The 121,896-nt window shown below is 51.8% G+C and overlaps 11 protein-coding genes, 2 long non-coding RNA genes and 2 other non-coding genes across 33 annotated transcripts; 9 read left to right on the top strand and 6 right to left on the bottom strand.

The window, feature by feature from the left end:
- Positions 1–3,715: 3,715 nt before the first annotated feature.
- NPR1 (natriuretic peptide receptor 1) lies at positions 3,716–17,192 on the bottom strand. Of its 4 annotated transcripts, XR_015246360.1 has the most exons (24): positions 15,556–17,192; positions 14,773–14,972; positions 14,232–14,345; positions 13,670–13,805; positions 13,212–13,303; positions 12,811–12,927; positions 12,371–12,506; positions 12,070–12,154; positions 11,292–11,412; positions 10,624–10,698; positions 10,404–10,481; positions 9,925–10,029; positions 9,604–9,675; positions 9,333–9,489; positions 8,874–9,029; positions 8,466–8,634; positions 7,802–7,948; positions 7,592–7,715; positions 7,370–7,438; positions 6,945–7,119; positions 6,718–6,816; positions 4,773–4,864; positions 4,191–4,610; positions 3,716–4,005 (listed from the first exon to the last, which is right to left on the bottom strand). XR_015246360.1 is itself a non-coding variant. In XM_086694536.1 (23 exons), the coding sequence occupies exons 1-23, from the start codon at positions 16,280–16,282 to the stop codon at positions 4,548–4,550; spliced, it is 3,309 nt and encodes a 1,102-aa protein (XP_086550662.1). In that variant the 5' UTR covers positions 16,283–17,192; the 3' UTR covers positions 3,716–4,547. The 4 variants fall into 4 exon arrangements, 3 of the variants coding, with proteins under 3 accessions (XP_086550662.1, XP_086550663.1, XP_086550664.1); XM_086694536.1 differs by having other exon boundaries at positions 3,716–4,610; XM_086694537.1 differs by having other exon boundaries at positions 3,716–4,610; positions 12,811–12,924.
- A 4,856-nt stretch (positions 17,193–22,048) lies between these two features.
- On the bottom strand, positions 22,049–22,120 carry TRNAM-CAU (transfer RNA methionine (anticodon CAU)). Its single transcript has one exon. It is a non-coding gene; the product is annotated as a tRNA-Met (tRNA).
- Positions 22,121–22,297: 177 nt separating this feature from the next.
- ILF2 (interleukin enhancer binding factor 2) lies at positions 22,298–28,614 on the top strand. 2 transcript variants are annotated; one of them, XM_025915218.2, is made up of 14 exons: positions 22,298–22,447; positions 22,933–22,992; positions 23,169–23,211; positions 23,485–23,589; positions 23,974–24,051; positions 24,384–24,486; positions 25,081–25,146; positions 25,791–25,907; positions 26,339–26,417; positions 26,902–26,989; positions 27,379–27,440; positions 27,523–27,637; positions 27,857–27,947; positions 28,092–28,614. In XM_025915218.2, exons 1-14 carry the CDS (start codon positions 22,443–22,445, stop codon positions 28,250–28,252), a joined length of 1,173 nt encoding a protein of 390 aa, XP_025771003.1. In that variant the 5' UTR covers positions 22,298–22,442; the 3' UTR covers positions 28,253–28,614. The 2 variants fall into 2 exon arrangements, with proteins under 2 accessions (XP_025771003.1, XP_086549918.1); XM_086693792.1 differs by lacking the exon at positions 23,974–24,051.
- Positions 28,615–28,791: 177 nt separating this feature from the next.
- Positions 28,792–32,686, bottom strand: SNAPIN (SNAP associated protein). Of its 2 annotated transcripts, XM_086693793.1 has the most exons (5): positions 32,522–32,686; positions 30,307–30,711; positions 30,051–30,097; positions 29,684–29,918; positions 28,792–29,382 (listed from the first exon to the last, which is right to left on the bottom strand). In XM_086693793.1, exons 1-5 carry the CDS (start codon positions 32,539–32,541, stop codon positions 29,373–29,375), a joined length of 717 nt encoding a protein of 238 aa, XP_086549919.1. In that variant the 5' UTR covers positions 32,542–32,686; the 3' UTR covers positions 28,792–29,372. The 2 variants fall into 2 exon arrangements, with proteins under 2 accessions (XP_086549919.1, XP_025770985.2); XM_025915200.2 differs by lacking the exon at positions 32,522–32,686 and having other exon boundaries at positions 29,684–29,802; positions 30,307–30,515.
- A 5,583-nt stretch (positions 32,687–38,269) lies between these two features.
- CHTOP (chromatin target of PRMT1) lies at positions 38,270–47,938 on the bottom strand. 8 transcript variants are annotated; one of them, XM_086693796.1, is made up of 7 exons: positions 47,656–47,938; positions 46,927–47,008; positions 45,221–45,374; positions 44,455–44,538; positions 42,186–42,372; positions 41,231–41,368; positions 38,270–39,574 (listed from the first exon to the last, which is right to left on the bottom strand). In XM_086693796.1, the coding sequence occupies exons 2-7, from the start codon at positions 46,989–46,991 to the stop codon at positions 39,369–39,371; spliced, it is 834 nt and encodes a 277-aa protein (XP_086549922.1). In that variant the 5' UTR covers positions 46,992–47,008; positions 47,656–47,938; the 3' UTR covers positions 38,270–39,368. The 8 variants fall into 8 exon arrangements, with proteins under 8 accessions (XP_086549922.1, XP_086549923.1, XP_086549924.1 ...); XM_086693797.1 differs by lacking the exon at positions 47,656–47,938 and adding an exon at positions 47,177–47,610; XM_086693798.1 differs by lacking the exon at positions 47,656–47,938 and adding an exon at positions 47,321–47,610.
- A 1,232-nt stretch (positions 47,939–49,170) lies between these two features.
- On the bottom strand, positions 49,171–52,863 carry S100A1 (S100 calcium binding protein A1). Its single transcript, XM_025915249.2, has 3 exons — positions 52,714–52,863; positions 50,563–50,715; positions 49,171–49,476 (listed from the first exon to the last, which is right to left on the bottom strand). Exons 2-3 carry the CDS (start codon positions 50,701–50,703, stop codon positions 49,333–49,335), a joined length of 285 nt encoding a protein of 94 aa, XP_025771034.1. The 5' UTR covers positions 50,704–50,715; positions 52,714–52,863; the 3' UTR covers positions 49,171–49,332.
- Positions 52,864–53,377: 514 nt separating this feature from the next.
- Positions 53,378–60,768, top strand: S100A13 (S100 calcium binding protein A13). Its single transcript, XM_025915268.2, has 3 exons — positions 53,378–53,543; positions 54,154–54,313; positions 60,346–60,768. The coding sequence occupies exons 2-3, from the start codon at positions 54,161–54,163 to the stop codon at positions 60,487–60,489; spliced, it is 297 nt and encodes a 98-aa protein (XP_025771053.1). The 5' UTR covers positions 53,378–53,543; positions 54,154–54,160; the 3' UTR covers positions 60,490–60,768.
- LOC147572159 (uncharacterized) lies at positions 54,327–58,024 on the top strand. Its single transcript, XR_015246011.1, has 2 exons — positions 54,327–57,148; positions 57,753–58,024. It is a non-coding gene; the product is annotated as an uncharacterized LOC147572159 (long non-coding RNA).
- LOC112851834 (U6 spliceosomal RNA) lies at positions 58,812–58,918 on the top strand. Its single transcript, XR_003222828.2, has one exon. It is a non-coding gene; the product is annotated as a U6 spliceosomal RNA (small nuclear RNA).
- A 2,086-nt stretch (positions 60,769–62,854) lies between the features above and the next one.
- S100A14 (S100 calcium binding protein A14) lies at positions 62,855–65,063 on the top strand. Of its 2 annotated transcripts, none has more exons than XM_025915291.2 (4): positions 62,855–62,969; positions 63,357–63,465; positions 63,890–64,036; positions 64,251–65,063. In XM_025915291.2, exons 2-4 carry the CDS (start codon positions 63,436–63,438, stop codon positions 64,386–64,388), a joined length of 315 nt encoding a protein of 104 aa, XP_025771076.1. In that variant the 5' UTR covers positions 62,855–62,969; positions 63,357–63,435; the 3' UTR covers positions 64,389–65,063. The 2 variants fall into 2 exon arrangements, with proteins under 2 accessions (XP_025771076.1, XP_086549928.1); XM_086693802.1 differs by having other exon boundaries at positions 62,858–62,969; positions 63,342–63,465.
- A 1,060-nt stretch (positions 65,064–66,123) lies between these two features.
- S100A16 (S100 calcium binding protein A16) lies at positions 66,124–71,319 on the top strand. Of its 3 annotated transcripts, none has more exons than XM_086693255.1 (3): positions 66,124–66,301; positions 70,231–70,408; positions 70,654–71,319. In XM_086693255.1, exons 2-3 carry the CDS (start codon positions 70,256–70,258, stop codon positions 70,810–70,812), a joined length of 312 nt encoding a protein of 103 aa, XP_086549381.1. In that variant the 5' UTR covers positions 66,124–66,301; positions 70,231–70,255; the 3' UTR covers positions 70,813–71,319. The 3 variants fall into 3 exon arrangements, with proteins under 3 accessions (XP_086549381.1, XP_086549382.1, XP_086549383.1); XM_086693256.1 differs by lacking the exon at positions 66,124–66,301 and adding an exon at positions 69,467–69,580; XM_086693257.1 differs by lacking the exon at positions 66,124–66,301 and adding an exon at positions 69,503–69,624.
- Positions 71,320–100,073: 28,754 nt separating this feature from the next.
- On the top strand, positions 100,074–102,687 carry S100A2 (S100 calcium binding protein A2). Of its 2 annotated transcripts, none has more exons than XM_086693665.1 (3): positions 100,074–100,196; positions 101,487–101,634; positions 102,451–102,687. In XM_086693665.1, the coding sequence occupies exons 2-3, from the start codon at positions 101,494–101,496 to the stop codon at positions 102,598–102,600; spliced, it is 291 nt and encodes a 96-aa protein (XP_086549791.1). In that variant the 5' UTR covers positions 100,074–100,196; positions 101,487–101,493; the 3' UTR covers positions 102,601–102,687. The 2 variants fall into 2 exon arrangements, with proteins under 2 accessions (XP_086549791.1, XP_025771050.1); XM_025915265.2 differs by having other exon boundaries at positions 102,448–102,687.
- A 952-nt stretch (positions 102,688–103,639) lies between these two features.
- Positions 103,640–112,733, bottom strand: LOC147572158 (uncharacterized). The gene is made up of 2 exons (XR_015245965.1): positions 111,594–112,733; positions 103,640–104,305 (listed from the first exon to the last, which is right to left on the bottom strand). It is a non-coding gene; the product is annotated as an uncharacterized LOC147572158 (long non-coding RNA).
- Positions 112,734–115,273: 2,540 nt separating this feature from the next.
- On the top strand, positions 115,274–117,229 carry S100A3 (S100 calcium binding protein A3). 3 transcript variants are annotated; one of them, XM_086693772.1, is made up of 4 exons: positions 115,311–115,326; positions 115,596–115,730; positions 116,385–116,530; positions 116,899–117,229. In XM_086693772.1, the coding sequence occupies exons 3-4, from the start codon at positions 116,390–116,392 to the stop codon at positions 117,061–117,063; spliced, it is 306 nt and encodes a 101-aa protein (XP_086549898.1). In that variant the 5' UTR covers positions 115,311–115,326; positions 115,596–115,730; positions 116,385–116,389; the 3' UTR covers positions 117,064–117,229. The 3 variants fall into 3 exon arrangements, with proteins under 3 accessions (XP_086549900.1, XP_086549898.1, XP_086549899.1); XM_086693773.1 differs by having other exon boundaries at positions 115,596–115,745; XM_086693774.1 differs by lacking the exon at positions 115,596–115,730 and having other exon boundaries at positions 115,274–115,326.
- A 1,328-nt stretch (positions 117,230–118,557) lies between these two features.
- S100A4 (S100 calcium binding protein A4) lies at positions 118,558–121,020 on the top strand. The gene is made up of 3 exons (XM_025915110.2): positions 118,558–118,682; positions 119,585–119,740; positions 120,723–121,020. Exons 2-3 carry the CDS (start codon positions 119,600–119,602, stop codon positions 120,885–120,887), a joined length of 306 nt encoding a protein of 101 aa, XP_025770895.1. The 5' UTR covers positions 118,558–118,682; positions 119,585–119,599; the 3' UTR covers positions 120,888–121,020.
- The last annotated feature ends 876 nt before the right edge of the window (positions 121,021–121,896 follow it).

Below are 121,896 nucleotides of genomic sequence, written 5' to 3'. Positions count from 1 at the left end.
TATGAGGGGCAGAGCTGGGATTTGAACCCAGGCCAGCTGTCTCTAGAGGGAGCCTCTTAACTAACATCACACTGCCTCTCACTTGATAGAGGTTTGAAGTTGTTCCAGTTCTGAATCCTGAGATCTTTGTGGTCTTTTGGCTTGGTTCTGGCCTGCTGGGACTTTGGCTGACTGAGACAAGAAAGCTGACCTGATCATAGGACATAGCAGCCAAGGAGTGCTGGTATGCAGTCCACATTTTATTTTTTATTTTTTTTTTTTTTAATTTTTTTTTTCAACGTTTATTTATTTTTGGGACAGAGAGAGACAGAGCATGAACGGGGGAGGGGCAGAGAGAGAGGGAGACACAGAATCGGAAACAGGCTCCAGGCTCTGAGCCATCAGCCCAGAGCCTGACGCTGGGCTCGAATTCACGGACCTCGAGATAGTGACCTGACTGAAATCGGACGCTTAACCGACTGCGCCACCCAGGCGCCCCTGCAGTCCACATTTTAAAGTCAAAGGCAGGTGGGGCACCTGGGTAGTTCAATGGAGTAAGCAGCGGACTTCAGCTCAGGTCATGATCTCTAGGTTCCTGAGTTCCAGCCCCGCGTGGGGCTCTGTGCTGACAGCCTGGAGCCTGGTTCGGATTCTGTGTCTCCTCTCTCTGCCCCTCCCCCACTTGTGCTCTGTCTCTCTCTCAAAAATAAACATTAAAAATTTTTTTTACAAAAGAAAGCCAAAGGCAGGAGCGCCTGGGTGGCTCAATGGAGTAGCGGCCTACTTCAGCTCAGGTGGTGATCTCAGGGTTCATGAGATCAAACCCCGAGTTGGGCTCTGTGCTGACAGCGCAGAGCCTGCTTCGGAGCGTCTGTCCCTCTCTTTCTGCCCCTCCCCCCTCTCATAAATAAATAAATGAACATTAAAAAACCCCCACAAAACCTTAAAAAAAAAAGTCAAAGGCAGAGAGTAATAGTGGGATAGTTGGATAGTTGCATCAAATCCAGAAGGGGTGCCACAGTGATTGACAGGTGTACACAACTCTGGAATCTGCTGTGGGAAGGTTTTGTTTTGTTTTGTTTTGTTTTGAGGGAGAGCGAGAGCACGCTTGTGCTTGCATGTGCACGAGTGCTTGCACGAGCAGGGGGCAGGGGAGAGAGAGGGAGAGAGAGACAGAGACAGAGACAGAGACAGAGAGACAGCCTCCACGCTCAGCACAGAGCTCGACCCAGGGCTCGATCTCAAGAACCAGGGATCTTGACCTGAGCCAGAATCAGGAGTCCCACGATCAACCGATTGAACCACCCAGGCGCCCTGGAAAGGTCCTTAAAGGGCAACCAGCCCACCGACAATCGACAATCGGTGCAATGTGTGTGATAGGGAACTGGATAGTGGGGCTTCTTCCTATCTGGACCATCTCACTAAACCTTGGGTTTGTACTACAAGTCAAGCAGGTTTCTGCCTCCCATCTCCCCTCTTCCTGTAGCCTCATTCTCCTCGCAAGTATCCTGGCTTCTGCCTTGTGCAACACCAAATTCATCAGTATCCCAACCCTTCATCTTGGTGGCAAACACCTCGCCTGGAATCTTAATTTGGTTCCAACTCAAATAAGATTAATACCTCCGTGCAAGGAATTAGGTACTTTTTTTTTTTTTACCGTTAATTATTTATTGTTATAATCTTACAACTCTTGAAATTTAATTAAGAAATGACTTAAAAATAAAAAAGACTTTCAGGTTGCAAACTGACCTCCGCTGCTAATTAGATTCCACAAATCGTCCTGAAAGGTATAAATCATTAAACATAATTAGATTATTACCGGAAGTACTGCTATGACAAATGCATTACCCAAGCTCTCTGACACAGAAGAGAGGGGGTGCAGAGGGGAAGTGTCTTCTGCGGTACTGCTCGGGCTGGGGTTCCCTCCTGCCCCACAGCTGGACCTCGGCCGGGGCCCTCCTACCCCACCCCTTCCCAGGAGTCACGTGGCCGGTGAGCTCATGCCTGTGCGAGCCCTTGTCATCCGCCAGGCGCCGCTGAGCGCCAACGATGACTGTTGTTTTCTCCCTTATCGTACTCCAGGGAAAGCCTGCAGCCCCGCACCCCTCCAGACGGCTCCGCAGGACAGCCCGGGAAACCGCCCCTCCTGTGGGCGGAGGTCCCCGATCCCCGAGGACCCCTCCCCTCAGCAATGGCTTTCCCAGGTCTTCCGGCGGCAGGGCCTTCCCCCAGAAGGAAGTCTCCTCGGTCGCAGGGAAAGTTCTCGAGCTGCAGGAGTCCCCGGCGGCCTGGGCCTGTCCCCGCGTCCCCCCCCCCCGCTCTCCCGCCGCAGCCCCCTCCCCTCGAGCTCCCGCGCGGTGGGGCCAGGCTGCCCCGGAAGGATCTGACCGGCCACTTCCTGCAATTGTGTCTCTGGACGGAGTCCTCGGGCGTCCAGCGCTCCCAGTCTCCCCCCGGAGCCCGGGTCTCTCACGTCCCCGCCCCCGTTCGCCGCCCGCGGCCGTCCCTCCGCTCCCCTCCCGGCAGCCAGCAGCTCGGCCGGGCGTGCGTGGTTACCGGGGCAACGGGGCGCGGGGGGGGGCCGGGGGCTGAGCTCGCGCTCGCGGAGAACCCGGTCGGCTGCGCCTCAAGCGGCGGGCCGGGGGCGCGGAACCTCGAGGGGAGTCACCGCACCAGGCGAGGTGGGGGAACGGCGCTGGCTCCTTCCTCACCCCGGACCGCCGCTGCCCTGAACACAGCCCGCCCGCCCGCCCGCCCGCCCTCCAGGTCCCGCGGGGCGTGGACTCCGGGAAGAGGCTCTGGGAGCTCGGAGGAGGGGCCTGTCTGCGCCTGATGGATGGCACTGAAGCAATGTCTGGCACTTTCCTTCCCCGCGGGGGAGGCGAAGCTTCGGCCACCTCTCCCCCGCGTTCGTTCGCATTCCTGCCCGCCTGCTCAGGAAGGGCTGGGGGGGGGGGGGGGGGCGGCTGGAGCAGGGCCAGCTGAGGCTCGCTTTGCACACTACCATTCACATTTGTCTACACTGGCATGGGAGTGGAGGGGCGGGTGGACAGTCCCCAAATCTCAACTGAGGTAAGAGAGGATGCATCCTTCCTTCCTGGCTCCCAAGCCTCTCCTTGGAGTCCCCGCACTCACTGTATTTCTACTGTATGCCCAACACTGGGTCATATAGCCGTTCCCAATCTGCTGTGGTCCACAGGACGCTTTCAGGGGATGGATGAGTTCAAAACAATCTGCATAATCAGGCTAATACACCATTTGCCTCCGTGACTTGACAGGTATATTGACAGTAGGAAGGCCACGAGGGTTAACTTGCTGGTGTCTTTGCACAAACCAAGGCGGTGGCACTGAGTCACTGTTCTTCATCACCATACATTGGCAGTAAAAAAATAAAAATTAAAAACCCAGTTTCTCTTAAGAATGTCCTTGATAAGACACTGAAATATATAGACATATGATTGGTTTATTATTTAAATGAGTTAATAAGGACTTGTTTTTTTTTTTTTTTTTTTTTAAATTTTTTTTTTTTTTTTTTTTCAACGTTTATTTTTGGGACAGAGAGAGACAGAGCATGAACGGGGGAGGGGCAGAGAGAGAGGGAGACACAGAATCGGAAGCAGGCTCCAGGCTCTGAGCCATCAGCCCAGAGCCCGACGCGGGGCTCGAACTCACGGAGCGCGAGATCGTGACCTGGCTGAAGTCGGACGCTTAACCGACTGCGCCACCCAGGCGCCCCAATAAGGACTTGTTTTAATTTCTAATATGCTATATATGGATAGATTTAATCCACATAAATAAAAGCTCTTTGGGGCCCTCAATAATTCTTAAGGGTGTAAACAGGTCCTTAGACCAAGAGCATCAGCACTGCTGGGGTAATTCACAGGCTGTCACGTAGATCCTGGCTGAGGAAACTGAAGCTGATTTCAGACACTGCACTCCCCAGCTCAGGAAGCATCTTATGTGGAACAGAGGGCAGGGAGCACGGCTGTGTTTTCTGGCCACCCGCTGTCCTTCCAGAGACATTCACTGGAATAAAGATGTTCATGGTCTCTGCTCACAGGAGAAACAAGGCATACAGGGCTGCCCTTCCCCCGTGCACTGTATTCAGTGCTGGGGGGGGCATGGGGGGGTGCTTGTGGCCCATGTGGGTTGGGCCTAGACGTGGACTCCCCTCACCCCCTAGATTCACCTGTAGTCCCCTTTCCTGTTACCTCTAAAGTGGCTCTTCCCCCTCCCCATAGAAGTCACAGTGTCTCAAAGTGGAGTCCACACCCTAGCCTGGCTTGAGTCCGGGTGGAGAGTGGGTACACTTGTCCGCATGTGCCACTGGATATGACTGTGTGCTTTGGTCCAGTCCCACGAACTCTGAGTCCTCCCCAACACCAGTCCTCCACCAGAGGTCACATCTGGTGTCTCCACTGGGGTTAGCACGTTTGGGTTGTTCAAACTACTTCTCCGATCCTTTTGGCAGTGGTGGGGCTGCTGTGAGTGAGGCCAGGACCTGGAACCTCTCTGTTGCCTCTGGCGCAGGGAAGGGGGTGTAGAAGGCCAAGGTGAGGGGGGGCAGGTCAGCCTCGAGTGCTACCGCCCCGCTCCCCTAGGAGCCAGTAGGTCCGCACTTTGCCTTTGCCCTGGAGGGAGAGAGAAGAGGAGGCTGGCGTAGGGAGCAGCGCACTGACCCACTTCCCCAAATCAGAGGAAAGGCTTCGGGATGGGAGTGGGCTTGAGAAGGGGTCTGGGGAGGCACCCTCTGGTCCACAAGGGATGGTGAGGGTAGGGGCTTTCCTCTCTACCTTCATTTCTACGTCCCCTCGAAGCTCCAGCTCGAAACCACCAAACTCTTCCAGGACAGCCTTGGTCTCAGAAGACAAGTGGATCTTCAGGGCTGGGAAGGACAAGGGAGGGTGGGGGGTGGAAGCAACGGGAGTGGGGAGACTGGGAACTGCAGGACTCCATTCTTTCTCAGGAAGCCTCCTCCTTCAGAGTCCCACCCCTCCACGTGGAGTCTGGCCATTCTGGCCTCTCCCTCAGAATTTGACGGCTGCGTTGTCCAACACCGTAGCCACTAGTCACCGGTGGCTATTCACATTTAAGTTAATTAAAACTAACTACAGTTAAAAATCCAGGGCTTCATTTGCACGAGCACATTTCAAGCGATCAATAGCATCCTGTGGCAGAGACTACTGTGATGGACAACCCGGATTATAGAAAGAAAGTTCCAGTAGACAGCATTCTAGCGTGTTACCAGGCTCCAGACAGACAGTGTAGCACGGTGGTTAGGGGCTCAGACTTTGGGTTCTGCTCTGTCTAGTGAATCCCAGCTGGGACAGTTGCTTAGAGAAGTAATGTAAACTCTCTGTGCCTCATTTTCCTAGTCCAACAAATGCTGATGGTGACAGTATCCATGTCAAGGCCCTGTTATGAGGACTACACGAACCGCTAACCAACTATCTCTGCAGAGTCTGGCACGCAGGAAGCACTCCTGGCAGTGGTTGCTGTCACTCTCGTTTACTTCAACGCTCATCTTGTGGCAGAGGGAATTGAGGCCCAAACTGTGGGGGTCAGACCCAGGCTCTGACTCCCGACCTGGTACCCCCCACGCCTCTGTCCATAGTCGCTCCCACCACTCCTGGGGGATACATCTGAGCGGCCTCGTTTTGCTGTTGAAACATTTCTGAGAGGGGCACCTGGGTGGCTCAGTCGGTTTAGCGGCCGACTTTGGCTCAGGTCACGATCTCACGGTCCGTGAGTTCGAGCCCCGCGTCGGGCTCTGTGCTGACTGCTCAGAGCCTGGAGCCTGTTTCAGATTCTGTGTCACCCTCTCTCTGACCCTCCCCCGTTCATGCTCTGTCTCCCTCTGTCTCAAAAATAAATAAACCTTAAAAAAAAAAAATCATTAAAAAAAAAAAAAGAAACATTTCTGAGAATGTGTTCCTTGAAGACAGGACCTCAGTGAGACCCTTCCTCCGGCTCTGACTGCCCCAGACACAGTGACCAGGGAGTATCTGCTGAGCCAGAGACCCTCTGGGCTGCAAAGTAGCCCATCTCCTGCCATGAGGCTTGGATGGGGTCTGCAGGGACTTCCCCCCGGCCCCGCCAGCTGACACGGGGTCTGAGTGGTCTTCGTACCCCAGGGCCTGGCACTTAGCAGGCATTCAGTGCATGTTTACTGAATTGAATTGTATTGCACACAGCAGGAGGGTAGAAGAGGAGCCGGACGCAAGACTCAGGGCAGGAGGAGAGGGCAGCAAGCTTTTCCTAGGTACCTACTGTGCTCCGCGGCCCGTGCTAGGTTTCTCACGAGCCTGAGACAGGTATTGTGTTAGAGATAAACAGCTGAAGCTCAGAAAAGTTGAATGACTCGCGTCCTCGTCATGGCATATGGTTTTCACACATAACTCTTCTAAGGTGCGCGTCTTATTCTCTCACAGGTGAGGAAAACTGAGGCTCCAGGAAGTGTGGCAAATCGACCCACAGTTGTGTGGATGGTGGAGCAGAGACTTACACCTAGCCCTCTGCCACATGCAAGAGGGAGCAGAGGGGCCCTGAGGGTGGGGACCAGGGCAACAGTCCAACATCTGCCTGGAAAGACTTTTGGATGGGGGGGGGGCGGGGGGGGGCGCTGATCTCTGATGGATTGGAGGTGATGTACCCTGGCTGGGGGTGAGCCGCCGGTGGGGCCGTCCTCGCTGAAGCCTGTCTGCCCTCCAGCCACTGCGAGCAGCCCAGCCACCTTACCTTCCCCGTTAGACTCCATCCTGGAGGCGGTGTTGACTGTGTCTCCGAAGAGGCAGTAGCGAGGCATCTTCAGCCCTACCACGCCGGCGCACACGGGTCCTGGAGGGGGTGGGGAGGGGTGTTCCATGAGAGTCAAGTGGTGGACCCGAGGACCCTGGGAATCCAGGTGTGTGTGTGTGTGTGTGTGTGTCTGTCTGTCTGTCTGTCTGTCCATCTGTCTCCCTCACCTGTGTGGACACCGATTCGCAAGCGCAGCTCCTCCTGGGGCCGGTGGCGGATGCGGAAGGAGCGCACAGCATCCAGAAGCGCCAGGGCCATGCGGGCCACCTCACGGGCGTGAAGCAGCCCATTCCGCACGGGGAGCCCCGACACGACCATGTAGGCATCGCCAATGGTCTCCACCTGCCGGGCCCACCAGAGGATGCAGGGCATTAACACCGGAAATTTCTCCTCCCTGTGCCGCCCCACATGTGTTTGGTAACCTCATCTGTGGCGTCCTTTCCCTGCCTGTCCCTGGGTCTCCGGGTAACAGTCTCTGCCCATGTCCCATGGTCTCCTCTCCTGAGGCTCTATGTCATTCTGCCCGTCACCCTTCTCTGACCCTGCCCATCACCATCTTTCTGTCCCCTTCCATCCCTGCTCCCACCCTCACCTTGTACACATCAAAGTTGTCTATGACGGCATCAAAGCAGGTGTACAGATCATTGAGCAGGGTCACCACCTGGAAGGGAAGAGAAGCCAAGACGGGTATGGAGTCAGGGAGCCCATCTGGGCTCAAGTGGGAAAAATGGGACCGGAAGGCAGTCCTGATGGGACAGAAAGGCTGGCCAAGCACAGCCTGCCTGGCCCTCACCTGTGGCCGTGCCGCACTGACCTGCATAGGCGTGCTCTCTGCCGACAGGGCCGTGAAGCCCACAATGTCGCTGAAGTAGATGGTCACACTGTCGAAGGCTTCAGCCTGGACCGTCTCCCCACGCTTGAGCTGCTCAGCCACTGAGCTGTGGGGTCAGGGGCAGGTATAGGATAAGCGCAGGAGGTGGGGCTGGGACAGGGTGGCAGAGGGTCACCACACGTGGGCACTCACTGGGGCAGAATCTGGTAGAGCAGGGCCTCGGCCTTGCGCTTCTCCTCCAGGTAGGCCTGGGTCCTGTCCTCCACCAGCTCCTCTAGGTTGTTGGCATACTGCTCCATGCGGGACAGCAAGTTGTCCAGGATGTTGCTGCTGTGCTCCCTGAGGCCCCGGGAGCAGGGCAGAGGCGGTGAGAGAGCTGCCCAGAGCGCCCTCCCCAGCTCACCAGACCCAGGCTGCCATGTCAGCCCCTGTGCAGGGCAGCGGAGAAGGCCAGGCCTGGGGAGCATGGCAGGGTGGGCGTGGCAGGGGAAAGGGTAGGAAGAAAGTTCCATTCATCTCTGAGACCCCAGAGTCTGGAAGCTCCAGAGATACTGGCTACTTCGTTCATCTTTGTTGAACAGAAGCAAGTTAGAAGCAGGTGAACAGGGATCAATTGAGGACAGAGTGTGGGCACACGGGCTGGCAGAGGGGTGTGTGGGGGGTCTGTGGGGCACAGTGCAACAGATGGCCCCCGGGGCTGGGTTGGAGGACAAGAGTATGTGCTCCCCTCTGCTCTGTACCACTGAGGAGGGGCCGACGGGCCGCAGTGGGGTCCCTTGCCACTGCTGGGAGAAAAGACTTAAGTGTGGGGCACAGGGTAGCTGTTGGGCACGGGGGACACACAAACACCAGCAACCTGTTGAACTTGCGCAGCATCAGGCGAATCTGCTGGAAGGGGGGCCGTTCCTGCGGCTCCTCAGCCCAGCACCTCTGCATCAGCTGCCCCAGCTCCTCCAGGTGACTCTGCAGGGCCAGGGAGGGCCGGAAGGGGGGCTGCTCACCCCGAGTCACACGCTCCACGATCTCTGTGGTGAGGCAGGAGGGGCTGAGGGCTGGGGCCAGCCCAGGGCTAGTGAGAGACACAGGGGGGAGGTCCAGGAGCAGGCTGGGACCCCGGGGCAGGTGGGCAGGCAGACAGCGGAGTCACTGGCAGCAACAGAACCTTCCAGGAGGCAGGTGTGGTGGTGTTTGCAGGGGTCCCTCACCCTGGGGCCGGGCTCAGGTGCAGCTGTGGCAGGGCTAGGGGACTCCATGGTCCTCTCACCTTTGGGGCTAAGGTCCAAACCCTCCACATGGAAGACGCCGCTCCTCAGGGCAATCTCCTGAAGGATGATTCCAAAGCTGTACACGTCACCTGCCTGGGAGCCCCGGGCAGGGGGTGAGGCCATTCGCAGGAGCTCAGGGGCTGTCCACAACTTTTCTGCAGGTTAGAGGTCAGGAGTGACCGGGCGAAGGGCCCTAAAGCTGAGGGGTGGGGGTGTGTCGGGGAGGGGGGGGAACAAGGTCCTAGAAGACGTGGCTGGAGCAGTGTGCGGCCATCAGGCCGAATGCTACAAAGACACAGCCTCCAGACCGCTGCGTCGGGCTCCCCTTTCCACTGGCGAATGAGCCAAAGCAGGAATCCAGAATGGCATGCCAAGCCCTTCAGAGGTCTGGCATCAGTTGCCCCCGCCGGGCTGTGCTTGGCGGGGGGCAGGTCTTAGGGGGCAGAGTGTGGGCTCACTGGCATAGAGGGTGTGGCCTTGCTCTGGTTCCGGGTCCCTGAAGCTCTCCAGCCCGAAGTCAGTGATCTTGAGCACGAAGCGCCCGTCCACCACACAGTTGGAAGACTTGAGGTTGCCATGAGAGCAAATGGCCCCATTGTGCAGGAACAGCATACCCTGGAAATTTGCGGAGGCCGAGGTCTTCGGTGCAAGTGAGACCCTACAACCAGGGCCAGGGGAGACGCCTGCCTGGCCCCTCCCCGCACGTCGCATGGGGGATTCCGGGCTTACCTTGACGATGTCATTGGTAAGAGAGTATCGGAACATCCAGTCCAAGGTGATGCTCTCATTCTCCAGAATGTCCTGCTGGGCAATAAGAGTGAGGCACGCACCCGGCAGACCCCAGGAGGGGTGCAGGGGCCCAGTCACACAAAGACGGCCCAGGCACAAAAAGACAAAAACTTGGATTTACTCTAGTGCCCCCCTCCCCGTTTACAGATGGGGCAGGTAAAGGGCAGAAAGGAGGAGGTTTGCCTGGGGGTCATACGGTAGCGGGGAACAGGACCAGGGCTAGGCCCACATCTCCTGACCCCCCTCCTCTTGTCCCCTCACCTGCAAACTCCCACGGGGACAGTACTCCGTGAGGATACAGATGTTGGGGGGGTCAGTGCAGGCACCCACAAACCTGGTCAGGTGTTCGTTCTGTACATCCCGCATCTGCAGGGGGAAGCCAGCATCAGGAGCCTGGCAGAGACGTCCCTCCTCACCAAGTGGCCCTCCACCCTCAGGGGCCTCTCAGTGTTCTCAGTGCCCGTTCATTCTCTGCAGACACTCTAGGAGTCCGGTGACTCCCCCTGCGGTACCTCCTCCGGCTCACTCTGCCTCCTGATCCCTCCACCCACCAGGGGCATCGAGCACAGCCCCTCAAGGAACCTCCTCTAGGCTTCCTCTACTAGTCTCTTCTCCCCTCTGGAACCCTCTCTCTTAGCACAATATGCAGGGCCCATCCCTTTCTTAAGACACCCTGGGGTCCCCCCACCTCCTGTGTCCCTGGGACCTCTCCTAGGCCACTGCCTCGCAGCCCCACTTACATGCTTCAGTTCAAACAGCACTTTACGAGTCAGCTCGATGCGCTTACGGTTCACACGCTTCACAGCCACGAGGTTGCCCTGGGCAAGGAATGGAGGCTGCATGGTGAGATGGCCCAGTGGTGGTGACGGCAACTGCTGACAGTGGCCCTGGGGCCCGTCCTGAGCCGTTGGAGGGCAGCCCTGCCCACCCCAAGGACCCGCAGTCTTTCCCCTGGCCCACCTTATAATATGCCGTTTTGGCAAACACTTGGAACTGGCCCTCTGTGGTCAGCAGGGAGCCGTAATTGGAGCCTCTCTGGAGGGACAGAGAGCAGGAGGGACCGGTCGGCCTGGGAGCCCTGCCATGGGCTCAGCTCTCCATTCTGGCTGCCTGAGCTCTGGCCTTCACTGCCCTGCCTGATCTCGCGGCCGTCCTGCTTCTCGTTCCACATCATGAGATCCTTTCCTCATTTTTTATTTTTTTTTTAAATGTTTACTTTTGAGAGAGAGAGAGAGAGAGAGAGAGCGAGCGCGGGAGAGAGAGAATCCCAAGCAGGCTCCACATTCTCAGCACAGAGCCTGACGCAGGGCACAAACCGTGAGTTCGTGACCTGAACCGAAATCAAGAGTTAGAGGCTTTGACTGCACCACCCAGGCGCCCCTGTTTATTTTTTTAAAAACGTATGTTCACGTCTACCGTGTTTGGTCTTTGAAAGCCTCCTGCGAAGGAGGCTCTGTGCACGTGACCGTCATCTGAGGTAGTCTCTGAGGGGAACAGCACTTGTCCAAGGTCACACAGCGAGAAAGGGCAGGGCTGGGATCGGAAGCGCGCCGGCTGCACTGCCCAGCAGGCGCTGCCCGGACCCCTGCCCGGCCCCCCGCTGCCCACCCCCACGGGGGCTCCCTCACCGCGCTGAGCGTCAGCCGGCTGCCTGCGCTCCGGAGGTGCCTGTCGAGGCTGCTGGGCTGCACGTCCTCCCAGCGCACCCGCCACAGCTCTGAGGCCAGGTCCCTCTCGAGCTGCATCTTCCTGGGGTGTGAACAGGGGAGCCATGTCTGAACCCCTGACCCCGGGCCTCAGAGCCCGGGGTCGCAGCGTGTGCTAAGAGACCGACGGACGGGAGGTGTGGGCCAGGCTTTGCCTGCCTCCCGGGGACCTTGGGCAGCCACTTCGTGTCTCTGAGTCTCACGTCCTCACGTCCTGATTTGGGAATGGGCGACCTCGACATTTATTTCAAAGCATTGTTACGTGAACAAAAAGAAACATCGTGCGAGGAAGTGCCCTCCTTGCAGGCCTGTGTCCTTAACGTCTGCGCGCAGGCCAGCCTCCCACCAGAAGGCAGGGTGGGGGTCCTGCACCTCCCCTCTCCGCTCCGTGCACATCAGCCTTGCTCAAGTGCCTGGGCCCAGTCCTGCAGGGTTGGAACCGCTGCTCCCCAGCAGGTGTGCCGGAGGCGAGGGTGGACCAGCCCACTCGCCTGCTCTGCTCTTCTCACAGCCTTATCCCTCCCCACCCCTCCGGCCCCTCTTCTCTCCTCCCTGTGCCCTGCGGCTTTTTAGCCTCATCTCCTCCCCCACCTCCCTCGGCCTTCCGCCACCTCTCCCGCTTCCCTGCAGGTCCCTGCCACCTCGTCAGCTAGTTCTCCAGGCCCCCCAGCCTCACTCCCCACCCGCCTCCAAATCTCACCTGTATATGAAGAAGGAGACGGTCAGAATGCTGAGCAGGGAGAGGCTGCCCACCACGGCCAGAACTTCCAGCGTGGAAAAGTGGTCTACACAAGAGTCCAAGTTGCAGCAGGAGAGATTTGGGTTAGAGAGCGGAAAGAGGAACCTTCTAATAGTCCCTCGGTGAACTAGGAAGGTGAGTGAAGGGAAGAAAAAGGCAGATGTCCCTCCAGAAAGCCCTGAGTGTGGGAGAGGAGCACCCATCTGACTCCTGAAGCAGGAGCCTCTCCAGAACGGAGGCCTGGAAGGCAAGAGGCAGTCACCTTGGTTGCAAGCCGGGTCCTCGTTGTCAAAGCCACATTTGGGGATGTCAGGAGGTGGGTGGCCCAGGGGCCAGCTTAGTTCGTGCCCTGGCACGGCCACCAGCTCTCGGGAGGTCCCATTGTAGTTCAGAACCACCTACGGGAGGGCAGGAGTGGCAGGAGGGCAAGGCCTGGGGCGACGCTTCCCGTCCAGTGGAGCTGCGTGGCCTCCCCCATCTCTGCTTCCCCGGCCTGTGTCTGGGCTGTCCACTGTTTACCAAGCCCCTCATACCCCGGTCACCAGAGTGGAAAAACCTGAAAATTACTCAAGGGCTTTATGAAGAAAACTCCACGTAGAACCCCGACTCGACATCAGGGAGTTTATGATCTTGGACTGAAGCACATAGGAAACAGGAAAAGGCAGTGTTCTCAGTCCACATTCGCAGGCCTAAGCCACGTACCCCTCCTCCAGGAAGTCTTCCCCGAGTGATCTGCTCCTCAGCACTTGTGGCCTCAATTCCTTCCTGTTCCTGACTGAATTTAATGAGCTGTGTGGCCACCACATGAGCCTGTCTCTGCTGGGAGAGGGGCCTGCCTGTCTTAGGAGATGTGGGACTTCCTGAAGTTAGGGCTGTGCCCCCTCCTCAGAGCTGGGGCTCCCCAAGGGTAATGCTTGTGAGTCCCTATCATTCTGGTTGCTCCCCCAGACCAGAGCTGGGTCTCTTCTACCCAAGGCTCTCCAAAAGCGAGCGAGCAAGCGTGGTGGAGTGACAACGGAGCCGACAGATGCCCTGGGGGAAGGAGGGAGGGCAAGACGTCCTTCCTGCCTATATGGCACTGTCTTCTGGGGGCACACCCTTACCCTGAAAGTGCCAGTCTCAGGATGCATATCCCAGAGGGAGAAGTCGGTCTCCCGATCTCCATTGCTGTCCATTTTCCAGTATCCTGTCACCCCTGGGGCATGGAGGAAGATGGCTGTGTTTTGAGGACGCGGAAGTTCAGGAGGGTACCCACCCTACCTGATCTCCACCCCCCCCCCCCGATCTTCTTTGCCTTGCCCTCCAAACACATATGTAATATGTCACATATAATAACAACAACAAGAAGGACGTGTCAGCAGCAGGAATGACTGAGGTTGGGCACTTGGGAGGACTTCCTGATGGGATGAGGCAGATGGGGCAGTCGTGGAGCTCCCTTGCAGAAGACAGGAAAGGACTGGCATGGGTGAGCGACCCCCGCAGTGGCAGGCTGGGGGCTTCTCATGGCCTCCTGCTCGGGGAGCCCCAAGGTGGACTGTCCCTGCCACCTCCGGCCGCTGACCTCGGAAGCTCCGGTTCCACATCCGCTGAGTGACGGCCTCCCCATCGGTGAAGGTTCCCCCATGTGCCAGAGTCTCTGTCACTGCCTGGATGTAGAGCAGGAGCCCATCGTGGAAGGACGCTGGGATGGTGTTCATCTGCAGGAACGAGGGGGCTTGGCCGGGGTGGGATCCACGAAGGGCGCTCAGTGGGGACACCCCGAGCGTGGGAAGATCTGGGCGGCGCTGGGACCTTGGGAGGAGACGGGAGAAACCCCCCCCCTTCCGTGGACAGAGACTTGACTACTCAAAAGACACCTCCTCGTCAACCTCCACTTCTGAATCCCTCTAGGCAGACAGAGCAGGACACATCATCCTCATTTTACCGATGAGGACCTGAGTTCCGGAGGCTGACCGACCCTTCAGTGTCCCCTTAGTTATCAGAAGGTGAGAACGGTGGGGGGGGGGGGGGGGGGGGAGGGGAAGAAGGGGAGGCCTGGGAATACGGAGGTGGCTGAGAGAACAGGCTGGGCACCGGCAGGGCAGTGTGGAGTCCATGCTGCAGGGTCCCAGGACCCCCCTTACCAGGCCGTCCTCCAGGGTGAAGTTGAACTTCTCCTGGGCCAAGTGTTTTAGCTGCTGCAGGAATTGCAAGTACTCAGGGTTGTCCGGCTCTTTATATGTGATGATTTTGGCGGCCTGAGGAAGGGGTCAGTGGAGAGGGGAGAGCTGGGCGATGACCCAGTCCTCCCAGTACCCTGGGCCACCTCCCCAGTGCATCTCCGCTTAGCCCAAGGTCGGAGTGGATGGACTCCATGTCACCTGTGAGGCGCTGCCTGCTCCAAAGCAGGGGAGCCAATGGGATGACTCCTCAAGTCCTGTCAGTCTGTGGGATGGGAACACCCTCCCACCTCAAGCCCATTTGTTCATCTTTTCAGCCTCCTAGCTCTGAAGTTTCCTAGACCTTTTTACACCCCGCACCCTTCCTGGCCTCCCTCACCAAAGTTCCTGAGCAGTCAAGAACCTTTTTTCTAGAGCCCTTCAGACCCCGAGGGACCCAGTGCCCAGAAACTATGTGCCACCAGCACAGAGTCCCACAGCCTGGGCTTGCAGCCTGGACCCTCACCCGAAAGGCCTGCTGGGCACTGGCATCCTGCCCATCGCCTCTCTCCCAGGGCCTGTGGGGAGCAAGACCGTGTGCACCTTGCAGGCTTTGTCCAAAGAGGTCCAGGTGGAAAAACACATAGTCCTCCCCACTCAGGCCGGCTTCCAGGGCCAAAAGCATCAGAGTTCTGAAGGCATCCGGGGAGCTGCATATGTAGATAACTGGGGAGGAAGGGGGCGGTCAGAGAGAGACAGAGAGACAGGAGCCTAGATCCCGACAGAGTGCAGAGGGGGAACTCAGGCCAGGGAATTTGTGGACTCCGGACTGCTAGGGCCTCAGCGGCTGCCGGCTGCCGAGAGAAAGGTGAAGAGGGCTGGGAGGAGTCAGTGGGCAGGGTTGGAAGAAGGAGCAAAGATAGGGAGAGCCGCAACAGTGGAGCCAAAGGTGGGGAAGGTGGGGTCAGCAAGGGAGGGAGAGGGGGAGGCTGGCCAGCAGAGAGGGGACTGGGGGTGGAGAGGGCGTGTGGGACGGGGAGAGGCTGCTGGAGGAAACCAGAAGTGGAGGAGGGGAGCAGGGATGGGCACCAAGCCGGGGGACCTACTGGGTGTTCTCCCCCCAACCCCATCCCTCCCAGGGATGGGCACCAGGCCAGGGTACCTACTGGGCGTCCCCCGCCCGCTCCTCCCGCGACTCCGGAGGCAGCGGTGGGAAGCAGGTGGGGGGGGGGGGAAGGGGAGTCGGGGAGCGCAGAACCGCGGAGAGAGCCGGGCCGTGCAGCCTCGGGAGGAAGAGCCGCCCCCTCACCTCGGCCTTGGCGTCTCACGGTCCGCAGCAGCAGGGAGTAGTGCTGGGGGTCGCCCTCCGCGAACTCCAGGTGGTCCACCGTGACGTTGAGGCGGTGGCGCAGGCGCACGTACAGGCCTTCCACCACGAAGAAGCAGGGCTGGTCGTCGCCGGGCCGGTACGCGTAGAGCACGAGCGCCTGGCGCTCCCAGCCCAGCCGTCGGTGCAGCGCCGCCACCAGGTCCCCAAGCTTGGCGTGGCTGGGCCCCGCGCGGGTGGTCAGCGCGTACTCGTCCTTGGCCCCGAAGCCCAGCGCCGGCGCGCCGGCCGTCAGCAGCGGCACCCGCCAGTGCGCCGTGAAGCGCCCCACGGGGGCCGCGGCGTACACGCAGCCGGGGCCCAGGAACACGGCGGGGCTGTGCTCCCACTTGAGGTCCACGGCGGCCAGCGGCGCGGCCGTGTCGGAGCAGACGCCCCGCGCGTTCTCGCTGCTGCCCAGCACCGTGCGCACCGTCCAGCCGGGCAGCCAGTCGGGCCGCGCCCTCACCCGGGCCAGCGCCAGCTCCACGGCCGGCCCCACGCGCGCCCACGACCACGGGTACGAGGTGTTGGCCAGCGGCAGCACCACGGCCACCGTCAGGTTCCCCGCGTGGCCTCCGGGCAGCAGCAGCGGCAGCAGCAGCAGCAGCGGCGGGAGCGGGAGCAGGCGGGCGCCGGCGGGGCGCCCGGGGCGCCGGGGTCGCAGCATGGCCTCAGCGGGCAGCTCGGCGGGCGAGCGCTCGCGCCATGGCCCCCCGGGCACCCTCCGGCCCAGCCGCGCGTTGCGGGCCCCGGGCGCGCCCACCCCGGGGCACGCTGCCCGTCCGGCCGCGGCGCGAGGGGCGGGTGGAGGGCGCCGCGGGGCAGGTGGGCGCGAACGGAGGGGCGCCGTGGCCCGGGGCGCGGGCGAGCGCGCCGGTGCGTGCGTGTTGGAAGGAGCTAGAGCGCCCGGGGGAGGGGGGTGGGCGAGGGCGCGAGCCGGGGAAGGGGAGCGGCGGGCTTTCGTGCGCGCCTGGGCGCCCGCCCCGGGAGGGTGCCAGCGGGGGCGTCCGGCCGGCTCAAGTCCCCGGCTGCCGGGGGGGGGGGGGGGGGGGAGGGGGGGGGACAGGGGAGGACCCGAGCCAGGCTCCGGGCCCTTCCTCCCGCCGCTTCCCCTCCCAGACTCGGCGACGGGAGCGCCAGCCCCGGACCTTTAACCCCTTCGTCCCCGCCCCGAAGTTGCGGACCTGCCCGCGCGCTCTGTTCCGAGACCCTCCGCGCCTTCCTCCTGCGGGGAGCCGCGCCGCGAAGGGGCTCGCTCTCTGGGGTCGGGAGCAGGACCGAAGGGCGACTCGAGTGGGGGCAGCCGGGACGCTTTCGCGCCCCGCCTCCTCCCTCCCTACCTGGTTCCGTTTGGGGAAGAGAGCTGCGTTGGTTCGGGATCTTGGCAAGAAAAGGTGTGAGCCTACGGATGTGTGTGCGTCTGGGGGTGGACGGGAGGGTGGCAGGTTTCTGGAAAGGGCGTTAAACTAGGGAGCCCAGGGTCCCCGTGACCCAGTCCACCCAGGACCGCCCCCGTGTCCCAGCTTCCAGATTGAGCGGGTTAGTGCGGAAAAGGGGCCCAGGGGGAGGGCGGAGTTAACCTTTTAGTTCCCAAAAGGCTGCAGGAAGGGGGAGAAGAGCGTTTGGTGGCTGGGGTGGGGGGAAGGGAGGGCAGTGACCCCGGGGCCGCTCCTGGAAGGTGGGTTCGCGGCGGCGGTGGGAGACGGTGTTGGAAGTGACCCGGTGGTGGGGGCGTCGGATGGGGCGAGGGTTTGGGGGGCACTGGACCGCGCGGGCCGCCTTCCCCGCGCCGTGGGGTCGGTGTGCCCTCTCGTGGCCAGCAGGGGTCACTGACGCCGCCGCGCCGCTACCCTCTCCAGTCCCCGACCCGCCAGCTGTCCCGGTGCGCCCGCCACGCGCTGGGTGTGCATAGGCCGTGCCCTGGGGGAGCCGTGCTTGGGACCAACAGCTACCACGTAACATGACTGAGCACCGCAACAGAAGCTGGGGAGATTGCTAGAGCCCCAGATGAGGACGTAAGCTTGCTTTGGGGCCAGGAAAATCTCCAAAGAGAAATAATGCAGCAAGGGTGGAATGATGAGCAAGGGATTCTGCGCAGAGAGCAGTGTATTCTCTATACCTGGCAGTTTTGGAGAATTTTAGGACCAGTTTTTCTGATGGTCTTAGAGCAAAGACCAACTTCAGATGGCAGGGATGTTTTGTTCCGCGTGCGTGTTCTCTATATTTGCCTTCATTGCCGACACTTAAAAAGCAGCAGACGGGGTGCGCCCGACTGACTCACTCGGCAGAGTGGAACTCTTGATCTCCGTGTCCTGAGTTTAAGCCCCATGTTGGACAAACAGCTTTCTTTAAAAAAAAAAAAAAAAAAATCGAAAAAAAAATCGGCAGATGGCACACGAATATTTGGATTTCTCACTATCTTGAAATATCATAGTTAGCAATAGATGACTCCTGCCTGCGGCCCTTCTTTGAGATGACTCTAGTCCATGATAGTTCCTACCTAGTCTGCATTACCAGCCTGGCTGCTGTAGGAGTTCATGTTTTCGATCCTGGCCCATAATGTAAAGTGTGTGCATTTAGGAATGACTGGGGAGAGGCCAGAAAGGGGAGCAGAGGGCAGGTCATGAAAGCTTTTGCATAATAGGCATGATATGTTTGTCCTTTACAGGGGAGCTCCAGAGGCTACAGAGGTAGATGGGAGAGTGGGAAACTTTTTTTTTGGGGGGGGGGGGAGCAGGAACTTTTTTTTTTTTCCTTTTTTTTTTTTAAAGTAGGCTTCAGGGGCGCCTGGGTGGCTCAGTCGGTTAAGCGTCCGACTTCAGCTCAGGTCGCGATCTCGCGATCTCGCGATCTCTCAGTCCGTGAGTTTGAGCCCCGCGTGGGGCTCTGGGCTGATGGCTCAGAGCCTGGAGCCTGCTTCTGATTCTGTGTCTGTCTCTCTCTCTCTGCTCCTCCCCCGTTCATGCTCTGTCTCTCTCTGTCTCAAAAATAAATAAATGTTAAAAAAAAATGAAAAAAAAAAAAAAAAAGTAGGCTTCATACCCAGTGCAGAGCCCAACGCCGGCTTGAAGACATGACACTGAGATCAAGACCTGAGCCGAGATCAAGAGTCAGATGCTTAGATCCACTCTCGCATCCCTGAGATGTAGGGGGAGGGTTGGAGGGTTGGAAGGAACTTTTAAAAAGACGGTTTTATTGAGGTATAATTGATATGGCATAAACTGTACATATTTAATGTATACAATTGACGAGTGTGAACATGTATATACCTGTGAAACCATCACCACAATATCAAGGTAATATCCATCACCTCCAAACATTTCATTGTGTTCTTGTGTGTGTGTGTGTGTGTGTGTGTGTGTGTGTATAGAACACATGAGACCTACCCTTTTAAAAACCTAAAAAAAAAGCCCCCTTTATTTTTTTAGGTAAACTACTCACTCCCAACATGGGGCTCAAACTCACGTCCCCAAGAGGAAAAGTCACATGTGCTACCATGAGCCAGCCAGGCGTCCCACTTACAACTTTTTTACGTGGATAATACAGCATTGTTGACTATAGAGAGCTATTTTATAAGTAGAATCAATTGGACTTCGAGAAGACAGTATACAAATAACTGAGGTTTAGGTAACACTGACCCATTTGCTGAGGAGCTATAGAAGCAGGTTTTTGAGGGGTGATGACAGTTTTATAATATGTGCTGCCTAAGCAAGCGCAAGGGAATGATAACCATTTTAGTTTATTGGGTGTGAGGGGCCTATAGATCCCCAAGTGGAGGTGTCCAGTGGGCCGTTGGGTTAGTGGAGTGAAACTCAGGAGAAATGACTATGCTCAAAATCGAATTTAGTAATTGAGCCCCTGTTTCCAATGGTGGACTAAACAGCTGCCCGATCCCTGAGCTGAAGACAACTAAAAATTTTGGATGAAATGCTTTAAAAACTCAAAACACTGAAAGACAGTGAAGAATTATTGGTGTTGAGGGTGTGAAAGACAGGAAGTCTGAGAGGTGAGACAATGGTAAGACTGCTTGTGCCCTGGAGTCATTTGCTGATTGGAATTGGTGGCAGAAAATGCGTTGTGTGGGGCAAGTGAGACAAAAATTGTAGTCCAAATGTCCCTGAAGGTGAGAAACCTGGCAAGCCACCTTCCTATTTTGGGTTAGGGTCCCGAAAGCTGCACTCTTGGGGGAAACCTTGGACTTGGGTAAACCAGAAATAAACAGAAAATTCACACCCAAGATATTCAAAAAACAAAATTAAGAATCAATCTATGAGTTTAACAGTTAGACTCAACTGAGGAGCAAGGAATGCATTGGAAGAAAGAATGGAGAAACTACCAACAGTGAAGCACAGGTTAAACAGAAATGGGAAACATAAGAGAGTGTTAGAGACAGAAAGGATACTGTGAAAAAATCTAACACCTTTATTTGGAGCCCCGAAAGGAGGGGAAAAAACAGGGTAGAAGCAATATTTGAAGTGATTATGGCTGAGAAACTTAAAAAAATAGATGGAATACATTAAGCCACAGATTCAAGAAGTTCAACAAACTTCAAGTGAGGTTAAAAACATCCATATTGGGACCCATCGGGGTGAAATAGTGGGAAATTAAATCAAAGGCTAAATCTTTAAAATAGGAAAGGGTGTCTTGGTAGCTCAGTCGGTTAAGCAGCCAGCTCTTGGCTTCAGCTCAGGTCATGATCTCTCAGTTTGTGAATTCAAGTCCCTCATCAGGCTCTACACGGGCAGCGTGGAGTCTGCTTGGTCTCTCTCCCCCTACCTTTGCCCTTCCCCCACTCATCTGGTCTGTTTCTCTCTCTCCAAATAAATAAATAAACTTTAAAAAATTTTAAAAATAAAATAGGAAAAAAGGAGGATTGATTACTTTGAAAAGAGCAACCATTAGGTTGGCAATTCTTTTTCCACAGCAAAAGTGGAAGCCAAAGATAGCAAAATAATACCATAAATGTGCTGAAAGAAGATAACCTCCAAGCTAGAGTTCCCTATGCAGAGAAAATGTCCTTCAGAAACAAAGGTGAAAGGGGCACGGGGCTGGCTCAGTCGGTGGAGCCATGGGACGCTTCATCAGGGGGTGGGGGGAGGTGTCCTGAATTTGAGACCCAGGTGTGCTTAAAAAATAATAATACAGAATTTAAATTCTGTACACATGTACACCTACCAAGAGAAACGAATGTATCTGGCCACACAAATCTTCCACAAAAAAGGTTCATAGCAGCTTTATTCATAATGGCTTCAAAGTAGAAACAACCAAGATGTGTTCCTGTGTGTCTCAGCCAGTGGGAATAATGGCTCCACAAGAGAATGGATATACTCAAGCAATGGAATGCTACTCATAAATAAAAATAAACACATTGCTGATAAATGCAAAAACGTGGAGAATCTTGAAACGTGTCAAGCAAGAGAAACTGGGGGGGGGGGAGTACATACAGTATGAGTCCATTGATGTGAAGTTCAAGAACAGACAAAACTAATCCATGCTCACAGAAATAGGAAATCGTGATTCCCTCCAGGGGCAGGGTAAAGGGGTATGAGCGAACTTTAAGTGATGAAAATGTTATCTTAACCTGCGTGATGGTTACAGAATACATTACTCAATTAATCGAGAGGAAAGCTTAAGATCTGTGCATTTTGCTGTAGTAAATTATACATCAGTAAAGTATTTATCAGAATTACACAACAGCAACAGCAACTAATTCCGGGGGGAGTGATGGTGGTAAATGTAGTTACATTGTCTCTGCATTTTTTACGAGGAGGGTATAAGTACTGCATAAAACCAGACTTTGCAAACTCAAGGATGTATGGTGTAATTTTTAGACTAACCGCTAAGAGAATGCGTAACTTCCAATTAACAGAGGCGGGGAAGGAAATACTCGTTCATCAGTACAAGAGCAGACAAGAAGCGGGAGAACGAGGACTCGCGGAGGCGCAGGAGCAGCGCCGCGCGCCGTCGGCTCGCAAAGACAGCGCGTGCGCGTGCTCGCCGGGCGGGAGTGCGCTGACCCGGCGGAGACGCGGCCTCAGGGGAGCGGCGGCGGATGTGCGGTCGAGGGCTGCTCCCTTTCACTTCCCCTGCTCGTTTTTTCTGAGCTCTCTTTCAAAGGCTGCCTCAGTTTCACTTCTAGTCCCTTATCATCAGTGCTTTTCCCTCTGGTTCCGTCAGTATATGCCCTTTCCTCAAATCCGCTTCTCCTGCCGTAAATTTCCAGCCTTCGGTGAACTCCACCCAGGCGTGGTGTTGCTTAAAGTCCTTCCCTTTCCCGTTTCACTTGCTGATGGCAAAAACAGGTTTTAAAGGCTGCATTTTTGAGGAAGGAGAAAGTAACAGAAAGGCGATTTTAAGTACTGAAGAAAATTGAACTCCAAATAGTGTCCTGAAGGAGGAAAACGCAGGAAAAGAAGAAAAAAGATAGTCCCTGTAGCAGAGGATGGTTTCGATCCATCGACCTCTGGGTTATGGGCCCAGCACGCTTCCGCTGCGCCACTCTGCTACTACGCGTAAGGGTATTCTGGCATCATATAGAAAGATCTCTTCTGCCTTCTTTACACCGCGCCACCTAGTGTCTGGTTACAAAAATAGTCACTACTGGCAAATCTGTTCTTATTGGCTAATTTCTGACATAGCAGGCGTTTTTTATTGGTCTGTAGGCCGGTCTGCCAAAGTAAACCAATGGGCATTAGCGGCGGGGTGCGGCGCGGCCCAATCGCGGCAGAGCTTGTTGGGACGCGCCAGCGAGCCGCGTCTCCGGTCCTCTGCTCCTCCGAGGAGAGGGGCGGTTGGCGTGGACTCCATTGTTCGGGATTTAGGGCGCCATGAGGTGAGGGCACTGGGCTGCTCTGCGAAGGCTCAGGGTGCTCCCCCGAAAACTTCGGGAAGGTGGGCCGACAGGAGCCGGGGCTCCCGACGGGGCCGCGCGTCCGGGGTCTGCCCGAAGCCCGAGAGCTCTCGGCCGGGGCGACGGCGGCGGTCGGGGGCTGTGGAGGCGTGGGGACCCAGCGCGCCACGTCCGGGGGATAGAGGGTGTGCGGGTAAAGGCTCCACCGCGTCGGTGGATAAAGGGGCAGCCGCTTTCGTCCCTCGAGTGCTGGGGGCCGTGCCCCGGGGGTGATGGGGCATTTCTCGCGGGGACCCGGTGTTGCAGCCCGGCGTTGTTCGCTGTGGGTTGTGCTTGAGTCGTCCAGGGAGGAGGCGCGGTGTGGTGACGCTGGGCACCTGGAGCGAGAAGCGCAAGCGGGAGTCAGAGCGGCCGGTGTCCTGCGGGCTCCTTCGGCGGGGTCACCAGTTAAATCTCTGCCCTTGTAGGGGTGACCGAGGCCGTGGTCGTGGCGGGCGCTTTGGTTCCAGAGGAGGCCCCGGAGGAGGGTGAGTGCCGGTTCCTAGCACCTGTGCACGGCTCGGTCCGCGCTTCAGTCCTCCCGGCTGCAGTCTGGGGGGCGCTGGGTGCCCCGCCTCTGTGAGGTCCAGCTCCCGAGCTCCCCGCTGAGGAGTGTGGCCCCACTTCATCTGATGAATGATCTGCCTTGTTGTTCTTGTTTTAGGTTCAGGCCCTTCGTGCCACATATTCCATTTGATTTCTATTTGGTGAGTGCTTGGCCCCTGTTGGCAGTAACAGGATTGTAGTCTTTGTTCTAAAAGGTTAACTGGGTCTCTGGCTTGTCTGTTGGTGTAAAAGCGCTGAGGGCTTACATTATGGCCAGTCCTTGTGGCGGGTATCCTTGTTTGAATATCTTAAGGAGTAAAAAGAAGCGTAGAATTTTCTCTTTGCAGTTTTTTTCTGTTGTGGCAACAGAGCAAAGGATCCATCCTATGCATTATTTTCGGTAAACTGTGTATCCTTGTTTCTTTCTGCTGTAGTGTGAAATGGCCTTCCCCCGGGTCAAGCCAGCACCTGATGAAACTTCCTTCAGTGAGGCCTTGCTGAAGAGGAATCAGGACCTTGCTCCTAATTCTGCCGAACAGGTATATTCTTTTGGCTTTCCTCCTCGGATTTCTCTAAGAAAGCCAGAGAAGTGAATAACCGTGGTGAGGTTCCTGTTACCAGAGCCTAAACTTGACAGAGGGTTTAATTGTTCGCCTCGTTTCTCCTTGTGGGTAGAGGGAGAGTGCCAGGTGGATTGTATAAGCATTACATGTGCTTTTATATTGTCACTGGGGACTCTGTCTTTGGGCCAGAAAGTTACTCTCCTGGCATATTCAAGGCCAGAAGGGTCAGAGTGTTTTCAAAACCCTGTGTAGGTATTGTTTCAGCTTGTCTAGAAGGGATTAGGGGAAAATACTCAAACTCTGAAAAGTTGCCTGTAATTTTTCACTTCAGGGCATTTTTTATTTTATGCTGTTTTTTAGGCCTCTATCCTTTCCCTGGTGACAAAAATAAACAATGTGATTGACAATTTGATTGTGGCTCCAGGGACGTTTGAAGTGGTGAGTCTTTAATGATTTAGTCATAGAAAAGGGCAGCCTTGGTTGTGCGGAAGTTTCCTTAATCTCCAAAGCCAAGTTTGAAATGGAAAGGAAAGTATAGTGGGATTCCTTTCTACTAGTGGTGATCTCAGGGATAAAACTTGTGTTACTGCTATCAGCTAGCCATACTGTATCAGGAGTTTCATGTGGTTGTTTTGGGATATCATCTGACCTCTGCTACTTCCAGTTCTGGGTAATAATTGTGTTGTCATTGATTTCTGAGAGGAATTAGGCCATCTTTCACTTCTACATTCCCCCCCTCCCCCCCCCCCCCGAAATCCCTTTTCCAACAGCAAATTGAAGAAGTCCGACAAGTGGGATCATATAAAAAGGGAACAATGACAACCGGACACAACGTGGCCGACCTGGTGGTAATCCTAAAGATTCTGCCAACATGTGAGTGCACCTCTTTCTGGCCACAGGAGCAGAAAGTTGCATTTGAGGCATAGGGATCTTTAAAGCCCCAATCTCTTGCAAGAAAAGTTGTTTGGAAAACGAATGGGGAATTCATTTTTTTTAATGTATATTGGGGTAATAAAGGACAAAGTCTGGGCTGTGTGTCTGAAAGAATGTATGGCCAGTTACTACAGGGCAGCGTTTCTCAACAGGGGGTGGTTTTGTCCTTCATGGGACATCTGGCAGTGTCTGGAGACATTTGGGGCTCCTGGCATCAAAGGAGTGGAGGTCGGGGATGCCGCTGAGTACCCTGCAGTGCACAGGGTGTGCCTTACCTCCAGCCCCGCATGGCATTAGTGCCACTGACAAGAAACTCTCCTATAAAAGGATGTGGGTATAGGAGGTGGCCTATTCCCTGAGACTTCCTGTTTCTCTGTTCAAGTGTTAGCTTTCCCTTGTAAAAGTGTTTATTCTGTTGCTTGCCTTTGCTCCAGCCTTGTACATGGGGCACAAATCGGTGTGGAATACCATAGAGATGTACAGAAAGTATGTGAATAATCACATTGCTCATGGTCTCCTTTTCTCTCAATCTAGTGGAAGCTGTTGCTGCCCTAGGGAACAAAGTTGTGGAAAGCCTAAGAGCACAAGATCCTTCTGAAGGTTGGTTTGAGTTTGTTGTTGGACATGTATTCAGCAGGAGCCGGGTCAATAATGACAACTACACTTTTAACAAAGGTCAGGCTAGAAAGAAGAGTGAATGCAGAGATTTTTTTTGTTACTGTTTATTTTTGAGGGGCGGGGCAGAGAGAGAGGGAGACAGAGGATCCAAAGCAGGCTGTGTGTGCACTGACAGCAGAGAGCCCGATGTGGAGCTTGAACTCACCAACAGCGAAATCATGACCTGAGCTGAAGTTGGTGCTTAACTGACTGAGCCACCCATTCTGAGCCAGCCGCCTCTTGAATGCAGAGTTCTATGTTGCGGAAGTTTTTGCAGTGATCTCCAGTGTCTGATACCCAGTTCATCTCCATTACTTTTATTTATTTTTTTATTTTTCTGAAGTTTATATTTAAGTAATCTCTGCACCCAGTGTGGGGCTCGAACTCGTGCCCCAGAGGTCAAGTGTCCCATGCTCTTCCAACTGAGCCAGCCAGGCGCCCCATCTCTTTCTTATAAAAGTATTTTGAATCCTTATTCTGGACTCTTGCTGTTTTTAGAAACCTATCTGCTCTCCTACTTCAACCCTATATTTACCTCTGGTCATCTAAGGGAGATGGGGGCATTACAGGTTTTGATTTTTTTTCAGTTTTGACCATGCTGACCAATGAAACTGGTTTCGAGATCAGTTCCTCTGATGCTACAGTGAAGATTCTCATTACAACAGTGCCACCCAATCTCCGAAAACTGGACCCAGAACTCCACTGTTAGTCCTTTTTTTCCATTTCTGGGATACTTGGGGGAAATTCAAAATATGGTATAAGACAAGGTTGCTGCTGAGTGTTTAGCTAGTTGCTATTCCACGTGAAACCTTCTGGACCTAAGTTGACCCCCAAACTTCACTATCTCCCTCTGTAATTTGGAGACAGTTTTACTAGCTTGCCAGTGAAACTGTCAGACAGGATGGCCAAGAAAGCAAGTGGATTGGAGGACAGTATTTATGGAGGGAATGGGCTCTTGGAGAAAGTTGTGGATCTTGCGTGCTTACAGATTTGGTTTAGGGGAGGAATAGTGATTTCTGGACAAGTGATTTGCTGGTCTGAGGAACCTGGGGTGGTTTAAGAAATTACAAGGAGGCTGAATTGCTTGCTTAGTAACAGGAGTGTTTCATTGTGGCCTGTTCTGCTGGTCTTGTAGTGGACATCAAGGTGTTGCAGAGTGCCTTAGCAGCCATCAGACATGCCCGCTGGTTTGAGGAAAATGCTTCTCAGTCCACGTGAGTTCCTTGCTATTTGAGTTTAAATAACCTAATTATTCTAATTATACTGAATAGCAGGATACCTCCATACTTCCTCTGTTAAAACTCTTTGGCTATAATTGGCCAGGTTTCTTTTTTTTTTTTTTTTTTTAATACACCTTATGTAAGCAAATTAAAAGGTTTTTTTGTTTAACATTCATTTGAGAGAGAGCATGCCAGTGAGTGGGGAAGGGGCAGAGAGAGAGGGAGACACAGAATCCAAAGCAGGCTTCAGGCTCCAGGCTGTCAGCACAGAGCCTGATGTGGGGTTTGAACCCATGAACTGTAGTATCATGACCTGAGCTGAAGTCAGACACTTAACTAAGCCACCCGGGTGCCCCTAAGTAAGCAAATTTAGATCGAGAGAAACAAAATGTGTAGTTTTAGAAATAACAACAGCTCTGTACCTCAGGGATGGAAGTACATGATGTTATTTTAATTCCTGGGTTCCTCTTACTTTCAGAGTTAAAGTTCTCATCAGACTGTTGAAGGACCTGAGAATTCGTTTTCCTGGCTTTGAGCCCCTCACACCCTGGATCCTTGACTTACTTGTAAGTAAAGGGCAGTTGGAGTTCCTGGTCACCTCTATTTAACAGCAGTTATTCTGAAACCGACCAGGATCGGAAATTTGGTGAAGCTGAAAATCAGTCTCATGGTGGGCAATAATTCAGTAAATACATGGTGTTTATTACTTCGTTGGGTTTTTAGAGTTTCAGTTGAATGAGTAATTTTACTGTCCCTATTCCTCTTTGTTACTGATGTAATTTTAGTAATGAGATAATGAGAAATCAGTGAATGAGCAGCTAGTTCCAGAACTGCTTCTGAATATGAACATTTTACTTAGACTTCAGTAATCTGTTTTGTGAATATTTGAGGTTTCAGTTTGTTTGGCTAGAATTGTCAAGTTTATGGCACACCTACCATGTTGATTATTTTCCAGGGGCACTATGCTGTGATGAACAATCCCACCAGACAGCCTTTGGCCCTAAACGTGGCATACAGGTACAGCATGCTTCTTTGGGTTTGGGGCTGGGTGTAAGAGGTCTTGTGTGTTTTTATTTTTAAACGTTCTCGTGTGCTTCAGACGTTGCTTACAGATCCTGGCTGCAGGACTGTTCCTGCCAGGGTCAGTGGGGATCACTGACCCCTGTGAGAGTGGCAACTTCAGAGTACACACAGTCATGACTCTGGAACAACAGGTATGGGGTCAGCTCTGCAATTGCGTGTTGTGTCCTACTCTTGAATACTCCAGATCAGAAGGCAAAGGCAGTGTGGTCTTTAGGGGTCAGGGATTTGGGGGTTCTCACAAACTTTGGTCTTGAAATTAAAGTTGTCCTCAACTGTTTTCATGAGAATATTCATCAGATACGGTACTTTAACTCCACTTTCTAGTTTACTCTCACTCTGCTCTCCTTTAGGACATGGTGTGCTACACAGCTCAGACTCTGGTCCGAATCCTCTCACATGGTGGCTTTCGGAAGATTCTCGGCCAGGAGGGTGATGCCAGCTGTGAGTGATCGTTGTGGGTCAGGGGATCTTTATGGTACTCTACTCTACAAAGCTCTACACTATTCAGATGTGTTACTATTTCTACTGTGTAGGTTAGGACTTGCATGCTGGGCTAGTTGCCTGAAATCGCGTTTTTTTTTCCAGATCTTGCTTCTGAAATCTCTACCTGGGATGGAGTGATAGTGACACCTTCAGAAAAGGCTTATGAGAAGCCACCAGAGAAGAAGGAAGGAGAAGAAGAGGAGGAGAATACGGAAGAACCACCTCAAGGAGAGGAAGAGGAAAGCATGGAGACTCAGGAGTGACCTTCCTTCCTATCTTCATCCCCTTTCTTGTCCAAGGTGAAGACTGGAGCCCAAGCTAACTGCTGCTGGACTTCACGTGGTGGCATTTCTGAGGGAAAAGGGAGACAGGAAGGAAAAGAAACTATAGAAGGAAGTGTCATTCCACTGGGTTCCACTTGGCTCAACAGACAGAAGTCTCCCATTTACGACCTATGCCTTCCATCTATAGTGAAGCAGGAGACCAGCTTTTCTTCCTAAGACTTCAGAGTCCCCAGGTCCTGGAAACCTCCCTCAAACAGTACTTTGTTGTTGAAATGTTGTGAACTGTTAGTGTCTGGAATTTTTTTTTTTCCTGAGAAAAGTGATTAAAGTACTTCCTCGTAGGGCTCTTGCTCGTTTTTCCTTGGCATCTGGCAACCTTTTTTGCTTTCTGTACTTTTCAATGAAAGTGGTATTTGAGTCTTCTCACTGTAAACACTAGATCACAATTTAAGCTGTATCTGAATTAAAGTTTCTACAAAGATTCTTGGAACCTTTCCATATACCAGAGTAAACTAGAACACTGTTTAAGCATTTATTGAATGAAATGGTTCTACCAATACTGCTACTGTATTCAAGCCCAGTGCAATCAACAAAAGAGGGTAGACAGAGGTCATTACCTTGACTTTGCCTGCCCTTCAAATCCTCAGTGTAAACAAAAGAAAACACGTCACAGGTAGAAGACATGCAATGGAGGAAGCCCCTCATTAACTAGGCTTGAAGGTAGAGGAGCTGGGCCTTGAGAATGTAGGTTTTAAAAAGGTAGAGTCCTCAGCCCATTCTTGGAAGCAAGAGCCATAATAAATCCTTTGGGATCATTAGTCCTGCTGTACACAGGTTTCTTTGGGCCCCATATAAGTGGGTAAGACTTAAGTGCTTCAGACAGAAACAACTGGGCTGCCTGTTGGATGTCCCAAGGTCTACAGGGAGTTCCTGGACGAAGCAAGGCAGCTGGGGAAGAGTACTTGTGCTATTACGGGGCCAGGCATGAGCCCCATCTTCTGGCCTGTTTACTTGCTCGGGGAACCAGAAGGGTAAACTCCTGAATCCAGCATTGCCCTCCTGCGGGCTGTTTCCTTGGCAACACTGTGGTTTAGTCGCCTCAGCCGTTCCTACAAGACAAGATTTGGAATCCTAACTGCTCCATGTAAAGCTTTAGAACGCCCTGTCTGCTAGATGCGGGAAAATACCCTGGCCTCGCTCCCTCTTGATGTAAGTCCTCTAAGGTGCGAAGAACATTAAATGAGGGCAGCTGGGTATGGAGAATGAAGATGATAAGATTATGGCTGACACTGGTTGACAACTGTCTTTCCCCAAAGACTAAAAATCACAGTGACTTTTATGGTCATCCCTTGAAAATGAGAATACCCTGAGGACTTCTAAAGGATCACTGTTCACAGGGAATTCCTTTACCTGCGCATTCTGCAGAATGTTGTTGACCAAGACAACTCGTCGCCGGGCATTAAGCAGCTTCTTGACATAGGGGTCGAGATCCAGGGCCACTTTCTGATCCTCGTTGATTCGGCACAGCTCTGGGGGATGGAAGTAAGCTGCAAACTAACACCTAATGGCTCCTCGTTCTTGGGGAAGGCAGGCTGGTAAGTGGGATGAAGACACGCCTGCACCCACATGGGCCGGTCACTAGAAACTTAGGGAAGCAGGAATCACTGGAGCCCTGATGTCCTGGAAGCACACGACACAAACCCACCCGGAGGTGGGCTAGACACGAGGTCCTAAAAGCGAGCTGCAGGATCGCGGGAATGCAGGGATGCTTACTCACCAGTAGCCAAGTTGTCAATTTGCTCCCGGAGCTCTACCTGGCTCTCTCTGCAAAGAGTTACGAGGCCTACGCGGTCAGTTCATGGGACTCAAAGAGCCGACTCCCCTACAGGCTTCCCGAGACCTGAGCCAAGCCAGCCTAGGCCCGCAGCCTCCCGCCAGCCCCGCCCCTTCCGGACCTGGCCCCGCCCCTTCCCGGCGCCCCCTGCCTCCCACAGCCAAACCAAGAGGCCCCACCCCTCCCTTCCCTCTCGGACCTGACAGCGTGGACGTGAGAGTCCAGCTGCTGCACAGCCGGTCGCAGGAACTCGAGGAGCCCCTCGGCGAAGAGATCGCGGCCTGCGGGACCCGCCACGGGGGTCCCTGCCCCGGACACAGCGGCAGAACCAGCCCCAGCCATCGCCAGCAGCCCTTCCGCCGAGAACGTGCCGCGCGGGCCGCCGGGAACTGGAGCCGAGCTGAAGCGCGCCGCCAGGGGGCGCCCGGCAGAGCTGTGGGCGGGACCCAGCCGGGGGGCTTCTGGGAAACCGAGTCTCCGCCACTGCCGGCGGTTAGGCGGAGCTGTAGGTCCTCGGAGGCCCCAGAGGGTGCTGTTGGCGGGTGGGTCTCCAGACTTCCGCGGGCTGGGAGGAACCATTTTGGGGGCGCCTATCTTTGGTTTTCTGCAAAAGTGGAAAATAAATGCTCGTCTCGTCAGTTGTGCATAGCCCTCTCCTGTTAATTTGATGAGAAAACCAGATTGTATTCCTAGTATAGGTTCCTGTTTCTAAATTTGAGAGTGTATTTTTTTAAGGGCACTACGGTATGTATAAAACTGTAGGAATGGGGCGCCTGGCTGGCTCGATCAGGCTCTGTGCCGACAGCACGGAACCTGCTTGGGATTCTCTCTCTCTGCCCCTTCCCTGCTCACTCTCTCTCTCAAAATAAACATAAAAAAACAAAAAACAAACAAAAAAAACTGCACAGAACACTATCAAGTCTCAAAGGGAATGATTTTTTTTTTTTTTTTTTTAGAGGTTATGTATTTATTTTGAGAATGAATCCTAAGCAGGCCTCACACTGTCAGCACAGAGCTTGACACCGGGCTTGAACTCAACAAACCATGAGGTTGTGACTTGAGTCTGTGACTTGAGTCGAGATCAAGTCTGATGCTTAACCAACCAACTGAGCCACCCCGGTGCCTGGTAAAAGGAATGGAGTTCTGGCACATGCTCCCAGAGGGTGAACCTTGGAGACATCACGCTGGGAAAAATAAGCCAGAAACGAAGACACATACTGTCTGGTTATTACAGAAAGTGCCCAGAGCAGTCCAATTCATGGACATAAAATGTGGTTTCTTCTCTATCAGCACAGTGTTGCAGGGGCCGGAAGGAAAGGTGAATGAGGAGTTACTGTTTCATGGGTAGAGTCTCGGTATGGGATGATAAAAAAGTTCTAAAGAGGAGTAATGATGATGAACTTACTTAATGCCACTGACAAATACACTTAAAAATGGTGAAAGTGGGTGCTCCTGGGTGCCTCAGTTGGTTAAGCACCTTGACTTCAGCTCAGGTTATGATTTCATGGTTCATGAGACTGAACCCCACATTGGGCTCTGCATGGACAGTGAGGAGCCTGCTTGGGATTCTCGCCTCTCTCTCTCTCTCTCCCTGCCCCTCCCCCACTTGCTCTCTCTCGAAAAACAATGACAGTGGTAAATTTTATGTGCATTTTGCCACAGTAAAGCAAAATTTAAAGCCTACATGTGTTTTCATATTAAAAAATTTTTTTTAAATGTTTTTATTTATTTTCGAGAGAGAGCAAGCAGGGGAGGGGCAGAGAGAGAGGGAGACACAGAATCCGAAGCAGGCTCCAGGCTCTGAGCTGTCAGCACAGAGCCTGATGCAGGGCTTGAACCCATGAACCGTGAGATCATGACCTGAGCTGAAGTCAGATGCTTAACCCACTGAGCCACCCAGGCAGCCCTCCCCCCCCAGCCAAATTTTTTTTAGTGTTTATTTTTGGGAGAGAGAGCGGGGGAGGGGCAGAGAGAGGGAGACAAAGAATCCCAAGCAGGCTCCAGACTTGGAGCTGTCAGCACAGAGCCTGATGCAGGGCTTGAACTCACAAGCTGTGAGATCATGACCCGAGCTGAAGTCGGACACTTAACCAACTGAGCCCCCCGGAAGCCACCCCCACCCCCCCGAATTTTGTTTAATGTTTCTCTATTTTTGAGAGAGAGAGAAACAGAATGCCAGTGGAGGCAGGGCAGAGAGACAGAGGGAAACACGGAATCTGACGCAGGCTCCAGGCTCTGAGCTGTCAGCACAGAGCCCGACGTAGGGCTTGAACCCATGAGCCATGGGATCATGACCTGAGCTAAGTCAGACACTTAACCAACTGAGCCATCCAGGCACCTGTGTTTTTTCCTTCCCTTAAAAAGCTTCCTTAGTTTTGTTGCATTTTTCATGCCTTTCCAGAGAGTTTACATACATGTCTTGAATTCTCAACATGAGACCCAGTCTCTTAAGCTCCAGTGCGTTCCAGCGGCTCGCAGTCCTGTGGGCCGTGGGGTGCAGTGAGTGCAGAAGTGCTCTTGGACGGCAAAGGGGTCCCCAGACATAGATGGCACCAGATTGTTCGGCCTCGAGCTTCCTCCTCAGGAACAAAAGAGGAGGTGTTTAAATCGCTGTGGAGGAGTGGTGGTCCACAGCTGAAAACCCGAGGCCCCAAGTGTGATCCCTTTTAAAGCCTTGTACACTTTTTGTCGTGTTGTCTTTGTCTTCCTGTATCTTTCCCTCTAGTGATCAGAGCTGAAAGTCTCAGGAGAGGCTGCAGGCTTATTATGGGAGTAAGCGACGGGAAGGGGTAACTCTGGTACCTGCAGCCTGCCCCAGAGTCAGGCCTTGTGAGGAGGAGCCCAGGGGATGGAGGGAGTGAGGACAGTGTTGAGGAGGAAAGGGAGAAAGGCCACATCCTTGAGGCCTGTGCTGTAGAGAGAGAGAAAAGGGCTGGCCGGGGCTGGGAAAGGAGGTTGGTGGCTCAATGTCTCTACAAGAAGCCCCCAAGTTAGGTCACAGTCCCTTCAGGTACATTTTTGAAGTAGGGTTGTGAAATTTGGAAAACAACAATCAAAAAGCCCGGGGACACTAGGTAAATGTGAATTTCAGATAAAAAAATAATTTTTCAATAGAAGTATTTTATCTGGTAATCCTACTTCAAAGGCTGGTTCTCTGAGATAAATCTCTCTGTGTTTTGCTTTTATGCTTTCCTTCCCACTCTTATCACCTCCAGTCAGCACTTATCTCTCCTGAGGGCCCTGCCACAGCCTCCTGACTGATCTTGCCTGTTGTCTCCCTCCCCTCCAGGTCAATCTGCACTCTAGAATACCAGATTACATAATAACCCTGCTCAGAGAATACAAATGCTGAAAGGGACTTTGTTGTATTCATTCATTCATTTTCAAAGTAATCTCTACCCCCAATGTGGGGCTTGAACTCACCGCCCAGAGATCGAGTCACAGGCTCTACTGACTGAGCCAGCCAGGCACCCCTGAAAGGGACTTTAGAATCCATGTTTCCACAGTTTCTTGGACACATCTGATGAGGTTTTTGGGGTGATAGTGGGGTTCATGGGGTTGGAGCCAACAGCCAAGAAAGAATTCTTGAAGACATCTTTGGTGCAAGAAAGGTGATTTGATTAAAGCACGGGGACAGAACCCGTGGGCAGGAAGAGCTGCCCTGGGACCATGAAGAGACACTGGTTATATATACTATGGAGCTGGGGGAGGTAAAGTCCAGGGGAAGTTTCTAGTGAGACTTTCATATGCTAAAGAAGGCTCACAGGATATTGGCGGCCTTGCCTGTGGAGAGAAGGTTGTTTTCATTCTAGCAAAGCCATCAGCATTGAGACTGTAGGGAGTTCCTGGAGAAACGTTTTACTCTGCCAGCCTCAAGTATTTGTCAATGGGCTGCAGGTTATTAGGAAATTTAATTCTATCTGCCATTTTCTTCTGCTTTTGTTTCCCACATCAACGTCTGTAAGGAAGACCAGGCAAGGGACTTTTCGAAAGGAAAACCAAGGCCCAAGATGGGATTACTTATGTCAGGCCGAGTCACAAACCTGGGCTTCATACCTAACCTAATTGCAGTTTCAACCTCTCCCAGAAATGTAGTCTTAACTGGTCCGTCGGGAGTGTCTGGTCAGCACCGACAAGGCAGTTTGTCACAAGGGCCCTCTCCGGCCTACAAAGGAGGGTGAGGTAATCTGCATGATAAGACCCCTCCCGCCTCCCCCTGGGGGAATTTCTTCGGGTTAGCCAACAGAGGAGAGAGAGGAGATGGGGGGAAAACTAGAAAGATAAAGGCCTGCCTCCACGGCCTTCTCACGCTCCTCAGTGCCTCCGAGGTCAGAACTCCATTTTCAGCGTCTGACCCCCTTGTAACAAGCAGGAGCCCTGGAGTCTACCCAGATCCTGGTCTGGCCAGGGAACCCACTCATGGGGCATGTGGGGACGGCAGCCCTCCAGAAGCACCAGTTGGGGGAAAAAAGCTGGAATCTCAGACCTCATTGCCCGCTCCACCCCTTCCCACACCCATCCTGCTGCTTCCCCTTGGGCTCTGCTACTGAAGCACTGTAGGGCTCCCTAGACCATGTTCTGGGGGCCTCCCAGAAAGGGGAATGGATGAGGAAATCCGTTAACTGGACCTCTCAGGCCCCCTTCCCGGTTAAAGCCCTCCTCCCCCAAGCAGGACCCTCTGAAAGCCCTGTCTCCCCTCCCCCCGCAGCTCCATACTGGGTGTGGGGGCGCAATTGGCCTGCTGGACCAAGGGCATGGTGGTTGTACCACCTGAGCCACTGCACCTTCTCCCTACAGAGCTTCCTCAGGACCTATCCCGGGACCCAGAGCCAGCAAGGAGGGGACAGTCAACCTAAGTACTGCTCAGGTGGTAGGGACATCAGGGGAGATCAGAGATTGGGAGGGGGAGTTCTTATGACCTACATCTCCTACAGCCTCTGTGGAAAAGCCAAGAACTGAAGGGCCACTGCTCCCGCTCTCTCTCTTTTAAAATAATCATTAAAAAATAAAATAAAATAAAAGAGATGCTGAGGGTGAAGTATGTGTGGGAAGGGCACAGGACTTCCGTGGCCTCCAGGAGCACCATTCTCCCCAAATCCCTACGAGTTCACCAACCCTGAGGCTCCCCGAACCCCGTCCTTTGGGGTTTTGCAGAGGCTTCATGACACACGCTCGGTTGCTTAACTCATTGGCCGCTGGGGATGGATGGACCCTCTCCCCTCCCTGGAGGAACTTCCAGTCCCACCCTCCAGTCACTGAGTTCTTACCGGCCTGCATCCTTGTCACCTAGAGGCTTTCGGCAAGTCAATATTAACACAGCAAAAGACCCTTTATTGTCCTTCGTAATAGGAAACTTCCAGGATTTAGCAGCTCTGTGCCAGGAACAGGATGAAGACCAAATATACATTTCTTGTTATAAGCTACAAATACCACACCATGGATCTGTTTAAATCTTAGGCAGATAGTCACCTTATACTAAAGGGTAAAGAAATTCAATAAATCAAACCTCAATAGAGAATCTAGTGAATCCTTTAAAGAGGCTTCGTGAGGCCTGACCTGCCCTGCACAGGAAGAGGACCATGACTGAGTATTGCTAGCATCACAGGTCCCAGGGTCATCCTGGCCGTCTCCACCCTCAGGGATCCCCCTATCTTGCCCTCCCTTGCCCCTGAGCATGTAGTCAAAGGCCCTCACGAGCCAGGGAACACTGCAGGCTGGAGAGCACACCCAAGCAGGAGTATAGGGTAGCCAGATGGCTCCTGGAACATCTCCCACAAGCAGATAAAAATGGGGACATGGTGTCTGGGGAAGGTCAGAAATCAGACCATATACCCCCATTGTGGCCACTGTGTCTGTTTGCGCACAGGGAGGGAGTGGACCCTTAAGAGGTCCCTGGAGCCCAGGGAAATGGAGGCTTGGGCTCCCTTGCTCTTCCCTCGTTGCCTGGAGAACCAGTGGGATAGGTATTGGGGCTTCACAGGGGGTGGATGGGATAGCCCATGGGAAGAGGAACAGGGACGCAGAGGCCAGGCCCTCATCCCAGGTCCCAGCCTCTCTGGGCCCCACTTACCATGCTGGTCTGGGCTGTGTATTGGCTGGAGCTACCTGATGAGGCTCCAGGAAGCCTGTAAGAGGGGAGGTAGGTGCTGCTATTTGGGCCTACGGAGGCCGGGGTCCTATGCTCAGCCAGAGCCTCTTGCCTAGAGGCCTGGCTCCTTCTAGGGCATGGGGCCACGGGGAGTGGGCAGCAATGTTGCCACTGGTCCCAGACCAGGTGTCGTGGGATTGCTGCAGGGGAGGGGGACAGGGAGCCACCGACGCCCTGCTTTCCCTCAGGTCCTTGCTCAGGCCAACAGACACCCAGACGTTAAAGTCTCTAGGGTGCGGGCTTCTCCCCAGGTTCAGGCCCAGACCGCTCCAGGTACTGCACAAACCCAACGGCCCTGATGGCCTCCCAGCCCCCACCCTTGCTCCCTCTAACCCATCTGCATCTCCCACCAGCATTGTGTAAACCACCCCACAATTTACACGGCTCCCCACCACCCCAAGCTCTTTGGCGACAGACCGTGGGCTACCTGATCGTATCAGCGGTGTCTCCCAACCCACCTCGGAGGTCCGCTGTACACTCATTCCCCAGCATGCACAACACTTTGAGGCCTCTGTTTGTATTTGTTGTTCCCTACACTTGGCACGTTCTTCCCCCTCCTGTCCCAAGGCCCTTCTAACAAATCACGCTTTTTTGGTGTCCACTTGGTGAGCCCTTGGTAGACGGGTGGCTGAAGGAGGAGCTGGGCGGTATCTCCTTGTCCTTCTCTACCCTGGACACTCACCTGGGACTGAGGGTTGCAGAAGTGGGAACAGGGCTGAGGAGATGCTGGGAACCAGGGTGAGCAGCAAGGGGGCCTAGAGGGCCCAAGCCCAGTAGAGGAGTTCCTTTTGCCCACTGCTGGGAATGAACTCCTTCATGAGGTGGGAGGACAGCTACAGAGGGTCCGTGGAGACCCTCAAAGTGGCCTCCGGCACCAGGACGCCTCAGGGTTCCCTGACCACCAGGTCGGGCTGTGACATTTTCACAGTAAAGGTTCGCACAGATGCTGGTCTTAGCTCACTGCACTGCAGGCTGGGCAAGTGCAAGAGTTGGGTGTAGAGGACATGGGGCAGGTCCTGACAGCCACCTGTGGGCAAGAGGAGCAGAGTCAGCAGAGTGGTGGGGTTGAAAGGACCCTGGGAAGGGGGCAGAAGAGGCTGACCTAGACCATCTCAGTGGGTTATGGGAGGGTGGGGGGTACACGGGGAGTGGTCCAAAAACACCAGAATGCTTTCCTCAGGGCAAGTGGTAGGTCAACAAAAAAGGCTGGGGAAAAATCCGAGAAGGGTCAACCAAGGTCGTGTGAAGAGGGTAAGGAACCTACTCACCCTGTAGTTCCCTCTCCTTCTTCACAAAGCTGTCCCGGAGGCCTTGAGAGGTGCCTGTTGTAACCAGTGGAGATGTTTGCAAAAAGTTGCCTTCCACTGCCAATCAGCACCTCCCTCACAGAGGTCTTGGGAGTCTGGGCTCCACCCAAGGGGTTACAACTGGCCTTGTGCACATAAAAGTGGTTTCCACCTCTTCCAAGGACAGGTTAGGAACACTTGTCCAAGCTAAAGACTTCCAGTCTCACAGTTCATTAATATAAATATAAACGGATTATAGTACGCTCAGGTACCGTACCAGTTGGATTTTGCAAGCGCGGTTGTGTCCTCCAATGCCACGTGGCTTTCTCATGTTCACACTTCTACAGGACTAACTAAAACTCCTTGCTTTACAACCCAGAGGCTAAGAAGCCCAGGACTCAAGTCCAGGCTGCCTTAACCAAAATTTCCTTCCCAGCTTGCCACATGCACAACCTCCCATTTTGGGAGCCAGGCACCTCAATGGCAGCTGGTTTGGTAGAACGTTGTTAGGTTCTTCTTTCCCAAGAGGACAGTCCAGAATATTGCCAAAGAACGTTGTGCTGAAGCTTCCTCTGGGACAAACAGGCTAGTACCCTGGTTAATCATTTTACCATAGGCTTACTCAGGGGGCAAATTCTTCACTTTCTGCCCCAAAGCCCTATCAGTACCTGCCGCCCCACCCTGATTTTAAGACAACTATGAAGAAAAGGACTCAACTCCACAAAGGGGCAGGTCAGAATATTGTTATACTGGCCACAGCATTTCAAAGAGTCCAATAATAGTAGTAGGCCTGGCTAGATTTGAGAACAATTTCTTGTTATGACGAACCAGAAATACAAGATTCCACGGAGAACTGGAACAGTTGACAGAATATAGTTGAACTTAATTAAACCTTCAAGGGAAATAAAAAAGAGGGTCAAACAAAGCCACTGAACGGAGAAGCCCAAGATTGGTTTGGGATAAACATAAGGATAACAGCCTTTCAGCGTGGGTACCTTCTGAGGCCTCCCAGAAGGGATCTGCCAGCATTCCATCCCCTTTTCTGAAGCATGTGCCAAATCAAATGGCTATTTCCTCTCCATTGCAGGTGTAAGCGAACCCAAAAGTATCTCTTTGGACAGGATACAAAGAGGAAAGTTTATACATCTAATTCCAGGGTAGAAAGTGCACACACGCGACCCAGCACACTCCTTATATGGTGTCAATGCCCACAGAAGTAACTTCAATCAAATCAGAGGCACTACCATGTGTAATCTATGTGGCCCTGCGGCTATGTCCGTGTTCCTAATTAACTACGCTAAAAATATCAATGTAGCAGAATGCATTTTTGAGCTCCAAGTTTGTTGAGCTCAACACTTTTAAGAGGCTATTAAATGTAGAACAGAATTGTTTCACAGAAACCTAGGCATTAAGAAGGAACACTGATGGGCTCTTACTAGGCCTTTTTCATGGGAACACAGAGATGAAATGTTAGAACGTCAGAGCATAGGGACAGGTGAAGGGAGGCAGAGGAGGAAGAGAGTGTTCTAGCCACAAGGCCACCACATTCATGTTCAAAGAGAAGTCAGAGCGATGGGGGTGGAGGAACAACCCAAACACAACCAAACAAAATCCAAGTCAGAGGAAAAAAGGGTTTCATACAACACAGTATCAAAAAAGTAAAAGGAACACACTAAAATGCACAAACTGGTGGCAAGTTAAGTCCATAGCCTATTGTGATAGGTCCTTCCAGCATCAATCAGGTGTCTTCTCCATCTGTTATTTCAAGGTTATTTACAGATGTGGTGACTTTTGAACAAGAGTCTCTCACAGGAGGGCGGGCAGGTTTCAATCATTGGTTTCTGGATCTGTTTGTGCCATATAAGCATCCAACTCGGCATCCAGGTGTCCTTTTGTTTTTGACATGTACGCATCCAACTGGTTGTCCAGCTGCTCCTTGGTCAGCACAGGGCGAGTGAGGGCACCTCTCCCTCGTCCACGGCCTCGGCCTCGGCCTCCAAAGCCCCCTCTTCCCCGACCTATCATACCCCGACCTGGCCCAAGGGGAAAAAAAGAAAACAGTTACAAGTAGGTTTAATGGGTGCTACGGCAAATGCCCCTTAGAGCAGTGGGGCCTAGCTGAGAAAGGCTGAAAGGGCAGGGCAAAGAGGAGAAATCTGGAAAAACAGGAAACACATTGGGTAGAAAGCAACACATGGAAAGCACACGTAATGAATCCCTGTTTACATGCTCATCTCTAAATGCTATTTAAAGACTTTTTATTCTATTGACAAAAGTAAAATAACTGACAAAAGAATCTTAATCTCTCCTAAAACAAATTATCTAAAGTTGTGAGGCCCACTAGAAGTTTATTAATTAAAATACATTATAGATAATCCCATTTAGTAAGAGGGAAGAAGTAACAAGGGCACAGAGAAACGGAGGTGTAAGGCTAGACAATTTTTAAGGTAAGCCTTATTAGAGAGCTTTCTGGAAAATCAGCTCATCTCTCCTCAAACGTACTAAAACTAATGAGCTGACCCCACATCAGGAGACTGAGGAGTTACTATGACATAGGAACAATGTGAGAAGATGGGGAAAAATATTTATAGTAGTCCCAGCCACTTCTATCTCAGATTCTAATTGCCTTCTAACAATTATGGTTATCTGAGAGGTGGTTTCAATCCACTTAACGAAACATACACAGCTTTCTGAAAAGCTACTTTAGACCCCTCACCCACCCCTGTGATGTCAGAAACCAGGTCAAGATAATTTGGAAACATGCTATTTCATCCTGAAACCCAAACGAGCTTGTACTTCACTCAGTGAGCCAAACATATAATGGGAGAGAAGAAACTAAGCCCTTGGCTATCAAATTTCCTTTTCTAACAGTTATTGTCCTTTGGCAACTTCAAGGTCATAAATTATGGAAGACCCACCACACACTATAAAAGGACCAAAGCCGATATACACAGGGGCTACAGGAATAGATTTGCTCCCACCCTAGACAGGTGTTGTTGAGAGTTTTCCACTAAGCTCTGTATCAGAAAACTCCCATGAGGTCTGGATTAACAACAGCAACACCATTAAATGCCTTTCCAATCTGGGTCATGATGAGGTCACAAGACAAGTAGCACTAAGTCTCAAAGGTAAGATTATCAACAAGAGTCAGTTAACTGACATGGTACCTTCTTGCTTTTTACCTTGATCAAAAAAGTCATCTGATTTCCCACAGACACAAACTTTACCTTGACTTTACTTGGCTTCAACATCAATACCCAGCTCCAATCTCACCATCCTTTTCCACTCTTTCATTTTTGTACATCTCCCTCTTCTTTATTCTTATCTTAGACTCAAAGTGGGGTTTTGAGCTACGGGATGGGGTGTGTGGTGGTGGGGCAAGGACAGAGAAAGGTAAAACCTCAAACTGACCATCTTGTCATTTTAAAGATACAATTTAAATTTGCAAGAACCTGGAAAAAGACTGCATATGATCTGGCTCTGACATGTACCTGACTGGTTCTTAGACAACCCATGACAGACTTTTGCACTACCGCATGTGAATTTAGAAAGTAAGCCAGTTTCAAAAAACAAAACAAGACAAACAAATAAGCCTGCCTATGACTTGAAGCTGTGCAGAAAGGTGGCTCTGAGTTTTGAAGGGAGAGAAGTAAAAGGGAGCTATTCTCTGAAGTTGGTAGCTGACTAACCTCTACCACCGATTCCGCCACGACCCATAGCTCCACGCCCTAGGCCCCCTCTCCCAGGACCTCCACGACCTCGAACACCACCTCTTCTTAAGCCCATTCGGGGAGCTACGGCTCGTCCACCTCGGAGCAGGTTTTGACCTTGGAGAGGAGGCATACAATGTATATGCAGGTAAATCCAAGAGAGACAAAGTAGACTCTAACCAAAGGAAGGCGGTGAAGGTTAAATGAGAGTTAATTCAGTTAATTTTTAGGTTGGGGGGGGGGGCAAGCTGCACACCAAGTGTGAATAGATCAAGCTGCTCTTTATTCAATCAATTCAAAGTGTGACCACAAACCCATTTTGGGAAGAAGCTGGGAGTTAAGTTAATTAGTAAGTACATACAATAAATATCTACTGAATAATCAGACATGTGCCTAGCATTAAGGTAGATTTAAAAATCAATAATATGGTTCCTGCTCTCAATACGTTCTCACAAGGGACGAGAACAACATGGGGAACAGCGTTAACAGTGCCCAAAATGTAACATGTAGCTAAGTGCTATGGACCAACTTATCCTCTCTTTTTTCCAAATAGAACAGCGTGTTTCACTAGTACTGGGAACAAAGATAGTTAAGATACAGGCCAACAGACCAAAAATTTCTTAGATTTGACTTATTTCTAGAACTTGAATGTGCTTTTGATTTAAGCAGCAGCAGGGTGTTTCAAAATGGAATGGAGATGACATGAATTACCTGTTGTTACGCAGGTCATAGCCTCTCACCATTGCACATTATCAGAAAAGGAATGGTATCGATAAAAGACATGCAGCACTATTAAAAATACGTGATTTCAAAGGTTATTAATTATATTAATACAAATTCAGGCTTAAAGATGTTAAACAAATGTGTCCATAAGCAGCCCAAGAGAAAAGGGAAGGGGTAGGGCCCGACAATGTTCAAAGTACACAGCACTGACCTCGGAGCGACATCCCGCCCCTAAGCAGGGTTCTGGTGGCACGTCCCCCTCGTAGTCCTCCTCTGGGCAAGCCTCTCTGGATTATGGGCAGGCCTCGTCCTCCGATCGCTCCCCTGGCCAGGGTCCCTATGGGTCGGCCTAACCGTGCCTGGATGTTACTCTTACCCAGGCGCTGCTTTAAGCTCTTCTGGAAGAAAAGGTGTTGGGGGATTGAGATCAAAAAAGCATTCCAGTGGCATCTAGCAACTCAAAGTGCAGAGAAAAAGAAGCAGTGAGATGGCTGTGTGCAGGGAGATAAACTTGCCGTAGGTGTCATATAAAGAACCTAATCCAGAAACTAGCCTTTGCCTCAGAAAAGAAGAATTCTGATCCAGAGCTTTTATGAAAGCTTGAGTATGGTCCCATGAAATTGGCATCAACACAAATCACCTCACTAGTTTGGCTACAGAAGCCATACACCACTACATGAAACGTAAGTTTTAGTAAGAACTCTGTATTTCAAATCCTGGATTCTGTTTTTGAACCACAGGTCGACAATGATATGACTGGATTCATACTTGCCCAAGGACTACCACTGTCTTCAAAGGCTTACTCAAACACCAAATGAAGTTCATCACACTCTGGGAAAAATTTAAATTACAAGTTCATCTGAATTCTTGTCACTTAAAAACAAGATTTGATTTTTCAGTCAAAGAGGCCAGTGTGTTCCATTTTTCCTCTGAGTATCTATCTCCAGACGATCCACTTTTTACCTTAAGATGTAAATAAACACAAAAAAGTCAAACCTTTCCTTACATTTCTTAAATAGCCATTAATTCCATGTCTACCCTTGCAAACAGCTCCATTAAGCCAATACGATAACTTTTAATTCAAAATAAACATGTAACTCAACTGTATCTCCAGAGAGATAGCCAAACTTGTGTTGGAATTAGGTGAGCTATAATCACGAAACTAAAGGACATATTTGAGGACAAGGACATACTGCACATGGAGATATTCAATAATCTGTCCCTCAAAGAAAAACTATTAAGACCACATCTTAATAAGTTAAAAATCCTTCAAAAGAAAAGGATCCTTCAAATCCTTCAAAACTGTGTAGCCTTGAACACAACCAAGGCCCCAGCAAACCTGTTTTCCCACAAAACCATTAGCCAATAGGAATGAAAATAAATTCTGTATGTCCTCCTGCTTCACCCATAAATGACTACCAATGATTTTTTTATTAGCTTTCTAGCACAAGATAATAAGCTAAACAAAGGGGCAGTTTCTGAACATTATGCACTTAGGCATAACTGACCTTAAGAGCCTGTCGTGTCACCCTGACAGCACACAATTAGGAAGTCAGGACTTCATTCATTTTTCAAATCTCTTATGTTCAGTGATTCTGAGCATATTCCCCCCAAAATCTGTGCTTTAGTGGGGAATGCACAGTGCTTACAAGTCCTCCCTTCTTAATCCTTAGCTGCCAGCCAATACTGGACTCTAACAGACAGGAAGCTTAAGAATGTCAACTATACCACCTAGTTTTCACTCTACAGCTGTGCTCTACGCTAAGGTGGCCACTAGCCACACGTGGCTATTTCAGTTACAAGTAAATAAAATTTTAAAAGCTCCTCAGTTACACCAGCCACATTTTAAGTACTCAATAGTCACACATGGCTAGGGGCTATCATACTGGACAGCAGATACAGAATATTTCTATCACTGTGTAAGGTTCTATTGGTCAGCTCTACTCCAGAGGCTGCTTTCTGCACAGCTACATTTAAAGCTTCTTCTTGGGGCACTCAGTCAGTTGAGCGCCCAGCTCTTGATTTCATTTCAGCTCAGGTCATGATCTCAGAATCTGGGAGTTCGAGCCCAGCATCTGGCTCCGCGCTGAACGTTAAGTCTGCTTAAGATTCTCTCTCCCTCTGCAGCCTTTCTCCCCTGCTCACATACACTCTCTTAACCAAAAAAAAGAACAGAAAAAAGAAAAAAGAAAAGAAAAAAAGAAAAAAGTTTCTTGAAAGGTCTTCTGGAATGATCTGTCAGGGGCTTATCTTCAGCAATTTATAATACCTACTTTTGGAAAATGGTGGTGCCTTTTTTTATGGCTTTCCTAAGTCAGGGACAAAATATAAGAACTCCCAAGGCTTAAGGTAGCTGAAGCAGAAGGCCTTGTTTATTTTTGGTCAGTGAGCCCAACAGTTCAGGGTGGGGGTGGGAGGGTGTTATATTTAACTGCTGAATTTATGCACAGCCATGCAGTGCTACCAGTTAAAGTCCTTACAGTTGCATGGCATCGCCCTCCAGACGCCCAGCCACAGCTTGGACATATCCTTCCACAGCCACTCTCCGGACTCGCATATAAAGTCTATGAATAATAAAGAGCAGGTTTTATTTCAGGTCTGAACAGAATTCTCTCTTACTGGTAATTTGAAAGAGAACCCACTTATTCTTTAAGTACTCAGTGCTCTCACTCTATTTTACTGACAAAACTTTAGGTGCTGTGGAGATGAAGGCCACCCTATTCTTTCTATATTTTAGCACTGAAAACGTTTGATTAAGGCTGTTCAGACTTCCTGTGCTAGGAGAAAAAAATAAAGTTATTTCCATAATTTGTAACTCATTTAACAGGGAATAAAGGATTTTCTGAGATCATCTAAAACAAATCAAAAATTTTTTTCTATTTTTTGGCTTCAAACAAAAGACGTTTATTCTCTCACAGTTCTGGAGGCTACAAAACCCAAAATTTCTTTGTGGTAAAATCCAGCAAATCTACTTTAAGGCCAAAGGATCAGGAAAAAAGAGATCAATACTCATTGATAACACAGACACAGGTCATACTGATGGCAAACTACCTAAAAGAGAAAGACAAGAAGTTACTTATTGGTACCTGCTAAAATGGGAATTCTCTGAACTTCTATTTCCTCCAGAGAAGTTTCTGCTTTTGCCCTGAGCCACCTTGCAATCATCCATCATGTCCTGACAGCCTCAGTGGACTGCCTGACAGAGATCACCAGCTGCTTCTGGAGCATTAAGACCCATCCTCTCACCTGCTTAAGTTTTAATGCTGCCTGGACAGAGGGTCTATTCTCCATCTGCTGGGCCAGTCTTCTGTTTCTGGCACTGGCTAGCTGCTGTTGTTGCTGCATCGAAGCCCGAATATTCACTGGCATCGGCTGTTTGTTCTTCAGCATATTAGTAAAGCTTCAAGGTCGAACAAAATGGATGTTTAAATAAAAGCTTTATTACAAAACATTTATTGGCATTTTCATGGCTTGCTAGACCAGGAGCTCCAGATCCCACGAACTTTTAAGTAAAGTGGTACACTTAGATCAAGGCTGATGTGGGTTAAAGACTCCTCTGCTTCCACAAACTTGCAAGAATCAGAAACTTAGAAATGCAGCTAAGTGCAGCACATTCAATCAAAAAAGATAACAAGGGCTCAGGCTTTTAGAGAGGTGGAAGATATGAAAAACACGCAGTAAGCAGATATGATGACAACAAAAGACAGAAAATGTGGTTTCAAAGACACACAAAGAAAGCCAAAATGTTGGGGGAACCTGAGGGTGCACTGTAAGAACAAATGTAAGGAAGGACTAGAGCACCTCACAGACCACAGAATTAGCACCCCCATATAAATCACAGGAGTGTAACGTATTTTCATGTAATATGTAAATATGGAGAATAACATGTAAGTATGTAACTTAATAACATGTAAATATGGAGAATCAGTGTGTATCACACCCTAAGATATAAGCAGCACATATGCTTTGGAAAAGGCAAAAATAAACGTCAATTAAATCTTTTAGTGATCTAACATCAACTTAATAAAATCATTGGTCCGACTTTAGCTCAGGTCACGATCTCACAGTTCGTGGGCTCGAGCCCCATGTTGGGCTCTGTGCTGACAACTCAGAGCCTGGAACCTGCTTCAGACTCTAGGTCTCCCTTTCTCTCTGGCCCTCCCCCCACTTGCTCTGTGTCTCTCCATTTCGAAAATAACAAACATTAAAAAATAAAAAATAAAGTCATTGGTCAAAGGCACTCAATAAAGAGCTCTCAGAGACAGAAACTGCTTTAAGTACCTTAACTTCTCTTAGGCTTAAATGATTACTTTTCCTGATTCCAAGTGATTGCTTCTGAGAAAATCAAGATTAATTTAGTCACCGAACAGCTTGTGAAGACACTCTTCTATTATTCCTGTCGAAGTAAGTTTAATGGAACGAAAAAGAACAACACTTAACTGTAAAGGAATCTAACACAAAAACAAACTAAAAGCAGTATCGAAAGAAAGAGAAATGGAGCAAAGCAAGTGCCTCTTACAAGGCCCAAGAATGGCATTCGAGGGCCTTCGGACATTCCACAGCTTGCTGCCTGCCTCTTACAGACCAGACAAGACACTGCCGGCCTCGGACGGGGCAGCAAGCCCAGTGCAGCCACGGTACCATGCTACCGAGCTGCACCACCCCTGTATCAATGTAAAAAATGTGAAGAGAGAGAGGGTGTGAGGAGTCTTCTTAAAATACATCCCACCAGAGAAATATTTCAGACAGCTTAACATAAAAATCTACTGACAAGGGGTTTTGAAACAACCGCCCAATTTGTTTTGTGTACCACGTAAGATGCAACTAAACACAGAGGTCTGTAGCCTTCTGTTGGTATTTAGTTTAAAATTGGTTTTTGTGCCTTGGACCCCAGGGCCAATTTAAGTAATGTTTTCTTATGAACGAGCTGAAGTTGCTGTTGGCTGCCTCACCGCTCATTTAGAGACATCTTGGTGGTGCTTTTTAGCACAACTTTCGGCGCTGACTGTGCAGCCATCTTCAAATCCCGAGAATCTACAAAGGACAATAGGCAGAATGAGCAAGTGAGGAAAAGGACCTCCTCATTTCTACAGGCGTCAAGGGCTTCACCCAACAGCGAATGAAAAGAAAAGGCCTGTATCAACGGCGATGGAAGAGCCCACCAAAACGCATATCGGGCGCTTAAGTCTACACCATAGTTACCGCAAACCGCTACATCTCGAGGCCACAGGAAAGTGTCTTCCCAAACCCCCAAGATGGCAGACGCACGCCAAGCTGGGCAAGCTGAGGGGGGCTAAGTGCATCCAGGACAGTCCTCCTCCACCTCGGCTGCAGGGAGCTGCTCACCCTCCCCAAGCAGACCCCGATCGCCGGCGGCCAGGTCCGCGGCCAGCGGCGGGGAGGGAGGGAGGGAGGGAGGGAGGGCTGGCCAGGCGCTCCTCACGGGCAGCCAACGCGGAGAACCATGACGCAGGCAAAGCCGTCTGGAAACTGGCTTCCGACTCCACACCCAGGCGGGAGCCCTCGCGAGAGCCGGGCGGGGGGAGCAGGGAAGGCCTCCCGAACCCGCGGCCGCCCGCGGCCGCCTCTACGCTCCGACGCCCCCTCACCGCCCACTCAGGGCCGCCGGCCCAGGCCCCGCCCCCCGGGGCCTCCCGGGCCGCCCCGCCGCGGAAACGCACCGAAGGAAACGGACGCCAGTGCGCCTCCCGGGGCTGCCACCACGCCTGCGGCGCGCGGGCCGGGGTCCGGCCGAACCTGAGCTGACTGGGTGGGCGGTTGGTTAGAGGTGTAAGCGGTAGGTCGCTAGGTTAGCTCGTTGTAGCCGGGCGGCTGTCTGGTCGGCCGGTCCGCCTGCTCGCCCGGCCAGCCCTTTCCTGCCCTGAGTCTGTGCCACCACAGCCGCCGTCGCCGCCGCCGCCTCCCGCTCGCTGCCCAAAACAAAATGGCCGCCACGCCCAGAGCCGAGTGGGACCGGCTAAAATGGCGTCGACGCAATTACGTATGACGCCGGATCCGCGCACAGCTAGGGGGCGAGAAGATTTGCGCTACGCCTGCGCGGGGATTGGGGCGGAGCCCTAGGGAGAAGACAGGTCCTTAGCCAAGCGGTGGCCGAGGTGCTCTCTGCTCCGCCCACGGAGGGGCGTGGCCAGTGGTTGCTGTCGGGGGTCGTCAGGGCATTACGACCGCGGCCGCGCGGTTGTGTTCTGGTCCGCTGGCGGAGGTTCGGCCTCGCGGGCGAAGGTGGTTGTGTTTCCTTGCGGCGCCCCAACCCTGGCCGAGGCAGACCCTGTAAAACTGTTTAGTGGGATTTGCCATCTCCCTCCCTGTTGGGGGGGGGGGGCTGCCGCGAGCCGGGAGAGCGGGGTGGGGGTGGGGGGGAGGCACCAGTACCCTGCGCACTTGTCTCTTCCAGAACGTCGTTAGTTCCCCCGGCGGTGTCTGCGTCCAGCTCCCCCTCCCACGCCCTCTCCACCTGTCAGTCATCCGCATTTTGATGCAGACCTACCTGCGTTGGATTTTTCTTATGCCCAGGGATGCAATAGAAATACTCGCACGTTTGGGACGCCTGGGTAACTCAGCCAGTTGAGTTGGCACTCTTGATATCAGCTCAGGTCATGATCCCAGTGCTGTGGGATCCAGCCGGCTTCCGGCTCTGGGCTGAGCGTGGAGCCTGCTTGGGATTCTCTCCTTCCCTCTGCCCCTCTCCCCAGCTCGCCCCCCCCCCCCCCATAAAAATAAATGTTTTAAGAATGAGCGAATGAACACATCTTCAACCCTTCTCCATATACGTGCCTCAGGATGCTTTCGTTTTCATTCCTAGCATTTACGTGCATGTGTTTAATGGCCTGGCATCCTGGACTTTACCTATGAGTGGGTAAGGGTCGTGTTTGTTTTGTTCACTACTACGTCCCCAGTTCCTACACGATGCCTAGAATATGGGAGGTCCGCAGTAGATACTCTTTGGAGATTGAAGGGAAATTCTTCTGGCTTTCTGGCTGAGAAGATGAAGTCTCCTACATCTGCAGCTGGAACCTTGAATGCCCGCCTTCCTACGCCTTGAGCAATCCTCAGCTAGGAAGATGTAATGTTTCCTTGACCTCTCTCCGAATAAGATCCCTTCCCAAATAAGGTGAATTGGGAGTGAGGTACCTTGATTTACTCACTTCCAGACTGCAAAGGAGACACACGGCAGCTGGCGAGAGAAGAGCCTTTAATTAAAGATGAGTTGCAGGCCGGGCCCACTACTCTTGCGCCCTCGGTGGAGGGTGGACAAGGGTAGGAGAGTAGGAAGGGAAAAATGGGGTAAGGGGGAAGCAGGGAGAAGGGGAAGGGCACGGCCCCCTGGGGCTGTCTGCTCAACTGTTCTCCCAGAAAAAGTTGTTACAGGCCACTGTGAGGGCAGCCACCAGCACCACATACTCTTGGAAGTCCACCTCCCCATCTCCATTCTCGTCTAGCTCTTTCATCACCTTGTCCACAGCGTCTGCATCCTTCTGGGCCTGTGGAGGGGGGAGATGGAGAGATAGGTATATAGAGAGGGGAATAGTACTGAATCAGGGGCAAGAGGGGTGGTTGATTGGGAAGAAGGAGGCAGAGATGAACAAGAGGGAGAACTACATCTCCTTATGGTATTCTTCTGAGTCACCCTTCAGAACACACTTGTGGCCTCCTGTTGGCTACAGAATAAGCTTCTTAATGAGGCAGAGTAATAACAACATCAGTTACCATAGGTTTGGTGCCTAGGATGCAACAAGCTTTACAAGCATTGTCTAATTGTAACGCAAATAGTATGAGGCAGGTTTCATTATTCCCCTACTAGAGAAGAAACAAATTAACACTTGGTGGTTAAAGAATGTTCCCAAGTCACACAGCTAGAAGCTGCCAGAGTCAGAATTGGAACCCAGGCCTGATAAAATCTCAAAGCTGGTTGACTTTCTACTGGCTTCTTTACCATATAAGCCCCTGTTAGCATTTGCAGCCTACTCTTCTGCACCCTTCACTCAGGTCAAAACCACTGAGCATGCTCCATATTCTTTTTTCTTCCATGCTTCTGTTCATGCAGATACCTCCTAAAATGTCTACATTCGCCCTGATAACATTCCAGTGGAAATCTGTGGCTCAAGTACCACCTCTTTGGAGGAGCCCACTTCAGTCCGGTTACTATTTCCCAGAATCCTTTCTGGCAATTCTGTTAAAGCTCTGAGTACTTCCTGAATGGCCCAAGACTTCACGGGGACGGGGATCTCGTTGCCTCCTGTCAGCGGACGGGGGCCTCTTTTGGTCCTCCAACTCTGCTCTCTCCTGAACATTTCACTTCCTGGTGTTCATGGTTTACTTTCATGTGTCAGTGTTTCCCTTCTAGACCGTGAGCCTTGTTATTGATGCATCTGCATAGGTCCTAGCACTTAACAGGTGATTAATAAGTTAGGGTATTTTTGTCTTGAGCCTGGAGGGGTAGGGAAGCCTGGAAAAACCCAGGAGAGAAGTCTGGGAGAGGAAGGAGACAATTGGGCTGTGTTGGGAAGATGGAAGGGAGGTGTCCCTCCACCCCTCACCCACTCCACCCTGTACCCCACTCTGCTTACGTCCAGGAAGCCAGAGAGCTCGGTCTGCAGCAGCTCTTTTAGCTCCTTCTTGCTCAGCTTGTACTTGTCTCCCTCCTTGCCCGAGTGGGCGTGGAACACGTTGATGAGAGTCTCCATCGCAGTCTCCAGCTCTGAGCCCATTGTGCAGCTCACCTACCCACCCCCACCACGGAAGGAAGTTAGGGACCATGCTTCAGGCTATCTGGAGTCAGGGTGAGTGGAGCCCTCAGCCTAGCCCTGGTCCCACATCCGAAATAGCCACGAGATCAGAGCCACACCACAGTTTATCTTTCACTGAGATTTTATGACATGGCAACCTAACAGACCTGAATCTAGACTTGCTCTCTGTGTCCCTCAGTCCATATCCCAGCCAGAGGTAGCCAGTGTTTGGGGCACGAAGACAGAGCAGCCGTGGCTGGCTCTAGAGGCCTGCGGTGGACTCTGGTGGTTCCTGGCTGCCTGGGCAGACACTGAGAAGGGTGGGGCAGGCAGGCAGGGATGGTCACAGGACCCTGCCAAGCTGCCTCTGGCTCTATTTTTACCCTGCTATGCCTGAAGCTCTGCTGTTGAGGGTGGTGGGCTGCACCCCCTTCTACGGCCTTGACTGCTGCCTACCCCTAACAAGGAGTCCGTCTGGTGCCCTCAGTCAGCCTGACAGGAGAGAGTGGTGGCCCGTGTGGCTGGCCCAAGGCTTCATGGGGAGGGGGGATCTCACTGCCTCTGAGTTTCCTATCAGCAGACTGGGACCTCTTTCGGTTCTTCGACTCTGCTCTCTCCTGAACATGTCACTTCAGCTTCCCTGGGGTGCATCTCCATGACCTCTAGTTTGGTTTCTCTTCCTTCTCTGCAGAATCAGGCCTCCCATCGGGTGATGGTGGGAAGGGAGAAGGAATGTGGACACGTTTCCCCAGAGCCAGGGCTCCCAGGGAGGGGGGAGGAGACCTCCGGGGCTTCATCCCTGCTCCTGCCTACTTACTCCCACCCCTAGGCCCAGCCTGGATGAGGTGAGGACAGTGACAGCTGGCAGAATAGGGCTGGTAAATGTTGGGGGCTGGGAGTAAACAGCTGAGTGCATCCTCTGAATTCAAGGGGCTGGAGAGAAGGAAGAAAAAAATGGAGGGGTTTGTCGAGGAGAGGGGGCCAACTCAGGAGGCCTCTTTCTTTTGGCCTTAGGATGGTCAGCCCCTCCACAGCCTCAGGGGGCAGCTCAGGTGTCTCAGATCAGGTGTCCTTGTCCTTCCTCAGGCCTAAGGGGCTGAACAATGGGCCCTGATCGAATGACATTCCAGCTTTACAATGGGGACCTTGTGAGTGTCACCTGAACTCTGGGCATGAGAAGCAGTTGTCACAGAGACATGGGGGAGATGGAACCCAAGCTGGGGCTGATGGAGGGGATAAGGGGCGCGTGTGTGGGAGGGCTCTTGGTGGCTCAGTAATTGGCCCATCCAGGAGGGGCACTTAGAGGTTGCCTGGAGCCCTTGAGGAGCCAGGGATGTTATGCAGGGGCCATTTGGAGAGGACTTTGGCAGGGAGTGGGCAGACGGGAAGACAAAGGGAAAGACTTGAAGGAAAGAGAAGTCTGGAAGTCTGGGCCAAGGAAGGAGGAGGAGACAGAGGGGGTTATGTGAAAGGAGAGTTGGGAATGGGTAGAGTACCCTAATGCCCTCTCCTCCTGATACGTCACGGCCCATGCTCTCCTACCCCGCGGCTTCTCTGGGACCCGGGCTCTTGGCAAGGCTGGGTGCCGGTGGGGGTGGGGGCAGAAACAGCAGTCCCATTTGCTTTCTGAGCCTCCTGGAAGCAAAGTGGGAGCTGGGTCCCCTCCGCAGGTCCTGGGAGATCCAGGGAACCTTGGGAAAGCACTCTGAGGGCGCTAGTAGGAGAACTTGATCTCCTGGAAGCTTCCTCCTTCCCTGAGGACCACCACAGACCTCCCTCTGAACTTGACTGGCTTCCCTGTGCTACTGTCCAAACCCTGTCTCCCCCAAATCCCAAACTGCTGTCGCGGGAGCCCCTCCCACACGCTCAGTGCACCCCAATGTTGTTGCCCCTACAATGCTGTTGCCCCAGACTTCAGGAGCTCTGCTGAAGTTCCCTTTCCCCCCAAGCTGGCCACAGCAGGGACCCAGTGCAGAGGGAGCAGATACTCACTGTCAGCCTTGACCTGAGGTGGGAGCAGGTTCTGGACAGACAGACCAGTCTGCAAATGTGGCTACCAGAGCTGTGTGGGGAGACCTGTGTTCGGTCCCTCCCCCGCGGCCCCCCTCCCCGCCAGCTCCACCCCTTCACAGACAGACACCCCGCTGGGGCGAGGGGCCAGGAGTGGACAGAGGCGCCCTCTGTCTCCAGGGCTGGAACAGGCCGCCCTGTGTCCTCTTTTCCAGCCTCGGGCGCCTCCCCCGGCTCCTGGGCCCCAGGGAGGTGGGAAAGGTCCTGGGAGGGTCACGGAGAGGCCTCTCACCACCACTGCGTGCAGCACGGGCAGCACAGGGGAGGATCCCGCCGAGGGGGTGTCAGCGAGGGGCCCTAACCCTCCGTGAATCATTTAATCCTGGGACTTTTAGTCTGACTCCCCGCTGACAGATTTCAGTCCGGGGCCTCCTGCACGGAGGTCTCGGCCGGACCCCCGCCCCATCCCGCCCCACCCCGCCCCGCCACCGTGGGAGCCTCTTGGGGGTCTGGGGCTGCAGGGTCCTGTTCAGGATCCTCCCCTCCGGAGGGGCTCTCTGTGGGGTCTCTCAGCTCCGGAGTGGACGTGGTGGGGGGTGGTGGTGGGACGGCAGGGGTCCCGGGGCGCGCGCGTAGGCCGGGTGGGCTGGGGGACCCCGGGACCCCGCCCGAGTGCAGGGGGTGGGGGTGGGGGCGGCGGCGGGCGGCGGGAGGCGGGCCTGGGCGGTCTCCTCCCTCCGGGATCCGGGCAGAAGCGGACACCTCGACACCTCGGGGCTGGGCTGGGGCGCTGCCGCCTCTCCCCCGCCGCGGTGAGTCCCGGATCCCCATCCTGGGGGGTCGGGTGCCTCTCTGTCGTGGGGCTCGCGGGCCCGTCCCCGAGCCAGCTCGGACCGGGGTGCGGGAGGGTTTGGGGGCGCCCGGCCTCCGTCCTCGCTAGGGGGAGCGGCGGGCTCGGCCCTGCGCCGCCTGCCCCTGCCCGGCGGGGTCCCCGCGGCCCGACCGCAGGCCTGACCCCGGCCACCCCGCCCGCGACACAGCCCGGGGCATGTGGGCGGGCCGGGTCCCTGTACAAACAAACTTTGGAGACAGCCGGCCTCATGACCCCTGGGGGCCGGCTGAACCTCCGAGACAGGGCCCTAGGGACCAAAGTGCCTCCTCTCAGAGGAGTCTGGAGACTTTGAGACCAGCACGGAGGGGGCTCTAGGACACAGACACTTGGAAAGGACCACCCAGCTCAGACCTGGAGAGGATGGGGTTTCTGGAAGCACACACCTCTTCCTCTGCCTGCACTGAGCTGTTTCCTGGCCCCCTGCCCCAGGCCCCATCCCTGTCCCCTCCCACCTGCCCGGGAAGGTTCCCTGTGGGCTGGGACAGGCTGGCCTAGTCTGACTCTCCCTTTCTCTCTTCCCTGTCCTCCAGGGTCCCGATGGCAGCCGAGCCGCTGACTGAGCTGGAGGCGGCCATCGAGACAGTGGTCACCACCTTCTTCACCTTTGCAGGGCAGGAGGGCCGCAAGGGCAGCCTCAGCATCAATGAGTTTAAGGAACTGGTCACTCAGCAGCTGCCTCACTTGCTCAAGGTAGGTGGGGGGTCTCTGGGCCTGAGACTTTGGGGGACAGTGGCTGCCAGACGCCGGGTATATGAGGCAGGGTGATATTCTGGGCCTGATCGTGTGACCCCAGGTATTTGGTGGACAAGGGTGTGGGTGCCTACATGTGTAAAGGATTCTGGTGTGTGTGTGTGTGTGTGTGTGTGTGTGTGTGTGTGTGTAACTAGGTAACACTGTGTCAGTGTGAGTGCAAGTGTGTCATTGGGCTTTGTGTTCCCATCAGACAATGCTGTTGGGTTCTCGAGTATGCTCTGTGCCTTTCTGGTCTCATTTCCCCAACACAGGGGTGGAGCCAGAGGTGGCTTCCAGGAGAGTTACAGACCGTCAGAGCTGGAAGGAGGCCAAGACAAAACAGTCCAAACTCCTCACTTCACGTATTTGGAAATCGAGGCTCAGCTGTATGTAGAAAGGGGTTTGTGAACAATAAAAACACAGTCAAATACATGCAGAGATAGATCTCAGAGTAGGAGAGACCTGTAAGTAATCCATGATTGCTTCTCGCCCCCTCTGGGAATCCCCTCAATAATGTGCCTGGTAAGGTCATTCGTTCTCTGCTACTCACTGGACAGAGTAGGGATTTAAATTTCATCCACTCTGAGTTGCCTCATCATCCCAGTCTGTTAACAGTTTCTGTTTCATCCCTGCTGAGAATTCACAGGCACGTAGGAGGGTGTGAATATGGATAAAAAAGCAAAATCACGAGCAAGTTTGGAGACTCAGTCCGTCATCTGCAAAATCCCCTACATTCTTAGACTTCTCGGCTCCTTCCCTTTCTCTTCTCTCAGGAAATGAGACACCACTCAAGGTGCAGGGTTCCCCAGAGCCCTGTCAAATACTGACTGGTTTTTCCTCCAAACCCAACTCCCCTTGGGCCTGGCAATGCAGGAAGTGACCCCTTTGCTTTTGGTGACTGCTTCCAGATCTCAGTTTCTTCCTCTTCCTAAGACGTGCAGCTTCTGGGAAGCTCCTGTGCCACCTGCCCCGCCCCTTCCCGAATCCCTTATAAGTCTGCAGCTCCTGCCTTGATGTTTTTCTTCCCATCGCTGCTTTTGCAGTGTGCACACAGACCATTCATGCAACACCTGGGCCTTTCAGGGACTTCAACCCCTCGCTTCCAAAGACTCCGTCCTGCTTCTGAGCAGCCCTCTCTGTTGTTGCTTCAGATCTTGTCATTACCAGACTAATGCCCCACCTCCCAAATCTCGGTCTCCTTTCTCAGAGCATCACCTCCTGCTGTTCCAGTTCTGTTCCTCCACTCCAGCCCTTCCTGGACTCCACCAGGACCTTCAGTCTTCGGACCTTGTCACCTGTCCTTCCACATGTCCCTCATGTCCGCAGTCCCTCCTCACTCAGCTGGGCTGTAAGGCTCAGCATGGAAATCAGTCCCCCGGGTCACGGCCCACCCTTGATTCTGTTCCTCTCTGTCCTGGTTTTTTGGCAGAATCCCAACCCAGGTTAAGTCCAGCATTTCATGCTCATTAGCTTGATGGTCAAATCTACCATTCTTTCTCAGATCCAAAATAAAGCGAAATTTCCACTCTCAGAGGAAAAAAAAAAATCAATCAGTCCACCAGTCTACCTGCCATTCTGCGTCTGCACTTTTGTGTAGCTGAATCTGGCTGGATAAAAAGACGTTGCCGTGTTACTTGTCAGACTCTGTCATTTTTACTAATATTATTTAAAAAATTTAAAAAAATTTTAATGTTTATTTTTGAGAGAGACAGAGACAGAGACAGAGCACGAGCGGGTCAGGGACAGAGAGAGAGCGAGACACAGAATCAGAATCAGGCTCCAGGCTCCAGGCTCCAAGCTGTCAGCACAGAGCCTGGCGTGGGGCTCGAACTCTCCAACAGCGAGATTGTGACCTGAGCCAAAATCAGATGCTCAACCGATTGAGCCACCCAGGTGCCCCTGTTAATATTATTTTTTAAATTGAAGGATAGTTGACACACAATGTTGACTTGTCTGTCTTTAAATCTGTGACCGCAAACTCCAAGGGAACTTTTGGCACAGGCTGCCAATTCTGCTACATTTCCCCAGTTGGTTCATTGACCAGCTCTTTCAGATGGTAATTTCACAACTTTTCCTCCCTCCTCAAACTCCAGTCCCTCTTTCCACAGTCTCCCTCTCACTGAGAAATGTTCTCAGACAAATAACAGCCATCAGGAAACTTCTTTGTACTGCCTCCCAAGTCTACCAAAGGTCAGCATGTACCCTGCCTTCCTTCCTGCTCCCTGAAGCATCTGTCTCTGCCCCTGGGGCCAAGCCCTCCTATGCTGCCGGACTCCATTCCTCCTCACCAGCTAAAATCTCTACTTTTTCGGTTCCTCCTCTCTCTCGCATCATCAATTCTCCCTCTCTACCAGATTGTTCTGATCAGTTTTCCAATATATTGTAATATCTCCCATCTTAAAAAAAGAAAAAACACCCTTTCTTGACTCTGTAACCCTCTCCAGCTATGCCTTCCATCTCTGCAAAAATCAAAAGCAGCAAGGGTTATTTATACTCTGGGCTCTCCTGGCCCCAAATGCTCATTCCTCAGGCATTTGCCAGGCTTATTCTTCGCTGAACCCAGATTGCTGCTCAAATGGCAAATCCTCATCATGGCCTCCCCTCACTTCTGAGGGCAAAGACAACCTCCCTTGTGCTTTATTCCTTTACCTTCTTTTATTTTCTTCCAGAATACACCTATCACAACCTGACTTCCATCACATGCTTACATTTAACCAAGGGTGTGCGTCCCATGAAGGAAAGGAATCTGCTCACTGTTTTATCTCCAGCACTTAGAGCAGTGTCTGACTTCTGGTAGGTGCTCAGCAAAATATCGAGTGAGTGAAATTGTAAAAAAGTAAGAATTTTTGTTGAGTGAGTAAATGAATAAATAACATCTTACCTACTGTTCTACAAATGCCTTTTTAAAATGTAACAGTGCGGGGCGCCTGGGTGGCTCAGTAGGTTGAGCTTCAGACTTCAGCTCAGGTCATGATCTTGCCGTCTGTGAGTTTGAGCCCCGCGTTGGGCTCTGTGCTGACAGCTCAGAGCCTGGAGCCTGCCTTGGATTCTGTGTCTCCCTCTCTCTCTGCCCCTCCCCCGTTCGTGCTCTGTCTCTCTCTGTCTCAAAAATAAGTAAACATTAAAAAAATTAAAAAAAAAATAAATAAAATGTAACAGTGCATAAAGGATATTTCCCATTTGAAGAAAATGATGCACTGTATGTAATGGTATGTAGACTAACACAAATTTATGTGGTGAATTTTCTGTTGATGGACATTTCTTGTGTCCATTTTTTCCCTTTTGCAAACATCCTTGTTTATATATCTTTACATACTTGAGGGAAAATATCTATAGGCTAAATGTCTGCCAGTAGATATATTAGGTCAAAAGGCATGTTTGTTTTTCTTTTTTATAGATATTTCCAGTTTGCCTCCCAGCAAGGTTGTCATCAGGCTTCAAGGCCACCAGTGCATGCGAATGCCTGTTTACTCACGTCCTTGCCTAAATTGGGTCTTATCAGACTTTTAATTTTTGCTAATCTGTGAAAATGATATCTTGTTCTGATTTATACTTTTAAAATTCTGAGTGAGATGGAATATTAAAAAATATTTTTGACAGATATGCATAATCCTTATTCTGTGAACTGCTTGTTTATTTCTTTCATTAAAGAGATTTTCTTTTTCTAAATTTTATATGTTTATTTACTTTTTAGAGAGAGCTAGAGTACAAACAGGGGAGGTGCAGAGGGGGAGGGAGACAGAGGATCCAAAGCGGGGTTTGTGCTGACAGCAGAGAGCCCGACGCGGGGCTCGAACTCATAAACCGCAAGATCATGACCTGAGCTGAAGTCAGACATTCAACCGACTGATCCACCCAGGCACCCCTCTAATAGTTTTTTAAAAAGGGGAAAGAAATAGAGAGTAGTGAATGAGAGCATAAGCTTTAAGTCAGACAATCTAGGTTCAAATGCAGATTCTAGCTTGTCATCCTTGGTTATTTAATCTTTCTGAGCCTTAATTTATTTTTCTTAATTAAAAAATTTATTTTAATGTTTATTTATTTTTGAGAGAGAGAGAGAGAGACAGACAGACAGAGCATCAGCAGGGGAGGGGCAGAGAGAGAGAGAGAGGGAAACACAGAATCAAGAGCAGGCTCCTGGCTCTGAACTGTTAGCACAGAGCCAGACATAGGGCTCGAACCCACAAACTGTGAGATCATGACCCGAGCCGAAGTCGACACTTAACTGACTGAGCCAGTCAGATGCCCCATGAGCCTTAATTTCTTATCTGTCAAATGGACTCATAATAATACCTTCCTCATTGCATTGGTCTTGCATTTATTCGGTCAATATTTATTGAGCACCTATTATGTCCTGTCCTGATGCTGTCGTAGGCTTTGGGTTACAATGGTGAACAAGATGGACAAGGTCCCTTTCATTTTAGCAGATCATGAAGATTAAATGGAGTAAGGCATTGTGCTTGCTTCGGCACAACATATACTAAAATTGGAACAATACAGAGAAGATTAGCACGGCCCCTGTGCAAGGATAATATGCAAATTTGTGAAGTATTCCCTATTTAAAAAATAAAAATAAAAAAAAATAAATGGAATAAGGCATGTAAAGCGTTTAGCATAAGGCTTGGAACAGTCGGCACTATTAAGTGCTTACGACTGTTAAAATGTTAGCTGTGGGGGCGCCTGGGTGGCGCAGTCGGTTAAGCGTCCGACTTCAGCCAGGTCACGATCTCGCGGTCCGTGAGTTCGAGCCCCGCGTCGGGCTCTGGGCGGATGGCTCAGAGCCTGGAGCCTGTTTCCGATTCTGTGTCTCCCTCTCTCTCTGCCCCTCCCCCGTTCATGCTCTGTCTCTCTCTGTCCCAAAAAAAAATAAATAAACGTTGAAAAAAAAAAATTAAAAAAAAAAATGTTAGCTGTTATCACTGTTTTGGTTTTTCCTTTTATAATTAGCAATTATATAATTGCTAATATAATAAGAGGTGAATTTTCCTTTTCTTTCCTAGTACTTATACCTTTCATTTCTTTCTCTTGATTAATTGTATGTTTTTTCCCCTCCCAATATAATGTTACACTGGGCATCTTGCCTTCCACTGGTAATGCTTGTAAGTATTTTACGATTAAGCATGAATGTGGCTTTTTAAAAGGTCTTTCTTAGCTTTTCTATGAATGAGCTTTAGCTTCGTGCCTTCTGTAGATTTGGTAAGACTTCTCTGCCTTCATTCACACATTGATTAAAATATTGAGTATTGGGCTCTGCCCGTGGCACCCTTCTCTAGTTTGACATTGATCCATTGTTCAACAGCTTATGTTTTGGTTGTGATCGTTCATCTAGCAACAGACCCTTTGATCATGGGTTCAGTTTAAAGTATCCTTTGATGTCACAGGCCTGTCACGAGAGGCTTTGTCAAAGACCCTGCAGAAAACCAGATACCCCATGTCTTTGCCATTCGCCTGATCCACCAGGCTAATAACCGACCTGGAAAGAATGAGACTACGTTAGGGTTATACAAATGAGTGGCTTAGGACTGTGAATTTCCCTAGCTTTCTGTGAAGGAAGAAGGTGGCCTGAGAAGGCTCTGAGGATGGCCTGCATGGGTTCCCTGAGCATCCTTGAGCAAATCCCAAGTGCCGTGGTGTGCCGGAGCCCATCTTACCTGTAGGCAACAGTTCATTGTGTGCACCTCTTCCCAGCTCTGTGTTCGGTGACTTCATGGTTGTGGTTCATAATCGGCCACGGTGGGAGTATTTGCATGCTGGCAAACACTACAAGTCAGGTCCTCTACTCCCTCTGCTGCTGCCCTCGGAGCCTAACCAGTTTGGAGAGGTTAGTAACTGCCAGACACCCGGGCGGCACTGTTCCGGGGCTGCAGCCTCGTCCTGAACGCCTGGGGCAGGTCCTAGATGAAGAGAATGGACATTAGCAGTTCTTTCCTCTCTCCCTATCTCAGGAACTCTCTTTTCTAACCCCACGTTTCCTGTTGATGTCTCCTCAGGATGTGGACTCCTTAGATGAGAAGATGGAGAGCTTGGATGTGAATCAGGACTCCGAGCTCAAGTTCCATGAGTACTGGAGACTGATAGGGGAGCTGGCCAAGGAGATCCGGAAGGAGAAGGCCCTGGAGATCCGGAAGAAGTAAAGCCCCTGACCAGGATGGGGCCAGGCTGGCCAGGCAAAACCCCACTCCCCCCAATATAGCTTCCTCCTTGAAACACAAATGTTTCTTGTTCCCACCCTACCCTGCTTTCTTCTCTTGAGAGGAGGTGGTCTGAGAGTGGGTCCAAAAATTTTGAGCTCTTTGTAGACCAGGGATGTTACTCATCTTTGAATATCATTCTGCAGCATCAAGCACTGTACCGGGGAGGTGCTCAATAAATTAATGGTTGAGGAGGGGCTCCTGGGTGGCTCTGTCAGTCGAGCGTCTGACTCTTGACTTCGGCTCAGGTCATGATCCCATGGTTTGCGTATTTGAGCCCTGCATCAGGGTCTGTGCTGACAGTGTGAAGTCTGCTTGGGGTTTTCTCTCTCTCTCTCTCTCTCTCAAAATAAATAAATAAATAAAATAAACAAATGGTTGATGAATGAGTATATGAAAGGAAGAGAACAGACATCTGGGGCAGGCGAAGTGACTCTTACTCCACCAGGTGCCTCCTGGGGCCCAGGGGCACGGTCTCAGTTCACACTTTTCTTTTACCTGGGGTTTGTGTCATTGGACGGTAATGGTAGCAGTGAACTTGTGTTGAGGACTTGCTGTGTGCCAGGCACAGTACTAAACACTTTTCCTGCGGTGTCTTTGTGAGTTGATTCTCACAGCCCTTTGAGGAAAGGTACTGTTTTTAAGTTCTGTATTGAAGATGAGGAAACAGATTTTAGAGAAGTTCGCAGACAAGCAGAGGTGGAACTGGGTTGAAATTCCAGAGCCTCTGTGATGAACTGGGATCCTCTCCGGATGGGCGGTGTGGGACCACGGGGCCCTCTTCTCCTCCCTCCCTCCATAGCAGGGGTGAAGCAGAAGAATGGACACAAGGTTCTGGTACCAAGACTGTGGGACGGGCGCCCCTCTCCCCACCCTTCTTGGCTCGAGGGGCTTGCGGTTTGCACTGCCCGCCACCAGAGGGGGCAGGGGTGGGGCAGCCCAGCAGGCACCACCTCCCCGCAGCTGTCACTGCCGCTGCCTGGTGTCCCTCTGGGACAGCCATTACTCCTGAGGAACCTTCAGGCTGAGACAACCTCCCCACCGCACACCAAGGAAGGTTCCCAGGTTGAGACCTTCCATCTAAGTGCCCTCAGACTGAGAGACCTCAGAAGGACCCCTAGGCTGGCACTGAGGGGCATTTGGCTGAGACGTTCCAGAGTGGGTCTCACAGGGGGCTTCCCCCAAACCAGAGACCCTAGGAGAGACTTGACGAGAAACTCTTCGGAGGGACCCCTGGTTGAGGCACTCCTGGAGAAGCCCTCAGATTGAGAGACCCTCAGAGAGGTCCCCAGACTGAGAGCTCTCAGAGGAACACAGAGTGGGGTATTCTAGGGAGGGCTTTTTCATGGAGAGACGCTTTTAGATGCACTCGATTGAGGCCAGAAGTACAGGGGAGGCCTAGGAGGAGACACAGGGAGGGGCATTGGGAGTCACACTTCAGCTTTGGGTCCCGCCTCATCCTTGCCTTGGCCCACACTAACTCCTCTGCTGCCGCTCTCCCTTCCCTCTCCCCGTCATCTCCCCGTCAGGTGAGGAGGTCCCTTGGGGTGTGCCGAGGCTTCCTGGGATGTCATCCCCCGCACTGGATTGGGGGAGTTGGGTTCAGGAAGGCATGGGGTTCTGGGGGAGGGAGGAGTAGGCAGCCCAACCAGTTTGGAGAGGTCGTTAACAGCCAGATCATTCACCTGGGCCTCACACATGCTGGCTCACACATGCTGTGCACGCTGGCTGAGGGGAGCCCCAAGGGGGTCAGGACAACACTCAGTGTGGCCCCTCTGCCAGGCTGCCCTTCTCTGGCTCCTTCCTCACCTGTTGGCCATGGGGACTGCAGGCTTGGTGTCACTACCCAAATTGGCCCTGGTGGGAGGAATGTGAGTGAGTGAGTGAGTGTGTGTGTGTGTGTGAGAGAGAGAGAGAGAGAGAGAGAGAGAGAGAGAGAGACATCAAAGGACAGAGAGGTCTCTGGGGACCTCTCTCAACTCACATGTCTCCGGACCACAAGCCCTGCCTTGATCAGTCTCTGCTTTTCCTTCTTTCCTGATGCTGACTCAAAGCCCCTCCACTTCAATTCCTCCAGGCCTTTCTTCCCAGGCTCAACCCCACAGTCTTGCCAAGGCCCCCTTCTGCCTTCCCCAACCTCCCCTTCCCTTTCTCTTGCCTGGACTCTGCTTGCTGGTCTGGGGCCAGAGGCCACCCAGCCCCAGCCTCCAAGGGTTCCCTCCAATGGCAGAGTGGGCAGGCTCTCGGGGCTCTGGCCAACGGGGGGTGGGGCCGACAGGGCTGGCTCACACCCAGGCTGCTGCAATAGCAGGGGTGGCTTAGGGATGAGGCCCAGCCCTCTGCCTTCCCTCCCTGCCCCCAAGTATAAGAGCTGAGCTCAGGTGAGCTGACTCCTAGCGTCCGGTCCCAGCAGCTGCCAGCAGGTAAGGAGACATAGGCCTTTTCAGCCAAAGGGCTGCCCCTGTCCAGAGGACACAAGTAGCCTATTCTACCCTGGCCTGCCGGGAGAAGCGCAAGGGGCCAGGTCCTGGACAATGATGATGATGATGTGTGTGTGTGTGTGTGTGTGTGTGTGTAGCAGAGGAGAATGGTGGGAAGACTGATCTAAGGTGAGGCCCAAGGGATTCCCTCTGAATAGGGGGGTCTGGGGGCTGTGATCTCAGCTCCTGGATCCTTCACAGGAACCAGGCCTTGTGTGGAGTTGGCTCTGACCCCCTGAGCAAGGAACAGAATATTGAGGGGACAGCCAGAGGGGACAGTTGAGAAAGATATGCTGAGCCATCCCCTGCCCTCAGTCTTCCTCCTTCCAGGCAGATCATGAGCCATCGGCTCCTCTGAAGCCTGCTGTGGGACAACAGCGCTCTCACCGGGACGAGCACACCGGTCACCATGGGGCAGTGTCGGTCAGCCAATGCTGAGGTGGGCCCGTTCGCGCCTGGACTTTCTGTTCCCATGCTCCACTCCCCGACCCTGAGGGTCTGTGTCCCCTCTTCTTGGCCTTGCCCCACACTCTAGACCTTGCTCGGGAGACCCAGACTCTTCTCTCGTACCCGCAGGGGTGATACACAAGGAACCCTCCTGGGAAGAGAGAGTCTGCCGCACGCTGGGACCTGCCCTGGGTGGGGGCTGGGGGGTGACGGGGTGGAAGCCTTGCCCAACTTGTGGCTCAGGCAGGGCAGGGGCCAGTGGGGGGAAGGGGGTTGGAGGCCGGGCTCTGGAGTGGGTGGGAGCCTCTGTGCCTCCCAGCTTTCTTCTGCCCTGTTGGCCTTGAGGGCCTTGGGGCGGTAGGGTGTCCTAGGGTGGACGTAGCCTCCCTGACATGAGTGATGTCCCCTGCCCTCAGGATGCCCAGGAATTCAGTGACGTGGAGAGGGCCATTGAGACCCTCATCAAGAACTTCCACCAGTACTCTGTGGAGGGTGGCAAGGAGACGCTGACCCCCTCCGAGCTACGGGACCTGGTCAGCCAGCAGCTGCCCCACCTCATGCCGGTACTGAGGGAGCGGCCCGCCCAGGCAGCGCCCTGACTTCCCCTCCGGGTCTCCAAGGCCCCACCCACACGGCCCCTGGCACTAGCAACCCCAGCCCTTCCCAACTGCCAGTGCCAGGTAGGCACAGGTCCCGCCTCCTGCCCCTGGGCAGGGGTGCGGCAGGAGGATCAAAGGGTGCTGCCTCCCTGAGCTGTGGTGTCTTCCCTCCCCTCAGAGCAATTGCGGCCTCGAAGAGAAAATCGCCAACTTGGGCAGCTGTAACGACTCTAAACTGGAGTTTGGGAGTTTCTGGGAGCTGATTGGAGAAGCAGCCAGGAGCGTGAAGCTGGAGAGCCCTGTCCGGGGGAGTTGAAAACCTTCTTCTGGAATTCTTGGGGGGATGTTGGGGAAAGGGGACCTTAGAGACCGTGGGCCTAGAAACGCCTCTCCACCACCACCACCACCACCACCACCACCACCACACTATTCCCCAGTCTGCACCTGCCTCGCCTCTGCAAGGTTCAAGTCCTTAGTGAGCCTTCCCAGGGGTCTCTGGGTACTTCATCCTTGGGAGCTCCGTGGAACTCCATGAGTCCCCACCAGAGGGAGGCTCAGGGGATGGGTTGGGCCCAGGGATGGATGTGGCGAGATGCTGGAGGGATAAGGATGGGCTAAGGGCCAAGTAATTTGGTTGCGGGGAAGGTCAAAGAGGAACTGGGCTGCTGGATATGATTTGAAGAAGAGGGCGGGGAATGGAGCTGGATATTTGGTACTGAAAAGAGTCTCTGAGAACCTAGCCTTCCTTATCTCTTCCCCAACCCAAATGCTAACTTATGTCCAGTGCTACGCCTTCCTTCTTCCAGCTCTGCCCCAGCCTCTTTCCAGGACTCTGTCCCTGGGCTAGGGCAGGGGAAGAGAGAGAGCAGGCTGGAGAGGGGAGGCTGAGGAGGGGGTGACTTTGGGAGAGGACCAGCTCGGTGCTTGGGCATTTAAAGAATGATGGTTGTTTTGTAACATGTCATTAATAAAACAAACGGAAAAAGCGAAAGATGCTGTCTTGACTGGATACCTGCCCTACCTCAGTCCACGGGCAAGGGGTGGTTGGGTGAGTGGCAGAGCCCTTGGTGGCACAGGGCACGTGGGGCTGCAGTGGCTGCGGCAGAAGTGAATGGATTTGGGTCGAGGATGGGTGCCACGCCCCAGAGTTGGAGAGCTGGTCCTCTCTGGAGGACAGGCTCTTCTTTGCCAAGGGGCTGGTCCTCTGCCAGGAGGAGAGGGTATGTGTGCTCACCTGGGGAGACAGTTAAGACCCCAGACAGTTATGACCCCGGGTGTTCCCTGGGCGACCGTCAGCAAGGGAAACGTGGGGCTGAGAAACAGGCTGACCCGCCTGGGTTTGAAGCCAGCCCTGCCACTTACCATCTCTGGAGTGTTGGGCATGCTCTCAGAGTATCAGTTTGCTCATCTGTCAAATGGGGTATTAGTATCTCTGAAATAAATCAGATTTGTTAGGAGGATAATGGACACATCACGTGAAGTACTTAGCAGAGAGCTTGGCACAGAGCGAGTGCCCCGAGCTGGAGTCTCCCTTGTCGGGTGGGTCCCCTCCACTTTCAGCTGCCGCCTCCACATGTTGACTAGCCAGTTTCCTTGGGCGTACTGGGGAAGGGCTGGAGGGGTGCAGAAGAATCCTCTGCTGCACATGACAGGTCCTAGGAATGGGCGTCAGCTCCTGGTGGTCTGAACGGGGAGACGGAGACCAGGGGCCAGGTTTTGCTGCTGCCTTCTGACTGGGGCCCACAGAAATCAGGCATTACTCCTGAAACCCTAGCAGCAAGGAGGAGTCTGTGGTCAGCCAGGCTGGCCTGGAATGCTAACTGAAATCGTCTGTTGGGGGCCCTGAAACTGGGCTCCCAGTGACCCAGGTGAGCAGGGCAGGTGACACCCCTTTCTTTCTCCATTGACTGGGTTCTGCTCAGGCCCTGCAGGGCCAGCAGGGTGGGGTTGTGGGGTTGCCAGCTTCCACCACTCCCTCTGGGGTGGGGGTGGAGGGGTGTTAAAAAAGGTGTGTATCCCTTTAACAAGGGCCCAACCCCAGGGCCAAGTCAGAGGGAGCTCAGTCACTACCTCCCCACCGAGCCAGCTCCGCCAGGCACGGCCAGAGTGGGACAGATTCTGGGAGCGAAGCGGGGAGGAGTCCTGGGCCGGCTGAGTGGGGAGCCGCTTGGCGGTGCCTGAGTCCAGGCCCCAGAGCCCTGCTGGAGAGGAGGCAGTCCTGGGAGGCAGGTGAGCACCCCAGGCCTGTCCTGGGAGGTCTGGGGCTGCCAGAGAGGTCCTGCAGGCGTGGGGGGCCCCGGGGAAGGGGGCGGTGAGGAGGACCTGGGGAGGGGGCCCTGCTAGAGACTGGGCAGGAAGGGTCTGTTAATTTTTAACTTTCCCGCAGGCTGGTTTGGGAATGGAGACTTCGGTGGGGTTGGGAGGTGGGGAGGCCTTCAGAGGGGTGGACGGGGTGGCGAGACCCCCCCCCTCCCCAACCCAGCCGCTGACTGGGCTCTTCTCCAGGGCCTGGGCCACGGGGCAGAGAGCTCAGGAGCTCTGTCGCAGCTGCTCCGACCCTCCCTTAACAGAAAAAGGGCAAATGCGTGTTTGGGGGCGGTTGGGGGTGGTCAGACCTGGATGTGGGCCTCACGGGCCGGCTCTGGGATCTGTGTCTTGGGAGGTGATGGGGTCCAGGAGGAACCGGGAAGGGCCCTGTGAGAGGAGGCAGGCGCCGGAGGCTTGTTTCCACTTCAGGACCCAGGCAGGCTGTGGCTTGATTGGCTTTGCCTGGCAGGGCCACCTGCACTGTCTGCCTGTGCCCAGCCCGATAGGGCAGGGGTGCTTCGGGAGGGAGCTCCGGAGGTGCAGACCAGTGGGGCTCAGCCTTCCTCGCAGCTGGTAAAGAGAGGGGTGGCTGTCGGTGAGGCCAGGGCCCGCAGTGTGTGTGAGTGTCCACACCTCAGTCCGACCCCACTTGTCTGGAAAATGTTCCGGAGGAGCACACCCTGTCCTGTCCAGCAGGAGCGGGTGGGCAGATGTGTGAATTCCAGGCAGTGAGTCCTGTGAGGCAGAGGCACTTGGGTGAGACTTCAGTTTGAAACAGCCTTGCAAATAGAGTGACAAGTTACCGGCCCAGTTCAGATGCCACTTTCCCTGCATATTGAAGGCAGTTGGGGCCAATGAGTGAATCAAGGGAGTGGGTGAGCAAGAAAACCAGTTCAGTGAATGAATGAATCAGTGAATGAATCAGGAAATGAATGATGAGGAGTGAGGGAACGAGTTTGAGGTCGATGGAAGGGACACAGAGAAGGCCGAATGTAGGCTTGGGGGCAGGCCAGACTCCAGAGAGGACGGTGACCAGGAGGCACAGAAGTTCAGGGAGGTCTCACAACACCTGGAAACAGTTCAGGATTCCAGCGGAGAGAGTGTGGTGGGAAGAGAAGGTGGACTGGGGGGACTGTGCTGGGTGTTCAGGGCTCCAGACTGAAGGGGCTTGGGGTGGGGCGGTGGGGTTACAGGGGCGAAGATCCAGGGGCAAGGCTCAGGGCCCTGGAGGTTTTGGGAGAGGTCGGCAAGCTGGGCTGAGGTGGGCGGGGATGGGGGCGGGGCCTCTCGGTTGCTCCAGGATGAGTCAGCCAAGGAAGAGACCAGGAAAACACTAGGGGAGGGCTGGGGGCTCCTGGTGCGAGGGCCCTTTGGAGGACAAGTGGTCCCCCAACCCCCACTTTTGGGGAAGGCTCTAATATACATGTCCACCCCGCCAGCTCTCAGGCCAGGACCTACCTCCTGCCAACCCTTCCTAGGAGAGGCTCACGGGACAGCTTGACCCTCCCGCCTGGTTGGGCCTGGTGCCTGGTTGGGCCTGGTCGGAGGGAGGAGCAGGTGCCTGTGGGTGGGTGTGGTGGCAGAGCCTGTCTCCTGGCCCCCAGGGGAAGGAGGGAGGAGGAGGCTAATGACACCTGACTAGCCCCCTCTGACATCCTTCCTTCAGAAAAAGCTTTGGAAAAGCGCTTATCCAGATGGTTATCTCCAAGAAGGTGGGGGGTGGCTTACTGCTTACTGGGGACTGAGAACCTGGGCTGTTGAGGCAGGCAGCCAGAGGCCAGGTGGGGGCTGGGACCTGGATCGAGGAGGGCCGGAGGAGGCTCCCCTGGTCAGAGAGACAAGACTCTAAGAAGACACGTGGTGAGGAGGGCGGGTGGGCCAGGGGGAGGGGCAGAGGCACAGCCCCCCAGCCCCATTTCTTTCTCTTTCCTCTCGGGGACTATTTCCCCGCAGGGTTCCTCACTTAGGGAACAGGTCTGGGATGGTTAAGGGTTGGGGGCGGGGGGCGGTGGTTCTCTGAACCCTTTTCCCACTCCCAAAGTTGGTTGGGAGTAGGCTTGGCTGAGTCCTTGCTGAAGTGGGTGCAGCTTTCGGAATCCAGGGTTCTGGCCCTGGGTCTGGAGCACTCTCCAGTCAAGGGCAGCAGAGAACAGTCTCATGGATTGGAACTTTTTTCCTTCCTCACTTCTCACTTGTGAGTATTAGGGTGTTTGCAGGAACATTGAGCCTCACAGTCACACACTTCATAAACGAAGAGTGCGGGGGAAAGAATGGGGTTTCCTGTAGCCCTGGTTCCATACTTTATCCTTCTGTGTGAAGAGCAGAGTGGCCAGGCAGGTGAGGCAGGGAGGGAAGGGCAGGTTTCCCGTCGGAGACGCCCCAGCCTGCTCCTCTCTCTCTATCCTCCTTCCTTCCTACATTAGGGCCTAGTCCCTCCGGGTCACACCCTTCCTTCAGAAAGAGGCTCGTAAAAGAAATAACTTGGAAGGGTGGTCAGGGTCACTGGATACCTGGTAGCAGGGCTGGAAGGAGGTAGAATGTTATAGAACATCTGTCTTAAGGAAGCCGTTGGACCAGACAGTGCAGGCGAGGGAGGTGCAGAAATTAAAAGCTGGGAGCTTGCGTTTACCTAGGATTTTAAAAAATGGCCCTCAAGTCAATGAGTCGCGTCTTTTGGTTCAGTAAACGCAATGGTTGCACGTAAGAAACACTGGCCTTGCCTCAAGGAAGGAGAGGGTTAGGGGAGAGCAGACCCACAGCAGTTATGAGCCCTGTTACTGTCGGCTGGCATCTGTGGGACCCGGGGAGCAGAGTGCTGGGGGCAGGGGCCGGGGCTGTGGCAAGGCCCGGCCAAGCCGACCTGTCTTCCGAGTTTCGCCACAGGATGTTCAGGCCCGGATGGAGGCTGTGTCCACCTTCCCTCGCCAGGACCGAACGGGCAGGGTGGCTGCAGCTCATTCCTGGGCTTGGGGGCGGGAGGGGAGGCTCATTTGCCCGGGGTTCACTTGGGGGGGCTCTGGGCATGGGCGGCGACTGACAGAATAGACCCGCCTGCTCCCCTCATATCCTGTTATTCAGAAGGCTGTATCCGCTTGGACTGTGAGTGCCTTTTGTCCTGGGTGAGGGGGTGACGCGTGTGGCCTTTGGCTGGCTGCAGCTGTGTCTCCAGCTGGGGCAAAAGCAGGCTTGGCTCCTCTTTAGGTAATGGGGTGGGGGGGTCCTCGAGTCCTGCTGTGTGTTTCCAGGTGGGTATGAGGGAGGGCAGGCTAGCAGGTGTGGTGGGGGCCTGCCGAAAGTCCGGCTCCTTGGGGGAGTGCATTGTCCTTTCCCAGAGAGGGACAACCATGGCCTGGGCTCCTGCAGAACCTGCCCTGGTGCCTGGCCGGAGGGACTCAGGAGGGCCTAGGTTCCTGCTTTGTGGCCTGGGGCGGGGGTCTCAGGCAATGCTGGGGCTGGGGGATATAGCTGTCGGCCTCCCAGCCCTTTTGGCTCACCCGAGCAGTTTCTAGCTGTGCGCGCTCCCTGGGCAGGGGCCCTGGGTGGGTCAGCTGTGGAGACAGCAGAGGGGTGGGCCCCTCTTCTGCCCCCTTCCCATTGGAGCCTCCTGCTCTCACTGGGGCTCTGACAGGCCCAGTGCCTGGGGCTGGGGCAGGGCCTGGAGAACCTGCCTGGGCGGTTGGGCTGGCGAGCACCTGTATCAGAGCAGCCACGCTGTTCTGACTCCAGGCTTACCCTGGTGCCGCCTTTTCCCTGAGGACCCGCCAGCCCAGGGGCCCAGGAGGAGGATGAGGGCAGGGGGCCCCGAATTTGGCCTGTGGGGTCTCCTCACCTGCCCTCTTCTCGTCGCCCAGGCCCCGCGAGGAGTGAGGCAGTGAGATGGCAGACTGCTACACAGAGCTGGAGAAGGCCGTCGTGGTCCTGGTGGAAAACTTCTACAAATACGTGTCTAAACACAGTCTGGTCAAGAACAAGATCAGCAAAAGCAGCTTCCGGAAGATGCTTCAGAAAGAGCTTAACCATATGCTGACGGTGAGGTCCCCTCGCCTAAGGGCCCTGCCTACCCACCAGCGCCCCCCCCAGTCTTGATCCTCGTGTGGTGTCCTTCCCCACTGCGGCCTCTGTCTTTTCAGAGTGACCCCCGAACCAGCGGCTCACCACTGCCCAGGCCCCGGTCCTCTTGGGGTGCCGAGGCCTGACCAGGGAGGTCCTGGGACTGTGTGTGGCTGCCGCCCTCCGCACCGCTGACCACCCCCCCCCCCCCACTTCCTCTCCAGGATACAGGTAACCGGAAGGCTGCTGACAAGCTCATCCAGAACCTGGACGCCAACCACGATGGGCGCATCAGCTTTGACGAGTACTGGACCTTGATAGGCGGCATCACGGGCCCCATCGCCAATCTTATCCGCCAGCAGGAGCAGCAGAGCGGCAGCTAGAGGACCCCTCCCACCGCCCCTCCACGCCCAGCCCCTGGTGCTCTTCCCGGGCTCCCCGCAGCCTCCTCCACCCACCCAGGCCCCCCTCCTCGCTCCTCCCTGCACGCCTCCTGCTGAACAGGGGAATGGGCCCCTCCAGAGTGTCGTGGTCTGGGGGTGCCTCCCAAAGGGTCTGAGTCCCTGGAGCCAGCAGGCCCCGGGGGCCCCTCTGTGAGGCTTCAGGGCTGCTTGGGGTCCCCGCGAGTTTCCTGCTCAGTCCACCAACCCCTCCAGCGCCTGATGCTCTGCCTGATGCTGGGTGTCTCCTGACCTCTGCTTGGGGTCTCCCTGCCCCCCGGAAGCAGGAGCAGAGGCCTCTCCTCTTTCTCTCAGCCTGTGTGCTGGGGACAGAAGATTTCCAGGGACTGTGGGTCAGGGAACAGTCGAGCAGGGCTGCCCCCACCCCCGCTCCTGCTCACCACTGATGCGGTGGCAATAAAGGCTGGATTTGGAGTTTGTACCCCCTCACCCAGTCCCTTTGTGACACTCATTGAAACCTTTCCATTCCGTGGAACCTCCTCATTCCTTGGTGGTCTTTGCCCTGGGACCCTGAGGTAAGGGGGAATCTCACCTCAAGAGACCCCAAGGGCAGAGAGAAGGAAAGAAACCCCAGTGCCTCCCCGCCCCCCCCCCCCCCCCCCCCCCCCCCCCCCGGCCCCACCAGCCGCGGCTGGCAGCCCTGGGCCAGCAGCAGCCTCCCTCTCCCTCCGTGAGGGGCCAGAGGCCATGCATGCGTCACCGTCTCTGGGCCCTCATCCCCACGACCCAGACTCAGACTCCACTTCCAGGCGCACAGTGGGTCCCGTTAGGCCTCTTTGCATTTCCACGAGAGAGAGGCCGTGAGTCTTCGGCCTGGCGTCGTGAGCAGTGCCGGGGTCCTGAGCCGCCATCAGCAGCTTACCTAACACCCGGAGAAGTCTGTGGGATGGGGAAGCAGGTGTGGAGGAAAGAGGGCCGGGTGAGGCCGGAGCTGGACTGCGAGGGCGGAGGGAAGTGGCAGCCTGTTGCTGCTGGAGGGGACAGTGCTGGCTTCTCCCTGTTCTTGCCCGGAGGGAGCCCCTGCTGTGGAGACACAGCACCTGTCCCCTTGGGAAGGCCGGAGGCAAGCAGGAGCCCCGTCTGTGGGCTCGATTCCAGCCTCGGACGGGGCACTCCACAGTTTCAGATTTGTTTTCAAAAGATGCACAGGCAGTTTCATTGAACTGCATTTATAGATCCTCAGGTTTGTAAGGTAATCTGCTTCAGGGCAGGCCTGTGGTCAAGGTGGTGAGCAGTCTGTGTCCTCACCTTCCTTCGCAGTGACCCCCCCCCCCCCCCGTTAAAAGCGGAAGGCGTCCCCTGTCCCGAGGGTCGCTGTGCCGCCCAGAGTCCCCTCCTGAGGGTCGCTGTGCCGCCCAGACTAAACAGGGGACAACTTGCTCACACTTCTTTGGGGTGCCTTTTAATATACACTTTATTGTGGTGAAATCACGTGGTATAATTTTACCCTCAACAACCAGGTGTACCTCACGGTGTTGCCACCTGCACGTTGTTGCACAGCGTGTCTCGAGACCTCGTTCATCTTGCAGGACTGGAACTCGCTACCCCCCAACAACAAACCCCTCAGCCCCTGGCAACCACCCTTCCGCTTTCTGTTTCTATGCGTTTGGGTACTTCAGGTGCCTCAGATACATGGAATCATGCCATATTTGTCCTTGTATGATCAGCTTGTGTCACTTATTGTAATGTCCTCATGGTTTATCTCTGTTGTTGCGCAAGACAGCGTCTCCTTTTTAACGGCTGGACGATGTTCTATTCTAATCTGCCACATTTTCTTCATCATTCCTCTGGTGATGGACATTTGGTTTGCTTCTACATCTTGGGAGCACTAACAGCTCTTCAAGATTCTATTTCCAATTCTTTTGGGTGTGTACCTAGAAGTGGATTGCAGGTAGCTCCATTTTTACATTTTTGAGGAGCCTGTTTTCTGTAGTGGCTGCATCATTTTACATTCCCATAAACAGTGCCTAGGGTTTTGATTTTAAACTGGGTCATTTGTGCTTTGTTGTTGTTAATATTGAGCTGTAGCAGTTCTTTATGCATTCTTTTTCTTTTTTTATTAAAAAAAATTTTTTTTTAAGGTTTATTTATTTTTGAGACAGAGAGAGACAGAGCATGAACAGGGGAGGGGCAGAGAGAGAGGGAGACACAGAATCAGAAGCAGGCTCCAGGCTCTGAGCCATCAGCCCAGAGCCCGACACGGGGCTCGAACTCACAGACCGTGAGATCGTGACCTGAGCTGAAGTCGGACGCTTAACCGACTGAGCCACCCAGGCACCCCTATGCATTCTTTTTAAAAAAGATTGTATTTTCTTATTTTATTGTCTAAATTAAAAAAAAAAATTAAGTAATTTCTGCATCCAGCGTGGGGCTTGAACTCACAACCCCAAGATCAAGTGTCGTGGCACACTCTACCGACTGAGCCAACCGGGCGCCCCCTTGTGTATTCTTGCTACTAACCCTTGTCCAACGTATGGTTTACAAATATTTCTCACCTCTCGTAGGCTACCTTTTCACCCTGTGGTTTCCTCTGCCCTGCAGAAGTTTTAACGTTTGATGCAATCCCATTTGTCTATTTTTGCTTTTGTTACCTGCTTTTGGTGTCATATCCAAGAAGTCATTGCCCCTTACAATATCATGAGAATTTCCCCTTGTGTTCTCTTCTAGGAGTTTTATGGTTTCAGGTCTTATGTTTAGGTTTTGAATCCATTTTGAATTAATTTTTGTGTGTGGTGTGAGGTCTGGGTCCCACTTCATTCTTTTTGTGTGTGGGTGTCCAGTTTTCCCAGCACCGTTTGGTAAAGACACTGCCCTTCCCCCTTGTGTACTCTTGGCGCCCTTGTTGAAAATCATTCAACCAAATAAGCGAGGCTTTATTTCTGGGCCCTTCATTCTGCTCCATTGGTCTGTATGTCTGTCTTTATGCCAGTTCCACACTGTTTTGATTACTGTAGCTTTGTAACGTATTTTGAAATCAGGGTGTGTGAGGCCTCCAGCCTTGTTCCTTTTTCTCAAGGTTTTTTATGCTACCTGGGTCCTTTGAGATTCCATATGAACTTTAGGATAGTTTTTTTCTATTTGTGCAAAAAAACCCACACCTTTAGGACTTTGATAGGGATTGTATTGAATCTGTAGATCACTTTGGGTGAGGTAGATATTTTAATGATATTAAGTCTTCCAATCCGTGAGCACAGGGCTTCTTTTCACTTATTTGTCTCTTCTGTGTTTCAGTACTGTTTTGTAGTTTTCAGTGTACTAGTCTTTTGCCTGCTTGGTTAATTTCTAAGTTTATTATTCTTTTTGATGATGCTGTAAATGAGATTATTTTCTTAATTTCCTTTTCTGGACTTTTCACTGCTGGTGTATAGAAACACAACTGAGTTTTGAGTGTTGATTCTGTCCCTGCAACTTTGTTGAATGTGTTAGTTCTAACAGTGTCTTTAGGGTTTTGCACACATAAGATCACGTCTGGAAACAGAGGTGACTCTACTTCTTCCTTTCCCATTTGGACGTCTTTTATTTCCTTTCATTGCCTAATTGCTGTAGCCAGGACTTCCAGTGCTTTGTTGAAACAAAGTGGTGAGGGATGTGTCCTTGAACTGTTTCTGATCTTAGAGGAAAAGCTCTCAGTTTTTTCACTGTTGAATGTGATGTTAGCTGTGTTTTCATGTATGGCCTTTACTATGTTGAGGTACGTTCTTTCTTTTTCTCGTTTATTGAGTATTTATCATGAAAAAGTGTTGAATTTTGTCCAATTTTTTTTCTGTGATTGTGATGATCATGTGTTTTTTTCTTTCATTCTGTTAATGTGATGTATTATATTCATTGATTTTTGTATGTTGAACTATCCTTGAGTCCCAGGGATAAATCCCAATTGGTCATGGTGTACGAGTCTTTTAATGTGCTGTTGAATTTAATTTGCTAGTATTTTGTTGAGGATTTTTGTGTTAATATTCGTCAGGGATATCGATATGTACTTTTCTTGTAGTGTCTTTGTCTTAGTTTGGTATCAGGGTAATTCTAGCCTTATAAAATGAGTTTGGAAGTGTTTTTTCCTCTTCAATTTTTTGGAGGAGTTTGGAAAGGATTGGCATTAATTTTCTTTATTTTTGTTTTTTAATGTTTTATTTATTTTTGAGACAGTGAGAGACAGAGCATGAACAGGGGAGGGTCAGAGAGAGGGAGACACAGAATCTGAAACAAGCTCCAGGCTCTGAGCTGTCAGCACAGAGCCCGACGAGGGGCTTGAACTCACGGACCGAGAGATCATGACCTGAGTCGAAGTCGGCCGCTTAACCGACTGAGCCACCCAGGTGCCCCGGCATTAATTTTCTTTAAATGTTTGGTAGAGGGGCACCTGGGTGTCTCAGTTGGTTAAGCGTCCAACTTCGGCTCAGGTCATGATCTCGCGGTCCGTGAGTTCAAGCCCCGCGTCGGGCTCTGTGCTGACAGCTCAGAGCCTGGAGCTTGTTTCAGATTCTGTGTCTCCCTCTCTCTGGTCCTTCCATGCTCATGCTTTGTCTTTCTATGTCTCTCAAAAATGAGTAAACGTTAAAAAATAAATAAAAAAAAATAAAAATAAATGTTTGGTAGAATTCTCCAGTGAAGCTATCTGGTCCCGGGTCTTTCTTTGTTGGGAGGTTTTTGATTACCGATTCCTTACAAGTTATAGGTCTGTTTAGATTTTCTATTTCTTCATGATTCAGTCTTGGTAGGTTTCTAGGTAGGTGTTTCTAGGAATGTATCCATTTCTTCTGGGTTGTCCAATTCGTTGGTGTGTAACTGTTCATGGTAGTATCTTACAATCCCTTATGTCCTGTTTGGCATTAGTGGTCATGTCTCCTGTCTCATTTCTGATTTTAGCAATTTGAGCCTTCTTTTTTCTCTTAGTTAATATAGATAAGGATTTGCCAATTTTGTTGACCTTTAAAAAAATTTCTTTTTTTACATTTATTTATTTTTGAGAGACAGAGAGAGACAGAGCGTGAGCAGGGGAGGGGCAGAGAGAGAGGGAGACACAGAATCTGAAACAGGCTCCAGGCTCTGAGCTGTCAGCACGGAGCCCGACCCGGGGCTTGAACTCACAAACTGTGAGACCACAACCTGAGCCAAAGTTGGACTCTCAACTGACTGAGCCACCCAGGCGCCCCTCTCTGTGTTTTCATTTTTATTCATCTTGAGGTATTTTCTAAGTCCCTTTGTGATTTCTTCTTTGGATCATTGGTCATTCAATTTCTATACATTTGTGAATTGTCTGGTTTTCCTACTGCTATTGATTTCTTGTTTTACTCCTTTGTCATCGGAAAAGACATTTGGTATGATTCCGATCTCCTTAATTGTTTTGTGGCCTGACGTGTGATCTGCCCTGAAGAACGTTCTACGTGTGCTTGAGGACAATGTTTGTCCTGCTGCTGTGTGTGGGGTGTTCTGTGTGAGTCTGGTGGGCCCAGTGGTAGATGGCGCTGTCCAAGTGTGTGTGTCTCCTTACTGATCTTCTGTCTAGTTCTACTATGTGTGTATAGAGAGCCAATGGAGGGTATCAAACCAGTATGCTGTTTAGATTTCTTTTTTTTTTTTTTAATTTTTTTTTCAACGTTTATTTATTTTTGGGACAGAGAGAGACAGAGCATGAACGGGGGAGGGGCAGAGAGAGAGGGAGACACAGAATCGGAAACAGGCTCCAGGCTCTGAGCCATCCGCCCAGAGCCCGACGCGGGGCTCGAACTCACGGACCGCGAGATCGTGACCTGGCTGAAGTCGGACGCTTAACCGACTGCGCCACCCAGGCGCCCCTGCTGTTTAGATTTCACTGAACACACATTTAACAGTCTTAGCGGTTTTATTTTAAAATGTCACAACATCTAAAACTTTTCAGAAAGTATAGCCTCTGTAATGATTGAAACTGATGACAAAACATCTCAGCTGTCCGCTTAAAATACACACAAGACAGCACACAGCTGTTTTCCAAGTTCCCTCAGGGAGCACAGAAGAGAAGCCTGTGACCACGGACCGCTGCTTCAGGGAGCGGCCACGGCACTTGAGGTCGGGTGTAGGGTGCTCGGGAGGAGACCTGAGCGAGCTGGGATGGAGGCAAGAGAGGGGCAGACCCTGCGGGGGGAAAGGGGGCAGAGAGACTCTGGGTAGAGCAGGAATGAGGTTGGTGGAAGTCCCAGGTGTGGGGTGTCATGCAAATCCCAAGGCAGCTTAGAATACAACGGCCCTTCCCGCCTCGCTTTCTACCTGTGCCCATCCCCTCCCACCCACTCGACATTTCCACCCTTCCTTCCAAGGGGAGGAATGCAAGTGTCACCTCCAGGTCAGACGCCAGAGAGAGCTGGGGGCTGGGGGCCAATCCCAGCCCTGTTCCTCAGGACCCACTCTCGCTTCTTTGAGAGAAGGGGTTATGCTCCCTTCACTGCCCCTGGCCAGTGTCTGGAAACCACTCCCTGAGACTTTAGGACACATGAAAACAAGCACCACGTGTGTGACCCCAGGTCTAGGGGTCTGAGCCTGAGTCCTGACTCTGAGGTGGGTGCTGAGGTTCGGTGGGGGCCAGAGAGGCCCCAGAGGGCAGGAGCAGCCTCTGCAGGACCAGACAGCCCAGCTGGAGGCCCCCTCAGCCCCAGGGAGTGTGGGAACAGAAGCAGGTTTCTTTGGGAGTCCCAGAGTTGGGCTGAGATGGGTCCCTCTGTCTGGGGTCTCACAGTGGCCGGGTCTTGCGTCTAAACCACTTGACACTGAGGTGGTGGGTGCCCAATAAATTGTGCCCCTCAAATCCACCTGTAGGTGAGATCCTGGATTATCTTGTCACATTAGGGCAAGGAGCTGACCGATGTCAACTTTTGTACCTCCTTGTGCATTTGGTTTTTCTTTTCATTCATATTCCTGGTAAAGTTCCTTTGAAAAATGAAACAATTTTTCATCTTGTTTAATGTTAAAAGTTTTTTTTTATTTTATTTTTTAAGTTTACTTGTTTTGAGAATTGGGGGGCAGAGAGACAGGAAGAATCAGGGCTCAATCCCACAAACCATGAGATCGTGACCTGAGCTGAAATCAAGAGTCAGATGTTTAACCGACTGAGGCACCCAGGCGCCCCAATGTTAAGAGTTTTAAAAAACACTTTCTTGGGGCGCCTGGGTGGCGCAGTCGGTTAGGCGTCCGACTTCAGCCAGGTCACGATCTCACGGTCCGTGAGTTCGAGCCCCGCGTCGGGCTCTGGGCTGATGGCTCAGAGCCTGGAGCCTGTTTCTGATTCTGTGTCTCCCTCTCTCTCTGCCCCTCCCCTGTTCATGCTCTGTCTCTTTCTGTCCCAAAAATAAATAAACGTTGAAAAAAAAAATTTTAAAAAACACTTTCTTGGGGCGCCTGGGTGGCTCAGTCGGTTGAGCGTCCGACTTCAGCTCAGGTCACGATCTCACGGTCCGTGAGTTCGAGCCCCGCGTTGGGCTCTGGGCTGATGGCTCAGAGCCTGGAGCCTGCTTCTGATTCTGTGTCTCCCTCTCTCTCTTTCCCTCCCCCGTTCATGCTTTGTCTCTCTCTGTCTCAAAAATAAATAAAAACGTTAAAAAAAATTAAAAAAAAAAAAAAAAACACTTTCTTATCCGAGGCTCATTGGGTCCTCCTGACAACCCTGTGATATGGGAATCTGGATCCACGTTTTACAGGTGAAGACATGAAGTCTCAACTAAGGGACACGACTTAGGCAGGACACGCTTCTGGTTACTGGCAGACTTGTGACTGCATCCACCCTGCCCTTCTCTCTTAACCTCTTCCGTACTGCGGACTGAGATCGTCCAAAATGCAGCTCTGATCACGTGCACAGGTGCACACACACGCATACTCACACCGCTGGTCACCAGAGACCCCATCTTTTACTAACTTCTGTGGGGACCACCCAAAGGGCAGACACTCTTGTCGGCGTCTTGGCCCCAGTAATTATGAAGGGCCAAGAGTGCCCCTGTATGTTGGCTGTGGTCGCTTCTGCTGCAGACCCATTCATTCATTCATTCATTCATTCATTCGGAATACAGTATCTTGTATGCGGCGGACATTGTAGACATGCAACAGAGACAGTAGGAACAGAGGTGTTTCCTGATTTTACAGGCTTTCAGTTTAGAGGGGAGGACAGCAAATAACCACATGATCACACAAACAAATGGATAATTACAAGTGTGGGTAACTTCGGGAGGATCACACTTGTGGTAATTTTTAACAAAGAAACATGACAGCCTGGGAGTGGGGAGCACCCTGTGGAAGCCATGCTTGAGCTGAGATGTGCAAGATGAGCAGGACAGACAAAGGGCAGAACTGAGGGGAGACGGGCTTCCCAGAGGGACTGTCACATGCAAAGGCCCTGTGGCAGGAAGGAGCGTGATGAGCCTGAGTTTCTGAGGGAAAGTGTGCAAAATGGACAGAGATGCAAGGCAAGGCTGGAGATGTGCACAGGACTTAGGGAGCATGTTAATGATCGGTAGCCACTGAATGGTTTTTTCAGTGATGTGAGTATGCGTGTCTGTGCACTTGAGCATGTGATGTGATCAGAGCTGCATTTTGAATAATCTCAGTCTGCAATATGGAAGAGATTAAGGGAGAAGGCCAGGGTGGATGCAGGGACACCAGTGAGGCGGTAATTTTTGACAAATAAGAGCTAATTTTTACCAACTACTTATTCTATACCAGGTGCTGTTCCGAGTATTTTGCATGTATTAACTCCCTAATCCCCACAGCCCAACGCAGCGAGTGCTTCTGCTTTCTCTATTTTGTAGACGAGGAAACCAAGGCTCAGAGGAACTGCACGGCTTGCCAGAGACCCTAGAGCAGTAAGTGGTGGCACCCAGGCATTCTGATTCCACGCTGTTGCTCTCAACTACGCTTGTCCCGGGACGAGGGTGGTGACAGTGGAGACTCATTCGTGAGGTCAACGCGGACTTACTGGGTGCTCCCTGCACGCCAGGCACTCCTCTGTCTCTGCCCATGCGGAGCCTGTAGTCTCCCTGGAGAGACAGCATCAGCAAGCAAGCAGGAAACCATCCGGTGTGTAAAGAAGCCTAAACACAGAGGGCTAGTGAGTCCTGTAAGGTGCTGGGTGCCCGTGGGCTCGTCAAGGGTTAGAGCCGGAGCGAGAAGAGAACGGGTCCTGTCTGAAGGGCAGCTCGAGCTTCAGATGTCCGAGCGCGCACTCCTGCGGGCCTCCCTGTGCCCTGCCCTGCCCCTCCCACTTCTCGGGACAGAAGTGCGGAGTGTCCTGGGTTCCCTTCTACACGTCACATCCCGCATCTAGTCTGTCTTGGTATCCTGCTAGTTCTACCTTCAAAATGCATTCGGCACCATTCACGTCTCTCCCCCTGCACTGCAGCCACATCCATTGCAGATCTTCCGTCCCTCACTCGGATTTCTGAAATAGTTTTCTAATTATTTCCCAGCCTCTCCCCTGCCCCTTTATTTCATTTTTCAAAAAAGTATTTATTTATTTTTCAGAGAGAGAGAAAGACAGAGAGAGAGAGAACGAGCGCGCGTGAGCGGGGGAGGTGCAGAGAGAGAGGCAGAGGATCTGAAGCAGCGAGCCCCACGCGGGGCTGGAACCCGCGACCTGTGAGGTCATGACTTGAGCCAAAGTCGGACACTTAGCCTACTGAGCCCCCAGGGTCCCCACCGCCTGCGCCTGTAGAGGGACGTATAAAGCAGTTCTTATCTGTGGCTTTGCTCTCCCCGCTGTCAGTTACCTGCCAGCAACCAGTGCTCAGAAGGTGTGAGGTCAGAGGTCAGGGCAGCCTCACGGCGGGTCCCGAGTCCACACGCCATCCACCTCCTCAGCTCACCCCGTTCACCTCTCACGAACCTGATGTGTGACCTAGACTTTATCACGGGTTGTGCACATATACGAACAAACAGCGTGTAGCGTTGGGTGCTACCAGCAGTTTCGGGTTCCGGCCTTGCCACACTCCCCACAGACGGGCGACGCCTGTGTCACATACTCATATACTCATACAGCAGCCAGAGTGATGCTTTCCTCTTTTTTTTATGCTTATTTTTGAGAGAGAGAGAGAGAGAGAGAGAGAGAGAGAGAGAGAGAAGAAGAATCCCAAGCAGGCCTCACTTCGGGCTCCATCTCCGGGTGGTGAGATCGTGACCTGAGCCGAAATCGGAGTCAGATGCTTGACTGCACCCCCCAGGTGCCCCTCTGCTTCTTTTTTGGAATGTCCCCGACCCACTTCCCTTGCAGGAGGCGGGAGAGACGCTGGTCCTTGTTTCCCGGAGTTGAAGAACAGATCTCCCCGAAGGCAGAGAGTGAGCAAAATGAGCTTATTGAGGGAAAGTATGAAGCTCTCAAGAGTGACAGGGGCCCCAACTGGGGAGCCGCTGAGGATTTCTGTCCCTAACTTTCTATTGTTGGGACCTTATCGGAAAGTTTGTGAGACTCGAGGCACGCACCTGGCTCAGGCGGGTCTGGAATAACGTTTATCCTTTTTTTCCCCAACCCCCCACCACTTCTTCAGCTTCCCTCTTGCCCCTGCAGCCTGCCGCACCCCCGCCCCCCCATCTCCCGGCCTAGCGTTAACCCTTTCCCCACTCAGCAGTAGCAGCAATAACACAAAATTAAGCAAAGTGTTGAAATACTTGATGCAACAAAGTAATCGCTATCCCAACCACCCAGAAATAAGCACTAACGTTGGATGAACACCACGTGTATCTCTTGCGGCATAGACAGCTAGAAAGACTGAGAGATAGACTGCAAGAAAAAGTCACAAAAATGGACCATAATACATGTTATTTATAATAAAAAGTATAATTTAAGTTCTACTTGCAGATAACAAAAGAGGAAAATGTCAGACCGAGAAGGAACAAAATACTGAACTTCAGGTAAATGTTTTTCATCACGAGAAACATTAATTTGTAAAAGATTCTAGAGATTACAACACAACTCCTGGGGCACCTGGGTGGCTCAGTCGTCTAAGCATCTGACTTTGGCTCAGGTCATGATCTTGCGGTTTGTGGGTTCAAGCCCCATGTTGGGCTCTGTGCTGACAGCTCAGAGCCTGGAGCCTCTTTCGGATTCTGTGTCTCCCTCTCTCTCTCTGCCCCTCCCCTGCTCACGCTCTGTCTCTCTCTCTCTCTCTCAAAAATAAACATTAACAATTTTTTTTAAATTAAAAACATAACAACTCCTAATCACATTTTCATTTTAGACGACATCTTTGGACTCTGCTGCAAAGATGAGGAAAATAGTACATTTACACTTCCCTTCTCCCTGCCCCAATCTACCAATTTCTGATAGTTCTATCAGTTAATTTTAAAATGTCGACGTTTCTGGTATTTATATTCTGTTTTGTAACCATGATCTCCAAGGCAACATTAGTCTTGGTTCTAAGAATCCAGGGCTCACAGAAGGATCTTTCAGCCCGGTTTATTCATTCCTGCGGCCTTTATCGGATTCATTTGTTTGTGGGATTTCAAAGGGCTCTTGGCTTCTGGATTCCCTGAGTCCTTTCAGCCTTCAAGGACGCCTGGGGCCACACATTCTCTCTGAGCTCCACCTTCTGCTGCCCTTAGGATGGTCTAACACGGTTTTCATACCTTATCTGTGGCTTGCTTTTTCTTAATGGATGCTCTCTCTCCTTTTCTTTTCTTTTCTTTTCCTTTTCCTACTATTTTATTTAAAAAAAAATTTTTTTTTTTCAACGTTTATTTATTTTTGGGACAGAGAGAGACAGAGCATGAACGGGGGAGGGGCAGAGAGAGAGGGAGACACAGAATCGGAAACAGGCTCCAGGCTCTGAGCCATCCGCCCAGAGCCTGACGCAGGGCTCGAACTCACGGACCGCGAGATCGTGACCTGGCTGAAGTCGGACGCTTAACCGACTGCGCCACCCAGGCGCCCCATTTTCCTACTATTTTAATGATGAAATATTTCAAGTGTATGGAAAAGTAGAAAATAGCACAATATCTAACTATAAGCTTTACTGAATTTGACCATTTAAAAAATATTTGCTTTACTGCTTTGGATTCCGTGTCTCCCTCTCTCTGTCCCTCCCCTGCTCACTCTCTCTCTCAAAAATAAATAAACATTAAAAAAATTAAAAATATTTGCTTTAGATCACTTAAAATAAAACAAAACTTACAGATCTAATTAAAGCTTCCATGTGAGGCCTTATATTGCCTGGCCCCTGATGGCCATAGCCACCATCTCGAATTGTGGGTTTATGATTCCCTCAATTTGCAAAAAAATAATTTTGATCATATAACGTACATATTTCTAAGCAATATATTATTTAGTATTGTATGTTTTTGCACTTTACATGATATTATAATGTACAACTTCTGTAAATTCTTTTTTCTTTTCTTTTTTGTTTTTTCTTATGTAGGCTCCACACCCAATGAGGGGTTCAAACTGACAACCCCAAGTTCAAGAGTTGCATGCTCTGCTGACTGAGCTAGCCAGACGCCCCTGAAAATTATTTTTTGCTGAAATTAAGAGATTTATCCATATTGATGGAATTCACTCATTTTCACTATCGCATTATATTTCAATGTTTGAATGTGCTGTAATTTATTTATATATACACCTGTTGATAGACATTAGGACTGTTTCAGTTTTTTCCCTTTCTTTTAAAATTATTTATTATCTATTAATTAGAAATTTTTATAAGAGCAAGAAAGCATAATTATAATTATAATCCATATAATAACAATTCTTTGGAATTTATTGAGGTTTCTTTTGTGTTCTAGAACATATTCAATATTACATGAGCTACATGTGTCAGAAAAGAATGTGTATTTTCTCTTTGTCAGGTGAAGAAGTCTATATTTTCCAATAACTTGAATTTATCAATAAGATTATTCAGCTATTTTATATCTCTGCTTATTTTTATCTCCTTGATCAATCAGTTTCTGAGAAGAGTAAGTTAAAATCTCTAACCATAATTTATCTATTTATTTCTTCCAAAAGGTTTGTTCATTGTTGCTTTTTCTTTTTTGAGGCTATATTATTGGTGCTTTTATTTTTATGACATTTGTATTTTACTATATTATGTTTCTCTTTGTCTCATTTTTTTCAACTTTTTTTCTTTTTTGAAGACACATTTATTCAGCATCATGATCAGACTATTACATTTAACAATCAGCAGCATGGGTACACAAAAAAATCTGTATTAAAACCCTTTGTTGGAGTGCTTTCCGCTTTCTAGAACAGAAACTAAAATAACCTGTTTTACAATTAGTCCCCAATGCAGTCCTGGAGTTTTTTGCCCGTACACACGAGTATTGTCTAAAACGTCTTCTCCGTAGCAGCTGGGTCCTGCCACCACTGTGCTCGGCTGAGTCCACAGATCTGTTGTAACCTGCAGCTCCCCTGTCACATCTCTGGTCTCCTCTCCCGCTAAGCTCTGTTTCCTGCCAGTAATTAAAACCTTCTGCCCCTGCCACAGCTACTGCCACTGCTGGAACTGCCACAGCCACCTTGGTTTCGTGGTTTGGCAAAGTATTGGCCTCCACCGTGACGGGGGCCAGAGCTTCTGCCTCCAAAATTTCTTTTATGGGTCCAAAATTTGAAGATTGATTTTGTAACTGTCAAAATCATTATAGCTTCCACCACCTCCAAAGTTGCTTCTGTCATTACCAAATCTGCTATAGCCGTCCCCACTGCCACCATATCCACCACCACCTCGACTGCCACCAAAGCCACCTCACCTACAGAAGTTTCCAGAACCACTTGGCCCTCCTTGGTTGGAGGAAGCACCAGCCATCTTCTGCTTAGATGGGGCTCTCCTCACTTCACAGCTGTGGCCACTCACAGCATGGTGTTTCTGAATGACAATCTTGTCTACAGTCATGGTCATCAAACATTACAGAAGCAAAGCCTCTCTCTCTCTCTCTCTCTCTCTTTTTTTTTTTGCCGCTGCCTCAGTCAGTCATGATTTCAATCACTTTAATTTTCCCATACTGTTCAAAATAACCTCGAAGAGGGGCGCCCGGGACGCTCAGTTGGTTGAGCGTCCGACTCTTGATTTTGGCTCAGGTCGTGATTTCACCCTTCGTGAGTTCAAGCCCCAAATCGGGCGTGAGGAGCCTGCTTTGGATTCTCTCTCTGCCCCTCCCCTGCTTGCTCTCTCTCTCTCAAAAATAAATACGTAAAAAAAAAATAAATAAATACATAAACTTTAAAAAATTTTTTTTAAATTTTTATTTATTTATTTATTTATTTATTTATTTATAAATTGTCTTTTTTTAACGTTTATTTATTTTTGAGACAGAGAGAGACAGAGCATGAACAAGGGGAGGGGCAGAGAGAGAGGGAGACACAGAATCTGAAACAGGCTCCAGGCTCTGAGCTGTCAGCACAGAGCCCAATGCGGGGCTCGAACTCACGGACTGTGAGATCATGACCTGAGCCGAAGTCAGACACTCAACCAACCAAGCCACCCAGGCGCCCCATATTTATTATTTTTTTAAACGTTTATTTATTTTTGAGACAGAGAGAGACAGAGCATGAATGGGGGAGGGTCAGAGAGAGGGAGACACAGAATCTGAAACAGGCTCCAGGCTCTGAGCTGTCAGCACAGAGCCTGACACGGGGCTTGAACTCACGGACTGTGAGATCATGACCTGAGCCGAAGTCGGCCACTTAACCGACTGAGCCACCCAGGCGCCCCTAAATACATAAACTTAAAACAATAATCTCTTGGGTGATATTCTTTAGTGTCTTCTTTAACGCCTCTGATAAAAATCTTTCTCACCGTCACGTGGGCACGGTCTTTGAGAATCTTCTCTCGAGACAGCTCTCCTCGCTCCCACCACCGTTCCGTCCACCTTGCGTGGCCTTGCGCTCGTGGCTGCGCCTACCTCCTCCACAGGGAGGTGAGGAGCCCAAAGCCTCGGGAGCGCTCGGGGTTGGGCTCTCTCGCCCCACGCGGTCCGTGTGTGCTCCCCGCGGCTCCTCACACGCTTGGCCGCTGTTCCGCGGCTCAGACCTCCGGCTCTCTCTTTCGCAGACTCCGGCTTAGACAGGGCGGCGGGAGCGGAGGCCGTGGTGTGCTTGCTTGGCGACACCCACGGGCGGAAACGTCATTTTTTCCATCTTGGAATCCCCACTGTCAAATATCAAAGTTACTTCCTGGTATTTCTTATGCTTCATATTTGCCTGGTATATTTTCTCCTATTCTTTTATTTTAAATATTTTGTAAGTTTTAGTTTAATTTTACTTTTATGTTTGTTTATTTTTGAGAGAGAGACAGAGACAGAGCATGAGCAGGGAGGGGCAGACACACACAATCTGAAACTGGCTCCAGGCCCTGAGCTGTCTGCACAGACCCGATGTGGGATCGAACCCACGAACTATGGGATCATGACCTGAACTGAAGTCGGATGCTTAACCGACTGAGCCACCCAGGCGCCTACCTTATTTTATGATTTTTAAGTAGGCTCCATGCTGAGCATGGGGCCTAAGGTGGGGCTTGAACTCACAATCCCGAGATCTAGACCTGAGCCGACATCGAGAGCCGGACATTTAACTGACTGAGCCACCCACGTGCCCCTTATTTTAAACATTAAACAAATATATATTTATTTATTTTGGGGAAAGCTCAAGTGGGGGAGGGGCAGAAAGAGGGGGACAGAGGATCCCAAGTGGGCTTTGTGTTGACAGGCTGGCTGCAGCGAGCTCAGTGCGGGACTCGAACTTAGGATCCGCTACATCAAGACCTGAGCCAAAGTCGGGCACTCAACGGACTGAGTCACCCCTGTGCCCCACATTCTGTATTTTAAAAATGTTGCAGTTGTTTTAATTTAACTCTGTGTTACTTTGAATAATTTCCAAGTGTGTCTTTCCTTTGATGATACTTCCCTTAGCAGGAAAATTACTTCCATACCCTTAGTCTCACTCTTTCCTCCCTCCTGTCTCGTCTTGACAGCTCCCAATATTCAGTTAATTCTGCTTTTGTGTAAGTCCCCAAGCCAAAGGCCAGCTCTCTTATCCTTCAAGTGCTGTTCCTCAGGCTGATGATGACATCCTGTGCCAAGGCCCCTTGGCTCTAGCTCATCTATTGCCAGAGTCCAAATGCAAATGCCATCCGCCCCCAGGAGACTCTGTTCTCCAACCAATCACTCTTCTCGCTCCCTTTCCCTCCCCGTTTGGCCTTTCAGATAATCAGTTTAGCCAATTTGACTCCACGTATCTCAGGCATCATCCTGATGTGTTTCTCTTGGGTTTATTTCTCTTCTCATTTGAGTGCCTTCTCTCAGACTGTTTTTTTTTTTTTTAATGTTTATTTATTTTTGAGACAGAGAGAGACAGAGTGCGAGTGGGGGAGGGGCAGAGAGAAGGAAGACACAGAATCTGAAGCAGGCTCCAGGCTCTCAGCCATCAGCACAGAGCCTGACTTGGGGCTCAAACTCATGAACCGCGAGATCATGCCCTGAGCCGAAGTCGGACGCTCAACCAGCTGAGCCACCCAGGCGCTCCAATATGTTTTCTAATGTGAAAACCATCCCCGCATTCATGACATAAACTTAGTCATCATGTATTTTTTTTTAAGTTTATTTATTTATTTTGAGAGACAGAGAGCAGGGGAGGGGCAGAGAGAGAGAGGGAGGCAGAGAATCCCAAGCAGGCTCCGTGCTGTCAGCACAGAGCCCGATGCGGGGTTCAAACCCACAAACCACGAGATCATGACCTGAGCTGAAATCAAGAGTTGGATGCTCAACCGACTGAGCCACCCAGGAACCCCATGATGTTTAACGCCAGATTCCATTTGCTGACATTCGATTTTTCACCTTTAAGCATAATTGAGATGGCTTTCCAATCTTCCTTTCTTATACGGGACATTTCTGGTGTCTGGTATCTAGTACGCAGATTTGGCTGTATAACAGACACCAAGAGTGTCAGTGGCTTGAAGGAGGGGGAAGTTTACTTCTTTGCCATGTGCTCTCTGGGGCTTGGTGGTCTAGGGCTGGTTTCGTGGTTCTGCTCAGCTCTTCCTAGTTTGTATGGTCAAAGTTGCTCATCTCTTTTCTAAGCAGCAGCATGAGTCGGAAGTTGCATACACCTCCTGTCTTCTCCTGACCAGAGCTCAGTCAGGGGCTACGGGAGAGCACGGCCTTTTTGAACTTCCAAGTCAGGGGTCTCTTGCTGTGGGAAGCAAGGTAGTAGGACAGGTAGTAGGACAACTAGCAGTTGTCTTCATACCTGCCACATAAAGTTGGGCAGTATTTCCTCTTTTTTGTTTTGGAAATGTAAGTTTGTGTAAGTTTTTTTCCTCTTGATTATTTGATAAACTTGCCCCTAAAAATCATCTCTGTTTTATTTTTAATTTTTATCTTTGTTCTGTAGATTTATACTACTGACCGATTTCTTTATGGTTATAGGTCTTCAGAGTTTTTTCTCTCTTAGTGTTGATAAACTTATGTGTATACACACACACACACACACACATACACACACACACACAAATATATATTTTCCTGCAGAACTGCGCATTTTATGTAATTTTTGAAATTTCTATCTCAGCTTTATCTGGGGGAATCTGGTTAATCTGGTTCAAAGATGTGGGCCTTCAAGTCCAGTTTGCTTCCTTTTCCTAAGTGCCCCAAGGCCATTACTAGTTTAACACCACCTTTTTTTTTTTTTTAATGTTTATTTATTTTTGAGAGAGAGACAGAGTGTGAACAGGGGAGCGCCAGAGAGAGAGAGGGAGACACAGAATCCAAAGCAGGCTCCAGGCTCTGAGCTGTCACCACAGAGCCCAACTTGGGGCTCCAACTCACCAACCAACTCACCGAGAGATCATGACCTGAGCCCAAGTCTGACACTTAACCGACTGAGCCACCCAGGTGCCCCATTAACACCACTTTTTACGTTAATTTCTTGCTTTGGGATTTTCTGCACCACTCCAGCCCTGTAAACTAAAATCCCAAATTTGCATGAAAGCAGGCCCATGGTTAACACTTCTCTAGGAAAACCATTTTTCCCCATGTAAACCCAGATCAAGAACTACAAACTTCCTTGTAATCTCATTTTACTGGTGGGAGATTTTTCTTTCAGGCCATTTTTTCACTAAAGGGGAGTAGTCTTCTGAGGGTCTTTGCTTCACGTAGGGGACTTTCCAATTCCCAGTTACTTGCAGATAAAAAGACTTATCTCTTCTCAGTTGATCCTTAAGAACTGGAGTTCTTTGTTTCCTGAGACCAGAAACCATGCCTTCCCAAGGACAGCTGTGGTATGTGTTCGTGCGTACTTGGTTTTTCATTCTTCCTTTGCGTTGGGCCTCTGAGGGTTGCCTTTACTTTCTTGTGAGCTTAGCTATGAACTTAACAAGTATGACTGTCATATCTTAACCAGATAGAAATGGAAGTCTAAGGCTTTTTTCTTAACACAATAACTTTAGTATATGTCTTGGTTTTGATAATTCAGGGTCATTTTTCTCTTGGAATATGGTGTAGTCATTAGATCTAGAGTCAAATGTTTATTTTAGATTATCTTTTTCGATTTGCTTTGTTCTCTTCTTTAGGAATACCAGTTCCATGTTGGTTGGACTTTGAGTTTGCCACATCTCACCTTCTATCCAAAAATGACGTTTTCATTCTTGTGTTTTTCCAGTCCCCTTTCCTGATTTTCTTAAACCTATTCATTATGCTGATTTTGTTTTCCATTGTGTTTACTTTAAAATATGGTCTTTATCTATGTAATGTTCTGATCTTTCCCTTTTATTTCACTCTGGAATTCTAATTCTCCCTTCTCCACCTACTTTTGCTATATAATCTTTTCTTTGAAGCTTTGTATCTCTTTTTAAAACTTATTTTTAGAAAGGATGTTGCGTTACATGAATTTTTTAAGAAGATGATCCTTTCGGGGGCGCCTGGCTGGCTCAGTAGGTGGAGCACGTGACTCTTGATCTCAGTTTAAGCCCCGTGTTAGGTGTAGAGATTACTTAAAAATAAAATGTTAAAAAAAAAAAAAAGATCCTTGGGGAGCCTGGGTGGCTCAGTCTATTGAGTGTTCGACTTTGGCTCAGGTCATAATCTCATGGTTCGTGGGTTCGAGCCCCATATGGGCCTCTGTGGAGCCTGGAACCTGTTTCGGATTCTGTGTCTCCCTCTGCCCCTCCCTGACTTGCGCTCTCTCTCTCTCTCTCAAAAATAAATAAATATTAAAAGATAGAAAGATCCTTTTGGGTAATTATTTACTTTGAGTGGAGCCAGTTACCGCCTGAAGGGTGGTGTGCTGTAGAGTGGGTGGGAGTGCAGTGGCTCTGCTGTACCTGAGGGTGTGTGGAGGGAGATGTGTCCTCTCAGTGTTTGGAGAGAGGGAGATTTGGGAGATAGGGTCGTGTCCCAGTAGCACTTGGTGGCACGCGATCTGACATTCTCTGCCTCTTGTTCTGCTCTGCCCGCCCCGGTTCATCCTTGACCAGGAGGCCATGTGACAAAGCAGTAGGACTGTCATGCCAGCATGGTTTCTTCTTAAGCTACCCCTTCCCTGCTATCCTGTCAAACGAGGTCTCCAGGGAAGCCTCTCCTCAGCCTGTTCTCAGTGTTACTGCTTCCGTCAAAGGGACATTGGCTATGTTCTATCCAAGGGCTCGGGGAGCATGTTTATGCTGTCACGGAATGCCCTTGCTTAGACTCACACATAACAACGCTTGGCAGGTGCCTTCAGGATGTGTGGCTTACAGCTATACAAGTTTCATTAAACATGGTCTTTTCTTCCCTTTACATGTTGTTTCGTTTGGTGATTCTTAGGGAGGTTCTGAAGTGGACAAATAAAAAATACCTCCACTTTGCCACCCTTCTCTGAGGGTTTCCAGAATCATCTTTTTTATTTTAATTAAATAATTAAATAATTAATTTTTAAATGTTTATTTATTCTTTAGAGAGAGAGAGAGAGAGAGAGAGTGTATGGGGACAGAGGATCTAAAATAGGCTCTGTGCTGACAGCCCGACGCAGGGCTCGAACCCACAAGCTGTGAGATCATGACCTGAGTCAAAGTCGGAAGCTCAACCAACTGAACCACCCAGATGCCTGGGAATCATCTTTTTTTTTTTTTTTTTTTTTAATCTTTATTTATTTTTGAGAGAGGAAGAGAGACAAAGCATGAGTGGGGAAGGGGCAGAGAGAGAGAGGGAGAAACAGAATCCGAAGCAGGCTCCAGACTCTGCACTGACAGCAGAGAGCCTGATGCAGGGCTCGAACTCATGAGCTATGAGATCATGACCTGAGCTGCAGTTGGACGCTTAACTGACTGAGCCATTCAGGTGCCTCTCATCTTTCTTTCTTTCTTTTTTTTTTTAATTGTTGTTATTATTATTTTTTAAGTAGGCTCTGTGCCCAATGTAGGGCTTGAACTCACAAACCTGAGATCAAGAGTCACATGCTCTACCGACAGCCAGCCAGGTGCCCTCCTCCCCCAGAATCATCTTTCAGACCTAAATTAGATTATGCCATTCTTTTTAAAAAAATGTTTTTAATGTTTATTATTTTTCAGAGAGAGAGAGACACGGAGTGTGAACAGGGGAGGGACAAAGAGAGGGAGACACAGAATCCGAGATCATGGCCTGAGCTGAAGTCAGATGCTCAACTGACCAGGCCATCCAGGTGCCCCTATGCCATTCTTTTACTTAAAGCGCTCCAATGGCTTCCTGTTGTACCCAGAGTAAAACCCAAAGTCCTTATGCTGGCCTACAAGGTTCTGCATGATTTGGCCCCTCCTGACCTCCTCAGTTCCATCTCATGCCCTTCTCCCTTTCACTATCCATGGCCCACCCACACCGCTCTTTTCTCCTTTCACACCCCAAACTCCTTCCCATCCCTGGGCCGTGCCTGGAGTGCACACCCTCCCCTCCCCGTGTGGGTGACTCCTCATCTGTCAGACCTCCTCCTTCGCAAGTCCTTTCCTGGCTTTCCCGCCCAGGCGACGATTCTGTCTTGTGCCCCTTGTTTGCGTTCATAGCTCTTGCTACAACTTGCACTTTATATTTGTGTCCCATCTTCCCTGTTTGATTACATGCTCCACTGGGGCCAGGGATATGTCTGTTTTATTCACTGATGTGTCCCTCGGGCCTAGTGCAATGTCACTACCAAATAAATATTTGCTGAGTGCATGCATAAGGAATGAGCTGAAGAGTTGGATCCTTGAGAGCCACACTGAAGAGTTTAAGTGATGTGTTGGTCAGTAGAGAGACGTAGAAGGTTTTTGAACAAGTGAGTGACAGAATGGATACGTGGATACGTGGTGACTCCCTGAAGAAGGGAGTCCAGGCAGAGACTGGCCAGGAGGCAGCAGCTGCAGGCACAGAGAGGAAGGATCAGCGAGGTGGGTTCCCAGGAAAGTCCAGCCGCACTGTGGCTGGCAAGGCTGCCCAGCCTGGTCTGAGGCTTTATAGTGCAACGCAGAGACGATGCCCATGTTGGGGCCGGGATGTCTGGGGAAGTAGCAGGACCTGGGGCTGGGCTGGTGGGCTGTCTGAGCACAGATTCAAACCCTTTCATTTTAGGAGTTGTCTACACTGAAGGATGATGATGCTCTGAGAAACAGGGAGAGAGAGAGAGGAAGGAGACAACTAGAAACAAGCAAGAGAGAGAAGTGTAGAGACTAATGACAGCCCCACCAGCAGGCATAGGAACAGGAAGAGGAGCCAGGAAGTAGCCAGGGAAGGGGCTTGAGGTGGAGAGGTGGCCGTGAAGGTGACTGAGGAGCGGGGCTCCTGAGTTCAGATCCTGGCTCTTTACTTAATCCCCTGAGCTTCTGTTTTCTGATCTATTAATCACAGACATTGCCCACAGTATAGGGTGGTTGGGAGGATTAAGTTAGGTAATGTATGCATTGTACTTAAAACAATGGCTACACAGAGCAAGCACTCAGTAAACTTTGGTTTCTTCCCTCCTACCTGCCTGCTGCCCTCTTTCTTTCTTAAGAGCAGATGTTTAGCCCAAAGCTGTGTAGGTTCAGAAAGTCATTTTTTTTTTTTAATCACTTCACTTAGTGATGATCTTGTTCTGAGAGATTAATTCTTCTTCATTCTTACAACTGCATGGGAAACCCGAACATTCCAGAAATCAGCTCAATTTCTTCCCAGGAGGAAAGTCCCTTTGAGAATCCAAATGCAAGCCAGAGGCTAGTTGGTGAACAGAGAGCCAGGGTGACTGGAGGTGAGTGGTCTTAATGGGTTACCTGAGGAAGCCGGCAGGGTGGTGTGAGTGTCTACTCCTCTGCACGGAATCGGTTTGCTTGTCTAAGAGATGGAGTGTAGGGAGGCATTGAACTAGATCAGCAAAACTCCACTGTTTTTGCAGCTGGACCTGGGTGTTTTGCCAATTTTAGTGGGAAAAGCATGATAATTTCAAAGCTAGGAGAAACAATCAAGCGTATGAACAGGTTTTTCTCAATTTTAAGATTGACTTTACTATTATTATTATCTTAAAGTTTATTTACTTACTTTGAGAGAGAGTGGGAGAGTGAGTGGGGAGCAGCAGAGAGAGAGGGTGAGAGAGAATCCCAAGCAGAGGTTGGGTCAGTGTGGATCCTGACATGGGGCTGGATCCCATGACCCTGGGATCATGACCGGAGCCAAAATCAAGAGCCGGGTGCTTAACTGAGTCACCCAGGTGCCCCTGATTTACTTTATTATTTTTTCCTAAACTGTTAATATCTGATATTAGCAGATGACCAAATGAAGTTTCAAAGGACAAATAAATATTAACAAGGAAAACGGGGATAAATTATTGTTCTTTTTATTTTAGTTTTTAAATGTTTATTCATTTTTGAGAGCCAGAGAGACAGTATAGAACAGGGGAGGGGCAGAGAGAGGGAGACACAGAATCCAAAGCAGGATCCAGGCTCCGAGCTATCAGCACAGAGCCCAGTGTGGGGCTCGAATGCACGAACCCTGAGATCAGGACCTGAGGCAAAGTTGGATGCTTAGCCAACTGAGCCACCCAGGCGCCCCTAAAGTATTGTCCTTATGTTTTAGGGGCTGTATGGGGTTTGATTGTACTTTCATGTTGCTGAGATGTCAGACAACCCCATCTCGGCAATGATGTTGGTTCTTTTTTTTTTTTTTTTAATTTTTTTTTTTCAACGTTTATTTATTTTTGGGACAGAGAGAGACAGAGCATGAACGGGGGAGGGGCAGAGAGAGAGGGAGACACAGAATCGGAAACAGGCTCCAGGCTCTGAGCCATCAGCCCAGAGCCTGACGCGGGGCTCGAACTCACGGACCGCGAGATCGTGACCTGGCTGAAGTCGGACGCTTAACCGACTGCGCCACCCAGGCGCCCCAATGATGTTGGTTCTAACTGTATGTCATGATTTCTTCTACTGCTGTATCTAAAACACTCATTGGGTGCTCACTCTGCGCTTTATATGTGTCATCTTATTTGATCTGTGAGGGGTGTGATAGCATCCTCACAATACAGGAGAGGAAACTGATGTTTTGAGGGAGATTAAGGACCATCTGTAATGTCAATGGCTAGTGTAGTGACTGTGGTAACTTTCATCCTTCTTCTGGTGAGAGTCCCTTGACCACAGAGCTGGGAACCTGACCCACCCTGGCCAGTCATATCACCCTGACTCCCTAGACACTGGGATTGGTTCATGGCTAAGTGTGTGAACCAAGCAGGGCCCATGAGGGCTCTTCCTGGGAAGAGCACTGGGTTTATAAAGCTGGGACAGACTGTGGCTACATTCCCTGTTCTGCTGTGGTAAGAGTAAAGCCAATGTGCAAAGAGATGAACAGGGATGAGAGAAGGATGGGTGGATGGATGGATGGTGCTGAGTCCCCTGTTCTAGCCCCAAGGCGATGGTTCATGGATCCTTTGAATTATCTCGGTGACATTACCAGCTATGTAACACAGTACATTCCCTTTTTTGCCTCATTGAGCTTCTGTCTCTTACAGCTGGAAGACCCTGACTGATAGAATGAGAACATGGTGAGGTCAAGGTGAAAACCCAGAATTCAGCGTCTTCTCTGCTGTCACCGTTTCCTGGCATTGCACAGCGATCTCTTAAAACGTCTCTCTTTAAACCACCTCCTCATGAGCAACACTGTAATTTTTAAAATCACTGCTCACCTTCCCCAGTCAACTTTCTTCTTTTTGAAACTGCCCTGTTCCCTTTCTGCGATTCGAGAAGCTCCTGGGTTCATCAGAATGTGTCTCTCATGTTGGGTGTTTCTGGGAATAGCGTTAGTCTTTCTGCTTTATGTTGATTCCTGTTGGCACTAGTCTTACCAAGTAACGTCTTCCACCCTTGGAACCTCCATTCTGGCAAACGGTAGAGCTTTGCCAACCCAGGCCTGCTGCTTGCTGGGATAGCAGCTGGCCCCCAGGCTGCGAGGCTGTGAGGGAGCTGCAGGCAGGGGTGGGGGCAGGGTGAAGAGTCTCAGGCTTCTGAGTCAGACAGACACCAGACCTCAGGAGCTACAGGCCTCTGTACACTGACTCTGTAAAGAGTTGTGGGGAGCGGAGGCCAGTCCCCAAACCCGAGGTCCAGCAGTACAGGGGACTGTCTGCTCTCTTCACGAGGACACGGATGCTGGTGGGCGTGGCCGGAGGTTGGGGGCACGAGAAGTGGTTTGTTCCTGCCCAGATCCCCTGCAGAGTGAGCCTCGTTAATGGTGTGCTCCCGTGCTCGCTTCGGCAGCACATATACTAAAAAATGGTGTGCTCCTCTCCTGCTGCTTCCTGAACTGACCTTCCCCACCTCAGCCCAGAGGGCAGCTGCCCAGCGGGGCTGGGCTCACCAGGGAGGTGAGGAAGGTGCTGACTGAGAAAGCAGGAGCCACAGCTAGACTCTCTTCCTTGTTGACAGGGGGAAGAGCAGAAGGGCTCCTCCCCGCTAGAAGCCCTTCTGGGTGGTGGGGAGCTAAACTGCCTCTTTCCCAAAGCACTGTCATGGGCAAGGAGGCATCTGGTGACACTGGAGAGAGTTGGGTGGGTACAATGGGAGCAAGTTGGCACCTAGAAGGTTTAGGGGGGCAGATACAGCCTGGTCTGGACATGTGGTGTTGAAGGAAGGGGGGAGGACGGTGGCAATGAGGGACAGCACTGGCCATTCGCTAGACATCTGCTCTGCATCAGACACTGGGGACACTGGGAATGAACGACACTCATTCTATTTGTCAGCAGCCCAGGCTAGTGGGGAGACACATAAAGAAACAGTCTCATAAAAGTTGCTGCTGTGGGGAAGGGGGCCAGAAGAACCCCTAAAAACTACGTGCGTGTGCGCTCTAGCATTTGGGGAGGCTGGAGAGCAGATTCGGGTGGTGCACAGAGGAGGTGATCTTTGAGCGACAGGGGACAAACCGAGATAATGAATGGCTTAGGAAGGGCCCTCAGGCATGGGAGCCTGTGGCCTGTGCGGCAGCGAGCTTGGTCCCCGGGGAAGGCGTGTCGTGCTTGGTGGCCTTCTCCTCAAAGTTATAAGACATCATTATGTTTTCACCTGAGGGGTTACATGCTCAGATTTGAGTTTAGGAAGCTCAGCCTGGCAGAGCTGAGCAGGGGTTGGAGCAGGGGCAGGGGCAGGGCGGGAGGGGAGTCCAGCTGTGTGTCACTGAGTAGGCAGGTGGCCTGACCACCATCCGGAGGGCAGCGAGGGGGAAGCAGGAGGCTAGGAGGACAGCCGGCTTTCATCAGGTGGTTGGTGGTGTTATTTGTGGCCAAGAGGGGTCCTAAGGGAGGTGGGAGGTCCGGTGAAGGCTTCTTTTAAGCTTGCTTAAAATAGAGGCCGAGTGCAATTGGAGGCAAGAGAAGAGGGGTGGTTGGAGATGCCAGACCAGAGCAGGTGCAGGATATGGGCCCCTGGGCACTGGTGAAGTTGAGAAGTGAGTCCAAGAGGCTAGGGGTGGGTGTGGGGAGAGAATGGCAGAGAGACCGAGGGTGGTCAGTGTGGAAATTGGAAGGTTAGCGCTCTCGGGGTTCTTAATGATTGGGGCTTATAGAGGGAGTTTACCATTTGACCACCTATGTGCAAGCCGTATCTTGTTAATTGTGTGAACTTGGGCAAACTTCCCTAAGCCTCAGTTTCCTCCGTTGTCAAGTGGGTGAGATTGTACCAGCTTCCCGGGATGGTGGTGTAAGTTAAATGGAATAATACGCCGAGATCGCCTTGGCACCTGTGCCTGGTAACCTCAGCCCCGCACCCCTCCAGCACGAGCTCATTGCATGGTGGGATCATCAGGCTTTCTGGTGCCGACCATGCAAACAGGGGTAGTTAGACAAATTATTCAATGCAGTTTGTTATGAGAAAATATTTCAAAGCATATTTTGGGGGATAGAAGGATAGTAGATGTTTGTGGTGAAAGGGTGGAGGCTCGGAGGTGTGGTGGCCCTGGCAGGGGTCTCACGGTGGGCCCACAGCCCCAACCCTGCAGCCGTTTTTCTTTCTGCCAAACGGCCCTGGGGAAAGGGGTGTGTGGGCAGAGCTGGTCAGTGCCCAGCCCCTCACCCCAGGCTCTTCATCCAGCTTCCGTCAGAAGTCCGCCTGTGCTGCTCAGCAGGCTGTCCAGGGAACACCTTGCAAGTCAGGCAGGTGTGAGGGTGTGGGTGTGGGAAGGCCCCTTGGAGGTGAGTCAGCACTGCCTCCTCCTGGGTGAGTCAGGAGCAGGGCAGGTAAGGGCTGGGGAACAGGTCAGGTGGGAGGGAGGACGTGGAGCAGGGAGGGACCAGCCCGCAATGACAGGTCTCAACCACCAGGGGGCAGGAGCCAAGCGGGGAAAGCCAGCCACCCCGGGGGCGGTCGCCTGCGGCTGCAGAGCTGGGAGGAGGGAAAGCCTGGACCCAGCATCTCAGGCTGGGACGGGCAGAGTCACTGCCAGGGACGTGCCCAAGGCCCGGCGGTGCCCGCTGCCCGGTTGTGACCGGCTTCTCTGCCTTCAGGGCTACGGGGAGGATGTGGACCGGGGTTGGACCCTGGGGCCGTTCTATTCAACCCTCCTGTTCTGCTGGCTGGGAGGGAGTTGCTCAGGTCACACTGTGCGTTAGTGCAAATTGATGTCCCGGCCCAGGAATACAGCCACTTGCTGGGCCCCATCCCGGCCCGGCCTCCTGCTTAGGGACAGGTGTCCGGGTGCTGACCCTGGCTGTGAGCTGCTCTCCGCTCTCACATCCCTTCACAGTCCCTCTGTTGCTGTGGCTCTCTGACCTTCTCTCCCAGCTTCCAGGTCCCTGTCCCTGCCGCTGGGGGAGCTCAGCTGCCTCCCCAGGGGTTTGTGGCTGTTTTCTAGCCCAGTGTCTCTGTGCCACTCCTGGGATCGGGACAAGTTTTGATTTGGTAGCAGAACCAATGGTGTGATGTTGGGAGGTGAGAACACCCCTTGGCTCTTAAATACTATCCCAGTGGGGGGCTCCCCAGTGCCCCCCATGGCTTTGAGTAACCACAAGCACTGGTTGGGTGTGGGTGAGACCCTTTGTTCCTGCAGGAACGGGTAAGACCCAGTCCCTGCCCAGTGAGCTCACTATGTGGGGGTGAGGGCAAGAGAAGACAAGCCCTCAAGTGATTCACCCAGGGCAGATTGTCTAGTGCGCAAGGACAAAAGGAGCCCGTGTGTGGGACAGCAGGTAGATGTGGAGTCTGGCTGGGCCTGGGAACCCTCCATGGAGTAGGTGGCACCTAACCAGACTTTGAGAGAGCGTTGGGGTTTTGGCAGGAGGACAGGTGGTGAGCAGACAGGAGCAGGGGTGAGCAGAAGCGATGGGTCTCGGCGCACCCGGGGACGATGGGCAGGCAGTTAGGGTGTGTGCAGAGGAGGCTGGAAAGCAGGGTGGGGGGCAGAGTCCACGCACCTCACTGCCAGGCTTGGCGGAGAAGGCGTGGGCACCACTGCCACGTCTGAGCCCCATGTGAGCGGGTCCGGAGTGAAAACGGACAAAGTGCTTTGAAAGACAGTGGGCCTTACCCTTGGGGTGAGAGACTTTATTTCAGGCTTTATGTGACATAGGGTTTGACAGGGAGGAGCAGTAGCATGAGGGGTCCAAGTGCTTGGACAGGAGGGGACACTGGGTGGCTGTGCAAATATGTGGGTTCCAAGGCCTGGCTTCACTTGCACGGTTCAGGCTGCCCCAAGTCCCATGGTGACCCCTGGAAGAAAGCAGCCTGGTTTTCCTCTGATCCCGTCAGCCCTTGGCCCCAGCTCCTCTGTGCTGTCTACCTCAAAGCTCCCAGGGCCCCCCCCCCCCCCTTCCCCCCGCGCAGGGTCTCCTCCCAGGCTGGGTAGGGGTTTCCGCCGCTGCCCTGGCCTCCAGGGAGTAGGCTGGTGTCGCTGAGTCACTGCCTGGGCATCTGGGCCTGGAAGGGTGGGTGAGTCACCTAGGACCGGGGGCGGGGGGGGGGGGGGGGCGCTGGGGGAGGGGAAGAGGCTTCGGGACATCTGGAGGAGGGAGGGGAGATGGGCCGGCAGGAAGGGCGGTGCCCACACGGGTGGGGGGAGAGGGGGAGCTTGGGAGGGGGCAGCAAGAAGCCAGCTCTTCCCGGAGAGCCCCTCCCCTGGGCTGGGTCCCGAACGCCCCCGCGGCGTGTTTGCCTCTCTCTGGGCAAGGGGAGGAGTCTGCAGGGATGGGGTGTGGGAGGGCGGAGGCCCGCCCGCGGCCCCTCCTTACTCACCCACCCTCGGAGCTGGAGAAGGGCGCCAAGATTTCCCTTCTCCCTTCCAAACCTGCAGGGGCTTCCTTACTGTGCACCCGGGCTGCTGGTGTCCCTCCCTGCCTTCCTGCCTCCTTCCAGGCGCCTCCCTACCCAAAGGGGGCCTGTCAAGGTGTTTTCAGGCACATGCTTCCCTCATTACCTCACCAAGGAGAATTGTGCCGCCAGCTCTGAAGCTTCCCTGCCCCGCCCCAGTCAGCTCGAACACGCGCGCGTGTGCACACATGCGTGCTCGCACACTCAACACACACACACACACACACACACACACACACACACACACGAGGTCTGGGAAGTCCCTGGGTGCCTGTAGCCTGACTCACACATGAGCTGTGACTCGAAGGCCTGTGTCCTAAGAGCAAGGCTGGCATGAGTCTCTAGGCCCACAAACAGGGGCTATCTCCCCTCACCCTGGGTCCTGGCTGCCCCTTCCCCATGGTGCCTCCCAGCCCCCTCTGTGGCCTAGAAGGGGCCTTCTCTTCTGGCTGGCAGGCTGGGTTGGAGCTAGCAGTCTCTGGGAGGGAGGGGGCCAGTAGGGAGTGGGTGGGGGTGGCAGGAGGCCAGGCTTTGGCAGGATCAGGTTAGGGCAGGTTGGGGGCCAGTGGGGCGGGATATAAACCCCACTGTACGCACCTGGCCCTTGGCTTTCCTTCCAGAACCTCTCTGCCATCTGGTCTGGTGAGTGTGTCTGTCCTGCTGAGGGCTGATTAGGAGGCCCCCTGGGTCTCCACCTTGTTCCTTTGTCTTAATCTTTGTCTCCATAGTTGCTTTTCTCATTCAGGGCCTCTCCCTTTGGGTGACCTTCTGTGAAGTGTCTGATTGAGGGCTCTTTCCAGGTTCCTCTGTGAGGTCTCATTTAGGGGTTACTCTGTGGCCTTCTCTTAGGTCTCACGGTCTGGGCATCTCAGTCTAGAGACCCTTCTTGGGGGCCTTGGCCCAGGAATATGACATGCGTGTGGGTGCTTTAATGAGAGTCCTGAGTTTGTTTGGTTTTGTTTTTTGTTTTTGCAAAGTCCAGGATTCTAGCAAGACTAAGGGACAAGGGCCAGGGATGTCAAGTGTGTGGGCTGCCTGGGTCCCTGTCCTGTGTAGTTCCATAGCTCTGCCTTCCGCCCCTTCCCATTTCCTCTGCCTTGAGAGCTAGCAGGATGGGCCCAGGGCTGTCCTTGCCCCTGACACCAGCTACTGTGGCCTCACCCCAGGACACCCTCTAAGCCTCCTGGGGCTGCTCAGAGCATTCTCAGAGGCAGAGCCTTGGAAAAGATGACCTCTCAGTTCTGTCCTTGTGATCCTGGTGCATAGGACACGCAATTTCTTTAATTCCAATCCCAATAGGACGCTCCCTGGTTCCACATCCAATAGAGACAGCACCCCTTGGCTCAGAGGTCTCCAGTGTGATGGGAAATACATCCCTCTGAGAGTCCCGTGTCCAGTGGAGGAAACATACTTGCCCGAGGGCGTTTCCAGTCTCACCCCCCCCCCCACCCCCAGCCTTAGGAGTCCGTTGTCTTGAGGGGTGGGGGTGGGGGGCGGAAGTGTTTCCTCAGGGAAGCTCATACCCTGGGTTGCAGCCATGGCTACTGCCAGAGCCCAGTGAGCCCCCACTCACTGGCTCATGGAGAGGCCACCTCCCCAGTGCTGGCCTGTGGAAGGGGCTCCATAGAGAGGACCCAAGTGGGACTCCAGCCACCTTGCCATTTCCCTTCCCACAGACAGAGTGGGGAGCCCTGCCCTCAGGGGTGTGCCACAAGTGTGACCAGAGTAGACATGAGGCCCCTCCCTTGGTGACTTCCAAACACAGGGGAAGGTTTAGCATCTGTCCATAGTGGGCCCTGCCTAGGAAGGCCCTGTCTCCGGGGCGATGTGGAGAGGGGTTTGGAGATGAGATGGAGTTTAGGACACAAGGGCAGGTGGGTCCCCCTGGCTGGGCTGAAGTTGTCTCCATCACCTGCAATCCTATGGCCCCAGATCCAAGATGTCCAGTCCCCTGGAGCAGGCACTGGCTGTGATGGTCACCACTTTCCACAAGTACTCAGGCCAAGAGGGTGACAAGTTCAAGCTGAGTAAGGCGGAGATGAAGGCACTTCTGCACCAGGAGCTGCCCAGCTTTGTTGGGGTGAGTGGGGCCAGCTGGTGGGAGGGTCCTGCTGACCAAACATGGGGTACAGCCTCACCAAGGGGGTGAGGCCCAAGTGTGAGTGTCCTATCGCTGCTGTCCCTGCAGCTTGCCACAGGATGGGTGTGTGTGCTGTCAGGGCCCTCGGCATCCATCTGTCCAACCCCCTCCCTGAATTGAACAAACCAGAGCCCAGAGAGGGGGAAATGACTGGCCCAAGAGCCCACAGTTCTGTCAATCTTAGTTTCCATATTATGTGCCAAACTAAGAAGGTGTATAGGGACAGAAAAGCCCAGCTAACACATGTACCCTGGGACATTTTGCAGAAAAATGCAGTCAACTTTCAGTTGGCCCCTCACCTGTCCCATAGTGACTCCTGGATAATTACGAAGTCAGGTCTAAGGCTTTGAACTTGTGAGGCATGGCCTTTTTTTCCTTTCAAATTTGTTTTTGGTTAAAATTTTCTAATTTTGTTTCACTTTGGCAGGTATTAAAAAGTTTTCCTTTTCTGAATTCAGAAATTTTTAGTTTCTTCATGAGCAAAATGGGGGTAGTGATAATGCCTACCTCGCTGGGCCCAGGGAATCCTGGCATGTTCCTCACTCCCAGCAGTGAGCACTGGAGACCTTCCCCGATGAACATCCAGCTACCTGTCCTCATTCACAGGGCCCCTTTGTAGCTTCCAGGGGCTCCCTGCCCACCACTTGCCTGCTGCCCAGTGCAGACAGAGGGCTGGGCTCTGACCAGTAAGTGTGTGTTTGACGCAGGGGTGTGTGGAAAGCAACCTGCTGAGTCATTCCCTCTTGCTTTCAGGAGAAGGTGGATGAGGAGGGCTTGAAGAAGCTGATGGGAGACCTGGATGAGAACAGTGACCAGCAGGTGGACTTCCAGGAGTATGCTGTTTTTCTGGCCCTGGTCACTATCATGTGCAATGACTTCTTCCAGGACTCCCCAGACCGGCCCTGAAGCAAAGCTCTCACTCTACCAGGGGCCTGATGGGCCCATGAGGACTCTCCTTACCCTTTTATACTCAATAAACTTTTCTGTTGATCATCTTTTACTTGCTCATTGATGCCCTATACCCTGGCTGGCTCAGTTGGGGTGCTGGAAAATGAGGTCTTCCTTGGATCCCACCCCCTCTGGGCCCTGACTTTTCTAGAAATCTCACCAAGGCCAGAGCTGTGCCTTAGGTCCCAGACTTTGGGATTCCAAATACTGGTAAAAATTTGAGATAGTTTGCTAAAGTTTCCACCCCCCCCCATGACGATATTAAAAGGGGCAAAACCATCTACCATTGCTGTCATTTCATGAAAATAAAGTCCCAACAAAGAAGGATATAACTTCAGAACAAAGGACAGACCTTGACATTCAATACTATGAGCAATCAGTTGTACTGGAATCAGCTCAAGAGGCATCAGTTAGTCTCATCCACCTGGCAGACCTTTGCACTGAGGACTTCTGTCAGGTTGCAGGCCACAGGCAGTGGCCCTATTTCAGCAAAGCTGTATTTCTTTTGATATTTGCTCTTAGATTGGCTCTAGTTTGAGTTCATTCTTCTTCTGTGTGTCTCTACTGAAAACTACCAGGTGCTACTTCATATCAACATCCTGATTTTTTTCTACCGTTTTCCCTAAACTTGTAGCAAGGTTGCCATCTGTTCTGCACACTGTGGTGCATCAGGTGACAGCCAAATGCTTTGCCACCTGCTAACAAAGTCACTGACTTTCCAGCGGGCAAAGGTGAGGTCCTCATATTTATTCTTTCTCTCTTCAATTAATTACACATGTTAGGCTCTCTCTCTCTCTCTTTTAGTGGCTCCCATTTCTAGTTACCAAATTCTCTACCAGTTACGACTGTATTCAGTTGTAAGGCACAGGAAACCTGACTAACAATGGCATAAAGAAATTTGCATTTAAGTGCCTTATAAAATAAGTCTGAGATTCAGAATTCAGACTCAGAGATGCTGTTCTGGCCCCCTATTGCTGCATTACATACCACCCAACACTTGGTAAATTAAAACAAATTTATTATCTCTCAAGGTTCTATAAGTAGACTGTAATCAGTCAATGGGGTTCTCATTTGGGACCTCTCATGCAGTTGAAGACAGATGTTGGGGCTGGAGTCACCAGAAAGTTCAAATTAATTCAGTTTCCAAGGTAGCTCACTCAATTACCCTGGCATTTGGCACCAGTTGTTAGCTGGGAGTCAGCTGGAATGCCTACCTGTGACCTCTCTATGTAGCTTGGGCTTCTCAGAACATGGCATCTAGGTTCTGAGAGGAAGTGTACCCAAAGTGAGCAGCCCAAGAGGCCCCAAAGGGGGCTATGAGGCTTTTTAAGATTTATCTCAGAAATCCAAGAGCGTCATTTCTGCTGCATTCTGTTGATCAAGTAAGTCATTATGCTGGCCCAGATTCAAGGAGAAGAGAATTAGGCCCCATCTTTTCATGTGAGGAGCAGTAGCATGAAGTTAACAGTGGCCATCTTTGGAGACTGTATACCATGGTCTGACTTCTAGCAACCATGTACAAAATGCAGTCACCTTCTTCCCCAAATCCACCTCATTAAGGCATCAATGTGAGGCCAAGGGGCTCGTCATCCATGTCAGGTCTGAATCTGGATGTCATCTCTGCATGTACCTCATCAAGAGTGCTTCTCCTTGACTTGAGGATCTATGAAGAACAGATTCAATACACAAAGGTGAGACAGGTAATAAATACTCCTAGTCAAAAAGAGTGGTGGTAGATTGAAGGCACAAAAGTGCCATTGGTCCATAGCAATTCTGAAATTGAGTCAGACACATGCCATCAGATTCTTGACTAGTGTCCAGTTCTGCTTCCTATAAGTGGTTCTTGGATCCACTCTCTTGGCTCTCGGTTTCATTTTCTTTAACTCTTTATTTTCTGTACGCAATGTCTGTGTTTGTAGCTAAGCGGCTTTCTCAGCCTTGGGCCTTCTGCCCAAGGAAGTCGATCACCCAAAGCTTCTTTTGTTTGAATTGTCTCTATCCCTTTCAGTCAAAGCTTATGTAATTCCTTTAAAAATGTTGTGGACTTGGGGTGCCTGGGTGGCTCAGTTGGTTAAGCCTCCGACTTCAGTTCAGGTCATGATCTCACAGTTTGTGGGTTCTGGCCCCATGTTGGGCTCTGTGCTGACAGATCAGAGCCTGGAGCCTGCTTCAGTTTTGTGTCTCCCACTCTCTTTTCCCCTCCTCCACTCATGCTTTGTCTTTCTCTCTCTCTCAAAAATAAATTTAAAAAACATTTAAAAATTTTTTAAAAAAGGAAAAAGGTTGTGGACTTCTTGTGTATCAACTTATAATTCACTTAATTAGACAAAAGCCACACTTAACAAATCTCTCTGAGACTGGTGCCTCCCTACCTTACACTGAGGAACAGGGAGCTGGGAGAAAGGCCCTCCTGTCTGAAAGGGTCTAAGAGGCACACTTCTTTCTTGCCTTGCCTTGCCTTGCCTTGCCTTTCCTTTCCTTTCCTTTCCTTTCCTTTCCTTTCCTTTCCTTTCCTCTTCTTTTCTTTTCTATCTTCTCTTATTATCTTAAATACAATTTATTGTCAAGTTAGCTAATGTACAGTGTATACAGTGTGCCCTTAGCTTCAGCAGTAGATTCCCATGATTCATCACTTATGTACAATACCCAGTGCTCATCCCAACAAGTACTCCCCTAATGCCCATCACCCACTTTCCCCTCTCCCCTGCATCCCCCACCCGCAACCTCAGTTTGTTCTCTGTATTTAAGAGTCTTTTATGGTTTGCCTCCCTCTCTGTTTGAAACAATTTTTCCTCCTTCCCTTCCTCCATGGTCTTCTGTTAAGTTTCTCAAGTTCCACATATGAGTGAAAACACATGGTATCTGTCTTTCTCTGGCTGACTTATTTCACTTAGCATAATACCCTCCAGTTCCATCCACATTGTTGCAAATGGCAAGATTTAATTCTTTCTTGTTGCCAAGTAGATTCCATTGTATATATAAACCACATCTTCTTTATCCATTCATCAGTAGATGGACATTTAGACTCTTTCCATAATTTGGCTATTATTGATAGTACTGCTATAAACATTGGGGTGCATGTGCCCCTATGCACCAGCACTTCTGTATCCTTTGGATAAATTCCTACTATTGCAATTGCTGGGTCATAGTGTAGTTCTATTTTTAATTTTTTGGGGGAACCTCCACACTGTTTTCCAGACTGGCTGCACCAGGTTGCATTCCCACCAACGATGCAAGAGGGTTCCCATTTCTCCACATCCTCTGAAATTCCACATGTATTTTCCTGAATTGTTAATTTTAGCCATTCTGACTGGTGGGAGGTGGTATCTCAGTGTGGTTTTGATTTGTATTTCCTTGATGGTGAGCCATGTTGAACATCTTTTCATGTGTCTGTTGGCCATTTGGAGGTCTTCTTTGGAAAAGCGTCTGTTTGTGTCTTCTACCCATTTCTTCACTGGATTATTTGTTTTTTGGGTGTTGTGTTTGGTAAGTTCTTTATAGATTTTGGATACCAACCCTTTATCTGATATGTCATTTGCAAATATCTTCTCCCATTTTGTCGGTTGCCTTTTAATTTTGTTTATTGTTTCCTTTCCTGTGCAGAAGTTTTTTATCTTTTTTTTTTTTTTAATTTTGTTTTCAACATTTATTTATTTTTGGGACAGAGAGAGACAGAGCATGAACGGGGGAGGGGCAGAGAGAGAGGGAGACACAGAATCGGAAACAGGCTCCAGGCTCTGAGCCATCAGCCCAGAGCCTGACGCGGGGCTCGAACTCACGGACCGCGAGATCGTGACCTGGCTGAAGTCGGACGCTTAACCGACTGCGCCACCCAGGCGCCCCGAAGTTTTTTATCTTGATCAAGTCCCAATAGTTCGTTTTTGCTTTTACTTCCCTTGCCTTTGGAGATGTGTCAAGTAAGAAGTTGCTGCGGCTGAGGTCAAAGAGGTTGTTGCCTGTTTTCTCCTGTAGGGTTTTGATGGTTTCCTGTCTCACATTTAGGTCTTCATCCATTTTGAGTTTATTTTTGTATATGGTGTAAGAAAGTGGTCCAGTTTCATTCTTCTGCATGTTGCTGTCCAGTTCTCCCAGCACCATTTGCAAAGAGACATTTTTCCATTGGATACTCTTTCCTGCTTTGTCAAAGATTAGTTGGCCATACATTTGTGGACCTAATTCTGGGTTCTCTGTTCTATTCCACTGGTCTATGTGTCTGTTGTTGTGCCAATACCATACTGTCTTGATGATTACAACTTTGTAGTAGAGACTAAAGTCCGGTATTATGATGCCTCCTGCTTTGGTTTTCCTTTTCAACATTACTTTGGCTATTTGGGGTCTTTTGTGGTTCCATACAAGTTTTAGGATTGTTCTAGCTCTGAGGAAAATGCCAGTGCAATTTTGATCGGGATTGCATTGAACGTATAGATTGCTTTGGACAGTATTGGCATTTTAACAATATTTGTTCTTCCAATCCATGAGCATGGAATGTTTTTGCATTTCTTTGTGTCTTCTTCAATTTCTTTCATAAATTTTCTATAGTTTTCAGCATATAAAGCTTTTACATCTTTGGTCAGGTTTATTCCTAGGTATTTTATGGTTCTCAGTGCAGTAGTAAATGGGACTGATTTCTTGATTTCTCTCTTTCTGTTGCTTCATTATTGGTGTATAGACATGCAACCGATTTCTGTACATTGACTTTGTATCCTGCGACTTTGCTGAATTCATGTATCAGTTCTAGCAGCTTTTTGGTGGAGTCTTTCGGGTTTTCCATGTAGAGTATCATGTCATCTGTGAAAAGTGAAAGTTTGACTTCTTTGCTAATTTAGATGGCTTTTATTTCATTTTGTTGTCTGATTGCTGAGGCTAGGACTTCCAACACTATGTGAAACAACAGTGGTGAGAGTGGACATCCCTGTCATGTTCCTGATCTCAGGGGGAAAGCTTTCAGTGTTTCCCCATTGAGGATGATATTAGCTGTGGACTTTTCTTATATGGCTTTTATGATGTTATGTTCCTTCTATCCTCACTTTCTTGAGGGTTTTTATTAATAAAGGATGCTGTATTTTGTCAAATGCTTTTTCTGCATCTATTGACAGGATCATATGGTTCTTATCCTTTCTCTTATTAATGTGATGTATCACATTGATTGATTTGCGAATATTGAAACAGCCCTGCAGCCCAGGAATGAATTCCGCTTGATCATGGTGAAAAATTCTCTTAACATGCTGTTGAATTTGATTTGCTAGTATCTTGTTGAGAATTTTTGCATCCATGTTCATCAGGGATATTGGCCTGTAATTCTCCTTTTTAGTGAGGTCTCTAGTGAGGTCTGGTTTGGGAATCCAGGTAATGCTGGCTTCAAAGAATGAGTCCACAAGTTTTCCTTCCATTTCTATTTTTTGGAACAGCTTGAGAAGAATAGGTATTAACTCTGCTTTAAATGTCACAGAATTTCCCTGGGAAGCCATTTGGTCCAGGACTCTTATTTGTTGGGAGATTTTTGATAACCGATTCAATTTCTTTGCTGATTATAGTCTGGTCACATTTTCTATTTCTTCCCATTTGAGTTTTGGTATTGTGTGGGTGTCTAAGGATTTGCCCATTTCTTCCAGGTTGTCCAGTTTGTTGGCATATAATTTTTCATAGTATTTTATATTTCCCTGATAATTGTTTGTATTTCTGAGGGATTGGTTGTAATAATTCCATTTTCGTGATTTTATCTATTTGGGTCCTCTCTCTTTTCTTTTTGAGAAGTCTGGCTTCTTTTCTTCTTTCAAAAAACCGGCTCTTAGATTCATTGATCTATTCTACTTTTTAAAAAATTCTATATTGTTTATTTCTGCTTCAATCTTTATTATTTCTCTTTTTCTGCTGGCTTTGGGGTTTCTTTGCTGCTTCTAGTTCTTTTAGGTGTGCAGTTAGGTTTTATATTAGGGATTTTCCTCGTTTCTTGAGATAGGCCTGGATTGCAATGTATTTTCCTCTTAGGACTGCCTTTTCTGCATCCCAAAGTGTTTGGACTGTTGTGTTTTCATTTTCATTTGCTTCCACATATTTTAAAATTTCTTCTCTAATTGCCTGGTTGACCCATTCATTCTTTAGTAGGGTGTTCCTTAACCTCCATGCATTTTGGAGGTTTTCCAAACTTTTTCCTGTGGTTGATTTCAAGTTTCATAGCATTGTGATGTGAAAGTGTGCATGGTATGATCTCAATTCTTTTATATTTATTGAGGGCTGTTTTGTGAGCCACTATGTGGTCTATCTTGGAGAATGTTCCATGTGCACTGGAGAAGAATGTGTATTCTGCTGCTTTTGCGTGAAAAGAGGCACACTTCTAAAATTATTAGAAGCCAACTTGTTTATCTAGATCTATGAGACTTGTCCTTAAATCTTTTTAAGTCTCTACTTTGACTTCAGTTTTTCCCTGATCTCTTTTTATTGGCAAGACCCTGGATTTGATCTTTGTCCTGAAGCCATTTATTACTTCGAGAGCCATTTGCTGGCTGTAAAGATTGTTTGGGGCCCTCTATATTTCCTTTAAAAAGACTGAGTCTTTTAGTTCATCTCTTTCTTCTCATATCATATTTTATCATAGGCATCCAGAAGAAGCAGGCACTTGTAACATTCCACCTAAACCTCTCCTTAGCTAAACCCATTAGTTCATTAGGTGCTCTTTCTGTTTTCCATATTACCATAGACAGTAATGTTCCCAGACATTCCACTGCTACATAACAGGGGTTGCTTTTCTTAGCTTCAGTAACAATTTCCTCACTGTCCTTCCAGTTATTACTACTAACCTCCTGGAGGTCCGTGTAGCTTTCAGTCATTGCCTGGTCCCAAAGCCAATGACACGTGCTTCAGGTTTTTGTAATAGCAGCATCCCACTTTTGCAGGTCTTTGATGAAAGATTCAAGGAACCACCTCATGCTAACTTTCTACACTTTTTGGGCCAATTCCTTTATCACTACATTTAGGTTTCCATTTGGTCTGCATCCCAAGGTACATCAATGGACAATTAGACCAAATATTTTGTCATTTCATAACAAGGGTCCCGGCTTTCCAGCCTGCACATATTGGGTTCTCCTGTCTCTCTGTCTTCCCTCCTCTGCTTAGCCAATTCCACATTTTAGATTCTTTTACTTTAGAACTCCAGTTTCAGATGCAAAATTGTCTATCCATTTGGAATTTATTCACCTATGAATTGCAGATAACCTGACCAATAATAGTGGCTTTAATTGTCTTATATAACAAGAAGTCTGGGGTGGGCAGTTCAGGGTTGGTTTGGGGCACTAAGTGTCTTTTCATTTTTTTTCTTTTTTCTTTGTAACCTATAGTATATATGCTTTTCCCTTCTTGCATGCTGCTTCATGATCACAAGATGGCTGCTATAGCTCCAGGTTTCACTGTCCATGTTCCAGTCTGGAAGATAGAGGAAGGGTAAGATGCAGAAATCTTTCACTGAGATTTATTTTTGAGAAGAGAGAGAGCATGAGTGGGGGAGGAGAGAGAAAGAGGGAGACACAGAATCTGAAACAGGCTCCAGGCTCTGAGCTGTCAGCACAGAGTCCGACATGGGGCTCAAACTCACGGACCGTGGGATCATGACCTGAGCCGAAGCCAGACGCTTAACCGACTGAGCCACCCAGGTGCCCCGAGACTTTGCTTTTTTATTATGCAGGAAGTACTCTCTCCAGGTATTTCCACTTGCAACTCTTTGGTCATAACAATGAAATATGATGTAATATGGCTTAGCTGAAACCAAGTAGCTTTAGCTGGGTATGTTGACACTTTGAAAGAAAAAAAGTTAAAAAAAATTAAAAAAAAATTTTTTTAAGTAGGCTTCATGCCCAGCATGGAGCCCAATGCAGGGTTGAACTCATGACCCTGAGGTCAAGACCTGACCTGAGGTCCAAAGTTGGATGCTTAACCAACTGAGCCACCCAGGCACCCCTAGGTTTTAATAATAAGGAAAGAGAGACTGGGCAGTTGCTTTCTTACTTTTCTTACTTCCATGGGAAAGTGTGATGCTTGCCAGACACTTAGAAGGAGCTCAGACTAGAGCCCCGAAGACGGAAGGGAGCTGAGGGAGAAGGTACAGGGGACAACCTGCTGGTTCTCATGCTTCTGCGTAACCATGTGTCTGGGCCAGCGAGGCAGGCTGGTCAGGCCCAGCGACAAGAAGACAGAAGCCTGCCTGCTACCATCTTGTAGGAGAGGGCCTGAGATGGAGAGAAACACTCCCACAGCTGCTCTCTCAGCCCCGTCACTAGACTCTCTCCACAGAGGAGGAAACAGGGAGGGAGCAGCGTCTGCAGTTCCTGGAGGTGTCCCTCCGCCCAGGCTCTCTGCTGGGCCTGTCGAGCACTGTCTCCTCGAGTCCTCACAACGGTTGGAAGAGGGCTGTGCTGGTAGTAACTGCACTTCCAAGAGGAGGGAATCGGGGCTGGGAGAGTCGAATAAGGAGCAGTGCTGGGACTTGACCCCGGTCTGTAAGAAAGGCCTCACGTCTACAGGACACAGGATACTGGAGTCAAAGGTCTTCCTCCCCTTCTTCTGGCTACGTCCAATGCCTTGGGGTTTGTGTGAAGGCAAGGGGACTTGGGTGATGTGAGAGTAAGTGAGATGATTCATTTTCAGAAATACCACATAAAGCTGTGCTGTCTAGTTACCAATAGGTTTACAACCTATTGGAAATATGTATGAACCCCATCCCCGCAAACAATAGAGTCCCAAACCCTTAGACATAGCACTTTCTGGTTCTTCTTCCCCTCTCCATTTTGCCGGCTTTGCAATGAGCATGAGCCAAAGAACTGGAGTTTCTGCCTCACCTCAAGGAATGTACATTTGTTCCAATCAGACTACTTTTTGTCTTATGTGGGCACAGGTGACTTCTGGGTAAGGCTGTAACCTCTGTCGTGCTCAGCCAATGAGGAACCAGGGCAGGCACTTACCTCTGTAGTGCTCAGCCAATGAGGAACCAGGGGAAGGACTTCATACTAGGAGGTAAGTTTCTGTAACTGCCCCGAGCTTGCCTGTCCATCAGACCTGCTCTTGCAAGAATGTTGGTTAAAGCCTTGCTTCACTGTGTTGTAAGTCTCCATGGTCCCTCCTTTGATTGGGTCAGTGGGTTTATTTCTCACAGGGGAGCAGAGTCCAGACCTTCTTGGTCTCTTGATTCTGAATCAAGGGGAAACCCGACTCACTTGGTGGTGGTTTGATTGCTCACGATGGATCCTGGCTTCTGCTGGGACTTAGTTTCCCATTCTTGGACTGTTTTGGCTGGTGGAGACTGGCCTCAGATGGCTGGGCATTAAATGGGGCTAATTTCTTTTGCTTCTGAGCATTTGACACACTAACAAACGCCAGACTTACCTAGCTGGTCGCAAGAATCCTCTCACAAAATCTCTGCTGAGGCAGAGCAGGAGGGTCCAGAAAATGGCACTGTTCAGAGGACCGTTGGCCAAGTTACTTCCCACCTGCTCTTGGAGCTACAGCTGGAAGGAGAGCCCCAGGAGAGCCTCACCTCCTATCGGGGATTGCTGCCGCCTCAGCCTTTGCTGTTTTGGGTCTACCCTTGACAGCCTATTGACCCTCCAAGAAAGAGGTACTGGAGTCAAAGGTGGCTTCTGAGACCGGGGAATGACTGAAATGGGGCTCCCCATGCTCCTAGCTTCAGGTCACATGATCTCTCCACCAACTCACTGCTCCCATCTGGGAAGTGGGCACAACTGGCATTGACTTGGCCATCAAAAGCGGTAGCAGGTCTAAGCCCCACAGGCTCTCCTTGGTCTCAGTTCAGACATCCCCAGCAAAGGTTTCTCTAGCTGCAGCCCCAGTAATCAAACATTCCCTCCTCACCTCCCCACAGGTGGTTTATATGATGAGAAATAACTCGCATCAGAGGGACAACAGCTCATGGCTCCGTGGGGCTCAGGGACTGGGAGTGCTTACCCTGTCCCTTGGGCCCAGATCCTTCTGGAACAAGCACTTGAATGTCCAGGTGCTCTTTATTTCTCCTTGAGGTGAAGAACCAGACACTGACCTTCAGAGGGCAATGCAATTTCCCAAGAGCCTTTCAAAGGCTGTGGTGATAATAGTGGGGGCAGTGGAGGGGGAGGAGGAGAAGGGGAGAGAAGGGGAGAGGAAGGAGAAGGGGGAGGGCATGGGGAGAGGGGGAGGGGGAGGGAGAAAAGAAGAGGGGGGAGGAGAGGAAAGGAGAGGGGGAGGGAAGGGGGGCAAGGGGAAGGGAGGGAGAAGGGAGGAGAGATGGAGGGGGAGGGGGAGGGAGAGGGAGGGGGAGGAGAGAGAGGGAGGGAAAGGGAGGGGGAGGGGACGGAGGGGAGGGGAAGGGGGACAGGGAAAGGGGAGGCAGGGAAAGGGAGGGGAGGGGAGGGTGAGGAGGGCAGGGAGAGGGGGGCAGGGAGAGGGAGGGGAAGGGGAGGGAGAGGAGGGGGAGGGTCAGTGCTGTAGAAAGTCCTTCCAGGTCAGAGGGCATCTCTCCCACACTCCCACGCACAGGTGGGGCAGAGACTCACCTTCTAGATGTGCTGCCGTCCTCAGCAGCAGGCTCCACGCCTGCATCACCAGCTGTGGTGAGGGCTCCAAGGCACAGAATCAAGTGGACCATGGAGGGTGGGGAAGGAGGAGCATCCAGGGAGCTGTGCCCGCCTCCCGGGTGAGCGCCCGCCCCTCCCCCGCAGCGGGCAAACAGGCGCAGCCTCACTCGGGGAAAGGGGCCGCGGGCTGAGGACCCCGCACTCGGTGCCAGCCCGCCACCCCCCTTTCCCTTGGCACGGATACCACCAACCTGGCCTACGTTTGTTTGTTGTCACCTGTGTCCCCCATTTGGTTGTCATCGCCACAGAGCCAGGACGAATCTGTCTTGTTTCTGAGCACACCCACGGTGCCTCAGACAGGTGACTTAAATAGTTACATGAATAATGAGTGGCTCTTAGGCCTGCCACTTGTTAGGTATGTGACCTCAGGCAAGTTACCTACCTCTCAGTTAACATCTGTGCCCTGACTATGAGCAGGCGCTGTGTGTGCGTTTTGTACACACGGACTGACGTAAGCCCCGAAGGAATCCCGTGAAGTAGCCACCATTATTACCCTTGATCCGCAACAGATAGGGACGTGAGGCCCAGAGGGGTGGGGTGACCCTGCTTCAGCTCTGCCGGCAAGGCTGGGGTATCACAGGCTGGAGTCAGTGAGTGGCCTGGAATTGGATTAGCTGCTGGTCCCCACTTCTGTCCCCCCTGCTCCTCATAACCTTGCCTATGAAACAGGGCTAATCACAGCTCTCCCTTCCCTCCCCTGCTTGTTCCCTTCACCTGCAGGGGCTGAGTCCTCAAGGAGATGATGCCCAGGCTGGGCCTGGATGCTGGGCGCCCTGGCTGAGGTCAAGGTGTCATGAGATCTGGGGCTGCCTCCACAAACAATAGGGCTTCTTTGGAGGCCTGGGTGCTGCTCTCCTCTCCCCCTTCCCGCCCTCCTCTGGGTGTTGGGCTCTCGTGCTGTGAAACAGGGAGGGGTCTCTCAGGCTGGGGCATGAGGCATGAGGGCACAGAGGCATGAGGCATGAGGGCACAGAGAAGTGATGTGGAGGGATTTCCACGTCTGATAATATGGTGCTTTGTGCCTGCTCCAGCTAAAAATAACAAAAAATGCTGGATAGAATTAAAAAATAACATGTTTCAAAGCAATGAAGAGCTCACAGGGCAGTAAGAGAACGCTGAGTCCCAGAGGTGAGCAGGACGCCAGGGCCCCTCATGCCCTGAGAGCACTGGCCCCACTAAGCCAAAAGGACCTTTGGTTTCACAGTCTGTGGAGTGAGGAAGACAGAGCCTGAAGCCCAGCGTTTGTTGAGGAGAGGAGACACAGGGGCAGCCCCCATGATGCTGGGATCCCAAAGGGCTCCACACTCCAGCTAGAGCCAGAGGAAACCCAGCCCCACCCCATCGGACCCTCCCGGAACGGAGGGCAGGACACAGACCTCAGGCTGTACGCACAGGGGGCCGTGAAGGGTCTGAGGTCACTCGCAGCACTTGGGGGCCGTGGGGGCCGCAGAGGAGTCAGCATGACCGTGGAAGGGCTCTGGTGGCAACTTGCCTTCCTCTTCCTCCAGGCCCGCTGAAGAAGGTCTCACACGGGGGAGAGCCGTTCACAGCTGAAAGTGACCAAGGACACTGATCCAGAGGCCAGCCAGGGAGGGTGTCTCATACCTCAGTGTCCTCACTTGTAAATAGGGGGTGCTAAGCAGATGTCTCCAAGATCCTCTTTGGCACAGGGGTTCCCTAGGGGTGAGGCTAAGTGTGCCCCCACTTTGCATGCTTCTAGGGTGCTTGTTCAGAGTGAAGAGGTGGGGACAGATGTGAGGGGTTAGCCTATCTCCTCCAACGGGCGCTGGAAGATCAGGGGTGGGGTGCTGCGCCCGGTCCCCAACTCTGGGGGCAGGCAATGAGGGGGTAGTGTCTGTGGCTCAGACTTGGCCTTTGATGTGTGCATGGATGGGGGGGTAGTGGGGCTGGTAATAAGGGCCGCCAGGGAAGGAGGCAGGGGAGCCCCTGGGGGCATCCTTAGCTTGACCTACTTGGGCCCCCATAATTGCTTCCTTCCTTCCATGGGAGAGTACAAATAGGGATGTCCTGTCTCTTGCCTCCTACAGCTGAAACGCCGACACCAGTGGTGAGTGCCAGCTGCTTGGGTCCTGCCCTGGATTGGGTGTTGGGCAGTTCGGGGTCTGTCTCCTGGCCCAGGTCTGGGTCTGGGGGTAGAGTGATGAGCACAGCAGGGACCAGAGAGGTGAGGGCAGTCAGATATGGTGGGCTCAGGGGTTCTTTGTACACTCAGGGGTGTGCAGAGCTGAGGTCTGCAGGGGTGGGGGCCGCGGGCTAAAAGCACTGGTGTTGGCTCCCTTTCTATGTTGTCCCCCAGCCCCCCTCTTCCTGCTGAAGCCTGAGACAGGCCAGGGCTACGCCGCTGGGAAGAGGAATCCCTCCAGTCTCCAGGCACCCAGCTTCTGAAAGATCAAGCACGGTGGCATCAGCCCGGCTGGCAGGAGCCCCGAAGGGCCGCTGAGCACCTCTGAGGTTGCTATTCCCTGGGTTTGTGGCCCTTTCCTCTACTGAGAACCCAGACACCCTGCGCCACAGGGCTGTCACAAAGGGACCGCAGCCCCCAGCCATGCGCGCCTCTCACTCCACAGGGCCCAGCAGAGGGGAATCAGGGAGAGAGCCCTGGCACTGGCAGCCGTGCTGCAGACTCCTGTCCCCTGGGGGACCGAGCAGGGAGGCCCTGGGCTCCCCTGGGAACAGCCCCGCCTCCCCTCCGGCTGTTTCCTACAGAAGGAGCTGGGATCCTTTAGGCCAGGGGGCTGTGTATCTCATGGGGTGGTTGGGGCTGAGCCCTTCCTGGGTGTCAGGGATGCCCAAAGGCAGAGAACGGGGGAGTCCTCAGGGATCCCCAGTATGGGGGTGCAGTCAGAGGACAGGGCACTCTCCCTGAGAAGTGTGCGGTGATGTTAGGGAAACGAGACCTCCGCCGGGAGAATAACAGTGGAGGCAGTAGGGGGAAAATTAGAAGGAGCCGGAGAGCTTAAGGGAGAGGGCTGCTCAGAGGAGGTGGAGCTTGTGGGGCTGGAAGCCGAGTGGAGATGAAGACAGGACTGGGAGCAGACCCTGGGAAGCGCAGAGGGCAGAGGTGCCCTGGGCCTCTGGTGTGAGTCAGCCCTTGTTCTCCCACAGTGAGGATGGCCACACCTCTGGAGCAGGCGTTGGCTACAGTCGTGAGCACCTTCCGGAAATACGCGGAGCTCTCTGGGGGCAAGCACGGGCTCTGCCAGGCAGGGCTCAAGGAGCTGCTACAGAAGGAGCTGCCCACCTGGACCCCGGTGAGCCCCCTGGGGGCCCCGGCTGCAGGGCAGCGCTGCCTGGACTCTGCAGAGGCAGAGCTGGGGACAAGCCCCCGGCAGGTGGGGTACAGGCGAGGCTGTGGGCCCCTGAGTTCTCATCCGTGTTTCGGGAAGACAGTCACTGGACCTGCTGCTTTGCAGGGCTGCTGGGAGGACTGATTCACAGCACCGTGGAGAGTTCCTGACACATAGTAGGCACTCAGCAGCCAGCAGGGGGGTCTGAGAAGGAGGGTTCAGGGGGCACTGAGGTTCAGGGGAGGTGTGGGACCACCCAGGAGGGGAGGGTGGGGTGGTGGCACGCTCTGTCCTCAGCCTTGCCCCCCCCCCCCCCGCGCCCCACTGCACAGATGGGGCTCCGAGAGTGTGACTACAGTGCATTCATGAGCGTCCTGGACACCGACAAGGACTGCAAGGTGGACTTTGTGGAGTACGTGCGCTCCCTGGCCTGCCTCTGCACTTTCTGCCACGACTACTTCGAGGACGTGACCCCTGTGACCCCCTGCTCCCAGTAGGCTCTGCTCCTGAGGACAGGGGTCTGCTCGGGCAGGACCTGTCCCCCCACCCCCGTCCTGCACCTCCAGCATCCCAGCTAGAGAGTCACAGAGCTGCTGCCCCCTCCCACGGCCGTGACTGTGGTGGGGAAGGGCACATTCAACCCCTAATAAAGTGCTGGTGTCACTTGGTCTGGTTTGCTTCTTCTGGGAGGACAGCCGGGGCCTGGGGCAGTCTTCCCTTCTCTCTGGTCTCAGGGCAGGCGTCAGCTTGGCAGCAGCCTGGTCTCCAGCTCTGGCAAGAGCGGTGGGGTCAATACAAGGACAGCGTCCAGGGGCTTTGGGGGGTTCTCTTTCTCCATCTCTCTGGGGTCTTTGGAGGACAGCTGTGCTCACCACTGTACCACCAACACTCTCTGGGGTCTTTGAAGAAGAAGCTCCCTTGGGCTGCCAAGGAGGACGCCAGGGCATCCGTTCCCTGGGGACAGAGCTCAGTCCTCTGTGAGGCCGCTCTGAGGAGGAGGGTAGGGGTGGGGCTTAGGGGTGCGGTGGGATTGTCCCTGCCTGGCTGTGGGAGTCCAGAGAGCAGAACTAATAGGATTAGGGTGTCTGAGGTCTGACTGGGGTACTGCTCCTGGCCAGGGAGGTGTGCCGTGCCCTGCATTGGAGGGGGAAGGGGACGCCTGGAGACAGACCCCGCCCCTGAGGCTGTAGCCACGTGAAGGTCAATTCGGGTTCGTACCGCACTGAGAAGCTGACCCCGTTCCCTGCCTTCCTTGTTTTGTGGGATTGCTCCTTTAACTTTGCACCCCACCGTGCATGCTTCACCTTAACACCATCCCAACTCCAGATGCCCCCTCCCCACCACTCTGGGTAGCTGCAGTCCACCCCTGAGCCCTGCACCTGGCTCCCACTCCATCACCGCCTCAGCCAGGACCTTCGTCCACTGACATGCCTGGGATGGTCCCAGCAGTGACTTTGGGTGTTGGCCTGTTCCTCCTCCAGACTCCCAGCTGCTGCCCTGGGCCTCACTCAGCATGTCAGAGAACCCTCTAGAGAGGGGAAAGGCAGCACGAGCACTGAGCCTGGGTGCCCCCCCCCCCCCCCATAGTTCCCGGGCAGCCACATTTCTAGGGCAAATTTTGTTTAAGGCTTTATTTAATTTATTCTTTTAAGCAGGCTCCACGCCCAGTGTGGGATCACACAACCCCGAGATCGAGAGCGGCACACTCTACCATCTGAGCCAGCCGGGCGCATTTCCAGGGCAATGTCTCACTCACCACCCTGTACCCCCTATTCTAGGTGCCCAGTGGGACCACTTCCTCCCTGGCCCCCACACCCACGGCACAGACTTCTTCTGGCTCCTGAAAACTCAGGTTGTGCTGGGCCACTGGGGGGGGTGCCCACTCTCCTGAGAGCCCTGCCTGTGTGGGCTCCCCATTGTCCAGTGTGCCAACCCAGGGCAGGGAGCTGGGTTTCCAGCAGGGCTGGTGGAGGGGCCGCAGGAGGACTGTCTCTCCCTCTTCCCCAACCCCTGCCATGGGCAGGGCCTGGCCAGGGTATAAATAGCACAGACCGCTGGGCTCTCCCCACTCTTCCTCTCTTCTCACCCTCTCTTCTCGTCTCTTCCTCTTGGCCTGGTGAGTCGTGGCCTCCCAACTAGCACACAAGGGTGTCAGGCCGAGGCTGGGGCAGGACACAAGGGTGTCAGGCCGAGGCTGGGGCAGGCTGGGCAGAAGGAGCGGCTGGTGGGGGCCAGGTGTGCTAAATGGGTCCAGTGTGAGATTCCGATGTGGAGGCCCTGGGGTGTGTGTGTGGATGTGCGTGCACATGTGTGCCTGCATGTGCAAGAGGGAAAAAAACACACACACAAAAAAGAAGTGCAGGTGGCTGGATCTGACCTAGCTGAGCGGTACTGAGATGCTGGCTTTTGCACATGCTGTTGCTGTAGTATGTGATGGTGTGTGTGTGGCATGTGGGTGTGCACATCGGCTTGTGTTTGCTGGTTGCACAAGCCTGTGTGTACACACTCGAGTGTGGGGAGCCAAGTGAAGGCAACTGTGGCCGTTTGTCTGGTCGTGTCCTCTGAGCTTCTGCCCTGCACCCGGCAGCCCAGCCAGAGGCAGCTCGCCTCCCCTCCCCTCCCCTGCATCCCTGCCCCCGCCACTTCACCCTGCCCTTCCCTACTCTAGGGCTTGGTCGCTGGTTTTTTCCGCTGCAGGCCCCTGGGCAGGCCTCCAGCAGCACCAGGGTGCGGCTGCTGTGGTCACGGGAGGCCCGAGTGAGGGGTGGAGCCGTCTGTTCGAGAGGCCCAGCCTGAGGGAGGCTGGGGAGTTTGCTGCCTGAAGCATCCGCTTCCCACTGTGCACCTTCCCCACCAGGAGCTGAGCCCCACCGTTCTGGGGTCCTCCTCTGGTGGCAGCAGAGTGTCATCAAGTGCTCCCTGAGGGATGGGAGTGGGATGAGACATTCTGACATTCTGAACACAAAGTTGAGGGTGCGGATGGGGAAGATAAGGGTGTCTCTGGGACCCTGTCCTCAGATCCTGACTGCCACCATGGCGTACCCCCTGGAGAAGGCTCTGGATGTGATGGTGTCCACCTTCCACAAATACTCTGGCAAGGAGGGTGACAAGTTCAAGCTCAACAAGTCAGAGCTAAAGGAGCTGCTGACCCGGGAGCTGCCCAGCTTCTTAGGGGTGAGTGGCCACTGCCTGGGAGTAGGCCCCATGTGCCCCCTTCCCCACAGAGGAGGGGCAAGGCCTGGGTGGGGGCTGTAGCCACAGCAGGCATCTGTCACCGAGATGGGGAAGTTGGGGCAGAGAGCTTGCCCTGACGGCTTGGTTGGAAACACACTGAGCACCTACCACTCTCTTCCTAGAGCCCAGCAGGAAGAGGGCTGGGAATGAACAGGTAGGTTGCGGACCAGACTCTGCCAGGTGCTTTGCACAGCTTAACTGAAGGGAAACAAAAGCTCAGAGAGGCTAAATAACTTCCCAAGGTAGGCAGAGTGCAAAGCCGAGACCCGCGAGTCAGGACTGTCCTGTTGCCATCAGTCCAGCAATGAACAATTTTTGAGTCTGGCTTGTGAATGTGAAGACACAGTTATGGAGACACATGCTTACTGAGCCCCCCTGCCCCCGCCCCCAGCAATCACAGATCCCATCTATATCAAACTTTATGCAGTTTATGCGTTAATTTCTAGGTGCCTGAGTAGCTCAGTAGGTCAAGCATCTGACTCTTGATTTCAGCTCGGTCATGATCTCATGGTTTGAGGGTTCAAACTCCGCATTGGGCTCCGTGCTGAGTGTGGAGTCTGGTTGTTATTCTCTCTCTCCCTCGGCCCCTCCCCCCACTTGTGGTGTTCCCCCCCCCCCCCCAATAAACAAATAAACATTGTACATTTACTTTCGTGACTATTGTCTGACTGGATTCTTGAAACAACCTTGGGGAAGACACCGCGGTCCCCCTCTCCAGCTGCACCCAGGTACTCAGACTTCCTCACCCCTCGGGTTGACCTTCTGTGGCCCCAGCTTAGCCCCTGAGAGCCCAGAGCAGAGCACCCGGGGCAGGCCTCCTGGGAGTGGCTGCATTCCCGTGCCCCCATCTGGAGATGGAACCCTGGTCTGCACTCGGCTGCATCCAGGCTTTGTGGTTCTACCTGTCGCCTCTTCCTTGCAGAAAAGGACGGATGATGCGGCCTTTCAGAGACTGATGAGCAACTTGGACAGCAACAAGGACAATGAAGTGGACTTCCAGGAGTACTGTGTCTTCCTGTCCTGTGTCGCCATGATGTGCAACGAGTTCTTTGAAGGCTTCCCGGATAAGCAGCCCCGGAAGAAGTGAATGCCCGTCATGCGGGTGGGGGGCCTGCCAGCTGGGGTCTCGCCTGTTGGCAGTGGCCACAGGGCCTCACCCTGGCTCCAGCAGGTGTGTGCACGATGTGGATAAGTTCAATAAAGATTCTTGGAAGCTTTGAGGCTGACGGTCTGAGACTCTGAGTATGGGTGGGAGTTGAGGGGCATGTGGGGGTGGGGAGCCCTGGCTGTTGGCAGCTGTTTTGTGCGGAGCCAACTAGTGACGGAAGGAAGGGGTGAGTGGAAGGGCGTCCATGTGTATGTGTGCGTGATGGAATTGACTAAGGGGCCGAGGGCAAGGAAAAAACCCTCTAAGACTTGGAACACCCCGGCTGGGGGATCTTGACCAGCACACTGTCTCCTCCCACCCCAGCCTCACCTCTGGAGGGACTGAAGGTCACATCTGCTCCTGGCTGGGGTCTGGAATGGAGTTTGGGCATGCCTGGGTCGGGGGGCGGGGGGAGGGCTGAATCAGGGGGGCCCTGCCCTGCCAGGCCCTGCCACCCTTGGGAGGCCACACCATTGCAGCAGGCTGCGGATATCACCCTCTCAACCTTTGTTCCTGCCCCCAAAACCGTGGGCCGAGGGCTGTTATCACTTAGGATCCTGGTCCTTCAGAGAAGGACAGAGGGCCTCAAAGGGGCGACAGGAGGGTGGAAGTGAGGGGGTTGGGGGGTGACCATAATTTTGGAGATGAAATTCCAGACACGTGATCTGATAAATGAAATGGGAATTTTCCTTCCCCCAGAAAATATCCGTCATGATGTTCCTTCCCTTCGGATTAAAGGCTGGTGGGTAACTGACCCCACACTGCTGGCCGCCTGGGTGGTCTGGGGGCCTTTCAGAAGGAGGCGGATAAAGGTCGCGTCCAGCAACAGGGGATTTTGGTTTTCTCAACCTTTCAAGCTTCCCCTTCTCATTACATTATGTTTTTCTCTCAAGTGTCAGAGGAGAGGGGCAGGTGACTCAGATGTTCCCTGAGTGTGACTGCAGAGGCC

This window comes from Puma concolor, chromosome E4 (genome assembly GCF_028749965.1).
Source record: "Puma concolor isolate L17-30 chromosome E4, mPumCon1.1.hap2, whole genome shotgun sequence".
Lineage (NCBI taxonomy): Eukaryota > Metazoa > Chordata > Mammalia > Carnivora > Felidae > Puma > Puma concolor.
The sequence above is the reverse complement of the archived record's forward strand: the minus strand, read 5'-3'. Positions and strand labels throughout refer to the sequence as shown.

What these genes read in the sequence shown, in the direction of transcription:
- S100A16 (XM_086693255.1), top strand. Translation starts at nt 70,256, where the DNA reads ATGGCAGACTGCTACACAGAGCTGGAGAAGGCCGTCGTGGTCCTGGTG. An exon ending in AGCTTAACCATATGCTGACG is followed by an intron (nt 70,409 to 70,653) that starts GTGAGGTCCCCT and finishes CTTCCTCTCCAG; the next exon opens with GATACAGGTAACCGGAAGGC.
- CHTOP (XM_086693794.1), bottom strand. Translation starts at nt 47,277, where the DNA reads ATGCACTTAGCCCCCCTCAGCTTGCCCAGCTTGGCGTGCGTCTGCCAT. An exon ending in CAGCATTAAAACTTAAGCAG is followed by an intron (nt 44,539 to 45,220) that starts GTGAGAGGATGG and finishes TATTATTCATAG; the next exon opens with ACTTTATATGCGAGTCCGGA. An exon ending in GAGGGCGATGCCATGCAACT is followed by an intron (nt 42,373 to 44,454) that starts GTAAGGACTTTA and finishes CTTTTCTTCCAG; the next exon opens with AAGAGCTTAAAGCAGCGCCT.
- S100A14 (XM_025915291.2), top strand. Translation starts at nt 63,436, where the DNA reads ATGGGGCAGTGTCGGTCAGCCAATGCTGAG. An exon ending in GTCGGTCAGCCAATGCTGAG is followed by an intron (nt 63,466 to 63,889) that starts GTGGGCCCGTTC and finishes CCCTGCCCTCAG; the next exon opens with GATGCCCAGGAATTCAGTGA. An exon ending in AGCTGCCCCACCTCATGCCG is followed by an intron (nt 64,037 to 64,250) that starts GTACTGAGGGAG and finishes CCCTCCCCTCAG; the next exon opens with AGCAATTGCGGCCTCGAAGA.
- S100A13 (XM_025915268.2), top strand. Translation starts at nt 54,161, where the DNA reads ATGGCAGCCGAGCCGCTGACTGAGCTGGAGGCGGCCATCGAGACAGTG. An exon ending in AGCTGCCTCACTTGCTCAAG is followed by an intron (nt 54,314 to 60,345) that starts GTAGGTGGGGGG and finishes ATGTCTCCTCAG; the next exon opens with GATGTGGACTCCTTAGATGA.
- S100A1 (XM_025915249.2), bottom strand. Translation starts at nt 50,703, where the DNA reads ATGGGCTCAGAGCTGGAGACTGCGATGGAGACTCTCATCAACGTGTTC. An exon ending in AGCTCTCTGGCTTCCTGGAC is followed by an intron (nt 49,477 to 50,562) that starts GTAAGCAGAGTG and finishes CCCCCTCCACAG; the next exon opens with GCCCAGAAGGATGCAGACGC.
- S100A3 (XM_086693774.1), top strand. Translation starts at nt 116,390, where the DNA reads ATGGCCACACCTCTGGAGCAGGCGTTGGCTACAGTCGTGAGCACCTTC. An exon ending in AGCTGCCCACCTGGACCCCG is followed by an intron (nt 116,531 to 116,898) that starts GTGAGCCCCCTG and finishes CCCACTGCACAG; the next exon opens with ATGGGGCTCCGAGAGTGTGA.
- SNAPIN (XM_086693793.1), bottom strand. Translation starts at nt 32,541, where the DNA reads ATGTTGAGAATTCAAGACAT. An exon ending in ATGTTGAGAATTCAAGACAT is followed by an intron (nt 30,712 to 32,521) that starts GTATGTAAACTC and finishes CCACTTTTGCAG; the next exon opens with AAAACCAAAGATAGGCGCCC. An exon ending in AATTGACAACTTGGCTACTG is followed by an intron (nt 29,919 to 30,050) that starts GTGAGTAAGCAT and finishes TGCTTCCCTAAG; the next exon opens with TTTCTAGTGACCGGCCCATG.
- ILF2 (XM_025915218.2), top strand. An exon ending in GAAAATGCTTCTCAGTCCAC is followed by an intron (nt 26,418 to 26,901) that starts GTGAGTTCCTTG and finishes TCTTACTTTCAG; the next exon opens with AGTTAAAGTTCTCATCAGAC. An exon ending in CCTGGATCCTTGACTTACTT is followed by an intron (nt 26,990 to 27,378) that starts GTAAGTAAAGGG and finishes ATTATTTTCCAG; the next exon opens with GGGCACTATGCTGTGATGAA.
- S100A4 (XM_025915110.2), top strand. Translation starts at nt 119,600, where the DNA reads ATGGCGTACCCCCTGGAGAAGGCTCTGGATGTGATGGTGTCCACCTTC. An exon ending in AGCTGCCCAGCTTCTTAGGG is followed by an intron (nt 119,741 to 120,722) that starts GTGAGTGGCCAC and finishes TCTTCCTTGCAG; the next exon opens with AAAAGGACGGATGATGCGGC.
- S100A2 (XM_025915265.2), top strand. Translation starts at nt 101,494, where the DNA reads ATGTCCAGTCCCCTGGAGCAGGCACTGGCTGTGATGGTCACCACTTTC. An exon ending in AGCTGCCCAGCTTTGTTGGG is followed by an intron (nt 101,635 to 102,447) that starts GTGAGTGGGGCC and finishes TCTTGCTTTCAG; the next exon opens with GAGAAGGTGGATGAGGAGGG.
- NPR1 (XM_086694536.1), bottom strand. Translation starts at nt 16,282, where the DNA reads ATGCTGCGACCCCGGCGCCCCGGGCGCCCCGCCGGCGCCCGCCTGCTC. An exon ending in GTGCCCAGCAGGCCTTTCGG is followed by an intron (nt 14,346 to 14,772) that starts GTGAGGGTCCAG and finishes CCCCTTCCTCAG; the next exon opens with GCCGCCAAAATCATCACATA. An exon ending in CTGAGACTGGCACTTTCAGG is followed by an intron (nt 12,928 to 13,211) that starts GTAAGGGTGTGC and finishes CCCCTCTCCCAG; the next exon opens with CAGAGACAGGCTCATGTGGT.